The 141,084-nt window shown below is 40.7% G+C and overlaps 12 protein-coding genes across 24 annotated transcripts in view; 4 read left to right on the forward strand and 8 right to left on the reverse strand.

The window, feature by feature from the left end:
- Positions 1-18,860: 18,860 nt before the first annotated feature.
- Positions 18,861-22,037, reverse strand: LOC103707465 (Leucine-rich receptor-like protein kinase family protein). The gene is made up of 2 exons (XM_017842884.5): positions 19,424-22,037; positions 18,861-19,333 (listed from the first exon to the last, which is right to left on the reverse strand). Exons 1-2 carry the CDS (start codon positions 21,981-21,983, stop codon positions 18,930-18,932), a joined length of 2,964 nt encoding a protein of 987 aa, XP_017698373.4. The 5' UTR covers positions 21,984-22,037; the 3' UTR covers positions 18,861-18,929.
- A 2,209-nt stretch (positions 22,038-24,246) lies between these two features.
- Positions 24,247-28,322, forward strand: LOC103707435 (Tetratricopeptide repeat (TPR)-like superfamily protein). Its single transcript, XM_008791918.6, has 2 exons — positions 24,247-24,481; positions 24,786-28,322. The coding sequence occupies exon 2, from the start codon at positions 24,877-24,879 to the stop codon at positions 27,823-27,825; it is 2,949 nt and encodes a 982-aa protein (XP_008790140.4). The 5' UTR covers positions 24,247-24,481; positions 24,786-24,876; the 3' UTR covers positions 27,826-28,322.
- A 1,631-nt stretch (positions 28,323-29,953) lies between these two features.
- Positions 29,954-35,073, forward strand: LOC103707434 (Major facilitator superfamily protein). Of its 2 annotated transcripts, none has more exons than XM_088716618.2 (5): positions 29,954-30,457; positions 31,252-31,511; positions 31,627-31,725; positions 32,453-32,623; positions 33,303-35,073. In XM_088716618.2, exons 1-5 carry the CDS (start codon positions 30,067-30,069, stop codon positions 33,465-33,467), a joined length of 1,086 nt encoding a protein of 361 aa, XP_088572744.2. In that variant the 5' UTR covers positions 29,954-30,066; the 3' UTR covers positions 33,468-35,073. The 2 variants fall into 2 exon arrangements, with proteins under 2 accessions (XP_088572744.2, XP_008790138.2); XM_008791916.6 differs by having other exon boundaries at positions 29,957-30,457; positions 33,484-35,073.
- Positions 35,074-36,907: 1,834 nt separating this feature from the next.
- LOC103707433 (enhancer of rudimentary homolog) lies at positions 36,908-60,161 on the forward strand. Its single transcript, XM_008791915.6, has 4 exons — positions 36,908-37,080; positions 40,914-41,007; positions 59,659-59,779; positions 59,866-60,161. The coding sequence occupies exons 1-4, from the start codon at positions 37,078-37,080 to the stop codon at positions 59,957-59,959; spliced, it is 312 nt and encodes a 103-aa protein (XP_008790137.1). The 5' UTR covers positions 36,908-37,077; the 3' UTR covers positions 59,960-60,161.
- A 6,412-nt stretch (positions 60,162-66,573) lies between these two features.
- On the reverse strand, positions 66,574-70,952 carry LOC103707431 (F-box/FBD/LRR-repeat protein At1g13570-like). 2 transcript variants are annotated; one of them, XM_008791912.6, is made up of 4 exons: positions 70,831-70,952; positions 68,599-69,450; positions 68,365-68,520; positions 66,574-68,268 (listed from the first exon to the last, which is right to left on the reverse strand). In XM_008791912.6, exons 2-4 carry the CDS (start codon positions 69,427-69,429, stop codon positions 67,993-67,995), a joined length of 1,263 nt encoding a protein of 420 aa, XP_008790134.3. In that variant the 5' UTR covers positions 69,430-69,450; positions 70,831-70,952; the 3' UTR covers positions 66,574-67,992. The 2 variants fall into 2 exon arrangements, with proteins under 2 accessions (XP_008790134.3, XP_088572745.2); XM_088716619.2 differs by having other exon boundaries at positions 68,599-70,923.
- Positions 70,953-74,053: 3,101 nt separating this feature from the next.
- On the reverse strand, positions 74,054-82,870 carry SCPL29 (serine carboxypeptidase-like 29). The gene is made up of 10 exons (XM_008791910.6): positions 82,185-82,870; positions 81,634-81,741; positions 81,095-81,190; positions 80,892-80,984; positions 80,703-80,788; positions 80,360-80,626; positions 80,081-80,214; positions 79,110-79,205; positions 78,535-78,640; positions 74,054-74,368 (listed from the first exon to the last, which is right to left on the reverse strand). Exons 1-10 carry the CDS (start codon positions 82,456-82,458, stop codon positions 74,207-74,209), a joined length of 1,422 nt encoding a protein of 473 aa, XP_008790132.4. The 5' UTR covers positions 82,459-82,870; the 3' UTR covers positions 74,054-74,206.
- Positions 82,871-84,552: 1,682 nt separating this feature from the next.
- On the reverse strand, positions 84,553-96,073 carry LOC103707428 (uncharacterized). 3 transcript variants are annotated; one of them, XM_039125967.3, is made up of 6 exons: positions 95,799-96,073; positions 86,377-86,658; positions 85,978-86,211; positions 85,684-85,806; positions 85,285-85,512; positions 84,553-85,014 (listed from the first exon to the last, which is right to left on the reverse strand). In XM_039125967.3, exons 1-6 carry the CDS (start codon positions 95,836-95,838, stop codon positions 84,764-84,766), a joined length of 1,158 nt encoding a protein of 385 aa, XP_038981895.3. In that variant the 5' UTR covers positions 95,839-96,073; the 3' UTR covers positions 84,553-84,763. The 3 variants fall into 3 exon arrangements, with proteins under 3 accessions (XP_038981895.3, XP_038981890.3, XP_008790130.4); XM_039125962.3 differs by having other exon boundaries at positions 84,553-85,008; positions 86,302-86,658; XM_008791908.6 differs by having other exon boundaries at positions 86,302-86,658; positions 95,799-96,070.
- A 4,256-nt stretch (positions 96,074-100,329) lies between these two features.
- On the forward strand, positions 100,330-103,006 carry LOC103707427 (protein HEADING DATE REPRESSOR 1-like). The gene is made up of 4 exons (XM_008791906.6): positions 100,330-100,482; positions 100,575-100,712; positions 102,080-102,426; positions 102,516-103,006. The coding sequence occupies exons 2-4, from the start codon at positions 100,652-100,654 to the stop codon at positions 102,723-102,725; spliced, it is 618 nt and encodes a 205-aa protein (XP_008790128.2). The 5' UTR covers positions 100,330-100,482; positions 100,575-100,651; the 3' UTR covers positions 102,726-103,006.
- On the reverse strand, positions 101,983-112,516 carry LOC103707426 (uncharacterized). Of its 3 annotated transcripts, none has more exons than XM_088716621.2 (7): positions 112,029-112,516; positions 111,370-111,657; positions 108,161-108,334; positions 107,966-108,072; positions 104,014-104,345; positions 103,157-103,669; positions 101,983-102,967 (listed from the first exon to the last, which is right to left on the reverse strand). In XM_088716621.2, the coding sequence occupies exons 1-7, from the start codon at positions 112,188-112,190 to the stop codon at positions 102,906-102,908; spliced, it is 1,638 nt and encodes a 545-aa protein (XP_088572747.1). In that variant the 5' UTR covers positions 112,191-112,516; the 3' UTR covers positions 101,983-102,905. The 3 variants fall into 3 exon arrangements, with proteins under 3 accessions (XP_088572747.1, XP_088572748.1, XP_088572749.1); XM_088716622.2 differs by having other exon boundaries at positions 111,370-111,621; positions 112,029-112,460; XM_088716623.2 differs by having other exon boundaries at positions 102,944-103,669; positions 111,370-111,621; positions 112,029-112,489.
- A 13,028-nt stretch (positions 112,517-125,544) lies between these two features.
- LOC103707425 (putative folate-biopterin transporter 2) lies at positions 125,545-129,590 on the reverse strand. 3 transcript variants are annotated; one of them, XM_089929077.1, is made up of 6 exons: positions 128,807-128,930; positions 128,501-128,652; positions 127,178-127,437; positions 126,888-126,983; positions 126,628-126,798; positions 125,545-126,541 (listed from the first exon to the last, which is right to left on the reverse strand). In XM_089929077.1, exons 2-6 carry the CDS (start codon positions 128,529-128,531, stop codon positions 125,945-125,947), a joined length of 1,155 nt encoding a protein of 384 aa, XP_089785203.1. In that variant the 5' UTR covers positions 128,532-128,652; positions 128,807-128,930; the 3' UTR covers positions 125,545-125,944. The 3 variants fall into 3 exon arrangements, with proteins under 3 accessions (XP_089785203.1, XP_008790123.2, XP_026660600.1); XM_008791901.6 differs by lacking the exon at positions 128,501-128,652 and having other exon boundaries at positions 128,807-129,590; XM_026804799.4 differs by having other exon boundaries at positions 128,501-129,556.
- A 2,454-nt stretch (positions 129,591-132,044) lies between these two features.
- Positions 132,045-132,732, reverse strand: MAPR2 (membrane-associated progesterone binding protein 2). Its single transcript, XM_008791900.5, has one exon. It carries the CDS (start codon positions 132,589-132,591, stop codon positions 132,289-132,291), a length of 303 nt encoding a protein of 100 aa, XP_008790122.1. The 5' UTR covers positions 132,592-132,732; the 3' UTR covers positions 132,045-132,288.
- A 1,188-nt stretch (positions 132,733-133,920) lies between these two features.
- Positions 133,921-141,084, reverse strand: part of MGD1 (monogalactosyl diacylglycerol synthase 1) — a 9,552-nt gene continuing 2,388 nt past the window's right edge. For 2 of the 5 annotated variants that reach the window (XM_039125899.3, XM_039125901.3), the window contains exons 3-8: positions 138,459-138,620; positions 138,146-138,287; positions 137,782-138,006; positions 136,503-136,565; positions 136,345-136,419; positions 133,921-134,243 (exon numbers count right to left, since the gene is read on the reverse strand). In XM_039125899.3, the coding sequence (XP_038981827.3) occupies positions 134,007-134,243; positions 136,345-136,419; positions 136,503-136,565; positions 137,782-138,006; positions 138,146-138,287; positions 138,459-138,620 (904 nt within the window). In that variant the 3' untranslated portion in view covers positions 133,921-134,006. Of the gene's footprint in view, positions 134,244-134,401; positions 134,529-136,344; positions 136,420-136,502; positions 136,566-137,366; positions 137,435-137,781; positions 138,007-138,145; positions 138,288-138,458; positions 138,621-141,084 lie in introns of all 5 variants that reach the window. The other 3 variants (XR_015975686.2, XM_088716624.2, XM_039125903.3) reach the window with 3 other exon arrangements.

The raw sequence follows: 141,084 nt of genomic DNA on the forward strand, positions 1-141,084 counted from the left end.
CTTTTTGGGGTCGCGCTGTCTCGGAGTCGACTCGCGCATTGCGGGAGTCGACTCGGATCTCAGAGTCCGAAAACTGCTCTCTAACTTTTGCCTTGTGTACCACTGAGAGTCGACTCTACGCTTTCTTTGGAGTCGACCTGCCAACCATCGGAGTCGACTCGCGTTCTACAGGAGTCGACTCGAATCTCAGGGTCGAAAATTGCTCTCTGACTTTTCTATCTGTAACTCCTTGGAGTCGACTCATACTACTCCAGAGTCGACTCTGTAAGCATCGGAGTCGACTCGCGCACTTCAGGAGTCGACTCGCTGACAGGTTTTGAGTTGAGTCTTTCTGTTCGTCTGTCTGTTCTCAGTCGGAGTCGACTCGTAATGATCCGGAGTCGACTCGAGCCCGTGCCAGGGATTCTGATACGCTTGGAGTCGACTCGTACTATTCTGGAGTCGACTCGAGTCTCAGACTTTGGCTCAAACTGACTTCTTAACTTATCAAAATATCTTGAACCAAATCTAGAAATACTTAGACAAGATTTTCACTGAAACACTCAATTGAATTCATTAGTAAACAAAAGATATACTCAAATGCTTTGAGCTCATCAAAATCAAATAGGGTTTTAATCAATCACTCCACAAAATCTCAATATACTTAGTGCGCTCATGGAAGACATCATTATGGACAATCTGAATGGCACTATGATTGTCACAATGAAGGGGAGAACTAGAGAGCTGAGGGACATCCATGTCAGTCAGTAGTCAGCATTAGTCATAAGAGCTCAGAAGTCGCATCGGCAAGTGCGCGATACTCAGCCTCAGTGGTGGAACGGGCAACAACTGTCTGCTTCTTACTCCGCCAGGAAATGAGAGAAGACTCTAGTAAGAAGAAGTAGCATGTAATAGAGTGACGATCAGTAAGGTCATCGACCCAATCTGCATCAGAGTAGGCCCACATGTCAAGAAAAGACTGTGATGAGTAGTGCAGACCATGAAGGAGAGTTTTCTTGATATAGCGCAGAATCCGAAGGACAACAACATAGTGGGGAGAACGAGGCTAGTGCATGAACTGACTAACCATATGAACTGCATATGCAATGTCTGGCCATGTAACTATAAGATAGATAAGACTGCCAACCAATTGTCTATAGAGAGTGACATCGAGTAGAGGCACACCATCAGTGAGATTAAGTCGGGCGTTATACTCTAAAGGAGTGCCAGTTGTCTTACTATCTGTTAAGCTTGCTCTGGAGATAAGGTCTGAAGCATTTTGGCCTGAGAGAGATAATAGCCATTTGAGGAGAAAGTTACCTCAATGCCAAGAAAGTAATGGAGAGTACCCAAGTCCTTTATCTCAGATTGCTGACTAAGAAAATTCGGAAGAGCTCGAATGCCAATGGCGTCATCACCTGTAATGATCATATCTACATAGAGAAGGACAATGATGGTTCCGGGATCAGTCTTCTGGAGGAATAATGCAGAGTCATAGAAACTGGGTACAAACCCCTGCTGTGCACTCACAGAGCTGAACTTGGCGAACCAAGCTCATGGAGCCTGCTTAAGACCATAGAGAGCACGACGAAGATGGCATACTTTGTGATGGGGGTGCTCATGGCTAGGAGAAATGCATTTTTGACATCCATATAGATTTTCTCTGTAAGGTCGCCATTGAGAAATGTATTTTTGACATCCATTTGAAATAACTGGCAATGTCAAACTGCAGCAACTACAATCAAAGATCTAATAGAGGTGAGTCTAGCAATAGAAGCAAATGTCTTCTCATAATCAATACCGTACTCCTGAGTGAAGCCCTTTACAACAAGATGAGCCTTGCGTTGTTTAAATGATCCATCCGCTTTAGTCTTAATCTTGTATGTCCACCTACAGTCTACTGCAGACTTTTCAGAAGGTAGATCCACCATATCCCAAGTATGAGTTTTGGTAAGGGTATCTAACTCTTCAGATATAGCTTTCTGCCAAAGGGGGTTAGCACTAGCCTCACGATAAGTGCAAGGCTCGTAAAGAATGGCAAGGGAAAAAAAATAATGGTAATCTCATAAATGTGGTGGAGGTGCATTTACCCGACTAGAACGGCGAGGTTCGAGAGTTTGGGAGGGCTCAAGTGGAGTTGGCTGGTCCTGGGGTGACTCAAGGGCATGTGATGCTGCAGGATGATCGATGGGCATGTCAAAGTTATTGGGTGCGGCTGAAGACAAGTCGCTTAGAGAGCTTGAATCACCTGGAAGGGGGTTAGTCGAAAAATGAGGTAGTAGATGGATCAGTGAATATGGGCGGGTGACTAGAGTAGGCCGAAGGGAAAGAGGAGAGACTGGTAAAGAATTTGTGTTCTCAAAAGTCCACATGACGAGAGAGCTGAAGGCGCTTGGTTATGGGATCATAACTATGGTAGCCCTTGTGTTCAATGCCATAACCAAGGAAGCAACATAGCCGAGAACGAGGCTCCAACTTTGTGTGTTCATGTGGGGGAAGGAGAACAAAGCAGACACAACCAAAAACTCGAAGAGAGCTATAGTAAGAGATTTTACCATGTAAAAGCTCGAAGGAAGTCTTATTGTGAATAGTGGGTGATGGGGCACGATCGATGGTATGGACAACACTAAGAGCAGCTTCACCCTAGAAATGTTTTGGAAGAGAGGCAGAGATGAGAAATGATCTTACTGTGTCTAAGATGTGACGATGTTTACGTTCTGCTCGTCTGTTCTATTGGGAGGTGTAGGGACAAGAGCGATGAGAGATAGTGCCATTTTGCTGCAAGAACTCAAGAAAAGATTTCTCGTTATATTCCATAACATTATCTGATCGAAAACTTTTAATGGTACGAGAGAATTGAGTTTGCACCATTTTATGAAAATTTTTGTAATTGTCAAGTAATTTAGAACGCTTATGCAAAAGATAAATCAATGTATAACGAGAATAATCATCCACAAAAATGACAAAGTAGCGCGATCCCCCTTCAGTGGGAATCAGAGTTGGTCCCCAAATATCAGAGCGGACCAGATCAAAAGGAGTAGAAGAAAATGAGTCATTAGTATTAAAAGGTAAATGAGTTTGTTTGCCTAATTGATAAGAAAGGCAATCAAACTTAGTAAAATCTACCGATCCAAGCTGACCACTAGAAGCTAACAACTGAATGCGAGGCAACGAGGTATGACCGAGGTGAGAATGCCAAAGACTGGAGGAGGTGGTGAGAGCAGTGATGGGTGGAGACACTATGGGAGGGATCTGCAAGTGATCTAGATCAAACAAACGTCCGATCTTACGACCTATTCCAATTAACTTATCCGTCCGTGGATCCTGCACATCACAACCCCGATTAGTAAAATGAAGTTCAAAATCAAACTCACAAAGTTGGCCAACTGACAGAAGGTTCAAAGACAACTTAGGTACCAAATAGGTACTACCAATTGTGAGATTAGAAGTAGAAATGGATCCAATGTGACTAACAGGTAAATGAGAACCATCAGTAGTGTAAATAATATGGTTAGGGTTGAGGATTGTTTTCATAGAAAAGAGATTGGGGTCAGGTGTCATATGATTGCAACAGGCTGAATCTATAATCCAGGAGAATTTACCTGAGGTGACGGACAGGGCACTAGAGGAGCGAGGCAAGACTTGGTGAATTAAAGCCTCAATTCCAGTTGCAGTAAGTGCAGCGGTCTGAGAAGAAGACTTAGGAGCATATGAGCCAGTTGAAGCAACCGCGGCAGCTTGCCAGAGGGTACCTCGAGACTTGCGAGCCTTTTTTCTATGCAATTTCAGGCAATCTTGGACCATGTGATTATCTTCTTTGCAGTATTTGCAGAAGAGCTTTTTGGAAGATGACTAGAGTTGTGGTGTAGAATAATTGGAGGAAGACTTGGGAGTGGCAGCCATAACAATCTCAGTAGACCGCAACTTCGTTGTAAAGCGGCGATTTTCTTCAAAGATTAGTTCTGCAATTGCGATGTCCATGGTAGGAAGTGGTGCACGATGAAGAAGGGAGGCCCGAGTAAATTTGATATCATCTCGTAGAGCCATCATGAAGTGTATGAGCTTCCTACAATCACGATATTGAGCAAAAAGCTCTATGTCGGTGGTACAGTGCAGTTGTGGTTCTGCAGTAGCCAGCTGATCCCAAAGATTAGTGATTTGAGAATAGAAATCAGCTATAGACTAATCTGGTTTCTGACGCATCTGGTAGAGTTTGGTCTCGATCTGAAACTAGAGTGATGCATCGTTGGTGTAATTGTATCGGTTTGCCAAGAAGTCCCCGCAACTTTAGCGCTTTCGAGCTTTGGAAGGAGGTTGTGAATGGAAGGGACTGAAGTGTTGATGAACCATGAGAGAATCTTATACTGATTGCTTTTCCATTCCTCCAAGCGGCTCGCATACTCTGTGGTGGATTCAGATGAGGTCTTCTCAGGCTTAGGAAGTCCCCCAGAGACATATCGCCACAGTTTTCTTTCTTTGAAAAAAACCATCATAGTGGAAGCCCACAGATTGTAGTTGGTCCCATCCAGAATAGTCTCAATAGGGCGAGTAACATCATTTTGGGAAGCCATAATTGATGCGAGAAAAGAGGCCCAAAAGTCGAAGTCAACTGAAAAAGTCATCAGTCAAAGGCTGACCTGGCAGGTGACGTGTCGGACGATGTGGAGTTTTGCTGGATTGAAGATCGGTGTTGGGCGGAAAGCCTTGTGGTGTTGGATTGCCGAGATTGATTTTCGAACTGCTCCAAAAAAACACGAAGAGCTTCGAGAACCGTGAGAGGAAAGGAAAACCCCAGCAAGGCTAGGGTAAACTCTCACAAAAGGAGAAGCTTGTGAAGGCACCAGAATTCTGATAGCTTTGATACTATGTAAAAGAGGAGAAAGCGGAAGTGTAGAAGAGGAAAAATTCTATATATTTTCTTGTTGTTTAAGCCTGGCTCTTTTATACGGAGTGAGACCAAGGGGAGAAGTACAAAACAGGTGGAGTACAGAGTAGTACAAAGTGTACTATAAAGGAGAAGTACAGGTGTAGTACAAAAGGAGATATATGGAATATCCATATATCTCAACAGAACCCATGGATCAAAATTTGATATGCTTGTGCCTAGATCTCCAATCGTAAAAGATGACATCCCCAAAGATACCAAGTCTGCAAGCGACCCCAAGTCATCAGCAGCATCCATTTAATTTTGTTGGCCTTACTCGACTGGCTCTCCTGGATGCAGACTCTCTCTAAATCTAGCTACTCTACAATTGTCACCTCCCTCGTTATTTCCACTTCAAAAGTCTGATTCTTCACAGCAGTCACCCAGGAGGCATCAATGGCCCTCTCCACCCTCCCATTGTAGTGGCTCTTCATGCAGTTGTGCAGGCTTAAACCACCTTCGAACATTTTGTCTGTGGGTCTCTTCCTCGTTACCATTTCAAGGACTCCAACGCCGAAGCTGCAAATATCTCCATTGGTCGATGCCTTCTAGCCAAATCCATTCGCTGAAAAATTCACATGGATTTGTAAGTGGAAGCATTCATTGATATTTTTCCATTGATCCTTTAGATATACCTCAGTAGGTTCTGTAAGGCTCAATTTATATGTTTTAAGTGGTCATATTTTGGCCCCACTATTTATCAACTAGAATAAATAACTCATATCCAGCTGGCCCGATTGCCTTGCAAGATTGTAAGAGACCTTCCAGCAACGAGGAAGATAAAGGAAAAAAATCAACTTTATTTTCAAGATTAGAAACTTTGGCCTTCACAATTTTTTTTTTCTCAAGAAAGAGAACTTCATTTAGTTCACCCAAACCATGCTTAAAGTTTTGAAAGTTAAATATACATAAAAAGAAGAATCAGGACAAGAAAGAGAGTATCTAATTCATGCTAAAGACCCATACTTCTTTTTTTTTTTTTTTTTTGCTAAGATGCATGATTCATATAGTTCTAGTATGGATATATCCAATAACATAAAAAAACAACAAGTTTCGGAGCGCTCTAGGCAACCCCCCTTCCCCAATCTATTGGGTATCCTCGGAGCTAGTGATTGGCCATCTAAGAAGCCACCCAGTCTGCGGCCCCGTTAGTCTAGCTGAATACATGCTTGGCCTGGAAGGCCATACCGCCACTGATCATAGCCCGAATGTCGTGAAGCAAAGGGTGGCACAAAACTCATACTTTAAGGTATGGACATAATGTACACATATCAGTTCACCTCATTTAAAAGCAAAAATTGAAGCTAATGTACCTGGTGCTATGTATCCAATAGACCCCCCAAAGCTTCTTTGCAGTTGAGCTCCCCTTGTTGTCAGCGCCGGTTGTGTTCCCCACTGTTCCCCACTCCAATGTTATAACCAGCCTTGCAATCCCAAAATCAGATATCAAAGCAGTCATGTGATCATTAGGAAGCACATTGCTAGGCCTTTTTTTTTTTTGGTAAATAAAAAGGAAATGGGGGAGGAAGGGACAAGCCCACCCCCGCGTAGCAGCCCACTGGACCCTCACCCCGCCAGGAGAATGTTCGATGCGGGCAGAAACGACCATGTGTTGGGCACCCCGGCCGGTTTTACTCATATCCTCCCCATCCGTGGGCCCAGCTCGGTTACCCCTCTGGGCTCTGGCACGAGTACCACGTATGAGTACGTCACACCTGCCACCACCGAGGCTACCAGCAGAGCGATACGCCCTTCCAAACCCCGCGTCTGAGCAGGAAGCATTCGGTCTCCACAATTTAATTGACGTCCGTGCGTTTCGAACTCGGAACTACTTGGTTGGAAGTAAGGCTACGCTCCCACTAGGCTACCACCTCAGGGGCCATTGCTGGGCTTTAGATCACAGTGTATGACCTTCGTAGGGAAGTGGTGGTGCAAACAGGCTATTCCTTCAGCTATATCGCTGCAAATTTTTACCCTCTGGATCAAGCTTAGCTCTGAAGACCCTGACTAGAAAAGCTCTAGAGGCTACATTTTGCCATGAAATGAAGGACCGAAGCCTTGAAATCCGAGAGGCTACATGCTGTAATGATTCTAATAAGGTTTCGATGTCCAATTCTCTTCAGAACTTGTTATTCTCTGTCGAAGCTCTTTGCGGATGCAATACTTTCGCTGCACAATTGTCCCATCTCTCACTACCCCTCTGTACACCCAACCTGATCAAATTCTCTTAATAACCAGTGAGGTTATTCCATGACAAATCAATCTCTTGAACTTGATTCATCTTGCTGAGCTCTACTTGCAAAGGACCTTGAAGCTGATTGTGTGAAAGGTTTAAGGAAATCTTTACAATGCCTGATATTTCCTGGTGCATCCTTGCTATTAATCTATTATATGACAGATTTAGTTTATCTAATCTTATACACCTTCCAAGACTAGCTGGCATTTCCATAATGCTAGTTTTTCGGAAGATAAATCTCACTAATTCAATTTAGATTTCCAAGACTCTGGGATTTCACCAGATAATCTATTGTTGGATAAATCACACAGACCGATTGAGCTAACATTTCCAATCTCCAGCGGAATTGCTCCACTCAAGACGTTATTGGACAAGATTAGTGGCCTTAATGCCCAATTATTGAATGGTTGATCTGAATTGGAATAGTTCCACTTAAGGTTGCTGACATATTCGATAGTGTGACATTATAAATATAGCCAATGTCGGGGAGATTGGTCCGAAGATCATGTTATCATAATTTGATCATCAACAAATTTTTGGCGACTCTATCTGACGTCCAGCAAGCCCTAATCTTGCCATTTCAAGTTCCTTAAGCTTCTAACAGTTGGAAATAGCTAAGAGAAATGGTCTCAAGTCAGCGTTGTTCTTGTGGCTTGAAAAATTAATGTAAGACAAATGAAGAAATTAAGGTATGTCATGTTCCAGACAGTGTCCAAAGGCAGTTACACTTGAAGGCAAGTTATTTCCAGCATCCAATTCATGTAGGCACACTACAGAAAAAGGGCCATTTTCCGACTTTTTATTGCCGTTGAAAAAGGGCCTTTTTCTGACTTTTTACTGTCGACGCTTAGTATAAGCGTCGGAAATTTTGGCTTAGGGGTGAAAATGTACCAACGCTTCAAAACAGCGTCGACAGATACGGCGAGTAGACGACGCTTCAAAGCAGCATCGACAGATACGGCGAGTAGACGACGCTTCAAAGAGAAGCGTCATTGGAGGCCACTCCCTCCCCTCCGCCCCCCCCCCCAGCCCGGCACCAACACCAGAACAAGGAAAGATAAATTCTAATCCCCCTAAACTCTAAACCCTGTAGCCGCCCCCCACCCCCTATCCCTAACCCCTGCAGCAACCCCTACCTGCGCACCCCCCCCCCCCCCCCGACGATCCCTAACCCCTCCTCCTCCCTAACCCAAATCCAACAAATCCCTAATTAGAAGGCCATCCACGGCAGGGATGACCGTCCGGATTTTCTAACCCCTTCTCCTCCTCCCTACGCCGATACCTGATCTCCTTCGAGTCTCCTCGAATATGGATTCCCGCTTCGAGAGCTCACGTCCGAGGCCAGCATTGTGGGATTTCGTTCTGTATCTCTCTTGAAATGCTCGAGATCAGGGCAGTCTTTCTGATAAGATCTCTTTGCCTCGGATTTTTGATGAAATGCTTGTAATATTGCTTGAGGTACCCATGCTTGTCCCTTTGTTACTATTTTTATATTTTTTTGGGTGAATTTGGTATCTGGTTCATGTAAAATGGTGGAATGTAAGCTTAATTTATTGGGTTTTTTTTTCTTATGATGTGATTTGTGGATATACAGCAGGGATTTGTATGATTCTGTGGTTTTTGATGTAATGGGTTAATTTTTTGATTGAAGAAAAAGGTCTTTTGTAGTTATTCTTGCTAATATTCAAATGTAAAAATGATTTCTTTTTATTTAGCGCTATAGTTCATACTTTTTTTTGGTTGAGACGGCCTCCGCTGCTCCCAAGAGAGGTAGAGCTTTGCAGGATGGACCTGACATGGTGGACGGAGATCCGGCGGTGTTCGTGGACGGCGGGTCTCGGATGCTAGATGATTTTTAGCAGGTTTTTCTCTTCTTTTACTTCCGTTTTCTAATTTCTTCCCTTCTCAGATGCCGAGGTTAGGATGGCCGCTGAGGGATTGAGCTTCGACTCATCTTCATTTTCGTCTACAAGAAAATATTTTTTCTAAAAAAAATTTAAGGCTAAAGTTGACGCTTTTAAGCGTTGCTAAAAACTGATCTTTTACGATGCTTTTCAAAAGCGTCGGAAAAATTTTTTCCCACTCAGATATCGCCGACGCTTCGGGTAGCGTCGGGTGGATTTTTACCGACGCTTATAAGCATTGGAAAAGGATGTAAAAAATATCGGAAAATATTTTTTTTTCTATAGTGGCATGATGAATTTGAAAGCCATGAAGGTAATTTTGCATTCAAACTATTCAAGTAAAGATTGAGGGTGAGCAATATTGGCAGATAAATTTTGGCCTCTGATGGAATCTCACCATGGAGAGAGTTGGATGAGAAGTCCATGGCACATAATTTACTGCAGTTGTAAAAGATTGAGGCTAGAATCTGACCTATCAGATTGTTGTTGCCAAGGTGGACATAGCCAAGTTTTGCTGTGTGGCTAGAGATTGTGGGATTGTTCCATCCAGAGGGCCTGCTGACAGTTTTAAGATCATGAGGTTCTGTGGGTGTGGAGAATTCAAGTAGAATGTGCCCTGCGAGAAGATTACTAGAACTAGGCCACCTAGAAGGTTTCCTGACAGTTCTATGATGATGAGGTGCAGTAGGTTGGAGGATTCAAGTGGAATGCAACCAGTGAAGACTATTATTTGACAGGTTTAACCTGCGAAGGCCAGTGAGATTGGCATGGACGGGATAGGGGGCTAGAGATAAGCCTGCCACTATATAAGTTGGAGATGCACAAACGTGGAGTCGCCATTGACCTCAAATGTCATCTATGAAGTCACAAACCTCGGTGGACTCATTCCAAGTTGCGAGAGCTGCTTGAGTTTGAGACCTCATGGTGCTCCTGGATGACACAAGAGTGGCCTTCTCTTGGAGAAATGCTCGATCGAAGAGTAGGAAAGCATAGTTGGAGGAGAAAGTTGGTTTGCTTCAAGGAAATCTATCATTTTTGTGTGGAAGCTAGGAAAGTAGAACCAAATATCACCTTGGCCATGATATACCCCTTTACACGATTTCTTCATAGTCCTTCGTTAGTAATTCTAGGTAATGTGAGAATCCGTGTGGGCGTATATTTAGTCCTACATCGGTTATTCGCTAAGAAAATCTTGGATACTTATATAGGACTAAGGAATCCAAAAAATACCTTCTGGCTTGCCATTTTGGGCGAGGTCTTATGTTGTTACAGATGAAAGCTCTTCTAAGCGAAAGAATTGAAGTAGCACTCTGAACTCAAGAGGAGAGGGGTGTTGGTTGGCGGCTCTTGGGGAAGATAAAATGAATTGGATGGAGGAAGGGTAACAAAATGAATGTAAAATGAGAGTGAATGATGGTGGGGAGAGAGATTATTACCGTTTCTTCAAGATGGTTATCATTATGTTATCTAAGTTGTTCTGCTTCTGTGGATGTATGTATATAAAGTGGCCCAACTAGTGCAGCCACGGAAGAAGAAATGGCCGTCCAAATGGGTGGATGGAAATGATGGTTTCTTGGAAGAAACAGTGACTTTGCTGGTTTGTGGGGGAAAAAAGGCTGCAATGAATGAACATGGTGCCATTTAATTCCATATTTTCTTCTGTCAATTGGTGCCTATGGTGGTTATCAACATGGAAGCTTTCATAGGGTTGTTTAATGGTAACTAAAAAATGACATGAACGAAATGATCTGATGATTTCATCGCCTTATAAATAATGGTTTAAAAACATAATGTCCATGATTGCTCAACAAATATGATGTCTGTGCATCATGAATTGAAAATTTGATCGAGGTTTATATGTTAAAAGTCACTGGATTTCCTAACTTTCGTTTATAGAATAAAAAAGTTTTCCTGATATTTGAAACATAGTTTCTATCGTCGATCAGACGGAGAAAATGGTTATGGATGTTAAATGTCTAACAATGGTTAGATTCCATCGGGAGAAAGGTAGTAAGAAAAATATAAACTTTATGTGAACGTTGTAACCTTCCATGGTTCCAAGGGAACTAGATTTTTTTTTTTAAAAAAAAAGAGAGAGAAAAAAATTTATAATGATGCCTCATTTTCTTCGCTAAATGAAAGTTTGAACTGTCAAAAAACTGCAAAGGGGGAATTGGACTAGATCCTAAAGAGTGGGAGATAGTGTCGGATGTGAGATGCTCGTTTCCTTCATCGAAGCCTGCAACTTTGAGGTCAATATGTCTAGTATAATTCATCAAGGTTATGCTCCCATCAATAACCTATAATGTTGCACCTCCCATAAGTAGATCCCTTCATAGTCATATATCTATTGGATGCCAGGATACATGGCTAATAAATTCTAGCTTTTTAAGGAATTAAGCCAACAACTAAGAGGTGTTAAATAGAGAATTCAATCTAAGATTCTGATACTACTTATATATTATCTTTGAATAGTTAAATTATTCAAAAAATTAAAATTTGGTATAACAATAACTTTTTGCAAGAAAATATTGAGAGGAACAAACAAAATGATGGTACTCTAAGCCATTAAGTTGCTTGAAATTCAAGTCAGTCGACTATGCAAGCTCTTGGTTGCATTTCTGAGTTTCCTCCTTGATAGACAACTCTCCAGAGGATCTTCTGAGTTTGAAGCGAGAAATAGAATCGGCTCACTATATTTCTTCCATATGATTAAGTTATTCTGGCAGGCAAATATCTGATTTCATTCCTGAGCTTCTGTCACAATAACAAAATATGAAGCCTCAAGACATTCAATTCTGGCTTTTATTCAGTTTCACTACTCAACTTGTTTTTTATTATAAAAAAAAAATATTAAAGTCATTACCACCAGGCTCCTTGTCCTTGGAATTTAAGATCTCAACTTCCTGCAGCACTGCTCTAATGGATGCTGGTTGATGACAATGAGACATCAGAATATGTCTCACAAAAATGCATGTGATGGAAACACTGCTCTAAAGTTCAAATTGGAAACACTCTGTCTAGAACCCTTGAGTCCTTAAATATAATGCACTCTTATTGAGTCAGCTATTCATCCAAACTTGGCAAATAAGGCTTTTATATTGATCCAACATACAACCTAACCTTGAAACTCTGAATCATTCAATCTAGCAGTAGAGCAGAAGTACCGATCATCCTCTCGCAGAAGAGGTAAATACCAGGTATGATCTAGGCTTGCCAGGTTTGTCAACTTAAATTTTCACTCCTTTGGATCCAAATAACTTCTTTAGATTATTAAATGTAGAGGTTCCTTGTTATATTCTGCTGCTGGAAGTAAGGACGATGTGTAACTCTAAACAAAAAAGGGTAGAGTAATATGTTCTGCGGACTGGTTTCTGAGCTGATACTACTTGCAAGAATGTGATGATTATAAAGGAAACTGAAAGCCTCATAATTTCAGACCCTGAAACACGAATGATAGACCTTCCATGAGCCTTAGAGCCAAGACAAGTAGCAGCATCATAATAAAGTGTTGCTCCTAAAGTATCATACCAATTCAATTGGGAAGATAACCAACTTATTTATTGTTGGCAATAAATTTGAAGCAGAAATAAAACTAAACTATTCTACTTCAATAAATAATAGGCAGTAATAGGCTAAAATAAAAATTAAAAGTAAAAGTAGGAAAAATGGAACCCGAGATGCTGAGGCGTGGTATGTTGGTCACTTTCCTTGAAGTAGATTTCGCCGCCTTACAGTGCACTAGGCTTGGATGGCGTTCTACTCCTGAGATACAACAGCCTCTCGTTCCTTCTGCCTCGATGATTTGCACGGATCAAAGAAGGCTTTGAACCCAGAATCAATATGCTTCAAGCCCGTTAAATAATTTTGAAAGAAATATTTTAACTGGTGAAAGAGAGAGTAGAGAATGAAAAGGAATTTGGAAACCTTTGCTTTTGTCTACAGAATTGTGTTCCTCTAATCTGTAGAGGCCTTCTATTTATAGCATCCTTGCTTTTACGTTCGTGCAGCAGCGTCTTCCCTTTGCTTTTACGTTCGTGCAGCAGCGTCTGCGCGTCTCCCTTTTGCACGGTCGTAAAAGCATCCTTGCTTTTACGTTCGTGCAGAAGGATGGAGGTGACACAAAAAAACGGTGAAAGAAAGACTCGAACCCATAATCTTGTGAGTACAAAACCCACAAACAAACCAACCGTACCATCAAGGGATTATGATAAAATAAAACATTTAATCATCAATAAATCTAATAATCCCCCACCTGATTAAAAATGTTTTCAAGATTTTATAAAAATAGTCATGCCGGGCTTTTATGTCACGACTTCAATAAAGGTAGCTTGCGGCTTTGAACCTTTACCTAGTGAAAGTATACTTCCATCTGAAAGGAATAGTGGTAGCTAAAAAAACTTTGAACCAAATCCTTTAGTTCAAATTTCCATATACTTCACTCATGACAAATGCAAATACTGGGTTCATCATAGGTGGTGCTTTTTGGCCTCATGCACCAATATCTCAGTTTCATGAGCGCTCTAGGGGTTAAACCCTTATCCCCATAGACTGCGGCCACACAGTCACACTCACATAGGTGAATCCTCCAAGGGTGCTCACAGCACAGCACCTTGTCAAAGACTCGGACTCATTCAGAGTTTTAAACTCTTCCGTATACCTCTGCTGTATTTAGCACTCACATCATAGGGAGAGACCAAATGACATAAAGTCATTTTAATAATAGTGCTAACTAATCATTAAACAACTTGTTTTTCCCGTTGAACCTTTCGTCTTGGGATCTCCAGTCAGAATAGGTTGGGTTGCCATTGTCAATGATTCTTTATGGGTTTCAGTCCCATCCCCCTTGATGTTTCTATGACTTTGCTTCTAGCTAGTCCTTTAGTCAAAGGATCTGCTAGGTTACCTTCAGATCTAACAAATTCCAAAGTCACGATACCATTTTTAATTAGGTATCTAATTGTCTTATGTCTCACACTAATGTGTCTTCTGTTTCTTTTGTTATATTCAGTATTTCTACAAGTATTAATTGCAGCTTCATTGTCACATAACAAAGAGATAGCAGGTATAGGCTTTTCCATAATAGGAATTTCTGACATAAGATTCTTAAACCATTCTGCTTCTTGAGATGCAGAATCTAAGGCTACAATCTCAGCCTCCATAGTGGATCTGGTGATCACAGTTTGTTTGGATGATCTCCAAGCAACAGCTGCACCACCCAACATGAATATGTATCCACTAGTTCCTTTTCGGTTCATTGAATCAGTGATCCAACTAGCATCACTGTATCCTTCAAGTACAGTGGGAAATCTTGAGTAATGTAAACCATAAGACATGGTACCTCTCAAGTATCTAAGTACTCTGTCCAGTGCTTCCCAGTGACTAAGACTAGGGCAACTATTAAACCTACTAAGCTTTCCTATAGCATAGGAAATGTCAGGTCTACTTGTATTTGCAATATACATCAGTGTCCCAATAATCTGAGCATATTTTTCTTGGGCTACTGGATCACCTTTGTTGCACTTCAAGTTCAAACCATGCTCATAAGGTGTACTCACTGGTTTACAGTTATACTTATCAAATTTCTTCAAAATTTTCTCAATATATTGTGATTGATCAAAGATTATACCATTAGGTATTCTGGTAATTCTGTTACCAAGAATTACCTCTGCCTGACCTAAATCTTTCATATCAAAATTATTAGATAAAAAATTCTTGATATCAGTTACAATATTTATATCAGTACCAAAAATTAAGATATCATCAACATATAAACATAAGATAACACATGAATCATTTTCTAACTTAGAATATAAGCATTTATCAGATTCATTTACTTTAAAGCCGTAAGAAACAATTATTTTATCAAATTTTCTATGCCATTGCTTAGGAGCTTGTTTTAAACCATAGAGGGATTTGACTAACCTACAAACTTTTCTTTCCTGTCCTTGAGCCACATATCCCTCTGGCTGATCCATATAGATCTCTTCCTCTAAATCACCATGAAGGAAGGCAGTCTTGACATCCATTTGATGAATTATCAAATTATGGATTGAAGCCAGTGCAATTAAAGTACGAATTGTGGTTATCCTAGTCACAGGAGAATATGTATCAAAGTAGTCAATACCCTCTTTCTGAGAAAAGCCCTTAGCAACTAATCTTGCTTTATATTTTTCAATTGAACCATCAGGTCTTAATTTCCTTTTAAAGATCCATTTACAACCTAAAGCCTTACTACCAGGTGGTAAATCAGTTAGAAACCATGTTTCATTAGTCATAAGTGAATTCATTTCGCTATTATAGCTTCCTTCCAAAACATAGAATCTAATGAGTTCATGGCATCTTTATATGTTTTAGGATCATCTTCAACCATAAAGGTATAAAAATCAGATCCAAAATCTTTCTTTTTCCTAATTCTTTTGCTTCTACCAAGTTCATTAACATCAATAAGTTCATTTTCATTTTCATTAGAAGGTGAACTACAAGATGCATTATTAGATCTATCTATTATATGCTTTTCTATTTTATTCTTAAAAGGAAAAACATCTTCAAAGAAAGAAGCATCTTTAGATTCAATTATAGTATTCTTGTCTATGCCATTAATATCAGAACTAATGACTAAGAATCTATAAGTAGCACTATTAAGAGAATAACCAAGAAATATAGCATCAAAAGTATTAGGTCCTAATTTTCTTTTCTTAATTAAAGGAATATTAACCTTAGCCAAACAACCCCAAACTTTTAGGAAGCTTAGGTTAGGTTTTCTTCCTTTCCAAAGTTCATAAGGAGATTCATTAGAACCTTTAAATGGAACTCTATTAAGCAAGAAACATGCAGTAAGCACTGCTTCCCCCCACCAAACCTCAGGTAAACCTGAGTTGGCAAGCAAAGATCTTACCATATCTTGCAAAGTCCTATTTTTTCTTTCAGCCACTCCATTAGACTGAGGTGAATAGGGAGGTGTTACTTCATGTAGAATTCCATTAATTCTACAGAATTCATTCAAGTCATTAGAGGTGTATTCTCCTCCTCTATCTGACCTGAGAATCTTTATTCTCTTGTCAAGTTGATTTTCTACTAAAGATTTATAAGACTTAAATATCTCAATTACTTCATCTTTAGTTTTCATCAAATAAACTTGACAATACTTAGAATAATCATCTATGAAGGTTATGAAATACCTTCTTCCCCCTTTAGTCAAAGTTCCATTTAGTTCACATACATCCGAATGAATTAATTCTAATAAGGTAGAATTTCTATTTACCATTTTAAATGGTTTTCTAGGTTGCTTAGACTGAACACAAATTAGACACTTTTCTTTTTCATCTAATGAAACATTAGGCAATAAACCAGAACTAATCATTCTTTTAATAGTATTATTATTCACATGTCCTAATCTAGCATGCCAAAGAAATGAAGAACATACTGAAAGAATAACTTTATTATTACTATAAGAAGGAATATCCAAAGGTACATCATTCATTTTATTAATTACATATAAGCCATCACACTCATAGCCTTTGCCTACAAATGTTCCATTCTTTGTTATAATCACTTTCTTAGATTGAAATAACAAAGAATAGCCACTCCTTATCAGAAGAGATCCACTGATCAGATTCCTCCTTCCTTCAGGTACATGGTACACATTAAATAGAAGAAGTACATTCCCAGATGTAAGCCTTAGAAGTACTTTCCCAGTTCCAAGTACTCGTGCCGAGGTGGAATTTCCCATAGTCACTGTTAGGCCGCTCCGGACCTGATAAACAGTAAAAAGGGTACGATCAGTACACATATGAACATTCGCACCTGTATCCACTAACCAATCGGTAGAATGAATTGCCAAATTTAACTCTGGACTTAAAGTTACATACCGATCATCAGTACTAGTAGGACCAGTACTGGATAGCACCATGTTGGTTTGTGGATTGGCAGGTTGAGGAGGTGCATGTTCATAGTTCTGATACTTCTTCTTCTTTATCCGGCATACTCGTGCTATATGACCGGATTTTCTACAATTGTAGCAAATCGGCCTCCGATCATTCTTATTGATTTGGTGTTTTGGCTTCATGGATTTTCCTTTGTTCTTAGGTCCACCCTTTTCAAATTTGGAGTTTTTGAACCTATAGGTTTTATTCTGGCCTTCTACAAAATTCACCTTAGTTAGAAACTCAGGGTTCATAATTTGCTCATTGTCTTTTTCAAGATGTTGCTCTTGGATCCTAATGGCAGATAGTAGGGTTTTCATGCTCATTTCTTCGGTCTTATGTTTTAGAGACAACCCAAATTCTTTCCAAGAAGGTGGAAGCTTGTCAATGGTACAAGCAACTTGAAAACTCTCAGTTATACCCATTCCTCTTAAGCCTAATTCATGATAAATCACTGTTAGCTCATGGGCTTGGTCAACTATGGGCTTTGTGTCTACCATCTTATAAGACAAAAATTGACTAGCAGTATATTTGTCCATTCCGGCATCTTGGATACCATATTTTTTATTAAGATCATCCCAAATCTCCTTAGAGGTTTTCAAAGTGCAATAGACATCAAAGAGGGGATCAGAAAGATAGGACAAAATCCTACCCCTACACAGGTAGTCTTTCTTCCTAAATTCCTCTAAATTACAAGTCCTCGCCGGTTCATTCTCATCCTCATTTGGAGGAGAGTCAAAAATTATGGAAAATAATCCAAGCGTGGTTAAGAAGATTTCCATTTTCTCTCTCCAACGCTTAAAATTAGTTCCATTAAACTTTTCAGGAGGAACCGGGTCACTTGCATTGGCCATTGGGGTAACTCTAATTACTAGCCTATTATACGTAGGTATCTACTTCAAGATTGTTGGCAATAAATTTGAAGCAGAAATAAAACTAAACTATTCTACTTCAATAAATAATAGGCAGTAATAGGCTAAAATAAAAATTAAAAGTAAAAGTAGGAAAAATGGAACCCGAGATGCTGAGGCGTGGTATGTTGGTCACTTTCCTTGAAGTAGATTTCGCCGCCTTACAGTGCACTAGGCTTGGATGGCGTTCTACTCCTGAGATACAACAGCCTCTCGTTCCTTCTGCCTCGATGATTTGCACGGATCAAAGAAGGCTTTGAACCCAGAATCAATATGCTTCAAGCCCGTTAAATAATTTTGAAAGAAATATTTTAACTGGTGAAAGAGAGAGTAGAGAATGAAAAGGAATTTGGAAACCTTTGCTTTTGTCTACAGAATTGTGTTCCTCTAATCTGTAGAGGCGTTCTATTTATAGCATCCTTGCTTTTACGTTCGTGCAGCAGCGTCTTCCCTTTGCTTTTACGTTCGTGCAGCAGCGTCTGCGCGTCTCCCTTTTGCACGGTCGTAAAAGCATCCTTGCTTTTACGTTCGTGCAGAAGGATGGAGGTGACACAAAAAAACGGTGAAAGAAAGACTCGAACCCATAATCTTGTGAGTACAAAACCCACAAACAAACCAACCGTACCATCAAGGGATTATGATAAAATAAAACATTTAATCATCAATAAATCTAATATTTTTATCGATGTTTTTCTTTAAAAGCGTCGCGTGTTCATACACCAACAGCCCATTCACTGAAAGATCGATATAAACTATGGAGTAGATAGAATGGGTGATGTGGTAATGTACAACGACCGGTCATGATCGATTGTTTTGTTTTTCCAAAAAATTGAGTGCTCACCCAACTCTCCAATCCTTGTATGTATAGTTTATGTTTGAATGGATTCACCAACATACTTTATTGAACCTCCTCTAAGTGGTCGCTCCATATACGAATTGAAAACTAAAAGAATTACTTGAAAAAGGGTGACAAATCAACTATTTAGCATAATGAGGATCCAAATCAGATCTCCCTTGATCAAATGCTTCCTGCCTTTAGTTTATTTAATCTCAGAAAGACGAATCGGGCGTGGAACAGGACTCAGCAGCCTCAATCCCACGCCTGGTGAGATCTTGTTTCAAAAGAGCAATCTCATGGGCGACGTCTATCATGGTAGGCCTCAATGCAGGGGAGAAGCTTGCGCACACTAAGCCAAGCTCAATCAATTCAACCATCACCTCTCTTCTTATCTTCTTGTAATACAGCGAGTCAACTGGCGACGAGTCTCTCAGTGGTGCCTGCGAAGTTATGACCTCGATGTTATTCGGGTAGCGACTCTTCACCCATTCTTGCAAGCTGAGTCCTTCATGAAAAATAGCATCTGTTGGTCTCTTCCCGGTGATCATCTCTAAGATCAAAACCCCAAAACTATATACATCGCCTTGCGTCGAAGGGCGGCCTCCCAAGCCATATTCTGCATCAGTGATTACAATCTCAGTCTATGCATAGCTAGAAGAAGACACATAACGAGATAGGTAAATTATAAGTGGGGAAGCCTACGTACCAGGTGCTATATAACCAACAGATCCTTGTAGCCGTCCGGTTATTGAATTATATGGAGATGAATTGGTAATGTCGTTGTTCTCATCCTGTTTCACCAACCTTGCTATCCCAAAATCTGATACTATTGCCGTCATATCTTCATCAAGAAGAACGTTGCTGGGTTTCAGATCACAATGCACAACCTTGACAGGGGAAAAATGGTGCAAATAAGCAATCCCTTCAGCTACATCACCGATGATGCAAACGAGCTGATTTAAGTCTAGGCCATGGCCCGATCCGACCGGATGATATAGATAGCTTTCAAGGCTCCCATTAGGCATCAGTGGGAGAACAAGAGCCTTGAAGTCTGGCTTGCTGCAAGCTGTTATCACCCTGATTAGATTCCTGTGCCTAGTTCTCTTGAGCACCTGGCATTCTCTTTCAAAGCTCCCTGGGATCCCACCGCCGCAGCCGCACCACGGATCCAATACTTTCACAGCTATTCTTGTTTCATCCCGTAGAATTCCCTTGTACACATGCCCGAAGCTCCCTGCCCCTATTAGGCTCGACTTTGCAAAGCCGCCGGTGGCTTCTACAAGTTGTCGGTAGGAGATCCTTGGATAGTCTAGCTTCTGTCGTTCTTCTTCGTCAATTATCTCTGGGCGATGGAAGCTTGGCAAACAAGTTCTCGCTCTTGATTTCATGAACATTGGACACCCAAAGAGGCATAATAAGCAAGGAGCGCCGAGCAGCGTGAGAATTATAGGCAAGATCATGAACCGATGAGCTCGTCTAGTACGGCATTGTGATATGCCAATGATTGAGCCGCATAGGCCTGAATTGCCAAGAAAAGAGTCCTTTGAAAGAAAGGCAAACAATCCTTCAGTTGGTACTGTCCCTGAGAAGTTGTTGAATGAGATGTTTAATTGTTTTAGCGACGAAGATGCTTGCAGAGACTCTGGCATGGTTCCCGCCAGCTGATTCAAAGACAGGTCAAGAACCTCAAGGAATGGCAAGGCTCCAATAGAACTTGGGAGAGGACCTCGCAAGGCATTGCCGGAAAGGTTGAGGTACTCGAGGGCGACGCAGCTTCCAAGCTGAGGAGGTATTGTCCCCGAGAGATTATTTGAAGACAGATCCAAAGCCAATAACATATCCATCTTGCTGAGCTCTAATGGCAGAGTTCCCTCTAAGTGATTGCTTGAGAAATTCAGATACAAGTTCAAGCTGCTCAGCGCTGCGACATTGCTAGGAATCCTCCCTGTAAATTGGTTATAAGAAAGATCCAGCACTTCCAAGTTGATACAATTTCCAAGGCTCGGCGGTATCGAGCCTGAGAGCTGGTTCTTATGAAGCATTAGCCTTCTTAACTGTGAGAGGTTGGATAAGGTATCCGGAATCAAACCAGAGAGTCTATTTCCGGATATGTCGAGCAGGCCTAGGTGAGGAATTTCTCCAAGAGAAGGTGGGATCTCACCGGAGAGCAAGTTATTCGATAGGTAAACTCTCTCTAGCTTCATCAACCGAGATAAGTCTGGTGGGATTGATCCATTCAGGTAGTTGTTCGACAGGTTCAAGTAGGTAAGATTGACGAGGTTCGATATGTTTGGAGGGATTGGACCGAAGATGATGTTCTCCTCGAGGTGGAGTTGGAGAAGATTGGAAGAAAGATCACCGATCAATGATGGTATCTCACCTCCAAGATTGTTTCCAGCTAGTTCCAGCTCCTGCAAGCGGGAGCAATTCCTCAAAGAAGTGAAAAATGGCTTGAGGTTAGTATTGCTGTCATGGCTCGAAAGGTTATTATAGGATAAGTAAAGGAATTGGAGGAATGGCATCTTATCAAAAATATCAGATGGCAACTCTCCGCTAAGAAGATTCGATTCAAAGTCGATCCATTCGAGCATAGAGAAGTTTGATAAGGAAGCAGGGATAGGACCCTCCAGATTATTCGACCACAGGAGGAGAAATCTCAAGTCGGTCAGCCTGCATTCATTGGCTAATGGGATTTCGCCGGAAAGAGAATTGTTGGAAAGATCGGCATACTGCAACGAGGTGCAATTGCAGAACAGTGTCTTCGGAATGCGACCGGAGAGGCGGTTGCTCCCCAGGTCGAGATAAACCAATTCTTGAAGGAACCCGAGCTCGGCGGGGATGGGCCCGTCGAGGAGGTTCCTCGCCAAGCTCAACTGCTTCAATCGAGCGAGAGCTCCAATCTCTGCGGGAATGCTTCCACTAAAGAAGTTCCCAGAGAGGTCGAGCACTGCGAGGAAAGAAAGCTTGAAGACCGCCGGCGAGATCAGGCCATGGAGGTCCCTCCCGCTGAGGTCCAGCTGCACGACACGCTGCTTGACCCGATGGCAGGTGATGCCCGTCCAATTGCACATGCGGGTCTCGGGGTTGCCCCAGTTGGCGAGGGCGTGCTGGGGGTCGGCGGTGACGCCGGACATGAAGGAGAGGAGGGCAGCGCGGTCCCTCGGGGCCCCTCGGAGGGCGGCGCCGGTGCCGGCAATCACGGTGGCGATTGCGACATGGCCGAGCTGCGTCAAGATGAGCATTAGCGCCAAGAATGTGGCAGCCATGGTGGATGGATGGGTGGGAGGGGAGGTGGGAAGGGAGAGAGAGAGCGAGTGAGGGCTGAGTTGCTGCACCCCCTTGGTTTTTAACGTAGATGGGAGGGCTACCTAACTGCCGTTGAAAACAGCCGTTATACTTGGCGCCAGATATTTTGACATGGGGAACGGGGAAGGGATGATCGGGCCACGTGGGGAAAAAGAATCGAGCCACGTCGGCAACTCTATCTTGGGGGGTTGGCAGCTGGATCTTGTGGGGCGGCGGGGCTGCCTAATTGGGATTTGGGTGGACTATGGCGTGGATTAGAAAGGTTAATGACAATAATTTAGTGGTAATCGTGGATTAACGTTTCGTATTTGGTTGGTCGGGGCCGGGTTTTTTTAATGACGCATGGGGCGGGATGACGTGGGAACTCTGTCGGATAGGACGGCGAGACGGTGACGTGATGTCACGTGAGAAGGACGGTATCACGTGACCTTATCGGTGTTGGGCAAAGGGGAGGCTAAGCTACCTAGATTTGCGGGCGGCACACTTGTCGCCGCATACAACCAAGCGACATAATAGTGGGTTAGGCAGCTTGAGTGTGGGCTCTAAATAGCAATCGAGTTCCCATTTAGAAGAGCAACTATCAAGCCTTCGTTTGGTTTTGTGAATTAATTCTAGATAAGTGCTTTATTTAGTCAAATGTCAAAAGGTTATTCTTATTTAATTCATGTCAGTTTATTTAATTCATTTTAACCCCAATAAGACTATTTGTGGAGGTAGGGCTGAATAATTTTGCTTCAGTCATACAAGAGTGTTTTATTTGTCTTCATTTTCGAACAAGTTAGTATTTCTTCTTTTATTTCTGCTTATCCAACTGAACAATGTTAGCAACTATCCTGATTTATTTATTTTAGCCTCTTAACCAAACAAATTTTCATATTTATTTCTAGAAATATAATATAACAAAATAAAGTAGAGTAAAGAGGCATAGAAGAATATATTTAGGCTTTCCTTAAAAGGCTGCTCATTATTCATTACATACATAAAGGATATTTGATGCATAATATTTAGATTCTGTTCTTGTATAGCAATAGAAATAAAAATAGTTGCTTGACATTTTTTAATTAATTGAATAATTAAAATTTTATGGTAATTCAAATCAAATATTTATTCAATACATGAAAATGTTTCAATAAATAGTGTCATTAACAAGTACATTGTTATACTTTACTTCCGGTTACTATGGTTTTGAACAATTGTTATAACTCTGATTTATTATCAAGGAAGCAAAAGGATTGGCCGGTGGATGAGAGTTCTTAGAAGAAATTGAAGGTCCTTGAAGTGGCCGTCTATTTTGTTTTGAAAGTATTTGTCAAGTGATAGACCAAATAACCTATTGAACAAGTTTCTAAGATTTTTGTGTCATAAATTCATGCTTAAGACCTCTGCATTATATTGAAGATTATCTGCGAGGTCTGCTCCCCCAATACGTGATGCATAAGACCATTATCTATACAAATGGACTACTTGTTTCTGTCCTATGAATTGATAACTTGAAAGATAGTAGCAAATAATATAAAAATGTTAGCCATTAATAACAAAAGTTTTTTTTTGCATGAATTCTCTTCTAAATATTGGATTTTACATGAATACCCTTTCAAAATTAATATTTGTACGTATACCCTCGTAAAACACTTGTTTTGCTATTCTACCTTTTTTTTATTTCTGTTTTTACATATGTACCTATGCTATCTAACAACGTTAAAAAATTAACGGTTTCAAATTAAAATGACTAAAATATCCTTAGTGGGTAGACATGAAAATAGATTACGATTCCGAAAAAAGATAGGGACAATAGTGTAATTTTACATTTTTTTATTTTTAATTAATATAAATATGATTTTTCTTAACTCTGTTAGAATAACCATTATATTATGGGCATTTGTACAATAACAGAGTTTTACGAGGGTATACATATAAATATTAATTTTGGAAGGATATTCATGTAAAATCTGATATTTAGAAGAATATCCATGCAAAAAAATCCTAATAACAAAATAATATTATTATAGGTCTCGTTCGAATGTTTTAACTCTTGTCTTGGGTGAACAAAGCCCAGTGGGTGTTACCTGGGCCCAATGGGGTGTGACCCAGTTAACAACTTCTTCCATTATGCAATAGTCTCAGGCCGAGCACCATTTAAATGAGAAGGCCCCAGTTGGTACAATTTATCAAATAATTGGGCTGAGCCCAACCATTTTTTATGAAAAATGACTATGCGGAGTTCTGCAGCAAAACGCCTATGGTAGGCTTCGATTTTCTTATGGGATTATGGGAACCAAGCGGGATAAGAAAGCCAAGTTGCCGGCTCCCATCTTCCACAAGTTTAAACCCATCTCCATGTAGGATATTTTCTCACCCTTCTGTTTTTCTCGTCTCCACTCCCGCCGCTTTGGAGCTGCTGCGCTGCTGGAAGAAGGGAAGCTCGAAGCTGGCCCTTCTGATTACATTCTTCCCCACTGTAAGAAATCATCATCTGATTATAACCGGCAAATTTCTCCAATCGTTTTTGAAATTATTTATTCCGACAGTTATGGCTAGAAATTCATCTCAAGAATTTGCCTTTATCTGGTTAGTTTCTTGAATTGAAAGCGGTATCCTGAGCATCCAAATGTTGGATTTTTTATTTTTTAATTTTAAATGCTGTAATTGTTTCCTCTACGTTTGGAGTTCTTCTCTAAAATAATTGATTGGTGATCGATTTATGGGCCTGAGATGGAACATCAGTGGCTGATTGTTTGAGTGAATGTTGTTTGTTGTTTCAGTTTTCTTGCACTCGAGTTGTTTGATTGAAGTTCCCAAATTCAAACCTGGCTGGTTGGTTGTGAATTCACCAATGGGACTTGTTTAGAGACCATGGATTCTTTGAAGTTTTGTGCTGTGCGGGAGATTTATGAATCAAAAAGATGTAATTTTGGGGGGAATTCCTATCTTTATGGAGTTGATTGGGTTGGCTTGAACTCGTCGGTATCACATATTAGCATCAGATTCGTTGGGGATAGGAAGAAAATTGTTCGAGGGGATATGAGGTGCTATGGATTCTGTGTTGATTGTAGAGTGGATAAGTGTTCAAGTTTGTCTTTTCCTGAAACCAGGTTTTCTTCTGTTGGTGGCACTCGTAGGTGGGATTGCAATCCTAAGATTAGGTTGAAGCACATTGTGGTTCGTGGGTCGGGAGTCATTGGTGGCCCTCAATCAGCAGATGAACTTGTTAAGAAATCTCAATCAAGTCAGGCTGATGATGCAGCTTTGTTGGATGTCAGCTTGACTCTGAAGGACCCAGTTCCAAACTTGACGGAAGTCCCCAACAAGGTTCTTAAGGATAGTGCAGAGAGAAAGAGTGGAAGAAAGATACGGAACCGGTTTCTGGGTATTAAGAAAGCAGCACAAAGGAAAGTTTGTAGGCCTGTTTTTACAAGGAAAGGACAAATATTTGAGCAAGTAAAGAATGATAGGAAACTAGAGGTTGCTTTATCTGCTATTGAATCTAATTCTAGCATGGAGCAATGTAATTTTGTTCTGAAAATGCTTGAGAAGAGCAGTGATGAGAAGACAATAAGCTTCTTTGATTGGATGAGGAGTAATGGGAAACTGAAGAAAAATACCAATGCTTATCATTTAGCCCTCCGAGCATTGGCCAGGAAGGAGGATTGGTGCAGAGCCAAAATGCTTATTCAAGAAATGACTTTTGATGCATATTGTGAATTAAGTGCTCGGGCATTTAATGTACTGATATATGTCTGTGCTAAAAGAGGACTTGTTGGGTGGGGGACTAAGTGGTTCCGCATGATGTTAGAAAGAGAGGTGCAACCTGATGCTGCTACTTTTGGCATGCTGATGGGGCTATACCAAAAGAGTGGCAAGCTTTCAGAAGCTGAGTTCACATTTGGTCACATGAGGAGCTGCAAATTTCACTGCATCAGTGCATATTCATCAATGATCACCATTTATACACGTTTGGGTATGTATGATAAGTCAGAGGAAATCATCAGCCTCATGGAAAAAGATGGAGTGCTTCCCAATTTGGAAAATTGGTTGGTCCGTATTAATGCTTACAGTCAGCAGGGTAAACTAAAGGAGGCTGAGTTAGTACGGAAGTCAATGCTAGAAGCAGGAATTTCTCCAAATATTGTGGCATACAACACCTTGATCACAGGGTATGGGAAGGTATCTAATCCGGAGGCTGCAAAATGTTTGTTTCAAAGCCTTGAAAGTAATGGTTTAGAGCCTGATGAAACAACTTATAGGTCCATGGTTGAAGGTTTTGGTAGAATAGATAATTACAAAGAGGCATTATGGTACTATGAGGAACTCAAGAGTTCAGGATTTCAGCCAGGCTCATCCAATTTTTATACAATGATTAACTTACAAGCTAGGCATTGTGATGAGAAAGGTGCTGTTCAAACTCTCAAAGACATGAGGCTGATGGGCTGCCAATATTCGTCAATTGTCGGTAGCCTTCTTCAGGCATATGAAAGGGTTGGAAGGATAGAAAAAGTTTCTCGTATTCTAAAAGCTTCTTTTTATGAGAATATTTTACTTGATCCAACATCGTGTTCTATTCTTGTCATGGCCTATATTCAGAAATCCTTGTTGGATGATGCCTTACAAGTTTTACGGGACAAGAAGTGGGAAGATTCTGAATTTGAAGACAATTTATATCATTTATTAATATGTTCTTGCAAGGAGGCAGGCCATCATGAGAATGCTGTTAAGATTTACACTCAGATGCCAAAATCTGATGTCCACCCAAATCTCCATATTGCATGTTCCATGATCGATATTTTTAGTGCCTTGGACAGATTTCCTGATGCTGAAAATCTGTATCTGAGGTTGAAAGCTTCGGGAATCACCTTTGATATGGTAGCTTACAGTATAGTTGTCCGGATGTATATCAAAGCTGGTTCTATCAAAGATGCTTGCTTGGTTTTGGACATGATGGAGAAACAAAAAGATATTGTTCCCGATACATTTCTTTTCCGGGACATGCTTCGGACATATCAACAATGTGGCATGGTGGAGAAGTTGGAAAATACCTATTATTGGATACTGAAAAGTGGAGTCGCATGGGATGAGGCCATGTATAACTGTGTTATTAATTGTTGTGGGCATGCCTTGCCTGTGGATGAGCTTTCAAGACTTTTTGATGAGATGATTCGATGTGGATATGCTGCTAACACCATCACCTTCAATGTAATGCTAGATGTATATGGCAAAGCTGGGCTATTCAAGAAGGCTAGGAAGATATTCTGGATGGCTCGCAAAGAGGGTTTGGCGGACATTGTTTCGTATAATACCATCATATCAGCCTATGGGCAAATCAGGGATTTTAGGAGTATGCATTCTGTTGTTCAAAGAATGCAGTGTGCTGGTCATCCTGTTTCTCTTGAAGCATACAATTGTATGTTGGATGCATATGGAAAAGAAGGCCGTTTAGAGGAGTTCAGCACTGTGTTGCAGAAAATGAAGGAAGCAAGCTGTGTTTCTGATCATTATACATACAATATTATGATCAACATCTATGGGAAAAAGGGTTGGATTGAAGTGGTAGCTCGTGTGCTTGCAGAATTGAAGGAGCGTGGATTGGAACCTGATTTGTATAGTTACAACACCTTAATCAAGGCATATGGAATTGCAGGAATGGTTGAAGAGGCTGCGAATGTAGTGCAAGAGATGAGAGCAAAAGGGATTAAGCCTGATCGGGTAACCTATGTTAACCTCATCAATGCTCTCCAAAGAAATGAAAAGTTCCTAGAGGCTGTTAAGTGGTCGCTGTGGATGAAACAGATGGGAATGTGGAGTTGAAAAAAGTGTGCCATGGTCTTTGAGAGTCAAAACTGCCAAAAGATTGTATATTGCCATGCTTCTTGGATAATGGTTGTGCTTCACAACTTGAGTGCAACATGAGTATGACTTTTATTGCAAAGGGTGATAGTAGATGCTTCTGTTATCCTGCTTCCAGAAAGGGATGTTAATCCTGTTCAACCATTTTTTTAATATTCTGGTCTGATAGGAATATCCTGGTCTTTTCTAGCTTTCCAGAATGTATAGATGTAAGTCTCCAGTCAAATTGTTTGTAAATCTCAAATCAATGTTTTATCTTCTATGTGTATAATACATACGCCACTTCAGCTGAGCACATGTATATTAGCTCGTAGTTCCACAATGAATCCTCTACAAAATCATGAGTCCTAATGGTGGTCAAAGAGATACCTGGTAGGCTTCTTGGACAAATTTTTTGTGATCGACTATTCCATGGCTCTGCCTATGCTAGTTGATATAAGATTTATCCATTTTTATGACCATTGGTCTAATCTCTATCTAGTTTTCTATCATATTGTATTTTTGCATTATTGCCTGGTGACTTTTGCTCTCAGTGCGACTTGATGTCGGCTGGCAACACTCGCCATTGTCTCTGTAGCACCTGTTAATGAGGACTCCGAACCTCAAATAGGTGATGCTGTCATAGTAAGTCTCTGCTTCTGAACTGCTGGCTATGGTTACCATTGCAGTTGGTCCAGTTGGCATTTGTCCTCATCTATCTAGTTGATGAATATGCTTCACTTCCTACAAATTGAAAGAAATGATAAATTGCCAGCTTAGGGTGATGAGAGAAATGGTTTGTTGAAAACATTCTACATGAACTGAATGTTGAGTATACAGCTTGTAACTAAGAGGCAAAATACCCCAATAGATTCCATGTTGTCTACTATGGGAGATGGATCTAAAGAATGTACAAGACAAGATTCAAAAAACTACCATTTCGTTCATCTCTTTGAGCTATATTCTGTGTTCTGGAGTCATGGAGCTTGTAACTTCAAAGGCAAGCTTGGAGGTGCTATATGAGTTGTATAACTTTTGAACTTGGGTGCGCACATTTACGCAGTTTATTATCTTGTTCAATTCAATGAATGATGAAACTTGAAATGATCGCATTGTTTACTCAAAACTGTTAAGAAACCATTGCACCAGACACATGATTTGCAGCTAGGACCCTCAAGAAGAACACTAAATTGACGTGGCAAACCTTATTCTTCATGTTCATGACAAATTGCCCGTGACTTTTTCTTCTTAACCCAAATTTATGCTTTATTTTTGATGAACTTTTGATCTATCATAGTTGCCTATCTCTTCCTCATCTTTTTCTCTAATTCCGGGACCAATAGCTTAATCTCAAGGCCCATGATGCACAGCTGGATTAAAATTTGCCATACTTTACTCAGTGACAACAATGGATTGAATGGTACAGGCAATGGCAAAGCATTTTATGAAACGGAAAATGGACTATCAAAACAAGTGCGTAATCGCTGCAAAACCAAGAGACGGTAAGTGGAAACCCCGGAGGACTGTTTCTACTTAAATATCTCATGCATTTCGAAATTGGTAAACACTAAAAATTGCATCCAATCTTAGCCATGAATCTACATGAATGTTGGATAAATGAATCTAGATTGGTTTGGGGTTGAATCTAAAATGGGCAACAACTCCACTTTCAACTTTGGACAGGACCAACTTTTTCTGGCCTCCAAGCTACATGTTTCTATTTTACGCAGCAAACTATATAATTTTTTTTGAATAAATCAGATGATTTAAATTAAACAAAAATAAAAGATAAAAAACAAAATACTATAAAATCGGATTAAAAAAATCAGTCGAGGATGTCCATATGCTACTATTCAGTTGACAGTGTAAGTTTTTCTATAAGTATGCTGATAATAATCAAAAAAAAAATCTATCCCCAATAAGCGGCGAATGAGAAAATCATGCGATAACTACGGTCGTCGGCCTACGGTCGTCGGTGCCCGTCACCTCCCCTAGAAAAAGACCCCCTTAGTCCTAAACTCCCCAGCCTCCAACGGCTTTTTAAGTAATTTATTAACGTTAGTCAACGTCAACGATGCCCGTTTTCCATGCTATTACCTGGAGAAGAGGTCGTACTGTTTATTAAATAATTTCAACTATCTCCAAACTAGCTCTGGGCTCTCTGCTCCAACACAAGCCTAACACCTCCCCCACCTTCGTCTCTTGCATGCTCCCTAACAAGAAATGGACCCTTCTGAAACCCAAGATCTCGACTCCCGCGGCCAAGCGAATCCTCCCCTTATCATTCTTTGGAAGGATGATGAGGCGGCCGGCCACCCGCTAGGCCTAATTTTTGAGCCCTTCCGATGGATTCGGATGCTGTGCCGAGAACTGAACGCGAGCTTTGTGTTTGGGGTGGCGTTGGTTTATGGCCTGAGCCAAGGCTTCGCCTGGTCTTTCCTTCGGGTGGCCGCCGACTACTACTGGAAGGATGTTCAAAAGGTTCAGCCTTCTATGGTTCAGATGTTCACCGGCTTGTATTACATCCCTTGGGTTATGAAGCCTGTATGGGGAGTCCTCACCGACGTCGTCCCGGTCCTCGGCTACCGCCGCCGGCCATACTTTATTCTTGCAGGTACTTAACCTTCACACCATTAAATTTTTGAGAACCAACACGGATAGATGTATAGTTGTGGTCCAAATTTGGCTCTCCTTCAAGAAATTAAGAGGCAGTGTTTTGGGGGCGTTGAGAGCCTTCAACCTTCTTATCGTATTCTTAGACCCTTCTCTTCTACTCCCTTCTCCACCACTTATTTCATTGTATTCCCACTTCATTTTTTGATAAAAAGAGTTCGTATTCCAAATCCATTCTCCTGCCGGCCATGTATCGTGCAGTAGTGGTGGTTGGAGCCCCTTCATTCATAGAAATGATCGACAAGGATAGAATCATAAAGCAAACCCTGATATATATTTGGACCAATGATTAATATGACATGATTTATGGTATACCTTTTGTTCTAATTTGTAACAGTTAAACTATTAATTATTTGCTCATTTTGCTTACTAATTTTGATAGCCTTGTGTTATGTGATTTACTTCACAATCAGGTTTTGAGCAGGATAGTGGACAACGTTTCATTTTATATCCTTAATATTAGGTTTTATGGCAGCTTTCGTGCCTTGCGCTTTGCAACTGCACATTAGCAATAGTTCATTTAAGAATAATACATATATGATATATAAGGAAAGGAAAAAAGGGGATATTATTTCCTAGAAAAATAGTTCTAAATTCATATTTCTTGAACAAAATTATATGCTATCTAAGGGTTATCTATTAATTCCGTCAAAAAAAACATCTAAAGGTTGTGTAAGCACATTACATGAGAGTATAAGTAAATGAATGTGCTTATTCTTCATGGTACTCAAACAGGCATATTGGGGGTTGCCACGACATTTGTCGTTTCGACATTTGGAAGACTACCTATCATACTGGCCTTGTTATGCCTCATTGGAATGATGGCGTCGATTGCCATTGCTGATGTTACAATTGATGCCTGCATTGCAAGAAATAGCATCGAACGGCCAGCACTAGCCCCTGATATGCAAAGCCTATGTGGGTTCTTATCCTCCCTGGGTGCGCTGATTGGCTTCTCCACTAGTGGTTTCTTTGTTCACCATCTTGGAGCTCAGGTTAGTCTCAGTAGAACTTTTTGGTTGATAGTGGATAATTATGATTTCATCAAGAGATCATATCTTATGAAATTTTTATTTTAACTCGAGTCATTTAGGGATGATCTTTATGTAGGGAGCTCTGGGGCTCATGGTGATACCTCCGGTCTCTTTGATTTTGCTGGGATTCGTAATATTTGAGATGAGAACAAATCGTTGGTCAGAGAAGCAAAAGGTGAGCTTTGTTATTTGCTGCAGATCTTGCACTCAAACTTGAGCAAACAGTTGATCAACCATCAATCAGTTGAAGCAGGAGAAGCACACTTGCCTTTAGGTTTCTGCACCGAAGAAATCATATAACTATTCAAGAGTTATAACAATACCCGAACTTACTGCAATATTCTTGATTTATAAACTTGAAATTTTTTATTTGCCGAATCAAATGGTCGTCCAAATTAATCTTGGATAATCAAATTAATTAAAAAGAATCAAACCTTTCTTGAATTATGCAGTTTATTACGTACATTATTCATGATATAGTTTAAGAAAGTGTTATTAGATGCCATCCATTATTTTTACCAGTGATGTTTTAGATGTTGTTTATTTGTAATTCTTTATCCTGTGTTATTCTTATGCAAATAAGGTATCTATTCTTTGTTATGGTAATCTTGATGGATGGGTCCGGATCCCTGAACTTGGGAATCTTTGAATTTTATGTAATTATTAACTTTTTGAACTTAGAAATAGTTAATGGAGTCTGTGTCAATGATGACAAGTTTTACAGCTGATAGAGAAAAGCCAAGGAAAATAATATAAATTTTAAAAAAAAGTTAATCATTTTACCTTTCTCCATGATCCAAGAGAGAGAGGCAGAAGATGATTATCAATTTTGGGACATTGGATCAGGATTCGATGGCTGACGATTAAATATTAAAGCAGTTGATTGTGGGCTTGTTGCGCAGGTGTGGGAGAAGGTGGGGGGAGCGATCAGAGCGATGGGGAAGACGATACAGTGTCCGATGGTGTGGAAGCCATCGCTGTACATGTACTTGTCGCTGGCCCTTAGTATCAGCACCCATGAGGGGCATTTCTATTGGTACACCGACCAGAAAGCTGGTCCAGCCTTCTCTCAGGTAAAAATCTTTGATTAAAACTATATAATTATCTTTTATCTTTTGACAAGTAGCCTTTTTCACAATCAATCAATCAAAAAAAAAAAAAGAAATTAACTTGTTGATTTCTATTGGGCACATCAAAATGAATTTTTGCCAAAAGTAAAAAAAAGCCAGGTCCCATGTAAAAATTTGTAGGAAATAATTATTGGTTGTCATACAGTTTTTTTTTTTTCTTTTTTGAGAGGATTGGTTGTTATATACGAGTAACTATTTTGCTCTCGAAAAAAAATCTTGTTAATGTTTAGGGTTTAGAATTCAGAGTTTAGAGTTAGAATTCTGGGTTTAGAGTTTAGAATTTAGGGTTTAGAATTTTGGGCTTTAGGGTTTAGAGTTTTAGGGTTTAGGAACTGATCTGAGATTTTGGGCAAACAATCACAGTTTATTTATAGTATGGATTTTCTTTGAAAATATTTTATTTTATTTATAGTATGGAATTTCTCTGTTTTCAAAGGAACACACGGACTATAATAATTCACACATATTGCACGTCGTTGTATATGCTAAAAATATCATTAGAGTGGTGATAAGAACCATACGTATAATTGTCTAAGAAATTGAAAATAGATAAATTTTAAATATAATACTTTCTTTTGCAAATAACTGTTTGTTTTTCGAACCATCCATGCTTCTTATACAGAATTATGGAAGCAAACCCATTCAAATAAGATGGAATTCCCTTTCGGTGATAATGGGAAGCAATGGCTATGAAGGGGATGTTATTTGGACTGAAAAGCAAAGCAATCATTCTAAAATAGAATGCAAACTTTCATCCTTAGCTACGCTGGATTTATGTTCAAACTAGTATTTTCTTATTGCAGCAATTTGTTGGTGTGATCTATGCCATTGGTGCAATGGCTTCCATGGCTGGGGTCCTCATCTATCACAAACTACTGAAAGACTACCAGTTCAGAAGCCTGCTCTTCTATGCTCAACTCCTTTATGCTGTCTCGGGAATGCTTGACCTCATCTTTGTTCTTCGCTGGAATCTAAAACTTGGAATACCTGACTACTTCTTTGTAATCCTTGAGGAGTGCAGCGTTCGAATTACAGGTAGGCTAAGATGGATGCCTATGATGGTCCTCAGCACCAAGTTGTGCCCGTCGGGCATCGAAGGAACTTTCTTTGCACTCCTCATGTGTATCGATAGCCTTGGTGGTTTGACATCCAAAACAGGTGGAGGCATGGTTCTCCATTTTTTCCATGTCACAAGAACTGATTTCAGGAACTTGTGGCTGGCGGTGCTTATAAGAAACTTGCTGAGGATTGCCACTTTGGGTCTGATTTTTCTTATTCCCAAAGCAAATCAATCTGGTGTTTTGCTGCCGCCTGATTTATTGAAATATTCCGATAGCGATGAGGAGGAGAGCTTGCAACTCACAACAATTAATCAGAAGGAAGATATATAAGAAGTCATGATAAGGAGAAGGCCAGGAAGGCTTCTTGAAGCAGTAATTAGAGTAATTGGTGCAAGGTTCTTGTACCACTAAAAATATGCCACTTGACACCATGAGCTCTTTTTTGAGGGAACAGGTAGGTATAAGCAGTTTTGATTAAACCAAGGGAGGCTCCATTGAATGGTAAATGGTGGTAGTTGGCAAAAGGTTCTAATCCCATTAAAAAGATATTACTGCACTTGATGATTTTTTTTTTAGCAATATATGTGCATTCATCACCTTTTTTTCCTTTTTTCTAATGGGATATGAACTCTGTCATTCACGCGATATATGCTCAAGTTCATTTGATATGCTTGTGTCGGCTGGCGCACACTGTTCGAAGACTTGAGCCTTCTGTGAATCAAACACTGTCCAAGCTGGAGTTCTTGTTTATACCAATAGCTAATTTAAGAAGTCATGGTCATTAGAGACCATATGGGCTCAATTCTGCAAATACTTGCCCTGTTAGATTCATGGATTACTTTCTACTGGGGAAGGCATGTTGATGGAGTTCAGGCTTCAGGAAAAGTGAATGATTAGTGGCTATCAGGTGCCTTATGATGGTAATCTTGTTAAAAAGATGATGTGTATTGATACTTAATTAATTATGAGTTACAACCACAGCATATGTATGCCACGAAGGATTGGCTACTGTGCCATCAACTAGGTTTATCATGCTTGAGTTTGGAGAAACCTACTGATAGTCAATGAAATTGAGCAGAGCTTTCCCTTTCATTTAAATGTATAACAGAATGGGATTCTCCAAGAACTTTGGCTGTTTATCTCAGAATGGAGGCTAAGTTGCCATTCTATTTATTCGCTTCCTATAATAAGATTGATTTTTGGTTGAGTAAAATGTCGCGGATGATGATATCGGTGCTGGTTGTTTTGTGCAGGCAAAAATATCAAAATGAGTAAATTAAGGTTCATTGTCCAAGTCATTATTAGCTGCTACAAAGACCAATGATGCAATGAGATCCTAGAAATTTAATATCTGAATGGTTACATTAGGGGTGTATCAGAAAATCAATAATAAAAAATAATACAAAGAAAATAAGGGTTGTAGTTTTCCATCTACAACTATTGTAGCCATACTAACAGGTCAACCACTTTTAATCGTCAAACCACAGCTTCTCACAAGAATGTTGGAATAAAATGAAATGGAGCTTTTCTCCTGTATCTTGATGAAAATGAAAGCTACTACCTTCCAATATATAATATGCTCATTTCATATTTGATATTTAGTATAAAAGTGATGTTGCTTGCTCTGATATGATGTGATTAATTTTATACTGAATCTTCATGAGCACTAAAATTTCTACAAGGATGTTTGAATTCTGAATAATAACATCATTCTAGTAAAATGGTGCGACCATCATATGTTAGGTATAAACACATTTGAAACTAGATATCTTGCTGAGAAATGCTAAGAAAAACATGCTAAATAGAATTAGTAATCATGCACTTTCCTTTATTCATTTTTAGAAGGATGGCAAGGTAGGAGACCCAAAAGCACAAGTTCTGTTTTCCTTTCCAGCAACATGTAAGAGTATCATCCCATCAAAATAGGTTTTGTATATAAATCAGTTCACAAATAGGTGCAACATATCAATCAATATTTCCTAATCCAAGCAATGTAAAGTTTGTCCCCATTATCCGTCTTGGGGGCTTGAAGATAGTTCAGCTGGCTATTGGATCTTTCGGACCATCCTATGGGTTCTTGTCCTATTTTGGAGGATTTGACAAGATTGATTTGCGGCGAACTGTTTCATAGTTTGCCATATTATCTCGCACATAAAAAAAAAATTGGTACGAAATATATCCTCAAATTGATATAAATTTTATACTGCTTCATACCGAAATGCATATCGATCTGTTTCGAGATGTATTAAATAAAATTGCGAAAATAGTTAGTAAGCTATTTTAGTCAAAAGATGTGTTGTGGTTCAAATTTGGCCCGAGGGTGACCACGTCGGTGGAGTCGAGGAAGCCGCCGATTGTTGTAAGAAAGAGACGAGAGTCACATCCTGCGCGACGGCTGTGGACCTGCACAAAGCCTCACCAGTATTTCCGGTGAGGGCCCTTCGACGATCAAGCTAGAGTGGGGTAAGTTTGGTCCAGCCAAAAGTCCCTTATAAGTTACCTAATCGGACTATTTATAGTTTCGGTAGATAGGCTCAGGTGGCAGAGACACTGTTAGCCCTCATCATAAGGGGGCATGGCTCTGAGTCGAATAGCGCGCAGCTTAGGCTGGTTGGTGGCGTGTAGTGTTGTCCGTTCTTGAGAACGGTAGGATGCTGACAGTCACAGCAGCGTATGGCCGGAATAGTCTTGGTGTTGTTCTTTGACTGTTGAGGGCCAGCTATCGAAGCATGGTATGGTGGTGTTGTAATGTACGGCTACGTAGAAGGGCGTAGGCGCGCACATGGGTGCGGTTGTTGGTGAGACCGAGCCCGTTAAGAGGTCGCATCATGCGTTTGGCGAGGTCGGCTAGACAGGTGTTGAGGGTAGCTCGGCTTCCCAAGTTCCGATGTGTCCTCGGCAGAGCGCCCCGAGCTCGAGGGTTGGGGCGTACTATTGAAGCAGGTGCTCCGAGCTTGGTCGGGGCGGTTCGGCGATTATTGGAGGTACTTCGAATTCGGTCGGGAAAGTCGGCAAATATCTGAAGTCGAGGTGGTTCTAAAGGCCAAACTGAGGATTCGACCGGCATGTGTTGGCATTTATCCCTCCCCCCCCCCCCCCCTATAATTCGGATACTTTTATTTGGGATTCGGTTGAGTTAACTTCCCCTGAGATATTCCCTTCCCCGCACCCCACACCTTAAATAATATAAAACTAAATACTCTTTTCTCGTTCTCGCCTTTCTCACGCCCACCCGCGCCCTTCTCGCCCACTTCGATTTCGGTGGCTTCCGTCGCCCCGAGAGTGGGATTCTTCCAGCCAAATCCGCCTGCACCTCGGCCAGGTTTTGATCCGAGCATGGTGAGCTCCCTTCCCCTTCGCCGTGCTCGGCTCTCTTCTCTCCTGATTCTACGCCGTCTTAGCTCAAAAAACTAGGGTTCTCTGTTATGTTGACTGGATTCTGATTGTTTTCTTTTTGTTTTTCTCTGATGTGGTTTCTGCTCCCTCTCGTCATAGTTCAAGAAAATTAGGTTTTTCGCTTCTGCTTTAGATATTCTTTTTTAAAATAATTTTTGTTGTTGTTTCGCTGATTAAATGTGATTTTGATATCAAGAAATGCGAAAGAAGAGATCTTGATGCTACTATTGCAAAAATTGAGCTATTGGGAATTAAATAATGATGCGACTCTATTCTTTGTGCATCATATATGGTTCCTGATGCTTCTGTTAGTCCATTGCATCAAAGTCTGCACGAACGGAGCACAGAAATCAAAGAAATATGCATATACAGGAGACTCGCTTGTTTTGTGGAATTTCTTGATCTTGGAGGGAATCTTAGGTGTTGGGTTTGGGATGCGTGTGCTTTAGCGATATGAGTTTCGTGATTTCGACAATAGTGGGTCAGCACAAGATGAGTTTCTCTGACGTGAATGCTGTCTTTTAGATATAGGTCCATAGAACAGTGGCTTTAAGCTGGAAAATTCAACTTTGAGGTAGTGGTATTCGTTGCGGAAAGTTTTTTTGTAGAGAAAAATCCTATCTTCTTATTACCCGTCTGGAAGGTTGATGACATGCCAAAAAAAGCCTAGAAATTCTTTCTTGTGTATCAAATTCTTAAATTAAAGCTTAGTCTAACCCAGAATTGGAAGACATATGCCCCTAGACACTTGAATTGGTAGGTGCTTTGCAGGGAAATGAGGTTCTGTGGAAGCACCCAAGAAGCAACTCTATACATAATAGGGAGGCCATACATGCCAGTCATGTGGATGGTCATGGTGTTGATTGAAACCCTTTTTCAATAAAATTCATGGAGGTGGTTTTGGTCTTTGCATTCTACACATGGATAACTAGCCTTTCCTACCCTTTCTGTCCTTCCGCTCATACCAGAACCATTTGTCCATGTAATCTTTCCTTTAAACCAGTCAAATATATTTAGCAGTTAAGTTCATTCATTGTTGTAATTCTATTTGCCCATCAAGTACATTTCTTAAGTAGATATGGTCATAGGAGACGCTTAATGTTTCAGATTATGGGCATTCATCATGTTATCTATGGATAAATTCACAGTGGTCCATCAAATTCATCTTGAATAAATCATGTGCACAGTACACGCTATGTAATACCTACTCTACTTTATAACAAAAACTCTCAGGAGTGTTTGTGAAGCTCTTTAGATGCCATCTTACCTCTTGCACTGCGCATGCCGTACTCTAGTTTCATTAGCTGATATAGTCAAAACCGTCAATCAAATCCTTACTTTATATTCAGTCGTTCGCAGAACCCATGCTGTTTTTTTGTTGTGAATTTAATATAATAGTCCATGTTGTTTGCTTTCTTGATGGTTCTAGTTCAAATGTTGAAATGAGGATATAAAAAATGATAAAAATGATAATCCCCCCCCCCCCCCCCCCCCGCGCCGCAAAAAAAAGGTAAAAAAGAAAGGAAAAGAACAATGTGATTACAAGCTGGTTGGAAGTGTCAAGAAATGGGTATCTTATGAGATTATAATCCCCTGGCAAGATGTGACACCCCAAATGGAATTTTCCAGTAGTCTGTCCTGAAATTGTAGCTGCCAAGTTAATTTTTGGTGTTCGTTTTCTAAAACAGTGAATAAGCTCTCTTGCAGGTTCCTTGTTTTCCTTTTAGATTTTTAAGAAAGCTGCTCCACTAGTTAATGAATTTGAATTGGGTTTTTGAACTATTATGGCTTGTCTATCCTATTCATAGGTTTATATCATGACCATTGAGTTTGATTCTGCAGTGCTTCATGCAATTTATATATGCATTTTGTACCCTTATATATTATATTATTTCTCTCCATTCATCTAGGATTCTCCTAGTCTTCCTAACCACGTTCAATGGCACAGCAGTAAAGCAAGTGTAATTGTAGCAAAAAAAAAAGCAAGTTTAATTGATCAATATCTTGATCTTGAATAGAGGACCTCAAAATGTGTATCTATCTTAGCTATGAGAAAGGATATGAAGGTACGACGAATTCTAATGACCATATATAGCAATTTATGGCCTATAAGATTGTCTCAAATAATACTTACATATATTTATCTTTATATTTATAGAGAGAGAGATGCTACCATTTGCTCGGGTGTATCAAGAAATCGCTACACCCCCCTGAAAATTAGTGATGGGCCATCCAGCTTCAAGATCCAAACTGTCGAACATGAGTTGCACCTCAAAAGAGGCCCAGAAACTAAAATTCATGTATCTAACCTAATCACCAAGTAGGTGTCAAAATGGACAGCTTTAATACTATGTTTAACCATGATCTAAGAAATCTATCAATGTATAAAGTTACATAGATCATGATTCACAAAGTGGATTTTCAATTTCTGTGCCTTATCATGTATTTTACTACACTAATGCAATTGATATAATCCATTTTGATACCTACTTGATGATTAGGTTAGAGACGACCAAAACACATGAATTTTAGTTGCTAGGCCTTTGTTTATAATGTAAATAATGTTCAATTGTTTGGATCTTGAATTTTGGGGGGCCATCATTGATTTTTCGAGGGGTGTACTGATTTCTTGGAACACTTGAGCATGCAATAACATCTCTCTCTCTCTCTCTCTCTATATATATATATATATATATATATAGAGAGAGAGAGAGAGAGAGAGATTTTACAAATGGAAAATTTTCTTTCAATAATTATCAAGGAAGGAGAAAAAATTGGGAAAACAGAACTCTTAACAATATGGTGTCTTTATCTGTCAACAATCTCATAAATCATGGAGGATTGATATTTAAGGAGATTGTAAATTTGTGCAAAGCAGCTATATAGATGATTAATCTCATTTGCTCTTGAATCCAAATTCTGAAAACTGTAGAGTGAAGTGAGCCCTGTTTCATGATTAGGAACTTTTATCATTCATTTGGTATCCTTAAGCAGAGGAAATATCTAATGTAAATTAAATGATGTAAATTATGACATATCCTCATACAAGTATATTGTTTAAAACAGTACATTATATTAAATGAATTCTGTTAATTTACCCTATCCCCTTCTTTAATGTTTATACAATGTACCCTTGGTTTCTCAATAACTGGCAGAAATTTATGAGTTGCACCTTGTGCAATGGAGTTCGGAGAGATTCAAAACTAATCTTGTGCAACAAAGGCCTGATATGTCTCCAATATGATTATGGTTACCTATTCATTTTGAACGGTCAAATAAGGGGTTATATATGAAATATGAATGTAGTTTTGAGAAACAAAACGAAAAAGCCGGTGCTGTTAAAAGGGTTCTGTAATTGGAATAAATGATGCTTGGTGAATATAGTATTAACTTTTAGAGGTTAGGTGAAGGTTTGTTCACTAATGATTATAATTATCCACATGGTAATTATTGGATTATGTTTAGATTGTAATGGGAAGGTTTTGGTTATAATTAAAGGGAACAGTCTCTTTGATTTAGTATTATTCTTTCTATAATTGAAAGTGCATAGCGTTTTTGAGAGTTAACTATATTAAAGCCATAGCAGGTTCACTACCATGAAATAACCAAATGGATGATTAAAATCTCTGTTACATCTTTCTGTTGGAAACATAATATTTCTTGAGTGCTGGCAGTTATCAAGTGAGCTTCTTATTTCATATGTTTCAAGTTCTCAGCATTTTTTTTCTCGATTCAGTGACATCCTTCTAATTGTGAATGGTTCCTTTTTTTTGCAGGCTAACAGGCACACAATTATTCTAATGCAGACATCTCAAAACAGGGCAACTAGAACGTTTATGGATTATAATTCGATTAGTCAAGCTATGGATGGTATTCATGATCAGTATCTCAAAGAACACCATGCTTTTTTAATATTCAATAAATGGCTATTATATAAAGTATTCAAATGTGACCTTAGTGATTACTAGAGAAAGCTTAGCCTCAATTTCTTTTTTTTCTCTTTTTAATTATGATATAGACAATAGCACTAAGACTGTCAGCATGCTAAGCTAGGTCTGTGTACAAATAGCTTACTGGAATCTTATAAGATCCCATATATTTTGTGTAGTTCATCATTTCTTTGCTTGTTTCTGTGCAAAGTTAGAATGATGTTTACAAAGCAGTTTTCGTTTGCTCTCTGTACAATTGTCAGTATCAAAAGTTTACATCCCATACAAGATAGGTCGTCTTTTTTCCATCAACGTGATATTTACATGTTGTTGGTTAATGTAAAATTGCACAGACAATTTTAAAACATGACTTGGATGTGTATACAAACTGCTGGATACTTGATGTTATCATTAGAGCACTTTCCAACGATTGCTGATAATATGTTGTCATAGAACAAATTCTATTGCGGCAAACAAGGGTTCATAAAGCTGAATTGTCATTGTTGCACAAAGTCTTGATGGTTCTGATTGGGATTATGTTTTTGAGTGAACGTGTTTTTGTTTGCATCTTTGTCAGCTTCTAGCCCTATTCTATATGTTGTGTCCTTCATGGTGAACTCTAGTCTGCATCCTTAGTGGTCAAGCAAAACTCAGGTTTCTAGTGCTTTAAATAGTTGAAGGTATCTCTTCCAAAGCTTTGAATAGCAAATATGATGCCACATCATTTCCATACATTTGAAACACATAAGGACTAAAGGATACACATCTTTCTTAATGGATAGCTTGACAATGCACCAAAGCATACCAAGAAACCCTATCTTTCTCTAGTTTGCAATATCTAGGATAGCATGATGTATAAATAGGATAGCATGATGTATAAATATTGTTTGTACGTTCAGACTGTTTTCTTTTTATACATGCACAATACCCCCACCTCTTAAATATGCATCATTCTTGCTGATAAAATTCAATAGGACACATACTAAACCATATTAACCACTTCAATTTACAAATTTACATCATAATACAATACTTAAATTAAGCACATGAGGCAAAACAATATGTTCAGTAAGTTCAGGTCTAATAAGTTTATCAGAAGGTGTCACTTTATATCTTTCTGCAGCATTATGTATTCATTAATGTTCAACAATATGGAGCATTGCCAATTAATTCTAGATCAATAGACTACCCCAAACCTGGGTATATATAACATGGTGTCTCTGGCACACTGTTAGAGACTTTTTATTGAAGCCCTAATTCTTTAGGTGTTACTGACCAGGATAAACTGAAAAATGATATAAAATCAAGCAGTTCGGCAGCCTAAAATAATTGTTCTGTAGGCATAAAATCTAAAACAGGTTTTAATATCTGCAACGTTGTCTCTAAGAAGCTAAAAGCTTAGAATATACAACAATCTTTGTGTTAGGGGAAAAACCCTAAGTCATATCCACGGAGGCGCTCGGCCGAAGAGCGCCGACCGGAAAGCTGCTCGGCCAAGGAGTGCCGACCGGAAAGCCGCTCGGCCGAAGAGCGCCGACCGGAAAGCTGCTCGGCCAAAGGATGCCGACCTAGAGGGCGTCGACCAGAGCGCGCGCCAAGAGGTGCCCCACCCAAAGCTGCTCGGTTAGAAAGTGCCGACCAAAGATAGCGCCAAGGCGCTCTGCTAGAAGGTGCTCGCCTAAAGGGCGCCGACCAAGAGTACTTGAAGCAACCCCGCCACAGGGCGCCCCATTGGGCGACCAGCTCGGCTCGGCACCCTTGCCGAGCCGATGCCTTAGCCAAATGTTCAACCTCCGCCTAAAGTCCAAGGGACTTGACAACTCCTACGACTTGCGACCTGCCACTATCTCCAAGCCATCAAGGCATAAGATCTCCGCAGGCGTTCGGCACGACCTGCCATTAATGCATGAGACTCCCTCAAGTCTCCGATGCACTCAGGCATTTAATGAACACGGCCCAAGACGATCTCCGGATCACTGAACCGTCAGAGCGCATGGCTCTACCTGACCGCCGGTTCATTCGGTAATAAATGCACTTACCATCCACAGACCCCAGGCCCGCTACGGCCGGCGGTTCAACCACTCCAACAGGTCCGATCGACCGCGACAACTCCCTGGTTCCGATCTGATTCGGCCCCGTTCTCCACTATGCCATAAATGGGCCAAATCGTGCCCAATTATCACAGACAGGGACAAATCCCCCGGTTACCTCCCAGGTAACGTAATCTCCTCCTATAAAAGGGAAGCTGGGAGAACCAAGGGGGGGAACAACAAAAAACGGAAACAGATTTCCGGGACCGAACCCGCCGGGAAGCACAGACACAATTGAGGACATCATCCTCTTCGTCTTCTTTATCTTACCCAGATGTTCTTGCTGTCTTCTCCATATACTCTCTTCCCTGCTCTCTCCACATATTGGCCCCCTCTGACTTAGGCATCGGAGGGCCGGCGCCGGGGAGCCCGGCCACCGGCTTTTTGCAGGACTTACACCCTCCAGGAGGACGTCGCCGGCCGGCGCACCGCCGTCCGCCCCCTGTAGCAGCGGAGCTCCTCCTTCCCCGGCTTCGCGGCGGCCCCCGGGTCCAATTTCCAGCAACAGTTGGCGCTAGAGGAAGGGCCCGAGTTCGCTACCATGAAGCTAAGAAGCAAAGGGGTTTCCAACGCCTCTCGACGTCCTCCACCAAGCCCAGAATGTTCCGTTCGGAACTCACCACCCCCGGTTGAGCCAGCACCTCAAGTTCAACCGGAACAATTTGATGCCCTGGTGCAGCAAGTGCAGGCGTTGGCTACCGCCGTCCAAAGCTTGCAACCCAGGGGCATCCCAGCAGCACCGCCTCCCCCGGCTCCAGTTCAACCGGAGCCCCCTACAAGCGGGCTTCCTCTTCGAGGTCAGGACTCTCAAGTCCAGGCCTCCCTCTGGAGAGAGCACCCAGTCAGAGATCACGGAGGCTGGCCACAGCCTTCAGAAGCTGAGTCGGTTCCAGGGCAACCTGCACCCGGAGGAACCGCTGTAGCGATCCTCCAGAATGACGAACTCGACAAGAAGGTCGAAAAGCTGGAGCGCCAAATTCAGGCACTCCACGGGAGAAAATCGGGACGTAACGGCGACTTCGAGTTCAATACGAAGTCGCCCTTCTTCCAGGAGATTGAAGATGAACCGGTTCCCCTCCGGTTCAAGATGCCCCAGGTGGAGCCTTACAACGGCAAGGCTGATCCCTTTGACCACCTGGAGAGTTATCGGGTCTTAATGGCCCTACAAGGAGCCTCGGAAGCCATGATGTGCAAGGCTTTCCCGGCGACACTCCGAGGACCAGCCCGGCTTTGGTTCACCGGGCTGAAGCCAAGTACTGTCTCCTCCTTTGAGCAGCTCGGCAGACAGTTTGCCGGCAACTTCGCCGCTAGCCAGCCCCAGCGGCGGACATCCGACTCCCTCCTCGACATCAAACAAAAGGAGGGAGAGTCCTTCAAGGAATATCTGGACCGGTTCACCGCCGCAACATGGGAAGTCCGGGAGCTTGACCAGTCAATCGCCATGTCGGCGCTGAAGACTGGAGCCCGGTCCTACAGATTCCTCTTCTCGATTGAGAAAAATTTTCCAGCGGACCTCACCGAAATGTTCGCTCGGGCGCGGAAGTATGCCAAGGCAGAAGAGGCCGTGGCAGTTAGGCGGGGTGGAACCGAGCAGAACCCCAAGAAAAGACGCCGCGAGGAGCGCGGCCGACCCAGAAGCCCGTCTCCACGACGAGCTAAGAATCCGCCCTGCCCGAAGAGTCCACCCCGGTTGAGAGGACCGCCGCAGCAGAGGTCACTCCGCCCGAGGTTCCCACTGCAGGCCCGTGCACCTGAAGGGAGGTATGAAAAGTATACTCCCCTCAATGCTCCTCGGGCTGAAATCCTCATGGAGATTGAGAATCGGGATTGCATCCGGCTCCCCCCTCCAAAGCCAGACACCAGAATCCGGCGTGATCTCCGGAAGTATTGCCGTTTTCACCGGGATCACGGCCATGATACCGAGGATTGTTATCAGCTCCGAAATGAGATCGAAGCACTCATTCGCCGAGGGGTGCTCGATCGGTTTGTGCAAGGCCGGCGTGAAGGGAAGAAGCCAGCCGAAGGAGCAGCACAGCCTGAAGGTTCCAATGCCAACAGGCCCATCGCCGGCGTCATCAACACTATCCGAGGAGGGACCTCGGCTGGGGAAGCCTCAGGGGAAGGAGCCTCTTCGAAGCGCCCGCGCACCTCTGAAGCCATCTCCTTCTCAGATGACGATCTAGAAGGAGTCGAAACTCCCCATGATGATGCCATGGTCATCTCCATGATCATAAATAAATTTGATGTAAAACGCATCCTGGTTGATAATGGAAGCTCGGCGAATGTTTTGTATTTTGATGCTTATTGTAAAATGGGGATGACGAAAGAACAGCTACGGAGGATGAATGCTCCGCTAGTTGGATTCACTGGGGATTCAGTCCCAGTAGAGGGCGAGATCGACCTTCTGGTCACAGCCGGGCTCGCCCCTCGTGAAAGTACCGTGGGTATGAGCTTCCTTGTGATACGCCTGCCCTCGGTTTACAACGCCATCCTTGGAAGGCCAGGACTCAACGCCCTCCGAGCAGCGGTCTCAACTCACCACCTGCTGATGCGATTCCCCACCAGCCAGGGAGTCGGTGAAGTCCGAGGGGACCAAATGGTGGCAAGGCGATGCTACCTAGCGACCCACGAGGCAAAACGACCAGCCGAGGTGCCCGCCCCAACGACTGACCAGCCCTCAACTGAAGTTATGGAGGCACGGGTCAACCCCCAGAAAGAGCGGGTAGAGCCTGGTGAGTTGTTAATTCAAGTTCCCTTACGAGAGAACTTTCCCGAGCTAACCGTGCAGATCAGCTCTGGCCTTGGCGAAAACGAGAGGAGTCGCCTCGTCGACTTCCTACGGGACAATATGGATGTCTTCGCCTGGTCGCCTGTAGACATGCCGGGGATAGACCCGGAGGTCATGGTCCACCGGCTTCAGGTGAAGCCGACCTGCAAGCCCGTGCGACAAAAGAAGCGAGGCGCCGCCTCTGAACGACAACGAGCAGCAGCCGAGGAGGTTGGCAAGCTCCTTGAAGCCGGCTTCATCCGGGAGATATCCTACCCGGAATGGCTCGCCAATGTGGTCCTCGTCAAAAAAGCTAGCGGAAAGTGGCGTATGTGCGTGGACTACACCGACCTGAATAAAGCCTGCCCGAAGGACAGCTTTCCACTTCCCAGCATCGACCAGCTCGTGGACTCCACCTCGGGTCACGAGCTGCTGGCATTCATGGACGCCTTTTCCGGATATAACCAGATCCGCATGGCGCCAGAAGACGAGGAAAAGACAGCCTTCATCACCGACGGGGGAACCTACTGCTACAAAGTGATGCCATTCGGTCTAAAAAATGCCGGGGCGACTTATCAAAGGCTGGTCAGCCGGATCTTCAAAGACCAAATAGGCCGAAACATGGAGGTCTACGTGGATGACATGCTGGTGAAAAGCAAGGCGGCGCAAGACCACATAGCCGACCTCAACGAAGCATTCTCCACACTCCGAAAGTACCAGATAAAGCTCAACCCAGCTAAATATGCATTCGGGGTCACCTCCGGCAAATTCCTCGGCTTAATCATTACACAACGAGGAATCGAGGCCAATCCAGAGAAGATCCGAGCCCTCCAAAGGATGACGCCTCCCAGGACGGTCAAGGAGGTACAGCGGCTCACGGGCCGAGTGGCGGCCCTCGGGAGGTTTATCTCCCGTTCAGCCGAGCGCTGCCTTCCATTCTTTGCAGCCCTCAAGAAGCCGAAGTACTTTTTGTGGTCGGACGAGTGCCAGCAATCTTTTGAAGAGCTCAAGCACCTGCTGGCTTCCCCTCCCCTACTCACGAAGCCTCAACAGGGTGAGCTCCTCTACTTGTATTTAGCTGTCTCCCCTGTTGCGGTAAGCTCGGTCTTGGTCCGAGAGGAGGGCAAACTTCAGAAACCGGTGTATTACACCAGCCGGGTCTTAAGGGATGCTGAGACCCGATACTCCAAGCTTGAGAAGACCGCCTATGCTTTGGTCATCTCAGCTCGGAGGCTCCGACCCTACTTCCAAGCTCACACAGTGGCTGTGCTGACTGACCAGCCGATCAAGCAGATCCTGCAGAGATCAGATCGTGCGGGTCGGATCACTAAATGGGCCATTGAGCTCGGGGAATTCGACATTGAGTACCGGCCCAGACAGGCGATCAAAGCACAAGCACTCGCAGACTTTATGGCCGAGTGCACCATACCAGATGAGGTCGAGCCTGAACCCGAGCCACCGCTGGAGCGGACCCCGAGTTTTACATGGGCTCTACATGTCGATGGCTCTTCAAACTCGGGGGGTAGTGGAGCAGGATTTATTCTCACCAGCCCGGAGGGGGTGGTCGCCGAGCAGGCCCTGCGCCTCGAGTTTCCTGCTTCCAATAACATGGCGGAGTATGAAGCGCTCGTCGCCGGGCTTAAGCTAGCCAAAGAGCTAGGAGTGAAGGACTTGAAGGCCTTCAGTGATTCTCAGCTCGTCGTCAACCAAATTGTGGGCGACTTCGAAGCCAGAGACCCGACCATGCAGAAGTATCTCCAGAAGGTACGAGATCTCGCCTCGACCTTGGACTCTTTCCACATTCAACATATTGCCAGGTCGGAGAATCTCAGGGCCGACCAGCTATCAAAGCTGGCGTCCTCTCGCATGAGCGAGCTTCCCAAAGAGGCAGTCCTGGAATATCTCCAAAAGCCCAGCATAGACGAGCCCGAGCAGACCCTCTGCACCGAGCTCGAGCCAAGCTGGATGGATGGACTCATCAGCTATCTGCAAGACGAAACCCTCCCTGCTGATGTACGAGAGGCTCGCCGAATCAAGCGCCTCGCCACCCGGTACATACTATACGAGGGAAAGCTCTATCGGAAATCCTTCACCTCTCCCCTTCTCAGATGCCTTCGCCCAACGGAAGCTAATTATGCCCTGCGCGAAGTCCACGAAGGAATTTGTGGAAACCATCTGGGAGGACGAGCCTTGGCCCATAAAATTCTGCGCCAAGGATATTATTGGCCGACACTCCAGAAGGATGCTATGGATCTCGTCCAAAGATGCGACCGGTGCCAAAGGAACGCCAATGTTCAGCGCCGGCCCTCGGCTCCTTTGACTTCTATTAGCTCCCCTTGGCCTTTTGCCCAGTGGGGAATTGACATCCTCGGGCCATTTCCTCTGGCCACCGGGCAAAGGAAGTTCCTGGTCGTCTCCATCGACTACTTCACTAAGTGGGTGGAAGCTGAGCCCCTCGCCCGGATCACCGAGCAGAAGATGCGGGATTTTGTTTGGAAGTCCATCATTTGCAGATTTGGGCTCCCCCGCATCCTTATCTCTGACAACGGTCGCCAGTTCGACAACATCCATTTCAGAGAGTTCTGCTCCGAGCTTGGCATTGACCACCGCTTCACCTCGGTCGCGCATCCTCAGACAAACGGAGAAACCGAGGTAACAAATCGTACTATTTTGCAGGGTCTCAAAACCAGGCTCGACAAATCCAAAGGACAATGGGTCGAAGACCTATACAATGTCCTGTGGGCTTACCGGACTACGTTCCGCGTCCCCACCGGCGAGACTCCCTTCAACCTGACATATGGGACGGAGGCCGTCATTCCACTAGAGATTGGGCTCCCCTCTCCAAGAGTCGAGCACCACGATGCTAGCTCCAACTCTTCGCAGCTCAGAGGCAACCTCGACCTGATCGAGGAAACAAGGGAGGTCGCCCGAGTGCGTATGGCGAGGTACCAACAAAAGACAGCTCAGTACTACAACGCCAGGGTCAAAGTCAAATCTTTCAGACCAGGGGACCTTGTCCTAAGAAGAGCTGAAACCTTCCGACCAACTGAGCGAGGGAAGCTGGCCCCGAATTGGGAGGGACCATACCGAGTCACGCGCATTCGCCGACCCGGAGCTTATCAATTGGAGTCTCTAGATGGGACTCCCATTCCGCGGAGCTGGAGCTCTGAAAATCTCCGCGTGTACCACCAGTAGAACCCTAAGGGGTCCCTCATCATTCAACCATTAAATTTCATTCTATGAATTTCACTCTATGAATTTCATTTCACGATAAACTGATGGTTTGCGAACTTATTCCGAGCTCACCAATTTTCTTGATTATCTCATGGCATCAGGTTTATTCTTCTTCCCTAACCACGGTTGGGATGCCCTGATACCTCGGGATGATGGAGTACCTACGTGGACTCCCTAAAGATGTCCATGAGTTTATGGTGCGCTCTCCATCAACGAGCTCGGCTCGTTCTCCTACCCTGGCCACGGTCAGGATGCCCCGAGATGTCGGGATGCCCCGGTTACCGGGAAGCTCGAGGCGTCGAAGACATGAGTAGCGGTCCTCTCTGACCGGACGAGCTCGGCTCGTGCTCCATCGATTATTGAGTAGCGGTCCTCTCTGACCGGACGAGCTCGGCTCGTGCTCCATCGATTATTGAGTAGCGGTCCTCTGACCGGACGAGCTCGGCTCGTGCTCCATCGATTGTTGAATAGCGGTCCTCTGACCGGACGAGCTCGGCTCGTGCTCCTACCCCGACCTCGGCCGGGATGCCTCGAGACGTCGAGATGCCCCGGTTCATCGGGATGCCCCGATACGTTGGGATGTCGTCTTTATTGGCCAAACGAGCTCGGCTCATTCTTTACCAGCTTCAACCAACGAGCTCGGCTCGTTCCTTCATCGATGGATTTCTCTGTCGACGCCCTCCAAAAACGGAGTCCGAGCAGAGAAGCGTCTTCAGTCGCCTCGGCGCCAGGACGCACACGGTACAAGGTACCTATTTATTTAATGTCTTTACATTACCTATTATTGGATTTCTCTGTCGACGCCCTCCAAAAACGGAGTCCGAGCAGAGAAGCGTCTTCAGTCGCCTCGGCGCCAGGACGCACACGGTACAAGGTACCTATTTATTTAATGTCTTTACATTACCTATTATTGGATTTCTCTGTCGACGCCCTCCAAAAACGGAGTCCGAGCAGAGAAGCGTCTTCAGTCGCCTCGGCGCCAGGACGCACACGGTACAAGAACGGAGTCCGAGCAGAGAAGCGTCTTCAGTCGCCTCGGCGCCAGGACGCACACGGTACAAGAACGGAGTCCGAGCAGAGAAGCGTCTTCAGTCGCCTCGGCGCCAGGACGCACACGGTACAAGGTACCTACTTATTTAATGTCTTTACATTACCTATTATTGGATTTCTCTGTCGACGCCCTCCAAAAACGGAGTCCGAGCAGAGAAGCGTCTTCAGTCGCCTCGGCGCCAGGACGCATATGGTACAAGGTACCCATGTATTTAATGTTTCTCCATCATTTTATCTGTTTCTCTGCCGACGTCCTCGAAGAACGGAGTCCGAGCAGAGAAGCGTCTTCAGTCGCCTCGGCGCAAGGACGCATACGGTACAAGGTACCCATTTACTTAATGTTTTTACATTATCTATTCTGTTTTTGAATTTCTCTGCCGACGTCCTCGAAGAACGGAGTCCGAGCAGAGAAGCGTCTTCAGTCGCCTCGGCGCAAGGACGCATATGGTACAAGGTACCCATTCATTTAATGCTTCTACATTGTCTTGGATTTTTCTCTGCCAATGTCCTCAAAGAACGGACGCCGAGCAGAGGAGCGTCTTCAATCGCCTCGGCGAAGAAGTGCTCATGACACCGACACATTGTTGCAAGTCCGGTGAATCCCCGTCACGGGCTGACGGGTATGCAGTCCATTTGTAAGAAAAGAATCCGGTTCACCCCGGCAACCCGAGGCTCGGATTTGAAATTCGCCGCATTAAGAAGTCCCAAGTCCTAACGACCGCCCTAGGGCTTAGTCGAATTCTGGACTAGGCTCGGAAAAACGTTCCGAGCCCAAACCCTTGGTATAAGCACAAGCGTTGCTATACCATTAGTCGAAGAACCGAGCAATGGAGCTCGGCAAGCCAAACTCTAACTCAAAACCCTGTGGCGGGAAAAGCTGAGGCCCTAGAGCCCATATCCTCGGAACCTAAAACGGATCCGAGCAGAAAAACTTAGGCTACGACAGACAGAGTTTTCAAAAAAAGAAATGGATATTCATTTCAAAAAGGCCCGTAGGCTAAGTACAAAGTCCGGGTTTGGCCCTTACAAGTACGGGAAGCCATCCCGATTTTACAAGAAATAACAAAAATTACATCGGAGGCTCAAGCTCGACCACCTCGGCCTCGGCAGTACTAGGAGTGGTTGGTTCGGCTGCCGGGACCTCTCCGATGGCCTCGGCGGCAATAGGAGTAGCCTCGGGGGCGACCTCGGGGGCAACCTCGGTCACTTCGGGGATAGCTGCGGCCGCCTCGGCACCCGAAGTTTCTGCCTCCGCCTCCGGGGTTTCTGCTTCTGCCTCCGCCCTCCCTGCTCCCGGCTGGAGCAGGTTAACATCAAAATCTGGGAGAAGCCGCCGCAACTGATTGCGGAAATCCCGGAAGCCTTGGATCAGCCTATTCACGCCCTCCTCAGCCATGAGTTCGTGAAACTCTTCCGACTCACGGAAGAGCTTCACTGCGTTTTGGGCGTTCTCCCGGGCCTCTATCTCCCGGGCCTCGTGGTAAGCGGCTCTCCGCTCGAGGCCCCTCAGCTCTTGCTCGAGCTCCGAATGTTGGAGGCGGGCATTTCCCACCTCCTGCTCGCGGGAGGCCAATGCCTGCTCGGTCTTAGCCAATCGAGCCTCCGCGGCGCGCAGCTCGGATCTTGCCAATGCGTGCGCGCCCTTCTCTTCATCGAGCTCGGCGGTCAGAGCTCGAATCCTTTCATCGGATGCTCCGACCTTCTCTTGGAGCACCCGTTGTTCGGCCTCAGAGGCCTGGTACTTCTCTTCGGAGGCTTGGTACTTCGCCTCGGCGGCCATGTACCTTCTCTGGGCCTCCTCATAGCCGCGCTGGCACCTCCGGGCTTTCTCCCGATATTCTTGAACTAGGTGCATCAGCATTTCCGTCTCGTGCAAATACTGTAAAGAAGACGAAAGGGAAAACATAAGACGCCGCTAGTAGAAAAACAATACAGATTACCCAGGCGAAAAATTTTGCTTACCCGGACGGAGTTGCAGCGCGTAGCGTCCATAAAAGCGTTGTAGCTCATGGACTGCATTATGGCCCGGTCGGCCGGGAGCAGCGCGAGCCGAAAAACTTCACGCGCCACTCGCGGGTTTTCGAGGGCCGAATCGCCCTCGAACACCGACCAGGTGGGTGCGAAGGGCACCCGTTCTTCCGAGCTCAAAGGGCCCGGGAGGCCAGCGCCATCTGGCCTAGGTGGAGCCGACCCCGAGGCTCCTTGACCGCTCCCCGGCTGGGAGCTAAGGGGCTGGGGTCGGGCAAGCGGCTGGTCTAACCGCTGCACAACTACAGCGGGGCGTGCAAGCACGGGACCCGCTGAACTCCTCCCCTGGTCGGCAACTGGAGCGTCCTGCCGACCAGGGACTTGCATCAAGGGCGCCGGGCATGGGGGCGCCATCGGGGTTCTGGAGCCCGAACCCCCGGAGCCCGCGCCCTCTCTCCGATCAGCCTCAGGGCGCGCGGGCTGAGAAGGCCCCGCCTCGGAGATAGCGGGGCGAGAAGGCCCCGCCTCGGGATGTGTAGGGCGGGAAGAGCCCGCCTCGGCCACCACTGCCGCCGAGGGAGTCGAGGTTGCCGAGACCTTCTGCTTCTTCCTCGGCTCCGCAGGCTCCCCCGAGAGCTCAGCTGCCCTCTTCTGGAAACGGGCGTAAAGGACTTCGCTCTTGGTCACCATTTTTGCGATGTCTGCAAAGATAAGCAAAATTAGAACATTAGAACAATAAGGAAATAAGAAGTTGTTGTAACTATCCTTACCCTGAGGACGTGCCGAGCTCAAGCCCACGTTCACCAGGGCGTCCTCGCTAATGAGGCCGTTCAGCAAAATCCCGTCCCCAAGGCTGCGGATGGTATCGAAGATCTCCTGCTCACGCGGAGAAAGCTGGGGGAGCCTGTTGATGGATTTAAGTTGGGCCGGCCTCCACCTGGGGTCAAACCCCCAGGACCGTTCAGAACCCAGGAAGAAGAATTTCTCCTTCCAACCATGAATGGACGAGGGGGCACCATGAAAAAGTGGCCGACCCACCCGGAGGGCGATGTAGAGCCACTCCCCGTCTCCCGGGTTCGACTTGAAAATAAAAAGTCGCCGGAAGACGTTGACAGAGGTAGGAATCCCCTGTAGTAAACACAGTGACAGGAAACCCATCACTGTCCTCCAAGCGTTTGGAGTGAGTTGCGCCGGAACCAATTGGCATACCGCCAGCAACTCATTCACAAAGCTGTGAAGAGGAAATCGGAGGCCGGCCCAGAGTGACTCCGAGTGCACTCCGATCCGGCCTACCGGAGGATCGGTTATCCGATCCCTTCGCCTGGCGGGTTCCAAACGGAACCCGTGAAGAGGGAAAAACCACTCTTCGGTCATCTCGACCTCCAGGACACTCATGGTGGATACTACTTCGCTAGGCAAAGAACCCATTACAAGAGAGGGAAATCAAAAAGAAGGGGGACCTGGGAAAGATGCCGGAGAAAAGGGACTTCGGTCTGAGGAAGGCTGGGAGAATAGGAAGCTGGAAGCAGAAAGCAATAGAGAGAGAACAGGGGACCGGGGGAGAGTTTATATAGACCTCCCCAACGGCCTGGATCAGCAAAGAAAGCGCTGCATCTTGGTTAGATGATAACACGTGTCGGCCTAAAAGACAGAACGACGCATTTAATTAGGGCTAGCGCTTCGAACGTCGAAGCGCCCCATCGGATCGTGCGGAAAGGCGTCCGCAATCGAAGATCGTGCGGCCCCATCATGAGCCCACGACGCGAGGACGCTTCGCAAAAGGTGTCCCAATAATGAGGCTCTTCGGGAAAGAAGAGACGCCGCCTATTAAAGGCACCTCGAAGCGTTCGATAACTCAAAACGCACAGTAAATCAAAATTTTCGGAATTCGTGATGACCCAATTAAAGCTACTTCCCGCGCTCCAGCTGATAGCCAACTGGAGCTCGGAAGTCGGGGGGTAGTGTTAGGGGAAAAACCCTAAGTCATATCCACGGAGGCGCTCGGCCGAAGAGCGTCGACCGGAAAGCTGCTCGGCCAAGGAGTGCCGATCGGAAAGCCGCTCGGCCGAAGAGCGCCGACCGGAAAGCTGCTCGGCCAAAGGATGCCGACCAGGAAGGCGCTCGACTAGAGGGCGTCGACCAGAGCGCGCGCCAAGAGGTGCCCCACCCAAAGCTGCTCGGTTAGAAAGTGCCGACCAAAGACAGCGCCAAGGCGCTCTGCTAGAAGGTGCTCGCCTAAAGGGCGCCGACCAGGAGTACTTGAAGCAACCCCGCCACAGGGCGCCCCATTGGGCGACCAGCTCGGCTCGGCACCCTTGCCGAGCCGATGCCTTAGCCAAATGTTCAACCTCCGCCTAAAGTCCAAGGGACTTGACAACTCCTACGACTTGCGACCTGCCACTATCTCCAAGCCATCAAGGCATAAGATCTCCGCAGGCGTTCGGCACGACCTGCCATTAATGCATGAGACTCCCTCAAGTCTCCGATGCACTCAGGCATTTAATGAACACGGCCCAAGACGATCTCCGGATCACTGAACCGTCAGAGCGCATGGCTCTACCTGACCGCCGGTTCATTCGGTAATAAATGCACTTACCATCCACAGACCCCAGGCCCGCTACGGCCGGCGGTTCAACCACTCCAACAGGTCCGATCGACCGCGACAACTCCCTGGTTCCGATCTGATTCGGCCCCGTTCTCCACTATGCCATAAATGGGCCAAATCGTGCCCAATTATCACAGACAGGGACAAATCCCCCGGTTACCTCCCAGGTAACGTAATCCCCTCCTATAAAAGGGAAGCTGGGAGAACCAAGGGGGGGACAACAAAAAACGGAAACAGATCCCCGGGACCGAACCCGCCGGGAAGCACAGACACAATTGAGGACATCATCCTCTTCGTCTTCTTTATCTTACCCAGATGTTCTTGCTGTCTTCTCCATATACTCTCTTCCCTGCTCTCTCCACATATTGGCCCCCTCTGACTTAGGCATCGGAGGGCCGGCGCCGGGGAGCCCGGCCACCGGCTTTTTGCAGGACTTACACCCTCCAGGAGGACGTCGCCGGCCGGCGCACCGCCGTCCGCCCCCTGTAGCAGCGGAGCTCCTCCTTCCCCGGCTTCGCGGCGGCCCCCGGGTCCAATTTCCAGCAACACTTTGAGTTAGCAAGCATAAAAGAACTTGTTTATATTTAATGACTTGAATGGAATTAAAATAATAAGGAACATGGACGATTAGCCGGTTGATGGTGCTCGATGGTTTCGGGTGGGTAAGACTAGGGTGATCCGAACAACAAATCATGAGGCATCAATGTTCGCCATACCGGTATCGGACCCCGTACCGGTGCCACATTATCATAGTGTCGGTACGGTACGCGGTATGCCTGGCGTATCGAGTGTTGGTATGCCACCGATACTGGTATGGTACGTCCAGTATCGTCGGTACGGTATAGTACAACATACCATGTGAGGCATGAACTCAATCAGGATCAAGGTCGTTCAACAAGGTTCATCATCAATAGGTTTTAGGAATGCTCTACAAAGTCGGGGTGGTCGGTCTGACAGGTTGCCCGAGCACTCGGACAATTCAGGGCCTCTTTGCAGAGGTCAACTCAAGTCCGTAGAATAGATGGACGGATCCTGCATTAGGATTTATGGGTCTGTTTAGAGAGAGAAACAGAAAGATGGGAGAGAAAACAAGAGAGAGAAAGAGAGGGATGGGCTCTCTCTTTTTCTTCTTTCTTGGTAAACATGGGAAGGTAGAGGGTGGACCGGTGGTTGTTGTGGTCGTGGTCCAATGAAGTGGTGGCTGGAGGGGGTGGCGGGTGGTAGGGAGTAGTCAGCAGTGGCGGCCGATCGGCTGAATTCAACCCAAAAACAGGCCGAGAAGGGGGTTTATTGGCTCGGTCGTTCTCGGATCCTAGCCCGCTCGCTGGTGACTGGGGATCTGGCTTCAACTCGAGGCCGATGCAAGGAAGAGGTTGAGGCTCTTGGCGGCGAACGCTGGCGGCGATGGTGGGTGGAAAGAGAGAAAAACAACAAAAATAGGGGACATGAACAGGGGACTTTCCGGTCGATTCTTCAGCCAGTGATGGTGGTTTTGGACCATGGGAAGAAGAAGCTAAGGGGAGAAAGATCAGAGCTTTACCTTAGCTCCAGCAGCGTCTCCAGCCTCGATATCCGACGGACACAAGAACGAGAAACCGTGGACTCGATGAGAGAAAAGAGGAGCAGTGGCACTCGACGGTGGTGGGGGCTCTCTCTTATAGAGGAGCCCTAGGGTCCCCGCGACCCCGGGACTCCGATTTTCCAGCCGAAACCGCCGGAGGGAGAGGACCAGGAGTCTTCCAAGGCTGATACGCAGGGCGAAACCCCCCCCCCCCCTCCCCCCTCGCCTCGGGGCCGAGCTTGGGCCGGTCCAATGGACCAAGCCCAGGCGGGCCTTCACTTTAGTTGTGCAATTGAGGGAGGAGGGTGGACTTTCATCACTAATAAGGCTGGCTAAACTAATCATTTATCATGAGAAGAGGTTGGGGTTAGGGGAGGTTAGGTAAAAAGATCACTTTTCTCTCTTAGTATATTTAGATATACCTACATAAAACTTGTTAAAGGTTATATAATGCCCTGAAAAGAAGCTACATTGGACAAACATCATCCAACATATTGAGTATATATTTATAATCATTAGATTAGTGACAAAACATATTGCATTCCTTTCAACTGCTAGATTTTGATGATGGAGCAAATATGATGAAACATGTTATATGCTGATCAATTGCTATATCACGATTTAGATGATGAAGCAAACTAAGCAACTGTTTACTAGTTTAAACAGATGGTTAAATGGCTAAGCAGACTAAATGGCTACTTGTTGTTCGAACAGGCAGTGCTTGGCAATGGCACTTCATAACCATTTTAACACAAAAAATGGAATGAGGAAGAATAGATTGGTTTATTCAAGAAAACAAGTGATGTGATTCTGTTTTCCAAGACACCCTGGTCTTATTGAGGTTGTTTTGAGAGAGCAATAAAAATGTCTTATGGGTGAGAACTTTTGTAGTGAGGTTTGTCTCTTGGAGAAGGATAACTTTGCCTATCTTGCTCTTCCTATGAGAATGCTTGGGGTGATCATCCTTGTATGGTATCAAGTTCAGTACAGCTCAGAGTTGCAGTGTTTGTTTCAATGATATTGTGTTGTTCGTGTCCATGTGCTATACAAGTCTAGCAAAGAGGTGAATGACTTGGTCTTCACTTTCCTGTAATCTTTGTAGAGGAGAGTATATGTTCTCCTCTTAACTAGAGTTTGTTGTTTATTTTCTTGCATGTGTTCTTTTATGCAAAGCTAAGATACAGAATCTTGAGCCCTTATGGTAAGTGCATCCTGACCTGGGTTTTTGTCAAGTTCGTTAATTCTTTCCTAGAGAGTCGGGTTGGCTCTCATTCCTTGAGTAGCAGGGTGAATCTTGACCCCTAGTGTGAGATGTTGATGGAACATCCCTCCCTTCAGTCATTAGTATAAAAGAATACCTGATACTTTAGCCCCTGTATTTGTTGTCAGCATGCTTTTGTATATGATATCTTTAAGTTTCAGGCAAAGGTAGTACGTTTTTTCTCAAATTAGATTTTCTATTGGTATATTCATCTACAGGATATACTAGCACTGCTTCCTGTGCATTAGAACTTGAAGGTTTGGTACTTAACAATGAGTATGTGACTTTGCCTCTTCAAAATTCACATTTTCTTGCTAGCTACTTCAACTCTATGATGTAAGTCTAGCATAATTTGTTCCCTTTCAAAATTATTGCGTTACTTTCTTCTCAACCCTCATAGGCTTTGAAAGCCTGGAAAGTTGTGGTGGGAGCCGCTATAGTATTAAGATGCAGGGCAAGGTTTTAAGTTCTGTATTCTAGGCAATGCCAATGCTGGATATGGACTGGCATGCTCGAATGCTACACATGCCAACAGCAGGCATGTGCTGCTCGGATGGTGGCATGATTGGCATCTAGACCATGTCTCATGTTGATGTGCATGGGTCTAGAACTTGAAGCAACTTACTACCATGTAAGCCAACACATTGGATTATGTAATTCAAAGGCTCATCTATAGTTATTAGGATTACTTACGAATAATTTAATTTACTTGCAGTGTTATTGCTTTTATTGTTCTTTGGGCCTTTTTTCCTTTTGAGCCAAAATAAGCTCCAGATTTTTTTCCCTTGAGCCTTTTTTCACTTACAAAATGACCAAGTGGTGGTGGAACAAGAATATAACTATCTGATTTTCGTACTATTTAACTTATATTTTCTAGGCTTTGGATTCAAATCGGTTCGCTGATGACTGATATGATACTGATATTTGCAACAATTTGAATTATGGGTGTGTAAGTAGATCAGTAGTTAATGCTTTTGTCCCCTTTCCCCCTGAGATAAGTTCTGGCAGTTTGTCGGTTTAACGTTTCATGTTAAGACATGTCTACAGGTGGGAATTTTTGGATAGTGAAAGAAAATTAAGTATTCCATTATATTAGAAGGACTGAATATGCAAGACAAATCATGTTGGAATTTAATTAATGGTAAATGATATGAGTGATTTATTTATATTTGATTCAGCATCACTTGTACAGAACTCAAGGCAAATGTGTGGGAAGTGGCTTGTTATGGTTCAATATGTCTGAAAAAACTTGAATTGTGCGGTGATATACCCTTGCTGTACCTATTTTTTTGGCTTTTGCATCTATGCTTATCTTCTTGCACAATATGTGCAATACACACACACACACACAAACATATACTATATATAAGGGAGAGAAATTCCATTTCTTAGAAGTTTTTGATAAGATCTAATATCCTATATGATATCAACATTAGTCATGGGAATGTATATTCCTCCAATAAAAAAGCATTAAACAACTATAGATATGCGCCTCACATGCATGTCATCATTTTATATAGCATTACCTGAGAGCCTCAATGTGTCTTTAGATATTGTACCTTGAAGTATGAGGCAGGGATTCAAATTGTGCTGTTATAGATCCTATCTGGAACCATTATTTTGTCATAATGGATATAACAGCCATTATTATCCCTGTGTGTCCTGAACTGGGTTTTTCTTTGGAATGATTATTAGCTGTTGTAACACAAAAACAACAGACAACAGGAAAATAATGGTGGTGTTCATTGTTAAAATTGAAAATCATTCTTTCTAGTTGGCAAGGAAAATTAAATTGGCAAATAAAAGCAATTATTAGCACCTGGCATCATCTGTTATTATAGGGTATAGGCTAAATAACAGTCATCATTTAAAAGTCCATTATGTAGAAAACGTGAAACTACTTAAACTAGGAGCATTCCATTACTGCAAACAAGAATAAGGTAAAGCGCACCGGTATTTCTGCTGTTTAATTGACTACTATTTGAAGAGGCAACTGTCAATCGTCATTTATTGTTCATGATTACATATGGAGTGACCATATTTTTGACATGCACAGGAATCTGTGGCTTGTATGAGAGGAAACTGAAGGATCTTAATCCAACAATTGGAAATATCACTTATGACATCACCGATCTTTACAACTTCATAGATGGGCTAACCGATCTTAGTGCATTGGTGTATGTATCATTTAACATTTGGTATACCATGTCACAGTTATGCGCAATAATTCTAACTTACATATGCTTCTGTGTTCTGATTGCAGGTATGAACACTCAATTCAAGCTTTTCTTCCATACGACCGACAGTGGATAAAACAACGAATATTCCAACACCTGAAGAAATTGGCTTCCCGTTAAATATCTTTGTGGATATTATATAACATAAAAAAAACATGAAGAGGGTATGGATGTTAAGAATTGTTACAAAAGAAGATATCTGTATTGTGTGTAAGTTTTGTTAATCTAAAGTGCTTGCTCCTGGTGATCAGGTCCCCCAGTTGGGTTCTGATTACCTGTTGACATAAGCTTATTAAGGAGGGCAGATGTTCGATGGTTACCACATTGGTTGTTTCCCTTTCGTTTTGAATGCTTCATTTTTCCAAATTCATACCTCTTCATGTTGCTGCATCTGTCAACACTGATTATGTCAGGTCTCTTATTTGGGACATTCATCAGGTGTTTGCAGCATAACTGTTGACGAAATATATATGTAGTTTCCTTTTGCGGAAAGGTAAAAATTTGCCCTAGTTTGAAATCAAACAGACAAAAATCTTTGGAAATGATGCCTCTGCAAAATAGAATGTGCAATAAGATACGTCTCGCTCCAAATAGAAGGGAAAAAGATTACCAAAAGCCCGGGAAATTCGAAGGGGGAGACATTTAAGCTTGGGTTTTCAGATTATGTAATGCGAAGGTATAAGCATCTACGAGCGCAAGCAGAAATTTGTCTTAAAAATTGTATAAAGATAGGATGTGCAAGATGACCGAACAAGTCCTCCTTCAGTACATAAGCGCCGAGAAAAAAATACTTTACTGCAGCACTCCCCGGCTGTGACGTTACGAACCGGACCGATCTCTGTATGTCATTGCAGGCTGGGACTACGCACTCGGAAGCAGCAGCACTCGCACCACGAGAGACAGTTAACCTGATCGCATTATTATGGGTAAAAGATGGTATGAGGGTAAAAGATGAGAAGCAGAACATGGGGATGTGTGGCCGCATCCACATCCATTCTGTGTAAGCCACTGTTGTACCAAAAAAAAAAAAAAAAAAAAAAAAAAAGAAAAAAGAAAAAAAAGAAGAGAGAAGAAGGGAATGCGTCGCAGGATTGCTACTCTTATGTTTGATTAGATCGCTGCAATATACCAAGCTACTTTCTTTTGATTAATAAAAAAAAAACATGGAAGCCCAATTGGATTATGAGAACAATTTTACGTTGGAACTGGCATAGCCAATGATCATTGAGGCATAGCAAACTTCAAAATATATTGCTTCAGCTTGCTTTGATGCTCTTGGAAATTGCAGCAACTTTCTGCGAAATAAAGACATTAAGGAACAAAACCTCTGCTTGCACTTTTTCGAGCACAGGTGCAACAGCAGGCACAAATTTCACAAATTCAAATAGAGACTCCGAGCGCGCAAGAAGTCATGGAGTCTCATCTTTTGACGGTGCTGGAATAAACAATTCTGGTCTGTTGTTAATTCCCAAAACATTGCAGTAGGCCCGGTGGGAGTTTCCTCATGCATGTCCTGCATATGCCCTCAGTTTTTTTTTATTTCCATAAAGCAGTGACTGGTATTATTTTGGTATAAGCAAAGCTGATGCAAGACTAGCTTCTAACATACCCATAGATCACTCTCTTTCTAGAGTAGAGCATTATGAAACAAGCAAAGACTTGTCATCTCCTCCTTTGAATTTGAGAAATCTATCTGATGGTATTACATTCAAATCAGACTACCAAAGGAACCTTCTTTGGCAAAGAGTCCAGATGCCAAATACAAGGAAAAATTTAAAAAAAAAAAATGAAATGTATAAACATAAACCAGATTAATCAAACAAGTTCGAATAAGACTGCCGCAAATAAAAAAATTACCTGCATGAAACAGTCATGTACTTCGGTAAAATTTAATTTCTGTCCACCCTCTAATGCAGCCTTACTGACCGACCGTAATTTCCTCCGACGCAATGTTTAGAACAACCAGATTTGAGGTTCCTATAAGAAGATACTTCAAAGAAGCAGTGAATAATTTAAATTATGAGCTCTGGTGCTTGAAATCCTAGAGATGAGTACAGCCATCAAAGTCTCTTGGTTTCATAATCTCCAAAATGGGGGAACACAACCAAATTCTCTAATCCGTTGGTGTAACCTGGTTGAGAGTAGGAGTACCTAACAAGTTGAAGCTTTTTCAGTTCTTGGCCAATGAAGAGAGCTGAAGGAACTTTGTATCTTTCATATACCCTAATTGCAGGAGAAATTTTACCTTGTTAATGAGACAAGTATCCATCAATCAATGGCCTCGTCATGACAGCATGACAGCATTGCTTACTCGACAGATGAAACTTATTGATTGAACCATCATGGACCAAGGAAAAAATCAATCAAGACAAACTTGGAGTTGAAATGCTTCCAATCAACAGAAAATGGGAAACAATCATCAGGAATACTAACTTTGGCATTGGTCGATAAGAAACTTTGTCATTATGGCATCCATAATTGCCAAATGCATGAGGGTTTTTTCTAGAATTTTTCTTGGCAGATTGCTGCTTGTATCAGGGTTTGAATCGGACATAGACTTCCTTTCAGAAGTCGCATGATTCATTTATTTAATTTTTTTCCTTCAAACTCCATGAATTGCCAATAAAATAATAATCAGGTCTATGCATATCTGTCAGTTCAAGAATGTCATAGATTACAATGGGAACTTGAAGAAACACTCATCAGAGATCTATAAACATACATTCAGAAAGAAGCCTGAAGACTGAAGCCAGCTTAAAGTGCTGGCATTTTGTTAGCAATGGATCACAAGAACTTGCAAGATTATGGAAATTTCATACCGAACCTCATAAAGAGTTTAGATGCTATAAACTTGTGCTTGGTGCACAATGAAAATAACTCTGCATCAAAGAAAAACAAAACTATCTTATGGCACGAGCAAGAAGCATGCAATCACCTGCAAAGAGGAGGTAGAAAATCGGCTTAGTTATCGGAGCAGGCCTATAGGCCTCCATGGCTCAGGACAAGGATGCAGCTCCAAGAGCTCTAGATAAGGCATTAGCACAAATAATGAATAAGTAGGGGGAGAGAGGATACCCTTGTCGAAGGCCAACGGTGGAGATGAAGAAGGGGGTGGGTGTTTGATTCACCAGAATAGCATAGGATGGGATACTTAAGGGAGCAGGTTGGACGTTGTAGATACTTGAGAGTTCCCATTACGGGGAGGCGTCATAGGAGGGCAGATTATGACGAGGTTGAGTGGAGCATCTGCAAGAGGCTGGAGGGGTGGCAGGCAAGTGCCCTCTCCATGATGGGCAGAGTGACGTTTGTAAGGTCTGTCCTTAGCTCTGTTCCGATGTATCTTCTATCTAATACTCTTCTACCCAATTCGGCGCTGCAGAGGCTGGACCAGATGTTTTGGAATTTCATTTGGAAAATACGAGATGGAAGAAGAGTCCATCTTCTAGCTTGGGAGGTTCTTTATCAACCCCAGGGTAATGGAGGTTTGGGTATCTATTCTCTGCTGATGAGGAAAGAGGCACTGGCGGCTAGACGTGTGGCTCGGTATTTGCTTGAGCCCAAGGGATTATGGAGTGCCCTAATGAGAGCTCACTATGGCAATCAGACTAGAATATCGAACTTCCAGGCTGATCGACGCTGCTCCATCTAGCATGATATGTGCTCGCAAGCCCCGAAGGTACTGCCTCATATTAGATGGGTGATCGACGACTGCCAATTGATTGATGTTCAAGAGAATATCTGGATATCAGACCTGCATCTGCGGTTATGGCCTACTACGGTCAATGTAGAAGCTTAGGTCTCAAGGTGTGTGACCTACTGAGACTGGGTGAGAGGAGGTGGGATGTGGCTTCTGTTCTTTGACTCTTTGGGGAGTAGCTGGCAAAGAGGATACTTGCTTTGCCGATTCCAGGTTGGGGGGGGGGGGGAGGGTTCTCCTGACAAATGCATCTGAGGCCCAACATGCCGGTCCAAGATGAGGGGCATTGATCTTAGGGAACTGTATAATCTCACGGTGCCGCGATCGATTGATGGAAGCTGGTTGCGGAAGCTTCAGATCCATCCACGGGTCGCCTTACTCCTCTGGAAGGTGGCGTGGGGCAGGTTGCCAACTAGGAGGCTGCTTTGCAGAAGAGGGGTAAGTCTCTCCCCTAATTGTGAGTCTCTCCCCAAGGGTTGTCCTAGTGTGGCATCTAACAGGGGCGGCATACAGGTTCTTGCACTCTCCATCCCGGTCGTGGCTTTCCTAGATTACTTGAAGGAGTTTGGGAAGAGTCCTGCCAGCTCGGCCAGTGGAGTTAGTTGTGCCTATATTGCTTCTCATGTTTGGTTATACAGGAACCAGAGTTTTTGAGGGTAGATGGCAGAGCTCGAGGTGTGTTGCAGACAAGGCACTCATTCATGCAGCTAAGCGTGACCAGGCTGAGGCCGTTGATGGAACCAAGATTGTGAGGAATATCTGGGTCTCCCATTCAGCTTTGATGGCGCCTTAGGCAATATTTATTGCTCGGGAGCCCTCACCTCCGAGTCTTCTTAAGGTGAACTTCGATGGCAGTGTATTGAAAAATGGGAGAAGAGGCGAAGCCGAATTTGTCATCAAAGGCTCTGATTCCAAATTGATTGTGGCCAGGGGTTGTCGACTTTAAGATATTTATGTACTTAAAGCAAAGATGAGAGCAGCCTGGGAGGGTATTTCTTATGCCCGTCTTGTCCTTAGGGCCGATCGGATTTGGCTCAAAGGGGGCTCGACGACTGTCATCTATTGGATTTAGGGTCACGCCTTGGTTGGTGGCGAACACCCCTTACTGCACGATATTCGCGGTCATTACGGGATTGTCTACATGCCCGGGTCACTCACGTGTTCCGAAAAGTGAATAGGGCAGCTGATTGGGTGACATCCTTCGTCGCTCAGCACTCCGATGGTTTGGTTTGGGATAATATGGACTCTTCTCCCCTCCCCCTTCGCCTTCTTCTCTTTTTGATTTTGTTAGATGTACTCACACTAGAATGGTGTGATGTTTTCCGTGTTATTAAAAACAAAAGAAAAGCAAAACCAAAGATCAAATATATTGAATCAGATAAGTAAATTGCATTTTAATTGCTATTCATTATTTTCCAAGTAAAATAAAATGTGAGATGCTTTAATCAATTAAACTATTAGAAAATATAAAAGAAATCCTAAATGATTTTATTCTTCAAACTAAATGATAATCATCATCATTCTTTAACAAATAATAAATGGAAGAAATTCTTTTTACAAACAATTTATTTTAAACTTTGAATGATAGTTGTTCACAATAAGTCTATATTTGCATGCACATTTTTACAAGGAAAATGAAGGATTTTGTTTCATTCATTAAGTTTATTTAAACTCATAAAAATAAAAAGACTTTTGAATAAAAAACCTAACTATGAGTCAATTCATAAGTGTAAGGTATATTAATATCAATGTCCATCGTCACATCCTTCAATTCCATTTATTCCATGGTTTATGGCTTCATGTATAATATCTTTTGACAATCTTCATATAGGAACCTGGATTCCAGTATCCCCTCCATCTTACGAGCAACAAATGTCAAGACAGATTGTTCAAGTGGAAGCCTTACCTATGAAAGTCTTTGGCATGAATTACTCATGAAGATGGTCATAACAGTGCACCCAAAAATTGTACCCCAAAAAATAAAAGATGGCGAAAATGGTGCCCAAGTATTTTCTTTTGGAGAAAACATTTCTTTATTGGGTGGGGCAGGTATTGATAGATGCTTGGTGATTGATATCTCAGTGCGTCTCCTTTCCTTTTTTTTTGGGATAGCTTTGATTTTGATGCAAACTATCTTTTTAAACGTGTTTAGTGTTAACTTCTATAGGACCGTACCAAATAAACTAATAAAAAAATACTACTTCATTTTGGTTATATTCACCATGACAAGAATTTTTTTTGGCTTGATTTTAAGATGTTATGATGCTAAAAATGAGACAGAGTTGTAGGTTAAAGATCCATAATATCCTAGGTTTTTAGAAGTAATCTTAATAATGTAGAATAGATTACAATAAGATTTCTTAACATGGTTTTGTGTATATGTGAAAGGTGTCATGTATCTTCCCAAATCAGTGTGTGCCATTAATTAGCATAATGTGTACTATATTTTATATTTCATTGAACTATGACCAGTACCAGCAAGTCAACTAAACATTGCTCCCAACTCTAGCTAAGGTTCTGTCTTAGTTCCGATCCATCTAATGTCAAAAGACTTAAGTATGAAGAGAAGTTTATATGTCAAACTAAAGATTGAGAAAGAAGGGGTGAAACCATGGTCTACCGTACCGGCCTGAAACTGGTACGTACCGGTCCGGCCTGGGATCGGTACCGGATCAGCGTGGAATCCGGTACCGGTAGCTTATCGTTGGAGGACCGGTACGGGATGCCACCAGTACGCCTACCGATACCGGTACGGCGGACCTTGGGTGAAACAATATCTGTCATTTCACTTAGAAAGCTTCTAGTTCGAAAATATAGACTAGGTCGGTCATAAAACCATCAAAATATTACAAGAAGAAATTTCACTTTAACATCCAAAAATGAAAGAAGTTCATAAGTAAATATCAGATATAGCTACTATAGGGAGAGAGAAATGGAAGTAGCCTAAGAGTTACGCCACTGATGAGAACAAGTATAAAGAAAGAAAAACTAACAATTTGGTTGCTACTGAAAAATGCTAACCCATACTTGAAACCCATTTGTTTTTTTTTTTGAGATGAAGAGGGGGTTTCCCCCATATAAGTACCTGGCCTGATCTTAAGATTCAAAACCAGGATTTTCACCTGGGATATTCCTGGAAGTGGGGTGAAGTCTTGTAAGATGACACCCCTCAAGACTTGAGCCCCCGACCCCTGCTTATAAGCAGAGGGGCATGACTACCGAGATTTACTCAGGTCATTGGAATCTTTCTAGTTGATATGTGACTACTGCATGGTTATTTACTTTTCTTATAAGTAGGGTTTATCTGCAGCCATAGGCTTACCTTACTAAACAGAGGCAACAATACAGTGATGGACCCACTTTTTTTTGGTACATGTGATAGACCCACCTTTTGTGTGTTCCTACAACACCATAAAGTGCATGGAGTAACCTAAAAGTTCCGAAAGAGCAATTTATCTGAAAAAAATAATGTAAGATTACAGATATCTTTAAAAATTTTATTCAGGCGAGGTAACGACAACAACATGTTAGCTAAGATATCATAATAGCATCATTAATTCATAAACCACAGTTGTCCTTTTGAAAAATAGTTGTGAAAAATTCATGAACAAGAATAAACCAAGAAATATTGGATAGTTCTTAGCTCATTGGATTGCCAGGAATAAAACAGAGAATCATTCAACCAACAAGTAAATCATAAATTAAAAAGAAATGACATTCCACTTTATATGAGCTTTCTTCGTGATGAAGTCCGAATATAAGAAATGACTAGTTCACGTGATAGGCTTGTCAGGGAAAAGAAAAAAAATCAAGAAACAGTAGAAGAGGATGGAGTTTAATTCCCAAATGCACAATACCGCAAAAAATATCTGAGATCTATCTACTCAAGCCCATTATCTTCAACTTTGATATCAGAAACAATAAATACACCTTAGATGTTTCTATCTACACATGGAAAGTGATCAAAAGGATACATTGTACGTAGTCTTTCTCTGCATGAAAAAGGAACTCAAACATTCTCCTCATACATGATTAGTTAACCAAGATAAATTGTTGCTATCTGATGAGTGCTGACCAATTTAAAGATTGCATGGTGAAGAGCATTGTTTTAAAACCCAAACCAGACAGATGATTGAACTGGTTGAACCATCAAACAATCAGTACTGCAGCCCAGGCAGGCCAATAAAACCCCACTCCATTACAAAGTCTGCTCTGATGTATAAGAATCATGAGAACCACCAGTTGAACTGGCGATTCATTCGAACATGAACAGGTTAATGAGAACCATCTGATTTTCAAACAGTAATGAATACTTAAGACCCAATCAAAGAAACAAATATCCAAAGTGATAACTGAACAATAATCTTCATGTGAGGGTTATATCAATTCAGAAAAGATGGATGGTTTAATCATGTTTTCCGGTCCATAATTGAGCATCATTGAAGTGTAGCAACGTTCATACATATATGACTTCAACCTCCTTTGATGCTCTTGGAAACTGCAGCAACTTCCTGAGGACTTTTGACTCTTCCGGGCAATCATGACTTCTTAAAGTCATTTTTTTAAGCATTGGTGCAGTGTTGAGTACAAATTTCACAAATTCAAAGTGAGCTTCCAAGTCCGAAAAAGAATTGAGGCACACATTTCGAAGGTGCTTGAATGGAAATCTCTGGTGCATTTTCAATTTCCAAAATTTTCCAACAGGTACGACTGGAGTTTCTTCGAATGCTGGCTGCATATGCCGACAAAGTTCTGATTAGGGAAAAAAATGTACAGCATAATTATTTGGGCATATGTAAGTTAGCTGCAAGACTAGCTTTTAACATACCCATAACTCAAGTTCTTCTAAGTTAGGGGCATTATGGAACAAGCAAAGCGCCGTCATTGTCTCTTCTAGAACTCCAAGATTTATGTCCAGTGTGAGTTTCCTTAAACAATTGAATGTCGTGGGGAGCTTTTCTGGCAAAGATCCAACAGCCAAATACTGGGAAAAAAGTGACAAGCATAAGTAGACTATCAACCTAAGAACTTATATTGAGACCATAGCTACTAATTAGCTTACCACTAAGAAGTATTCACGTATCTCAAGCTTTTCAATCGCAGGTATAGAACCAAGAGCCTGGATCAGATTGCTTTTGGTTCCACCTGCTACATCATATTGGTGAGCTTCTCCATCTAGTACAATATTTGCAACAACTAAATTTGGAGTTCCTAGATGGAGATCTTCAAAGAAACCAATAATCATTAGTACTTGGAGTTTTGGCGCATGAATCTTGAGATGAGTACACCCGTTGAAGTTTGTTAGCGACAAATTCTCCAAAACTGGGCAGCTTGAAACCAAGTTCTCTAATCCCTTGTCAGTGAGTGTAGTTCGGCTGAGTTTCAGAGTACTTAGCAAGCTAAAACCTTTGAACATTTGCGGGAGTTCAATTATACAATGAGACAGCTCCACATGTTTCAATTCTTGGCAAAAGAATAAAGTAGAAGGAACCTTGTACCTCTCCTCATAGCCTAACTCGAGGACAAGCTCTTGAATACCATTTCTTGATAAGACAACTATCCATGGATCAATAGCCACATGGGAACATCGATTACTCGAAAGATGAAACTTCAGTATTGGGCCATTATGGAGTAAGAGAACTCGATCAACAAACAAGAGAAACTTGGCATCCAAATTATTAGATGGAATAGAGTCATCAATAAACATCAATGCTGGCATTGAGGCCCATGCATGCCTCCACGTCCTTGATAAGGAGCTTGTCCGAATGGCATCCCTTAATGGTAAACGCACGAGAATTTTGTCTAGAATATCTTTTGGCAGAATGCTGATCATATCAAGATTTAAAGCAGGACAAACCCTCCTTTCAGATTTTGATTTCTTCATATTTATCATATATTTCCTTAGTTCTATGATCTGCCGACAAAACATTAAACAGATGTCTAAATATGTCAGATTAAGCATGAGATAGATTACAATGCACGTCAAATATGCGGTATCTGCTTTTATTGCTTCTTGTTTTTCCACATAAAATGATAAGGTTAACTGTTTCAAAATCACTTTCACTATTGAAAAATCATGGAAGAAACCTCGAATGATTTTATTCTTCGCACTAGTGCAGGCATATCGTGTATTAAACTTGTCTAACATTGACTTACTACTAAAAAAACTAATACTATTCAAATTTTCTAAAGACGAGTCATGGTTGTGGCTCCCATAGTATTATCTAAATTAGATTATATCACAATTCCACAACACAGTTTCTGCGTATCTGTGGAAGGTGTTGCTCATCTTCTTCCTAAGTCAGTGTGTGCTGAAGATTTTGTATTGCATTGCACCATAACCCTCGGTAGTAGGAATCTTCCACTCGGAGTGGCGCATCTACTTCAGAATCTCCTCAAAAACCCATCCCACATCCGCATCCTGGATGCTTCTTTTTTGTTTCCTTCTTCATTCTATGATATCCGGTTCCACATACCCATGCACCCGTACTCATACCTGCTTCTGGTAACTCCACTGTGACCACTAGTGGAAAGTTATTTTGAAACTTGCTGACCTAGCTAAAGTCTTGTTTTGGTTTACCTCCAATATCAAAAGGATAAAATGCAAGGACAAGTATATGTGTTAGAATGAATATTGAGAAAACAAACTCTGATTGTTTCTTCCCTTTAAAGCATGGACTAGGTCAGTCAAAAAAACACTCAGATAATAAACAAAAGACTTCTAATTTGTAGTGTCAAATATGAAAAACAGTTCACAACTTGTCATCTGAACATAGTTATCAGGGTGAGAATTGGAAGTACTCCAGTCGTCATACCACCAATCAAAAATAACTACAAAGAACGGGAAAATGCTAGAGAATAGTTAAATGTGAGAAAACAGCAATGTTCTCTGCACAGAGCACAAGGTCCAGAGTCATCAATGACATAAATTTCTCTCCGGGTATCATGGATCTTAGGGTTCTTGAAATTAAAAGAAAAAAAAAATCTTTGGAAAAATATGCCTTCCAAAACCAGGAAAACAAGAACACAGAAAGTTCACAATTTGTGGGGGGAAGGGAAGGGGAAAAATCGGAAGCACCGGAAAAAAGGGGCATCTTTACGCTAGGGTTTTAGGAGGAAAGGCGCTAATTTGATCTAGGGTTTAGGTTGGCGTTCACTGATGTGAAAAAAAAATGCTCGGAATTCGGTAATGCACTACCACTCGCTACAAGATAGCAAACGCAATCAGAATTTTGTATCGATAAAGAAAATATCAATAGACACGGAGCAATAGATGAGACGAGTTACAACTTACAATAATGTTCTCCTACTCTTCTTCCGAAGGGTAGCAACGTAAGGGGGATTGGGCTTCCCTCGCGCTTAGGTTAATTAGAGGAGAAAAGAGGAGGGATCGGCCTTTATATGGGAAAATCTTATCAATTATCCACGTGCCTGAAACCATCAGATGTAGACACGTGTGGGTGGAAAATCAAATCTTAAAAGTTTCTGCACTGTAAAAACGCTATATCGACATGAAAGGCAGTAACCTCTTAATTAGTCTATCAATAATTTTCCATACTGAAAATTTAGAAAGTCTGGTAAAATATGATTATTTGTTCTTGCTCAAGAATTCGATCAAATTACAGGAATTGTAGATGTTGGGGTTGAAATTTGGCTTGAGGGTGACCACGCCGGAGAAAGGGAGCCATCTCCTGTGCTCCGGAGTATATGCACAGAGCCTTAGTCGGAGATTCCGGCAAAGACCCTTCGATGACTAAGATTAGTTGGGCCTTTTGAGAGGTTTCTGTATCTTGGATAGCCTCTTATGGCTTAAAAATGTTTGTAATCGCTTACCGAAGGCCTTTTTCTACCTCCTTTCTATAGGGTGAGAGCCGGAGACGGCATGAATCACAGAGATCAATCCTGCAGGTGGAGGATTCGAGAGATATCTTTTCAGATTTATTTTGAGGATCCGCGGGATCTTCGATGAGGATTCAGGGTATGGCTTTTGGCAGATGTGGCAGGGAATGGCTCTTGGCAGCAAGCATGGTTGGAGCAGCAAGGCATGGTCCTTGGTTGGCACGTCATGGCGTGGCCAGCAAGTAACGGTTCGTAGAAAGGGACTGGCGAGGTTGGAATATTCGGCCACAGGTACGGGTGTGGGCGCACGGTAGGTGTGGATGTGGGCGAGGTCGGGCAGGCTTGGAGGCCGCGGCATGTACTTGGCAAGGTCGGCTTGGCCTTCGGTGGGGGCTGAGGTCGGCCTGGCCTCTGGTCGAGGTCGGCTCGGCCTTCGAGGGGTTCGACGTTGGCCTAGCCTCTGGTCGAGGTTGGCTCGGCCTTCGAGGGGTTCGAGGTTAGCCTGGCTCTCAACAGGACCGAGGTGTGGCCTGCTTGGCTCTAAGGTTTGCTCGATAGGAATTGGGTGGTTCCACGCTAGAGCAGGACGATTCATTTTGCCTCTCATTATTTGCCCCTCCGACTTTCAAGTTCGAATCATTCTTTGACTCGAGCGAAGGAAGTAACTGAGTTGTCGATCATCCTGTTTTCTTTTTCTTTTTTGTCATACTTGTAAAGTCGGCCACTTAGGCCTTTTTGTAGTCGACCATTTTTGCATTCAATCCGACCTCAAGGTCGGCACCTTTTGTACTCGGTCTTTGGCCTTGTAGCTTTAACTTGGCGATTTGTAGTGGAATTTTAGTTCTTTAGTTAGTTTTGAATTTGTAGCTTAGTAATTTTCTAAATATTGTGATTTATGAGTTGAGTATTTATGTTTAAATATAGATGCTCTGAACCGATGCTGATTTTGTTATTTGAATAAGCTGTTGAATTTGGATTGCTAAATTTTGTTTGATATGGGATATGGAAGCTAAATAAAATATTTAGCTTCGTGTTATCATAAGTTGTACCATTCGGTAGCATTGCCTTGTTATGTTTTCAATTTGGGGTGCGATGAGTCTAAAAGCTCACAATTCAGCTGATCAACTAGCCACTGCTAACTTAGAGCAACCGAGAGGTTTCACTTCAACCATGTTCAGCACTTGTTTAATTGTACTTCTAGCTGCATGCTTGGACTACAAACTGAAATATTAGTGCGATGCTGCCACTCGGTTGTACTAGGCTTTGTAGTGTCTAAGAGAGTTTTGCATCTATTAGAAGTTCGTGAAAGTGGGAGGTTATTTCTGCAGCATTGGAAGTGATATTGTTATCACAGGATTGGAATGCCCTTGGACATATACGCCCAAGATCACAAACGCACTAGCCTCAGGTCCTATTTCCTCCCCAATGTTAATTAAATATATATGGAACAAAAGAGAGTACTTGTGAGAAAATAACTGCTGTGTGCCTCAAGGTCTTTAGCTAGAGATTGTAACGAAGGAATTACGCGTCAGACTCTTCAAAGATGGATTTTCCTTGAGGAAGTATGGGTTTGTCAGTGAGAGATGAGACTTCCCGGCCACTGTTTTCTCTGAGTCAGTTTGTGTGCCTTAAACACGGTTATAGAAGTCCCTGTAATGGTGCTGAAGGTCACACGTCCCAGAGGGGCTCTCTTGGGAGTTCGGTTGATAGTTAAACAAAAGCTAATGATATGTCCCTTTATGATGGTTTTGTGTTGGAAATTAAGAGAAGCAAATGAACACAATTAAAAGATAAGCTTGGTTCTGTTTGTTTTTCATGTTTTTACTGCAATCTTACTGTGGTGGGTCAATTACGAGAGCCAACATTGCTGCTTCATAACATGGGTTGGAGTTATAAAAGTACTTTAGACAGACAAGGTATATGATATAGGTGCTTGTGAAAAGCTCTGAAGCTAAGGAAGAGGCAGCAATAACATAGATTTGATGAATGTATAACAAATAGTTGGCATTAGGGTAGGTTAATCTATATATCAAACATTACCAACTTTCAAATTGGTCATTGTGGCCGCATCTCAAAAAGTTATAAAAGCTAACGAGGAAGATGCAAGCATTCCACTTAATTTATTTTTTATCACAAAATACGAGCAATGTTTAGAACCATGATTCTCATATCACAAAAGGACTAACATGATCCTTTCAACCTTGTAAAGCAATCCATAACACCTGCCCCCTCAAGAGAATATTCTTCTAACAAGAAATAAATATAAAGGAGTTGTGGATCTTCAAGAATTGCCAAGGACATTTTGCTAATTCATACATGTAAATGTTTCCTTTCCTAACATGGCTGCTTAGTTCTTTTTAGGGGCAAGAAATATGTCGGCATCGGCGAATCAAGTTGTGCAATGTATTGCTTCCATTCTACACACATTCCTCTTTTTTTTTTTTTGTTTGAGGTTATATACCACTAGGTTAGGTTTACATCTTTTAAGGGGGCAGGAAAAATACATTAAACAGGATAATGAGTTTATTTATCTTCTCACGTGCATTGCACGTGTTCAACACTAATAATCATTTAGGAGCAAATCGGTATATCTTTACATTACCAGTAACCTTGTTTTGGATTGGAAGTGATATATTGTGCTTGTGGACAACTAGCAAGCAGTGCAAGAAAACAGCATGGAACCTGCAATTTCCTGTGATATATAGATAATTAAAAATCAATAGCGATGCTAAATTGAATGACAATATACCACATAATTCTGCTGCTTTCATTGAACTGGATATATGAGTTCAAGCATCTCTCTCCATGAGCAACCAATCAATGAAATGATCTTAAGAGTCGTCAAACTCGGATAATGTAGGCATTGGGCTTCCTGACAAGAACGACTTGAAAAGAACAAGAGCTTGTTTAGGACGATGCAGGGGAACCTCATGACCAGCTCCCCTCACAGTCACAAACGTAAGTCCTTTATACACTTGGGTCCATCCACCAACCTGCTTTCAAGATAATACATTTTTTGGTCTGATATATATAACGATGCAGACTAATATGGATAGAAAAAGACAGAACTTGACCGAAATAATGCTGGCAGCATATGAAACATTAAACGGACTGAAGCCTTCAAACAAGAATAGGGAACTTTTTGTTTGAAAATAAGCATAAGATGCACCATTATATCAACCAAATCATGTTTTCCAAAAAGCGCTTTTGTATATTTCTATATAAGAAACAACATGTGTACTTTAGTTTCTATAACATGTATGTATGTATGTACGCATGTATTTACAAATGTATGTATACATAGAGAGAGATATGTAGGTATATATGTATGTATATACATAGATGCAGAGAGAGAGAGAGAGAGAGGAATTTCTGCCTCTACACATGCATGTAAAATAAATTTATAACAATAAAAAAGCATATTGGCAAGAAATACGAATCTAAAAATGCATAACTATACTAGCAAGTGTCTGCATGGTTGATGCGGAGGCATGTCTACGGCATCTGCAATGCTGGTATAGATGGTGGCAAGAGAGCAACTGAAGGGGATTTGTAAATGGAGCAAGACTAGCTGGACACGAATAATGCAGCTTACAAAACACCACTCTTCAAGTCAGAATGATGTTGCAGGATGAAGAGGCACTCCAGCAATATTACGTTGAATGCATGAAAGACGATTATGGCCATAGGAAATTTTATTCATGTACAGCTTGAAGAATTCATATGGAACGTACTAAAGAATTTGTTATGCATTATACACTTATCAAGTTCTTTAATTGCAGATTTTAGCGACCAAAAAGAGTTGCAATTTTCCAACAAAGAGCTAGGCCCACCATTATGATGTTAAAAGTGATCTTTCATTGTTTCCAAAACTTGGTTAGCATTGCAGGTAAAGATTCTGCAAAATGTAATAAATTATGTGTCCTAGGGCTAATTTTGGAGTTTGGGAGGCACATGTACTTTGACGACAAAACTTTCGATAACACATGATGCAGAACCATTAGTCTTTTTAAGCATTCAGAAGATATCGTGCTACAATCTTACTGGTGTCCGCCCCATATTCTGGACACCTATATCCTTTAGCTGCAAGTTGCAAATGAATGAGCTCATACACATACTTGCATTAAGATTTAAAGGCATTCAGGAACCATATTAGATGTTGTAGCTCCTACTAAAATAAATGACAGATCAGTCTGATAAGGCTCAATTGACCAGATATCAAGCTATATTAATAACCTTTGACATTGTTAGTTGACACTTTTTTTTTTATTCACTGGTGTCAGCCATTAGGGGCTTGTTATCCAAGTCTCCTTTTTCTGTAAGCAAACTTGAATTATATAATGCTAAATATGTGGCACCATATTCCAAAACTTTTTGGTGGCTTTAACAGACACTCAAAGAATATTAATGTATCCAACTACTGTTATGATTAAATCTTTGGTATTTTAAATTACTGTAACTATACTAACATTTGAAAAGAAAACACTCATTAAAGTCTGGGAAGCAATTGCATAGTGCTGCCTTAGTTCTTTTTTTAACAACCAAACTAGTCAACCTGATTTGTAAGTTGTGGACTTCAGTGATAGGTAAAGCAACCAAAAACAGCCTAAATAATAGACAGCTTCATTAGTATAAAATGTTAGAGCTTTCATATTATAATGAAATCTTGCTATCCTTTCAATTATGACAGTTTTTCTTTTTCAAGAAAAGGTACAAAAGCTTGAGATATACAGGTTTTATTCTAACAGTTTCACAGAGACTTGACTATTTTTGCTTGAAACAGAATGACATTAGTTGGCTCTTGTCCAATGCCTGTTTTAATCACCAATGTCTCAGTTTGGTAGGCATAAAACTGAAAAAGGTTGAAATTTCCTGTCCCAAACAAAATCTCAAACCAATGGAGGAAAATCAGATACATGAGGCAAGGCATGAACATCAAGGCATCAGGGATAAGTCTCAAGGTTCCTTTGTATGCTGAGAGGGGAAAAATCATGATAAAAATGGCAAGGTTGTGAGCATATGGTGAGAATCTGACATGGCATACTCGAGGTAAGTGAAAAACTGGAGGCAAATAGATCATAAATTGGTTTGCAGTTCTCCAAAATCATCATAATTGAATATCTATTTATAACTAAAATGGTATAGTCATAAATTCCATAACATCTAACCACAACTGAATCCGCACAAAACATTAAAACAAGAATTCGCAAAAGGGCCAAACCTTCTAACTTTGTTAATGCAAAAAAAATAAAATTTAATATATATAACTCTTGCTAAAGGCATAAGTAAGGTACAAATCATGTGCTTTGCCATCGTCACATGAACCTCTTATTTCTTTACATATGCCTCAGTTCATCTGATCATCTCCCATAAGAACCAAGGTGTTCTCTAAGAACATGGTTTTAAGGTGTGAAGCAAGAAGAGCCTAAGATAAATGTTTGACTATATATCAAACAAAATATATCCAAAGATGATGATTTAACGAGAATATCTAGTATTACCATGTGATCCCATAATCTTACATCATATTTTATAGCTTTTAGGCTATTGTTGTCAAAAGGTTATGTGAAATGCTAGTCAACTATGAAGACAAACCATGAAAAACTAGGATGAGATACAGCTAGGATACGTTGATAAATTTATTTATTTATTTATATGTAAAAAGTATATGTACTTCATATACATAGACACTACAAAATTATAGACTGCAAAATTAACAATTCATCATTAAAAGGTTAATATTAAAAAAGAAAGCAAACACCCATGAAGTATCCAGAATTTACTTTTATTTTTGAAAAATAGGATACCTTACAGAAGTATCAGACTTGTCACCGTTAAGTATTCGACAAGTATCGGAATCCATGACATGTGATTCGAAGTATTAGTTCTTTCTAACTGACCAACATTCCCTGGCACCAAGTTCAATAGGATCTTTTGCTAGTATCCAACTTTACAGCAAACTTTGATTCAAGATGGACTCAGAATAGTTTATTTTTGAACTTCTAATCAAGTAATGACTGGACTTAGTGCTATAAGACTCGAGTAGACCAATTTAAATGTCTACATACTACTGCATATGCACCCACATATGCATATGCAATCCCTTAATTGCATCTCATTACCTATATGCAGTCACGGCGGATATGGACCAAAAAGGCGGTCACTTAGCATTAAATGGTCGCATACCTAGCCTACTTAGTATCGTATGGCTACAGTAAGTGAGCCCGCTTAGCATTCTGGAGCTATATATACGACCCACTCTTATATGGGCTCATATAGGTGAAGTGGGTTCAAGCTGATGGTTAGATTTGATATGGGTTTCAAGGGGGTTTAAAATGGACTTAAAGATTAACAGTACTAAGTTGTATTGTACTTGATATATTATTTAGTTTATATACTAAAGTAACTACATGTGCAACCGCATGTGAGGCTAGCATACCGTATCTGCACTATGCAGTCCCTTGACTGCTAGCATACTGCAGCCTCTTTTTACAAAACTGAGTAGACCCCACCCAAGCAGTTCATGATGTTTGACTTGGTAGATAAAATCTAGAACCCAGAACAGACTCGAACTTGAGGGGAGGGAAAGGAGGATGGAGAGAAAGAAAGGAGGGGGGGGGGGGATAGAGAGAGACAGAACCGAAAACTGTTGATTATAAGGTCATGCCTAGGCCCAAATTCTTTATCACATAATAGATTATCCTACATCACACAGGATAACAAGGCCAAGCTTCCAGCACCATTCGTGTTTCCTCAAAGTTACCATGACCTTTTGGGATTTTTAGTGTGATGATAACCAAATGATCTAAGAGGCATAACATTAATATGTATGTCTATCCTTGTTGAACAGAATATCCTACGCCATGTAGAATAGCAAGACCAAGCTTCTAGCACCATTTGTGTTTCCTGAGTCACCATGACCTTTGGGTATCTTTAATGTAATGATAACTAAATGAACCTTTTGGTATCTTTAATCTAATGATAACTAAATGAAACAAAAGTCATAACACTTATATAATCTTGGATATACATATACATGCATGCTTGCAGACATGCATGCATGTGTGTACATAAAAGTCAATTCAAAGGTAAAATCGATCAGAAAAAAAAATGATACTAATTTGAGGCATAACACCCAATCTTTTCAGTAATGATTTACCTGGGCATCATCATACCAAGCATGCCACGGAGTTACAGTAGGAAGCTTGAGAGAATCAACACTATACCGTGTGGATGCAACTGGAATCACAGCATCCGTGTCTCCACTAAACAAATCAAAGGAGTGATTGCAGTAATTAGCACATAAGTTAAAAATTGCTCAAAAGGAATGTACCACTAAGTACTTTGGTTGGCTTTGCAACCAAAGGGCTCAATTTGAATATTTATAAATAATGAAGCAACCAACTATGAAGGTCCTACATAATTCAATTAAGAAACAAAACTGCATACCACTCCGTCCAAGTATTTGTGATACATAAGAATGAAATATCACTAGACATAATATAAATCTTACAAATAACAAATCTTTAGTAGACTCTAGGCTATTCATGGTATTAATATGCTACCGAAACTTAGGAATGAAAAGAATTACAAATCTTGGCTACATGAAATTATAGATAAGAATGTCCTTATGTATGAAGTCCAGGACATGTTTGATCACCTAAAACCTAGCTGTAGCTAGTAAGAACATGCCTATTGTGATCTTCTCAACAAAAATCTCAATCTAAAAATCACCTGAACATCCAAATGCGAAGCCCATATTGTATAAGCTCATGGTAGATGTGTAGCACGGACCTAGGACAGTCTTTCCAATTTTCATTAACAATGTCACTGCAAAAAAGAGAACGAAGCTACCAAAGTTAAAAAAGATATACCTCTGCAAAGTGAAAAATGTGTTTAGATGAAAATATGGAGTGAAAAGTACTCATATACACAAAAAAAAAAACTCTCATTTTTTACTGCCATTAATCCACAAAATCTAATGCAAAGACACTATTCCTAAGTTGCACCTAGAACCAAGGTTCACTGTCTCAATACTGGATCCCGTATCGGTACCACACTAGCACAGTGTTGGAACAGTACGGTATGAAATTTTTTTGGCGTACCAAGTGTCGGTATGCCACCCATACCGGGTACCAGTACCAAACTGGTACGGTACGTCCCGTACTGTCTGGTTTGGGCCGGTACGGCATACCCTACCTAAAACTCTTGCTAGTATTGTCCTCCTAAAATTTTTTTGTGTGCACACATATTGCTCATAATGTATAATCTTAGATTGGTGATATTAGATAACCTAGTAGAAGAGTTGAAGTTTGTGTCTCTGCAAGAATAACTGGCATGAACAGTCAATAAGTGAGATGAAAATGACAGACTTGCTAGAAGGTTTGCACTTCACTATTTCCTTTTGTGACAGAAAATATGGCCATATGGTCAAGCAACGAACATGTATTGGTTGTATCTAACTCTAGATGCAGGATAAACAAAGGCCTGCTGTTGCATATTAAATTGCAAAAGCAGAAGTAGCCCAGAAGATGGAAAAAGCTTAAAGGCTTGTCATTAGTTGAAAAGATCATCAAAAGGAAAGGTATGACAATGATTAATTTTCACCATTGAATCAATTCAACTAGAAAAAGTGGTATGCAATTAATCTTTAATACACCATATGATGGTATATGAAATTTAAACAAGCCTACATGAATGTTTACCTGCAGGTTTCCCACTTAGATGGTGCTACCGCTGGATTAACATGAAGTGCCTTCTGAACCTCAGGCAAGTTAAAATAAACAGTAGAGTGTTTCTCAGTGCAGGGGTCATATTTTTCTCCCGCTCGACCAAATGACTGTCCATATAAAGTGTGTACTGTTAATAAGCTCATCAAGCTAATCCATGTAAAGCTATAACCAGAAAATGGAGAAATCAGATGGGATTTCTCTTCTTGTTGTCTCAAATCCATGGCTTGTGCCTTGAAGAATTCAAATACTTACATGCAATCTTTTTAGTAATTTATTCTTTGAGAAAGTGACACTTCCTGGGCAGGAAGGAGTGAAGATGCTATATGGATCGATGTTTCCCAGTTCATTGGAAGCTACATCAAGAATCTTTTCACATTCAGATGATGCATGCACAAAGGATTGGAAGTCACAGATAAAATTCAGCAGCTTGTATGTCTGATCTGAGATCAAACCAGCAGACCACATGAATTGGAAAACTCCATAATGATCATGGAAATCATCAGTCAAAGCATTTCCCACCTGCACTTGATTTCATAAGTTAGTACCATCTTTCCATAGAAAATCATAGAATAGAATATCCACTTTCAACCCATACCATGTATCCCTTTAGATTAATTGATTTTTCCCCCGTCAACTTTTGAGACCTTACAATTGCTTGAGCCAGCTGCGGAACATAATGTCCTAGAACAAGAGTCAGAGATCACTATAACTTTGGAAAGCAAAGGATCAAGGATCTATCATTGATGAGAAACAAAAATGAAGGAGTTTATGTAATTTGTCCAACCTGCATAGCTCTCTCCAGTTAGATAAAAATCTTGTCCCTTATATTGGGGAAATCGCTCGAACCACTTCTTTAAAAATACTAAGGAATCCTTTGCTGGAATCAAAAGATAAAATCAATCGAAGTGATGATATAAGATCTTAATCAGAAACCAGATAAACTGGATACATATGCATGAAAAAGAATAGAAGAAAGCATTAGCATACCAGTCCTTTCATCTCCATTGCTCAACACATCTTGGGAATTGTTTGAGTAGGAAAAACCGACACCCACAGGGGAATCAAGAAACAGGATATTGGCCGCTGCAAGGTATCTAGTGATTGTAAACATCATAAACTATTTTCTCACTCTCAAGTGTCCAGAGAGTATTCATTCCCAGAGCATGAGAGAATAAGTAAATCCTTTAAGGTAGAGCAAGAGCAGTTCTAACCGTGCAAGTGAATTCTTTACTTCACAGTCTAAAACAGGAGTATAAAACATTAAAGCAATGGAGTCAAAAGATTAATTAGTTTACATGATTCCTTGAAAAAAGAAAAGAAACTTCGCATCACTGAACAGGTGAATTGTTATCAAATAAACAAATTTAGAAAAAGTAGCTGAAATCATACCATCCTTGAATGGGTAATAAAATAAAATGAGTGAATGGCGAAATAAAACTTTGTCCCCTTAATGATGATCAGAATCCCTCCACAACATGCCCAAAAAAGAACTACATGAGAAGAAATATTAGACCCATTTTCCTTACCTTGATTCCAAGAATAAGGATTCAAATAAAGGCTCTTGCCATCTGCATTGACATGAAAAGGTCCCAGCTCCTCAGCCAGTCCATAAGCAATTGAAGAACACCCAGGCCCTACAGACCAGCTTCTTTTATCAAAAACACAATCTCTCCCCAAAGTGAGTAGTAAAACAAAGTTACGGTCAGTATCACTTGGTAAACTTCGCTCAACCGACTATAATTATTAAATTGAAATTTCCCTCCGATGCAATAGAACAAACAATAGGTACCCAAAATATATGGCAATCAACAATATCGTGAATGGAGCGGATCTCTCTCCTAAAAATCCAATCTTTCCTCAATACTTTCAAGAAAGCAGTAAAACCATGATGAAAAATTCAGTGTTTCCTCAACAACATCACGAGTAAAATGTAATCCGATTTGAAAGATCCGATCTTTAATTTTTTTTTCTTTTTCTAAAAAAAACCTTTTAAGATTTAAGGACCCTGAAACACGATTTCTCTACAAAATCCACCAAACAAGAGGACAGACAAGGGGGAACAAGAAAACGTTCAGACCTCCATTGAGCCAAAGAACAAGTGGCTTGGAAGCAGGGTCCTCGACGGCCTCGAAGAACCAATAGAAGAGAGCCCTCCCAGAGTCCTCGTTGACGGTCACATAGCCGGCGTAGTGAGCGAAGCTCACGTTAAAAGACTGCCCCGGTAAATGGAGCACCCTGTCCCTCTCTTGGCACTCGAACGGGGAGCCACCGTCGACGTCCGCCGAGAAGACGAAGAAAAGAAGGGCGACGAGAGGAGGAAGAAGAAAAGATGCAAAGCCCCTCCTCCCCATCCCTTCCAATGTCCTCGGGGCCGGAGATGGATCTGGCGTGATGACAATGGAGCAGGATTGTGGACTTCAAGAGCATGGATATATACGTTATATAGATCTCAAATGAATACTTCCAGTCGAATCAAAAATTAAAATATTTTAATAAAATAAGCACTCGCACCGTCAATCTACACCATACCATCTTATCAAGATATACTGTCATAAAAAATATAATTTAATTTGCCGCTTTATTAGTTTCTCCATAGACATGAATTGCTCGATATACACCCTCTAAGCACATGACGTAATATTCTAGAATAAAAATCAACAAAACCCAGCCAATCACGGTAGGTGGGGACTTAGGGTGTTTTGATTTTCTTTTTTTTAGTAGGGTTGGGGGTCTACATGGTAGGCGTGACGCCTCGCGCCTGGCCCGTTGCGTTTGTTAATTTGCTTTTACACAATATAGAGTGGGAATATTCGAAGCGGAAAGATATGGAGATTTTGACGAGCCAATCGCTGTTCCGTCTTGCACTCTTTTCAGTTTGATTAAGCGACCGTTGTCTCTTCCATGCCCAGAATAACTAAAGTTTTTATGATATCACGTTTCCAAAGAAAAATTCATTGCTTAATATATGATAAATATTAATGACGACAATATTAGCATGTACGGCTATTATTAAAATTTATTATGTAAAAAAATCCAAAAATCCAAAATATTTTATTTATTATAACATATTGCATCATTACATTATGTTATAAAAATAATTAAAAAAAAAATATCCCATGCATTATCCGAGATAGCTAGGTATTAATATTAATAACAGAAGTTTGTGTTGGTCTCATTAAACATCTGAAGTCTAAAATTCTGTCATGTAGGAAGAATTATAAAAAGAATAAGAAAGGTTTGTACCTCCCCCAAGCCCCAACCCGTGCAAACACGGATGCTTTGCACCCATCGTTCCGCACCCGGCCCGCAACCCAAACACACGCGGGCATGGACGTGCGCGCACAGCACCCACTCCCGCACCCTCCACCCCTAAAGTCAAATTAAAACACGTGTGCAGCCGACACCCACCTAACACCCTAAGCCAAATTAGAACACGCGTATCCACATGCACTCTTCACATCCCCACCCCTGACCCCTCCAAATTAAGCACATATCCACACAAAAAAAAAGAGGAGAGAGAGAGAGAGAGAGAGTGAATAACGTGGAACATCTTCAATCAGGCGAAATCCTTTGGATTTCGCTTTCATGTCCTTGTAATTTGTAATTACGTGCTATGCTTCCAATATATATTTTTTACTCTTTTTTTTTGGGTATGACCTTGGCGTAGTCCTGTTTTGTTGCCGTTAGCGACCATCGATCCAATCCAGGATAACATTTGTTTAACCATGATTTAGAATTAATTTACTTACAAAATGGGCCCTCACCGTTGCAAACTAGTTAAAGCTTAAAGATTATAATATCATTTCATAAACAACACTAATTTTAACAACGTTTACAGCTACTTAACTATAGAGGCATGTCACCCAAAAAAAAAAAACTTAAAGGGCATTTCTGTAAATTGCAACATGCAAAATCAGAAATTTTGAAGGTTGGAATGTGAAAAAGAAAAGCCATAAATAATTCAGATCCAAGTCATAGGTATGTTTCACATGCAAAGCTTGCATGTACCAAGTTTTAGGTCAGAAACACAATAATCTAAGAATATGTAGGCTTACCAAAACATACAGGAGAGGACAGGAAAATTCCTCTGCCAGACTATGCTCAAGCAGAAAACACAGCACCTTTTCCTTTTTCTTTTTTTTTTTGGTACCTGTTGGGTTAGGGGCGGGGGGGTAAACTTTGTTGGTCTTCTATGGAGGATAATAGCAAAAAAGAATCGCAACCAAAAACTTTCTTGTTGGATTTGGGTACTTTCAACTGAATCGGGCTAGGGTTCTGTAATCTCCAACACTAGCAAAAAAAATAATCTGAGCTGAATGGTTTAGCTTTCTCAAGAACAAAACATATCGGTCTCGATATATTGCTGACATATGGACAAAACGTTGATCTCAAAATTATTTAATTTTCAACTCATATTTCTGGAAAAGAGAGGCCAAGGAAAAAAATGAAAGAAGAGAAAAAAGGGAACCTGTTTCACATGTATATCCAATAATTCAGCTGATATTCCCAACTACCAGGTTTCTTAGTTCCTTCCAACTACTAGTTTCCATTTGACCCCTAGTTATAACATCTCCATATGTTCTGTACAACTTCCCGAAGCAAAAACGCTACAAAATCAAAGACTCGGATACATTATCCAAAGAGAACAAGGTTCAACTACTGACTCTGTACCTCCGAATTTGAACAAAGAAAGCATGGGGGAGTCTGAGACGGCTTCATGGGACCAAAAATATCTTCCAGACAGCTGCTATGAAAAGTGTGAGCACATGGCAAAACCGCATGAACAGGAGGGTCATTGGAATATGATGCAGCGGACCATGATGCCGGCCTGAATGCTAGATCGATCCCGCATAGCTGGCACCTCTCTCCAAGAAGTTCAAGAGGGGGATCATTGAATATGTCTGTAACTAGATATACATAATGAACACATTATTTAGTATTTTCAAAAGAAAGAAAAAGGATTATAAGATCTGTTCATCTCAACCACATCTAACTACCACTCCTAAAGATGTATCAAATACACCAAATCTTAAAATACTTTCTCATGTTTTTAACAGTTTTAATGATGGAATGTAAGTGATACTGCAACTCAGTTTGCAGCACCACTCTTACTAGGCTTTCTGAAAGCTTCCATGAAGCTAAACAGCTTACATCATGACTACAGGATATAGACATACCTGAACCTCTGATGTGGTCTGTTATAAAAGGATGCTGACGCAGCTGCTCTGAGGATGATGGCATGGATTTGTTACCATGGTGCTTAGCAGACGCAACAGTTGAAGCATTTAATTTTGGAACACTGCACAAATTTTTGGTACGTCCAGACTTGCTTTTCTTGGATGTTGACTCCTGGAGCTCGGTAGTAGATTTAGCAGTCCACTTTGTGCTCACTGAACTTCTCTTACCTGCAAACAGCAGCAGATTGTTACTCTCATAACTAGCAGTTGCAAGCAAGAATCCTCAAGACAGCAGGAGCCACTGAAGTTGACAAAGACCTACAGCCACTCAAGTTCTCTTGAAGCTTCATTGAAGATAGGCAGACTGCAAAATAACGTGAGGGGAATATCTAGACAAACCTGTAACATTTATGTGATCTGTTATATAAGGCAGCTGCTGCTCTGAGGACAATGGTGTTAATTTGTTATCATGGTCCTTAGCAGATTTAGCAATACATTTCATGCTCACTGCACTTCTTTTACCTGAAAAAAAAACAGCATATTTTTACTCCCGTAATTAGAAGTTGCACATGGAAATCAGTGAGGTGACAGAAGCTTATCAAATTGGTAAGGACAATTGGCCGCTCAGTTCTCCCGAAGCTTCTACGAAGCTAAGCAGGCTGCATGTAACTTGAGAAGAATATTTAGCCATACCTGGAACTTTGATGTTATCTGTTATACAAGGCTGCTGCTGCTCTGCTTGCTGCTCTGAGGATAATGCAGTTAACTTCTTATTATTGTCCTTGGAAAACTTAACAGTGGAAGAATCTTGTTTTAGGACACTGCATAAGTCTTTGCTATGTCCAGTATGGATTTTCTTGGATGGTGATTTATGGATCTCATTAACAGATTCAGCAATCCGCTTCATGCTCGCTGAACTTCTTTTACCTGCAACAAGCAGCATATTGTTACTTTCATAATTAGAAATTGCACATGACAATCAGTGATATGCATGGAGCAACTCAAGTTGGTACTTACCTTGGGCAGGAACACTAACAGCAATTTTTGTGAATGCTGTACTGGCTAAAGTTTTATTAACTCGAGGGGGAATACCTCTGGTACACTGAACAGCATGCTTGACACCAGTTGGAGCTGCCTGCACAGCATGGTCATCAACCGTTGGACTAGCTTTTTGAGCAAAGTGGCAGCAACTAGATGAAGTTGCTTGAGCAACTGCACCAGCTTGGTTAGCAGTTCCAATAGCGGATGGATCAGCTTGGGCAACTGGACGACCAGCCGCAAGAGCACGACTAACAGCTCGAGTAACGTGCTGATGAACAACTTGGAGAGTATGTTGCGTGACAGGTGGCTTGGCTTGGGCAGCAGGGATACTAGCTGCAAAAGCATGACTTAGAGCTCAAGTAACACAGTGACTGACAGCGTGGCCAGCATGACCACTGCCACATGGATCAGCTTGGCACTAGCTGCAAGAGCATGACACTAACAGCATAAATCTCCTATTAAAAATACGAGAAACTTAGAGATAATCTGAGAATAATAATACTGAAATTTCTGCATTTATTCATGACAAAAATGATGATCACGAAACTTTCAAATGTGCATTCAACACACTCTGCACAGTTTGTTGAATCCTTCAACAGAGATAACATGATTCTTCAGAGTATCGTAGAAGTGATATGTGAAACCAACCCAAGTAAACTAACTAATGGCAATAATTTAGATAGCATGCTCATAGTGCAAGCACGAAAATAAATATAGGACTTCAAAGAAAGATTAGGAACCCTCAGTTTACTTGTTTTAAGTATAACGGAATTTTTTTCTTCAGAAAAAGTATAATAGGAAATTTTGAAGTGGTTCAGATTTTGTTGTTTTACTGTAAGTAGGGAGGAGAAAAAAAGTCCACAGTGCTACTTTTTGGAATTTACTTATAACCCTCTCCTCGCCAATAAATCATTTCATGAAGTTCATACTTGTATTTATAACTGCGTCTGTTAAGATAGATATTAGTAAATAGATATAGATAAACAAATGGTATATAAGCACATTTATACGCACAAATGTAATATATACACGTGAAAGTATATGTTAATGTGCCTTTATGCATGCATCCTTGCAACTTTGCCTCCAAGCTTTATGCAATCCACATGGGCTTGACCTAATGGATTAACGAAATAATCCATCAAAACCTGTGAACTTTTTGCAACTGTCTTGTTACATGACCTCTGCCCTCCAAAGGCCTAGGCAACTGTTAACAAGCCACAATAAAGGGTTGCTGCTAAACATGATAATAGCAATCAGCAGGATGGGAAACCTATTTTGCTGGTAATTCAAACAAGCAACTTGAGAACAAGGTGCATCTATTCTGGTATATAATGCCAGCAGTTAGCACACATTGGCATGAAAGATGAGTCAAATAAAATTTAAAACAAGCTACTAAGTCTGAGAAACTTTACCATTTAACTGTCTTTTAATTTCAACCATTTTGGTTGCTTTAAACTAGATAATTTTGGAAAATAAACATATTTTTCAACAGTTTTATGGAAATGAAAAATCATAAATAATCTGAATATTTGTGCTAATTACTTTTTTACACGTGTAATTTATATCATATAAATTAAATTTTTGCACATAAAAGTTCATAAGTTTTGGTGGGCAGCAAAGGATTGACTCTCCCTAAAATTTAACTCAGGCCTCAACCCAATAAGACCCAAACAAAGACAACCCAGCCAAGCTTCTAGACTAGGTTGACTCCAAATCAAGACCTTTTCTATTGGACTGGACAATGTTGGCGTGAACTAAATCCTTTGGCAACAAGACCATGGATAAAATGATCAACCTCTATGTCTTTGGAGCAAGAGTAGAATATAGGATATTTATTTATGTTAAGGACCAACTAGCACGAAGGCATGCAGTAGTAAGCTTCCAGAAACAACTTGGTTGTAATAAGGTCACAAGTTCATTTTTGAAATGACACAACACATCCAAGACCATGCTTCTCCAGGATATCTGATATTGTTTAGTTGCCAAACAATCAATTGGGAGAAAGCTTTTCTTTTGAGGCAAATGCATTCGTCCAGAATCAACAAAATGTCAGATATTCTTTAGCAACCAAATCATTTGCAACTTAACCTGCCAATGATCAGTCATCCTGGCAAGTGGCAAACTAAACCACTTTGATTTCGTGGGTATAATTGAGCTCATAAACTGTTAAATATAGGATTTTCCTTTGAATTCTGTACAGCATGCTCTTAGTTTATCTAGGTCAATTCTATGCTGAGAAAGATAATATAGGGCACAAAAGATAATTGGACACATGCTGATTATGCCCATGAGAATCAGATGGGTAAAGGGGCAAGTTGGAGCTGGTCAAACAACATCTTGAATTCACATAGTTTTGAGAGGATTTTATATCAATATTACACATATCAAGAAGAACAAGAAAACTAGATAAAAATCTAGCAACTTAATGTCTTGAATATGAAGAATACATTATGTACATCAATGAAGGAGATTGTTGATAATTTGTTTTCTTAGTTGAATAAGGATTAGTGTTCTTTCATAGTTACAAGTATGAAACTTGAGATATTTTGGTTGTCAATGTTGTGACTTCAATTTAAAAGGTATTAGATCATGATCGTGAAGACTATTATTAGAAGAAAAAAGAGATATGGCTTATGTATCATCTGTGGCCAGATTTAACTTGCATAAGGAACAGAAACAAGTAGATTGAAAAAAGATGCAGGATTTACAAAAGCTGAAAGATCCCGATTGTTGCATACGAGGCATAAAATGTAAGAGCTGAAACAGCCAGAATCCAAGTAAGAAGATCAAGATATTTCATGGATCTCAAAACATCAAGGTATGTTAAAACAGCGGAACAGAAAAGGGCAATGAAGCGTATGAAGTCAACAACTCAAGGGCAAGCGCTATTCAGCTGGAAGATCCTGCATGACCAGACGGCCATGATCTATCAATTGATGGATGCATCAGTATAGTGCCAGTTTAGTTTCACATCAAATAATAGTATAAACTCACTTGTATGATTTAATTTTTGTCAAGATCCAATTAAGATACAGAGGATAATTTATCTGAAAGCTTTAATGTCCAAGAAGTTTTTAGTGAACTACTGAGACAAGTTCAGTTCTTCTACAATTCTCAATAATGTACCCTGAGGCATGCAAATCCTGCAGTTCATAACAAGGGAGTCCTAACTGGACTCAACTTTGTATTAAGTAGGGGGACTGCTAATCCAGTCACAAACTGAGTCAGAACTAGAAGAACCTAGGGTTATGCATAAGGCATTGCATAAACAAAGGGGATAACTGATTTCACATATCTTCCAGTGGAATTTTTTTTTTCTTTTTTTGTAATAGAACTTCTCCTAATTTTCTTCTTCAACTAACTTGGATTAATTGTCATCAATATCATGCAATCATATTTTCTGGAAAGCACAGTAGGTTGAGCTTATCAGCTTATTTTAAAATGTAACGTGCTACTGTTCTGATTTGTGTTTATGTAAAGTTTCCATGTTCTCCTTTAGTAAGGACCTGTCTACTTGAAATTATTGCAATTATTTTCCTAAAATGAGCATGAACGTCTGGCACTATCAGAATTGAGTTGAACTGGATAAGTAAATCAGCTATAGTCACCCAGAAGAAATGACAATAAAATAAAGATAAATCCAGAGAAAACCAACAATGAGAATGAATAATATGCAAGGCCACAGCAGCAGTTTGAGAGGATGTAGAAAAAGATGATATAGCCATCTAGCAAGAAAGACTTGCTACCATGAAAATTAGAAAGTAAAAAGAAATAGCAAAGTTCAAAGACTCTGAATTATGGTTCTCATAGTTAAAATAATGCCCTAAGAAGATTAACCATGTCTCATGTGCTATACCCGAAAGATAGCTGATGAATTAAGAAGGCAACAAGCTTCTATATGCCCTTGCTAGTCCATTAGGTTTTATATAGTCTTTGTGCTACTTGCCAATAGGTGCTTCCCTATTTGAATTTCCTTAAGTAGCCCATTGGAAAGACTATAGACCCAACACTTACTGTCTAACAATCAGGTGGGCAACTAGCTGTGAGATACGGGCTAAAGTCGGCAGCCCCAGCCGACTTCAGCCGCGTCCTCTTTTGGGAAGATCCGGAACAGAAAATCGCGATTGCGATCCTCTCTGACTCCTTCGGATGCCACTGGGGCGAAGGCGCCGCGGGCATCCTGCGGCACCCCCCTCCAGCCAATCCGCGGCCGCGGATTTCGCTCGGCCACCGCGATTCACGCGGCGGAGAGCCGTTACAAAGGGCTGATAAAAACCCCCTTCGTCTTCCTCCTAAAACCACCTTCAAGCCCTCTTCCCTCTCCTCCGTCTTCTCTTCCTTCCTTCCTTCCTCCTCCTTTGCCTGGTGACCGGCGTGCTCTCCCGGCCAAGCGTCGTCCGAATCCCCTTCGCGGCCTTCCCCTGTTCCGTGACCCATCCCCTCAGTTCCGAGCGCCACCGCCGTTGCTAGCTGCCGGACCGAGCCCTCCCCGGTCGAGATCTCCCTTCCGCCGCCTCTGCCACTGTCGGTAAGCCCTCTTCCCTTGTTTCTCTTTGATCTAGTCGAATCAAGCATGCTTTCCTCTCTTTGTTTTGGCCCCATGAACTGAGACCGTTCTCGGTTGATTCTCAACCCCGGCCACCGCAACGGCCGTCGGCCGCCACTGCGGCCGGCTGGCTGTCGACCGGACGACGGCCTCCGCCACCCAGGCTGGCCGCCTAGACCCCCCCCCCCCCCCGGGTCCTATCTTCCTCTTCTTCTTCTTCCCCTGTCTGTGGGGGTTTGGGGAAGAAGAAGGGCCCTGTTCACGGGCCCTATTCACTGCGGGCCCAACTTGGGCCCAGTTCGAACCCGAAACCCGAAACAAAAAAAAAAAAGAAAACCCGAAACCTAGTTCAGATCCGAAACCCGAAATCCGAAACCCAGTTTAGACCTGAAACCTGTTTGGCTAATAAATGGAATTTTACAGTTAAGCCCTTGATATATATTATTGCACAAAAGGGCCTTCTGTAATTTATGTTTGATCCCTATAAGAAAGATTTATTACGTAAAGGTCCTCAAATATATTATTTAGTCCCTTCACTCAAGTTTTATTATGGAACAGTACCTTGTAATTAAGTATTAGTCCCTGTAATGAATTGTATTGCATAAATAATCCATTAGAGACCAACTTTGGGGGCCCTATTGGCCCGGATCTATGCAGGCCCATTGGGCCATGTCCGATGTATCAGCCATGCCCATTGTGGGCCAACTCTGGGCCGTGTCCAATAGTATTATTTTTAGTTTTGCTTAGCTCTAAAATTAACAAAGAAATTAATTAAATTTAAACAGGTAAACCTGATCCGCCTATCTAAAGTAGAAATCAAGCGAGAAGAGGTAAGTAACTTAATGCTTCAAAGTGCATTTTTCTAAATTATTTGGTAAAATAATTATTAGTGGATCTGGCATGTAAAATTTCATTTGAAAATTATGCTCTGAAATTCGTAAACTATGACTGGGCAATTTATGAAATCTGTTTTTATATATATACATTCTCAGCATGGCTATGATCTGTTCTACTTTGTTCTGGCCCCGCCAATGGGGATTATACGTTTGACCTGTCGACTTGTAATCTGTGAGGAACCGATTTCGACACCGCGCTACCGATGATTATAATAGTGGATTTGGACACCGGCTGCCATCGGTGGGTAAATATAATGGATTTGGCACTTTTGTGCAACACCGGCTGCCATCGATGGATAAAAATAGTGAATTTGGCATCTTGTATAATCCATGCCACTGGGTTACGTGGCCATAGCCTATTTGTGTTGGGATTCTGGTATCAGAGTTTTTGTAAAAATGATAATAAGTTTTGAAAGAAAAATATGCTTACTTGTGATTTAAATTTTCAGTCATTATTTTATGTTTTGATTTATCATCTAATATGCTCTGACCCCACTTTGGGATATTTTGTTACTTACTGGGCTAGTATAGCTCATTATCTTGTTTTCTCTGTTTTTCAGATCCAGAGATTTGATCGCACGGGATTGGGGAGTGCGCTATTATTCCTTCAGTTATTAACATTTTAGATTAGTCTGAACATTTGAATTATGTTGGCAAATGTTATTTTGAAATTTTGTAAGACTGCTTTTGACCAACTTAAATAATTACGTCATTTTAAGTATTTGTATTTACTTTGATATGATCTGCTGCCTTGCATGCCTGTGCGGTCCGCCGTGCGGGCGTGCGGCGTCTGTCGCGCCTCGGGCTCGGGGCGTGACACTAGCAGCAATGAAGAAGGCCATGATCATATCAGCCCAACACTTACTATCTAACAATCAAGTGGGCAACTAGTAGTAATGAAGAAGGCCATGATCATATCTATACAAGAGACAGCAGAAGAAATAAATGAACCTTGTCACCATCAATAACCACATGATCAATGTTGGAATAGTTCTAATGTTGTTATACCATATTAAAGTCAGATTTCAAGTGTCAATTGTTCCAGGATCTGTATTTATATGCATTGGGAGGAGTGATTTCAAAGAGTATTCTGACTAAGAAAGCCCAATGTAATGTCCAGCAAAAACCTATGACGGATTACTATTTCAGGAAGCACAGAAGCAAAAATGATACTTTCCTTTAGTGTGGTGGGCTTGCAGCAAATCTAACAATTAAGGAAACAAAATTCTGAATTTTGATTTAATTGACCTGTGGGGGAGTAACACCTTGTTGCTGAGGCCCGCCAACTAGGTTAGAAAGTGATAATGATTGGAACCTAAGCAGGAGCAATGGATAAGGGATGACTAAACCTTGGTCACCTATTACACATGAGAAAGCACAATCAATAAAGGCTGGGTTAATGTACATGTTTCAATGGATTAAAGTTGGCAAGTTCAGGAAAGAATATGTGTGATGTGTCGGTTGTGTAAGATTATCATAGATATGTTTCTCCACCAAACAATGAATCAGCAGAAGTTTCAATTTCCTGAAAGAATTAAGACATGCAATAAACTATGGGAGCTTGCGTTCAGCTTACCAGAAAGATCACATCCACAAGTGCATTACTGGAGAAGATAGATTTATCTTCCCATTTATTGGACAATCCAACACAGTAAGAATAAAGGTTTCCGTCTCCAGTTGCATTGATGCGGCTCATGACAGATCAATCTTGTCTTCTCTGAATACTGTACTTAGTTTGTGCATCTAGTGTTGTAAAGGGAAATGGTTTTCAGAGATGTGCATTCACTCCACCAAAAACTAATCATATAGACTAAAATAAGTCTGAATTAACCTGATGATTCTAACCATCTATTCCCACCAATCTAGCCATTTGATCAATGTTTGATAGAAACAAAATTGGTAATGTTGGAGAATGGAAATCCAGAATGCCACAGAAGCAGCCTAAGAAGATACTGGACAACAAGAGAACAACATAATAAAAGATCATGCCATAAACTTTTTCCCTGGACTAAGACGGAAGAATAAAGTCTTGATATCTGAAAGGTCAAGAACTTACCAGTCAGATCAATGAAAATATATATTCAGAAGGATATGGTTTGCGTATAACATGCAGCCACTCTAATAACATAAGAACAACAATATACATAATGTCTCAAGTAAGGCGTAATATTTAGATGATCTCATAAATGGAAGGTAGCCACTGTGCACAAATTTGTATGCATGAAATAATGTGGATAAGCAAATTCATTGGTTAGTTCATGTAAATGACCAAGATCCATAAGCTCAATATACTATGATCAAAAGAGGGATATCAATCAAATTTCTTGTTGGTTAATTGTGACTGCCTCCGATTTACCAAGAGTTGATTTCTTCTTCATGAGAGAGATGACAATAGCAATGTGAATAAAACTTATCAAAGAATGTCGAGATAGAACCCTCTGTACAATAAAATACTAACTTGCTGAATCATAGAATTGGAACTACATAAAGAAAACAAAGGATAAAACAAGTGAAAGAAAAACTTTTACTATATTTTAATTTATAAATCAAGACAATGTAGATGAAACAATATGACGAGGTAAAAAGCCTAAATGAGCTTGTGTAGTCCTGGTAGTAATTGAAAGTCAAATATCTTATGAATTTCATATGTAAACTTGAGGGAATCTTAGACTTCTGATTTTTGCATCCTTAGCATAAGATAGAACACTTTACAGAAACATGCAAAATAGAAAATAGAAGGTTTTTCAATGCTCTTTCAACATAGCTACTGTCAAATAGTCATTGATTGCAACATGCCAGAGAGTCCCTGCACAACTTCATCAAGAAAAATTTTCAGAATCATTTTGCGAGGACCCATGATGGCTTGTGTTTATTCTTGTATTAATTATGCACTGAGTAGATCTTGGGTATTTATGCAGGGCCAAGAAATTCTGAAAAAACCTTCCAACTACCTTCCATCTATCCTTTTTGGATAAGGTCCTGGGTTGTTACTAATGGTATCAAAGCGGAGTCGAAGGTCGTTACAAATGGTATTAAAGCAGATCCGGTTAATGGTCTATGTGGATTAGGATTTAGGAACGTTGCAACATAAGCCTATTTGGAACTAACCACAGATCAATCGTGGTGCTTATGATTGAATTTGATTGGATTTGTGATTGATTTGGACCATTAGCTTGGTGAGGATGCTAGGGCATATAAGGAGGCAATATGTGAGGACCCATAGAGCTTGTTATTTAGTCCCATATTAGTCATGCACTGGATAGAACTTGGTTACTTATACAGGGCCAAATAACCTAAATAATACGTTCCAGATATTCCCTTTGGGTGAGATCTTAGGTCTTGCACATTCAAACATCTTCTCAAGCGTAAGAGGGCCTCCAATTTTGAGTCCATCATTCCTGATATGATCAAATGATATTTCATTCAACATATTTTGTTAAATTAACAAGAAAAAAAAAAAGCACACACCTGCATGGATTTTTTTGTAGTAATTCAACTTCCCACCCTAATCCTATCAAAGTACAAACTAAATTCCGCTACAAGTTAAGTGGAACCATATTTAACAGAAACATGTCAGATCAGGATGCCAGCAGATACCAGCAAACGTGTTTTAAGTACATGAATACTAAGATGAGAATAAAAAATTAATTAAAAAAAGTGATTTTTTTTAAATACATACTTGCACAGGAAAGTCTGATCCGAAATAAATATAAACCAAGAATTCCCATCAACAACACATCAAAAGAAGCCCTTTTCCATCATACACGTATAAAAGACCAAGAAACTAATTTGGACGGACATATTACCTATCAGAACAGCATAATCCACACACAAGAAAGAAAAAGGACCAAGAGACAAGCAAAACCATCCAAGCAACAAAAACCAGGACCTAAATTTCTGCTGGAACCCTAACTATTCTTGATAAGAAGCTCATAAGAGAATATTTTAGAGCAAGATCTGATATAAAACTGAAGAAAAGGCTGGTCTTGAAATCAAAATCATGTGGGTTTCCAAAAGAAATCCTTTCTCACCGCTCTTGGTCGAGGAATTTCGTGTTCCTGGAGGCTGCATTGCGAGGTATAGGGATTTGGAAGGCTCTAATTCTCCTTGGAAGGCCAAAAGAAAAAAAAATCTGAGAACTCGCTCAAGGAAGGGAGAACAAGGGTTTTTTCTTTTTCTTTTTGTCCTCCTTGGCGGAGGGTCGAAGGGAAGAGAAAGAGCGTCCGGCACCTTATATTTATAGGCAGCGGTGCGAGCCCGCAGGGGTCCTGCAAACAAACGGTAGTTTGGGGTCAACCACAGTGAAGGATTTGTTAGGCCTCGTTTGGATGCTTACAGAGCCCAGACAGAGTACAATTATAAGTTGGTTTACTTGATCACCCCGGTCGAGTAGTGGGTGGCTTGACAAACCCCTAGGTTAATGATTAGTTCTAAATATGCCGAGTGGAGTAAGCAATTTAAATTTTAATTTAAAAAATAATTTTTTTTATTCTCTAAATTTTAGTTGTTTCAAAAGTTTTAAAATAATTTTTTTTGTGAGGCACTTTTTTAAGAGGAGCTGTGACTCTTTCCAAAGAGAAAGTTGGTTTCCGAAAAACCCTTTGATCTGGACTCTTTTTTTCTCACTAATACTCTATCCCCTTAGAGTTTTTCTATAGACAGAGAGTTCTTCAATTCTTCAAATTCGTGCTCGTTCTTAGGGCAATATATATCACACGCCTCGATCTAGACAATCTCTTTTCAATCTTCAAATTTAATAAATTATTTCATTATAAAGTATATAGTAGTTTTTAGACAAAATATTTCCAACATTGAAAAAATAAAGAGAAAAAAAAAAGGAGTCTCCATTTTGTCTCAAGAAGCAGAGAAGTAATGTGGGTTGAGTTATCCAAAATATTGGACTAACCTTACGGAAACGAGAACCAATCTTCTTGCACCCGAAGAAAAGGATAAGAGTTTTAAAGTTTTTAAACCGTCTAAACAACAAAGCTGGTTTTTTTGTTTCTAAATTAAAATTCTAATAGAAAGATGGTTAGAGGGAGGAGCAAGCAAGATATCAATACCAATGGAAAGCTATAACAGCGATATTATCATCTAGATATGAACAAATAGTAGCTTCCGGATACAGCTAGTTTGACAAACATCAACCAGAAGTATAATTACAAATACTTATCAGATGAAAACAAAATATCAGCAGCATCCCATGAATCAACAAGTCGGATAACAGACTGTGGATCAAAGTCATCATGCAAGAGACTAGCGGTGTAAGCCAAGCTTTTTCACCATGCACAAGCGTTCCAAGACGTTGCAGATAAGAATTCTCCCCTGCCTTCACACAACTCGCATCCAATATTGTAACAGCAGCACCATCACAGGTGTGACACTCACCATCTTCACCGAAATTCTTTCGGACGATGGAATTCCTAGAGTTGATCAAATAAAATCTCTTCAAAAAGAAATCTCTAGCTTGAGTCATAATGTTGTCTACAACAGTCTCAGGGCTCTTGGTGATCATTGTTAGAAGCAGAGCACCAAAACTAAAGACATCAGATGAGGGTTGCATGATACCTGCCATCAGCCACCAGAATTTATTAGAACAACGAAAGACCCATTTCTGAGAACATATGTATCCCATATGTACACATTCTTTATTCAGAAATCCAACATTTCATTGGTTTAAGAATGTACGCAAGGCATTCAGTTTTCAGTACTATCAATATCTTAGTCAGCAAAACATATTTAAGAATATGATGCAGTGTGAGTACTCGTGCACTATGCTACATCTCCTCTCCTCTTCCACAACCCAACCCCTTTTTTTCTCTTAGAATGGGGAGACCCCACCATCAACCTACTAGTACAAATTACCTAGGCAGTCTTGAGTTATATAAACCGTGAGAAATCCCCGGGCAGGGCATGCGTGAAGACTTGAGAGATAACACCACTTCAAGACTGAAATCCTTAACCCTAGCCTTGGAGGCGAGAGGGAAGTACCACTAAACTGAAGTTAGGGCGCCTTATAACTTGATAGTTCACCGTTTGTAAATAGTTTAATTTAAGGTTGCCGAATTTTTTTAGTATACCAAGTATCGGTACGCTTTTCGTATTAGATACTGATACCGGAGAGGCGGCCGGCACGAGAATGCGAGCGACATAGGGAGGCGGCCGGCGCGAGATAGATCGAAGGACAGAACGAGGGTTGGAGACGAGAAAATCTAATGGATCTTTCCTGATAACTTAGAAAATTTGATTTGGCTAAGCCAAATCAATACCTTTCAAAAGAAATAAAAAAAATGGCAACCAATTTCTTTATCTGGTAAGAGAAAATTGTCCAAACTATTTTTACGCAATGCATGGAAGGCCATCGCCTCTCTGTCTCCATTGCCTTCCACCTTCAAAATCCCCTTCCATCTCCTCAGAGATCACATCATGGACCTAAGGTGAACCCGCTTGGAGCCCCCCCCCCCCCAAGGAGAACGATGAGGAAACCTTTAGCTATCCCGACACCAATGTGCAGGTTCAAAATATAGACTACATTGACAAAATCAACGCTCTAATTTGACAGCGGCATTGACCTATTTCTGTAATTAGAGGTTATCTGCTGAATTCATACAACTTTATATACTTTTATTTTTTAGGCCGGTTCAACCCTGGGGCGATGAGGTGGTCGCTTAAGGCCCCAGCCCAAAGAAGACCCACTGCATATAGAGCTATCCAAGGAATGGCAAAAGATTGGCCAAAAAAGGGGGGGGCGTCAATGAATAGTTAATACCTACCTCATGCCTTCAAGATGTGAGAAGGGAAAACATTGTCGTCCCATTGCACCCTGACGCCATATGTAGCCAGTACTTCGGCCTCTTCTCCAACTCCACCCGTCAATCTCCAACACTGCTTCTCGCCGTCGAGTTCGACATCGCTTATTGGGACTTTAATTCATTTCTCTCGACATGATCAAATTTTATCACTTTCAATTCTTTTATATTTTGGTTTGTTTGTAGTGATTGTCTTAATTGTTTTGTTTGATAATATTATTTTTAGATTCAAATGTCTAATAGAAAATATAAATGTGGGTATGAAAAACTCAAAAAGAAAAGAAAAATCGAAAAACTCATTCAATCTCAAACAAAAATTCTATATAGATTTGTTGTTATAAACAAATAAAACACCGCATCAAGTTCAACTTAGGAATTAGCAATAGAACAAGCATCCGAAATAGAGTTAGAAGATGACATGGAAAGAACGAAATAAAATGAGACTGACAACTAGATTTATAGTAGTATTCAAACATCTACTGAAATAATCTCTAGTGAAGAACACAATGAGGAATTGGATTGAGATATGATAAACAAAGATAGTGTTGCGTTTAGTGAAACTAGTTCCATTTCCACAAATATATATGATCCTGGTCAATGAAAATATATTGATACAAAGTTGAGAGATTTATTAGTAGAAAGAGGCCCAATTGGAGATTATGATCTTCATTTTTCTAGAGATGAAAATAGACACTTCTCTATGATTACATTCGTAAGTTACCAAATGGTGAAAAATATGATGGAAGATGGCTAGTATATTTGAAGGATTTAGATATGATATATTGTTTTTGTTGTAAATTATTTGATTTAAAGCCTAGCACAAGTCACTTAGTTAATGAACGAACTAGAGATTAGAAAAATCTAGGTATTAAGCTCAAAAGTCATAAAACAACTAATGAACATATTACTAGCATGAATAAGTGGATTGATTTAGAAGTGAGATTATTGTAAAGTAAGACAATTGACAAAAGTCTCCAAGAATAAATAAACCAAGAGAATGATCATTAAAAAAAAGTACGATTGAGAATTATTGCTATCGTGAAAATCTTACAAAAAATAATTTAGCATTTCGGAGAAAAAATGAAAAGATCTACCAAAGCAATAACAAAAATTTTCTAAGTCTTATTGAAATAATTACAGAATTTGATCCAGTAATACAAGAATATGTTCGACGCATTCAACATATTCTACCATCAAACTCTGGTATTGATTGCTAGCTTCAAAGCCTAGAAGTTAATCTTATTTTTGGTTTACATCTGCAATTTTATAGAATTGCCAAGTTGTCAGCTTCCACAAATAATATGTCACATAATTTAATAATAGTCCCATAAAATTTAAAATAATCCTTTCTCATAAAAGTTTTGCGTTTTCTGTATTTTTTTAATAATTAAGCAAACCGTTTTCTGTAATTTTTTCTTTGCTTTTTCCTCCCCATTTTTTTTGTCTTGAAAAAACACCCCTGTCAAATTCCTGGCAAAGCTATGGCCGCGGTTGGATTTTTTTTTTTTTTAACAATTTTTCCTTTGCGTGTATGGTCTTAAAGTTCTCGGTGAGTACCTACAGAAACAGCGACCATGATCATTTACTGTAAGAGTAAGCACCATATTTACTGTTAGCGTAGTTCAGCCTTAGCCTCCCACCAACCTATTTATTACCTATGACTGTAATCGGTGTCGATGTCATCGTGAAAAAAAAGCAAGCGATGATCTCAAAGCGTCATGAGGAAGATAAGTACAAGAGAAAAAGGAGAAAAGGAAAACAGAAAGAGCTCCTTTCTCTCCATCCCTCCTCCGCAGTCCGTTTCCATCTTCCAAAGGACACAGGGAGATAGAAAGAGATAGAAATATAATTCTCAAAAAACTACAGAGATCTCTACACCAGAAGCCCTAGAAGCCTTGAACCTCAGGTGTGCCTACTTAGGCAGCCATTCCTTGTGTTCTTTCTCCCTTTATTTTTGTTTCTTTCATGTTTGGTTTATTGTTTGTTTTTCTTTTGAAGGAGAGGAGGAGAAAAGAGAGAGAGAGGAAGAAGGAATTGAATTAGAGGCAATACTGGATCGCACTCTTACTCTGAGGATGGAAGGCTTGTCGCCGGCCTCTCCCCCGCGAATCTTTTGGAATTCCCGTAAGAGATCAGGTATATATGCACCGTAAATCACTCCAATTGCAATTTCTGGTCCCCGTCATTAGAGCACCAAGCCATCCGATCATCTCAACACACAAATCATCGATAATTTAAGTTTAAATTATTAATTTTGCTAATTTTATTATTATTCTTCTTTTTTAAAATTTTTGGGTGGGTGAGGGAATTATTCACATATAGTTGGGATCCAAGGCTTGGACGCTATTTGACCGGTAAATGCCGGTTTGAGGCTTCCGTGCAAGTTATTTTCCGTCATCACGCCATTTTTCTTTCTTGCTTAGACGGCACGGCTCGGTTTTTTTTTGTTTTTCCTTTTCTTTTGCTTGTCGGTTCCAAGCCATACCCACCTGGTGGTATTTAGCTGGGTTCCATTCTGCCCTCTTTTTTTAAAATAAATTTTATTTTCTAGATGGTTGCCAGAGATCTTTGAATTTATGCATGAAGATTTGCTTCTTAATAAGAAATTTCCATATTACTTTAACAAATATCCAGCCGTCGGTTTTAGATTGCAATTCTTTTTTTTTTTTTTGTAACTAACGCAATTCAGCCTTTTGGTAGAAAAGGTTTATGTCTATGTACAAAGGATAATTTAGCCCGGAGAAAAACACAGGGCCATTGGATGATCATGGGAGGAAGTATGTTCTTAGCTTTTATTGCATTAAAGACCATGGTAATTAGAGTGGATATGAGATGGTGCAAAATGTTTGAAGTGGAGTGTTCGAGGAAAACCTTGTAGCCGAAGTTTGTGAAGGGAGTTGGTCATGTGCCATTAGATATTTATACTAATAAGTAAAGCCTCGGCATCGCCGGCTGTTGATTTGGAGAGCTGTTAATTATTCCCCACATTCATTCCTCCCCCGTCGCTTGAGACGCAGCCCACCTTATAGTGGTTGAATATGAAAAATAGAAACTAAGGTGCTCACTTCTATTATTTTCTTTTTATAAAATATAGATATTTTTTATTTTTATTTTATTTTTAAATTTTTTAAAAAATATAAATATGTTTGGAGAAATTAATTATTGTTTAAAAATATAAATATGATGTTAGTGGTTAAGGCTATGATAATGGTGGTAAACATGGTAGAGATGGTAGAAAACCCTGATAATGATAATGATGGCGGTGGTGTGACTAAATAGCAATGATAGCGATGGGATAACATATGAATCTTTGTTCTCAAAAACAAATAATAAAATAATTTTTCATCTTTTTTTTTTTTTAATTTTTATCATGGTCTCTGTGCTTCTACTTCTAAGAAATGAAACAGGTGTCAAACCGGCTCTAAAATTCTTCTCTTGCTTGTAGTTTAAAGTAGTTAGTTCGCTGTCTCTGTAATGAAATGATGGCCAACCCTATTTTTCAGCCGGAGGGCGGAGCTTGGAAAATGTACTGAAGGAACAGAGCCTCAAAACACCCATCAATCAATCTAAGGAATCGAGGAAGATGGACGCCGCACCAGATGACCAGCCCAAGGAGGAAACAGCAGAAGCCACCTTATCCGAACGCCATAGAGCTCTCTTTGAACCATTAGAGCCCACCATGGGTGGCTCCAATGGCTGCCGCACCACGGCTGAAGTCCTACTCCCCCCACCTGACTTCGACTCCGCATCATACCCCAAGGGATGGTTAGTCGGAAAGAAGCGGAAGCTTGTGAATGTTGATGTTGTGGAGAGCATGCGGAGGATCGCCATTCAAGAGATGAACAGAAAGGTTTGTGGCTTCCTGGGTCTCTGGACATAACCTGAGGCAGTTCTCCCATCCCACTTGTTGATGATTGATTGTCTGAATTGGCAAAACAGGACAGGGAGATTGATGGGCTTAACGAGCAGCTGGATGAGGACGCACGATGCCTCGAGCACCTCCAAGTTCAGCTCCTGCAGGAACGGAGCAAACGGGCAGAGGTAGAGAGGGAGAATGCCATGCTTCAGGACCAGATCTCCATGCTCATGAACATGCTCGAAGAAGAGACCCAAGCTGCGGTAGAGGAAGCAGCTCCAACGAATCCTTAGCGCCTGCATGCCCCCTTCTGTCTGTTTGAAATGCTTCCTGTTATATTCTGATGAGATGCGTATCTATAAATTCCCATCACTTGGAGATGGATGGATATCTCCTCTCACATATGCAGTGATTACATCCCTTCATTCTCTAATTCTTTTGGATAGTGCCTATGTAACTATTAAATACATATCTCAATTCTTGTAAATCCAACCATCCAGTTCTCTTCTCATGGTGAAAATGTTTGTCACAAAACCTTTATTCAACAGAGAGAAACAAAGCATCATTTGATAAATTCAATAATCAGGGAGCCAATAAGCTATTTAATTATTTATTTAAAACATGAGACTTCCAAAGCATCTGAAAAAGCCTTCAATAATGACACTATTGTTCTAGGCTAATTTTTACAGTAAACTCCCTACATGGATCGGGGAAAATCATCTACCTTCATCCTCGAAATCTTCATAGATATTGGATAGAAACTGCGGCAGCGATGCTATGCGGGGGAGATTAATCAAAAGCTCTCCATACGATTCATTTCTAGAGACAGATGGTTGTGCACCATCAACAACTTCAGTCGCTGTCACAGAATCAGATTCATCACCCACTATCCTGCGGCCACCATTATTATTTACCTGGAGGCTTTGAGGTGTTATCAAAGAGAGAAGAGAATTGACTCTTGGCAAGAGAGATTGTTCATCCAAGACAGAGGAGCCCTGAGAGTCATCGAGAAGTTGCTGGGATATATTCTCCAATATTTCTTTGGTTGGTAGAGCGTCGCTGGATGAGGATGGATTGCCTGAAGCCATCTGAGTGCACTTTTCTATGCAGTTCACCAGATGACTTGAGGACATGGTCTCTTTGGGGCCAGGCGCACTCAGCTGATCCTGCCTGTTAAGCTCCTTCAACTCTTCTGTCTCACTGCTATTATGCTCTTCCAATGCCTGAGATTCTATTCCTGAATCAACAACCAATATTTTCAAAAAATAATAAATAAATAAATAATATTAAAAATACAGCATCACAAGCAAAATTGAACATAGCATATATATATCAGTCACTATAATAAATCCCGACAAACTAACATCACCACTCATAGAAGAATTAAGCTTGAATTATTATGAAGCATGTACTCTAAGCGACTAAGATCTGATGAGTCAATTGTCACAAGTCATTGAAGATGAACAAATAATAAAAAGGAAATGCATCCAGAGTTTTTTTTTGGAAGGACTTAAGAAGGCAGCTGTTCAGATAATTTGTGCTACTTCATCACCATATATGCCAAGAGCTGTATGGTCTTACCTGTGCTTGGTGAAGCAATTTCCTGTGAGACACGATCTGGTGCTCTCCCAACAGAATCCTGTTCTGCGCTCTTCATGGATGTCGATGAAGTAGTGTGAGGTGAACCAGAATCACAGAATCCTGAGAAAGTAAGTCCCTTACTGTCCATATTGTCAAAACCATGACTTTTAGCTTCAACTTGATCATCAAAAACAGCGCATCGAAGTTCAAAATATGGAGATTCCAATATAATATCTGGTTGTTGACTCAGTAAATTTAAACGTGGATCACATTGGAGAAGCTTTTCAACATTCTTACTTAACAAGCTCTGGGGGCACTTCAGAAAATGCCTCCTGCAGGCAAAGAAGTTGATAAGCATTAGACAACCTCAGGCTATTCACCTCTTGTGAGGTACACTTTGTTGTTAGAAGAGAGAACAAATGCAGCAGCAGTAAAGAACTGGAGTTGTCTGAGTTGGGCATAAGTTATGGCACAACATATTATCTTTTTGCATTATCCAACTATAAGGGCCAAGACCATATCACATTTTTGGGGTAAAAATTATTCATTTTTTCACTTGAGTTAGCACCAAGCAAACTTCTAGATGTTTCTGAAGGTGGTAAAGGTATAATTGAAGACCTGATGACATTGAAATGGCTAAAAAAAAGGAAAGAAAAAAAGGACGGTGGCCACAAAACATAAAGGGCTCCAGATATCAATTTGATATGATAATCTACTGAAGAATCACAAACTTGAGCAACAAACAAGTTGGTTTGTATTAACTCATGTACTTATAAAAGGAAAAGATAAACATGAAACAAATTTCTACTTAACAAATAACAAACTATTGCATATTTCAGTGGTTGTTCACAATTCTATCATTTTGCATTAGTGCTGCTCTGAACAATCAAGACCAAGACAACATACGAAGGCAATACTACTTTCTTCCCTGACAAATTAATTATACATATTATGCGAAGCAAGACATATCCCCAATATCCAAACAAAGCAACAGATATACTAGCAAGCTACATCTATAGTATGCTAACAATGATAGAGAAAAACATAAGCAGAAAACATAACTAAAGCTTATTCTTAATGAAGCTTTATGATCCCTCAACAGGCTCAGGTATCCTAAGTGTTGGCACATCGAGATAAAATATTCAAATACCTGCGGCACATCTGCAGCACTAAAGCATCAAGAGAGATTCCCTTGTACCACAGGTAACTTCATATATGATTAATTATCAACTAAAAAAAATTTATCAGTAGTCATCATCTTCATCTCCTCTAGAAACAACCTTAGACTGCTAATCAATACTCATTCCTCAATATAATTATCATCATAAAAAATATGCAGGATATCTCAACCTGGCAACACACACAGTCAACCATAGTCTACTTCAATTTTCTAGGCACCAAGCTAGCAGGCTATGGACATAGGTGTTCTATTTAAAGATAAAAAAGGTCATGAAGCAGGTTTGCATTTTGGAGAACTTTTCTGTATGGGTCATTTGTTGTGGTACAGAAAAAGAATATTAATAGTATCATAAATCCAGAGTAATGGGGAAAAATTACAAAAAAAAAAAATCATGAAATGACCCTTCAGCTTAGAAATAACACCTAATACTTCACAGCGAATATTACATAATGATAAAATATACAAGAAGTGTCTATGGTTGTATCAAATCAGTTTTCAAAATATCGTTCAATGTCAAGCTTATAACACCACGGTACTAAGCAGAAGCGTGGCACTGAATACTCTGATCATTTCTGCGATCTCAGATGTACTGCATATTTAGAAAAGAGAATCAGCCAACCAGAGACATAATTAATAGAGTGCCTTGTGAGTTAGCGCCTTGCCTTTTAAGGTCTATGGGAAGAGGTTGTTAGATAGCAGTAGAATCACAAGAATAAAATTTTCAAGAATATAAAGTAACATAATAGAGATGAGCATTCCGATATGAAAGTATGGTTCAAAGGTCAAACTTGATCACTTATACGAAAGCATTTGGTTGCACCATACAACAATGAAGTAGTAAAAAGAAAAAAAGAGATGATAGAAGCATGTACAATGAAAATCTCAGAAGGTGTCAATAAGGAGAGCAGATGAAACTGAATGCTAAAGTGAGGATAGAATGACTTGAGATAGCCTAAAGGAACATGCCAAGAAAATCAAAAGCATGCCTTGACTTAAAGCCACCTCAAAATAGATGGGATAAGGCTTGTTGGTTATTTTACACATCAACAAGTCCAAAAGTCAGAAAGTACACCATCAAGCTCATTTCAACTCTTTCTACAGATAAGAATTCTTGGAAGTTCACTACTAACTTAAATAGCATAATCTTAAGGTAAATTTGTGGCCCTATTAAGGTAGGCCACTCTGTTCCCCATTGCTATCTTACCCAAAAAGTAGACACCAATGTGCAGAGGATTGATGGATAACAATTCATCAAACTTGATACAATATTAATCACCAACTCAACACCAACTCATTGCAAGCAATCAAAAGGGGCTACATTGTAATTCATTTTATGAAGTCAATCCAATGGATGGGAAAAGAGACAACACTTAAGGTTGTAGTTAAGGTAAGATTTTTTTTTTCTTGAAATTTTTGCATCAATCAATGATATATAATTTTTGTTGATATCATATTGTACGTGTGACTTTGCATGTCGATGTGAGAGTATATGTGCCCTATGGTGTTTGTTTGCATAGCTGAGGTATAGTCTCATAAATAGGATTAAGCTGAAATCTTTTCAAATAATATGATCGCTGCTAATGAATTCAGAGTTCACACCACTGATTATGATCAACAGCATTCATGAATTCAAAGACTTCAAAACCAAATTCTAGAAGGTTCTTTACCTATGCATCAAAGGTCATTAAAGAACAGTTCTGATAGCAAATTACCATAGATTACTTATGGTGTAGAAAGTATCAAAACAACCAAATATCAGTTGTTATATGTTTCAAGATATACAAGTTTATCAATCACATCAATTCTCAATTTAAACAACCACCATACATTTAGAACCCCAGCTTTTGTTGCCAACAGTAACACGTTCACTTGACAGATATAGGTAAGAAAATTTAAAATATTTATTTCTAGTGTATAGACATTTTAAATGTGCCACTCAGACGCTGCTGCATTGAGGTCAACCAACATTTACTTGCTCTAGGTTCGACCTACTAATATTCCTCAACTGAGCCTCTTTAGGTGTATAAAAGCTACACTCAACACCACAAAACTTGTTTTTAAACATAAAAGAATACAGAATGAATTCCAAGATCCTATCCAAGTATGTAGGTGTTTAGATTTACTCTTCAGAGTCTTTCTATCTAGACAAGGGATCTTGATAATTCATCACCAACATGCCCTTTATCCAGGTGGGATATCTAGTCTTGTTTCTTCTGTTTGTAATAGGAAAAGGAAGAAAAAAACAACAATAATATTTTGGTAAATGTTTTTTTGATAACATCTAAAATATTCAGATGTTCCCTTTTTATTCAGGAAAAACACATTTAGATGTGCATAGGCTCACTGTAAGTGTATTGGTTGCATCAACCCTGGAAGCAAAATATAGTTTCTCAAAATTCAATTAAAACCTATTAGCATAAAATCTAATTGTTGTCTGGCTTAAAGTTTGATAGGTAAGCTTTTGATACTTCCATATGCACTGAATAAAAAATTAAGTACCAATAAAACATTACATTTAGCTAGGTATATGGAAATAGCAATAACAATGATGACCATTGACCCTCACGTGCCCTCTAACACGAAAATCAATAAAGTTGAAACATATTCGGCAAGGATTACGATGCACTGGTACATAGTAATAAAAACAATAAACATCACAATAAACAATTTATATTTAAAATTTTCAATTATAAGACCAATCTTTGACTGTTCGCACAAATTAAATGATTGAAACTTGATAGCATTAACCAACTTAAGATGATCTAACTTCACCTGTGTACGCTTGCCTGCCCACCAGTAAAATCTGTAGTTGCTTGCCACAAGGTATGCTTTCTAGGCTGAGGATCAGTCTCTTTATAAAAAAGAGGTGGTCTAGCTAACTGAACAAAAACAAGCAAAAATCTTTCTTAAGGGAACAGAGAAATTATGCCTATTAGAAACCATCTCTTGAAGCTTACATAACATTACCACTATATCCAAGGTTCCATCACCATTTTCAGGGTATCTTGCCTTCATATCACTAATATCTGACCACTGGATTTCAATCTTGCTCTTGAGACCGCCTTCAAGAACCTCCCAAACAAGTTTATGTTTTGCAAAGTAGATTTTCGCCACTAAATCACCTTCATATTTTGATTCCCGCTGTTCAAAGGTATACTTCAGTTAGTCACAAGAAAAATCTTTATGCACCTTGATGAAGTACTACTTGTAAAAAAACAAAGTACATGAGATTTTCTACTAATATAAATTAGAAATGATTAAATACAATGTTTCATCTAGGCGATATCTTGACCATGTAGTGTTTTAATGGCAATTGTGATACGAAGGCGTTCAAAGGACCACATAGTGCATAAGTGGTATGCGAGCTATATATATGGGTGCGTATATGTTTATGATTTTTACACTATTTAGAATAGATAAAATATATTATATATGTCAAAAATAACTAGTCAATGCTTATTGCTTAGCCCTTGATACCTAATAATAGATATAACACAATTAATCACAATTAATAATACTAACACTATTAATATCCATATCAAGCCCACCTGGAACTAGCATTACATCAAGCCATCAATTTGGATTGACTACAGCCATGTGGGTCCACATAAGAGTTGGCAGTATATGTAGCCCCAAAATGCTAAGTGAGCCATATTTCAGTATCACAATGTTAAGCAGGCCGCATATGCGATTTTACGATGCTAAGTAGTCCATTTTTTTGCCCCATAATTGATAATGACTACACGTGGCGTCCCACGTTCAACGATTTTAAAATATTGCAGCCAAGATATTTTTCTATCAATATCAAGAACCCACCAATATGACATCATTAATATATTGGTGCTTATAGTCTTGGCCAAGGTACGCCATCTCAATACCGGACCCCATACCGGTGTCAGGGCCGGCCCGAGCCCTAGGCGACTGAGGCGGTCGCCTAAGGCCCCGGGCCAAGGGAAGGCCTCCGGGAGCAGAAGCTGGCTACGAGTCTTCCCCCTTGATGGAAGGGAGGTGGAGGGTTTCCTGGCCTGCAGAGGGCAATCGGGGAAGTTGGGGACAGTAGTTTTGTTTTGGGTGGAGAGAGAGAGAGAGAGAGAGAGGAGGGATTTGGTTGGCTTCATACACACCTGAAGCCACTCTTATCTTTCATCCCTTCTCTTTTTTGGTTTTGGTCTTGGTTTTCCTTCCCTCACATTACTCCTGATCCAGCTGGGCCATCAGGAAGAAAGATAGGGGGATTGGAGATGGACTTCTTGGAGGGTGGAGATTCTTTTAATTTTCTCCTCTCGGTTTCTTCTCCCCTCTTGGGTGGTAGAGAGAGAAAAGGAGGGAGGGGGTTGAATGGCTGCTGTGCCGTGATGTTGCAGTTGCAGCTTCGGTGCTCACTTGAAGGGGGAGATGGTCTTTAGCAAAAGAAAAGGAGGGTAGAGAAAGAGAAGGAGGGAGGGGGGGTTGAATGGCTGCTGTTCCGTGATGTTGCAGGGGCTGCTTGGGTACTCACTTGAAGGGAAGATGGTGGGATGGGACTTTTATTAATTAGATGGAGTGAATTTTCCATAATGACCCTACTTTCTCTTGGACAAATTTTTTGACCGTGAAGCGCCATGGGATGGCCTTTTTCCTATTCTGCTCTCGCTTCACATGGTAAACAGTATTGCCAAGAACAGTTCCATGGCCTTTTTTTTTTTTAAGTATTTTTTTTTAATATTTTCATTCAAGAATTATATTAAACTGAAGAGGCTTTTTGTCGACCTTTATTAGATTCATGCATTTTTGTTGAAATAGTGTACTTGACAGCAATCTATTTCCATAACATTTTTTTAAGTATTTTATATTTATTAAAAAAATTATTATTTAAAAAAAAGAGGCCCCATTTACTGAATTCGCCTTGGGCCCCCAGATGTATTGGGCCGCCCCTGACCGGTGTCATCCTGTTACTATGTTGGTACACCTGCTACAGGGACGATTTTGTATACCGAGTGCAATACACCCCCGTACCGTATACCGGTACCGAATCGGTATGGTATGGTATGCTCCATATTATCCAGTTCAGTATGGTATGGCATATCATGATCTTATCATGATCTTAGCAGATATAATTTGAGAAACCCTAAGTTGGCCAATATTTATTAATCTCCGTGTTAATTGACTTATAGGTTTCTAATCATGATAAAAGCCGATTGCTGATGAGATCTGGCCAACAAGATGACACATGCACAGGTAAAGCAGCTGAATATTGTGGCCAAGATCAGTGACGATCATGGAAGAAAGTTTTTTGGCCATGTCTGGACCATGATCTAGATAATAGGAGCATGCTACCAATGGTGATAAAGCAGTTCAGCCATGCCCCATAAAAAGAAGGGCTTGGTGGAGAGGAGAGAGAAGGAGGATGCATTGGTGAGGATGGCAGCAGTAAGTGGAAGGTGAATTATAGCCAAGCAGGATCAGGGGCTCAGTGGAGAGAAAGAGGTGCTCTTGGCAGTGATGATGCTGGAGATGGTCAATGTAGGAATCAAGAGAGGAAGAGATGGAATCAGCCATGGCTAGGAACAAGGGGGAGCTCTTGATGGAGGAGAGGGAAGATAAGAGATAAAGAAGGGCATTTTTTTTTAATGCTAAATATGGAAGAAATCTTGTTTTACTAAATTGGCCAATACTTCACATCATTTCAGTTGTTTATAGGCCAAGATATCCGGTAATCTTGTTTCTTAACAAATTTTTGAAGTCTTTGATCTTGATGGATACAACCAATATCTCAGTCATTCTTAGTATCAGGTACCTACCGAGATCTCAAAAGTATCGATATCTAGAAACCTTGAATTTGTAATCTTCCCTCTGCTCTAACTAATGACAATTCTGTCCCATCTAATCAATCGCAGACCTCTCACAGTAACAAAAAACTATAATTCAGAAAAAGCTAGGTTTACTAGAAGTTTTATAGCTATAATTTCTATTGTATTTTCAATACATTAAACTTTAAATGAATAGGTAGTGTCTGCATTGTGGTGGACATCGATCAGATAGCTCATCAATTAATTGAATCCGTGGACATGAAAAGCTATTAAAGCAGCATAAGATTACATTGCAGAATAGTCCATTGGAAGTTCTACATAATCATATACGTCAAGAAAAAGGAATAAACAGTAATGATATCGCCACCAAAGATCAAATTCTCTTACCTCCCAAGTCCCAATTCTTAAAAGGATCGCTGGAAAGTTTGAAGCTTTTAGCTTGTCAGTAGTGCCAGAAACAGCATCAAACTTAAAATCTATCTTCTTCCCACTGTCAGCATTTTCACTTGCCAAGATGCACGACATAGTTCCAGAGTTCACTTGAGAAAGCCTCATCTGAATCAAATCCAATAGAGATGGGCTCTTCCTAAGACGAAGACCTAATGGGCTAGGTTCGTCAAGTATATTATAAGGCATACCCTGCAACAAAACCATATCGAACTCTGAATCCCGCCCCTAAAATACATAGATCAATTAAAAAAAAAACATGATAAAAACAAGTAGCAATCTTCTAACCTCACGCCATAAAACTTAGCAAGAACCAAACTCATGATCTCAACATTTTTTCCCAGAAAAAGAAATTGTTCTTTTCTTCTTAGAGGTTTTTTTTATAAAGAAAACATCTTACTTCTTGAAGAAAGATAGAAGAATTCTTTTTCTTAGCTCAAAATTTACGCCAGCCGTTTCAAAAAGATGTTCTAAACAGAGGGAGAAAAAAGCAAATAATTCAGATAAGATGATTCAAGATCTCAATGTAACAATCTAATCATCTCTTGCAGGCAAATACTCCACTTATTTGAAACAAAACCGTGGAGAAAGGGTTCTACCTGCTGCTGCGGAAGAGTGGCGTTCCTTGATTTCTTGCTGAACGGACCGTGCTCCTCATCCAAGAAGTCCTCGATCTCCACTTTCATAGCCGCCGCTGCCGCTGCCGCCCTCGGAGGGTCGGAATCCAGCCGAAACTTGCCCGGATTCGGCAACTGCACCATCTAATGACCCAGAGAATCAAGCACCGGGAAACCCTAGAACCCGAAATCCTCCGATCAGCCTTTTGAAACCTTTTCTTCCTTCCAAAATTTCCTTCTTCCCTTCTTTCGAAAAAAAAGGGGAAAGAAACAGCGCCAAATTCTACCTTTTATCTTGCTCTAATTACCTAAAGAATTCGAGCGAGGAGAGAGTGGGGCACGAGGAGGGAGAACCAAGACGAGGTCTCTTTTATAATGGAGGAAGACACCGCTCAATATATGAAACAATTACACACATAAATAGAAAGCATGCCGAGTTTGGTAAATGGTCGAGCTGGCTGTATCTCTGTATATGGCATTTCTATTTTTGTCAACTATAAATACAACGTTGATATAATCATGACCGTCTATGGAGATTGTCCACGTCTCTGTAAATCCACTTGTTCAATTATTGCCAAAATTATACATGTCATCCTCTGGTATACACGTCCCAGTAAAATATGACGTAAGGTAAACAAAGATCAAAAAATGAATTACAATTGCTCGTAAGCCTAGATTCATATCTTATGACAGCTTACATCTACCCAGTCAATTAGATCATATGTACATTTGAAATTATGAGCAATCTCAGTTCGAAAAATCAATCAATTTTTCAGTGAGTTTTATGTCCCCTAGAAACTGGAAACTCTAGTTTCCATCTCGAACCTATCTACCATACGTGGAGACTTTGATATTTGAATTCAATTTTCATATAACCTTTTTCATATATTGCCAAAGATGAAGAATGGGATCTGGTGTTGTTCAAATTTGGCCCGAGGGTGACCACGCTGGAGGAGTCGAAGGAGCTGCTAGAGTGTGGAGGAAGAGGATGAGAGCCACCTCCCGCGGTCGGCAGTGTACCTGCATAAAACCTCGCCGGTGTTTCCGGTGAGGACCCTCCGACGATCAAATTAGAGTGGTGCTTAGTTGGACTAGCAAAAAGTATCTTCGGCATTACCTGTTGGGGCTCTTTATAGTCCCGGTAGGGACGCTTAGGTGGCAGAGGTATGGCCTGTTCCCATCATGAGTAGAAATGGCGCGCAGCCAGAGCTTGCTTGTGGCGTATGGTGTGGTTCGTCCCTGTGAGAAGTAAGGCGTTGACAGCCGTAGCAGGGTATGGCTGAAGTAGCCTGGTGTTGTCTTCGACTATCGTAGGCCAGCAAGCAAGGCATTGCGTGATGGCGTCGAAGTGTACGATCACGTAGGAGGGCGTGGGCACACATATGTGTACGGCCGTTGACAATGCCGAGCTCGTCGAGAGGTTGCATCATGCATTTGGCGAGGTCGGCTCGACGGATGCTGAGGCTAGCCTAGCATCTTGGATTCCGAGGTGTGCTTGGCGGAGCACCCCTGAGCTCAAGGGTCGGAGCGTATTATTAGAGAGGGTCATGGAGCCGTCGGTGAATAAAGAAGGCTCGGGGCGGGTCGGCAATCGTAGAAAGCATCCCGAGCTTGGTCGGGGCGAGTCGGCGGATGTGGATGGTGCCCCGAGCTTGGTCGGAGCAAGTCAGCGACCGTAGAAGGCGCCCCGAGCTTGGTCAGGGCGAATCGGTGAATATCCCTGAGGTCGAAGGAGCTTTCGGCGAAATTCGAGGTCGAGCTGATTCTGGGCCGGACTGAGATTCCGTTTGGCTGGCGCGGGCGTCTATTGGGCTAAAATTGGATGGCCCTTTTGTTGTGGGCAGGACGATCTCTTTCGCCCCCCATCAGGATGTATATAGCCTGGATTTGTGAGGACCTATGCGGGTGTGTGTTTAGTTCTGCATTAGTTATTCGCTGAATAGGTCTTGGGTACTTATATAGGATCAAGAAACCCAAATAATACATTCCGGCTAGCCTTTTTGGGTAGGTCCTAAGTTGTTACAAATAGTATCAAAGAGAATATAACCATAATTTATATAAATTAGGAGACACTGCAGCACAGATTTATTAAGGCTGATCACGAGTCGATTGTGGTACTTATAATTAGATTTGAATGGATTTGAACCCTTAGCCGAACGAGTGCATCAGGGCTTAAATGGGGAGACTATGTGAGGATTCATGCGGATGTATATTTAGTCCCATACTAGTTATTCATTGGATAGATTTTGGGTATTTATACAGGATCAAAGAACCCAAATAATACCTTTTAGGTGAGGTCCTGAGTTGTTACAGAATTTGTATGCATATAGTTTCTATGTAGCTTTTTTGAATCTCAATTCAAGATGTTTGCTTGTTGCTTGTATAATTCATTAATGTGATGTTTTGGTTCCAATTGATGTAGTAGTAAAGGCATGGATTTATGCTATAATAGAATTCTTTGTTACTCATAACTAGCTTGGGGAAGGAGTGGAACAAAATGATCCCATTGCTTAATGGCACCTATCATTTGAATCTGCTAGAGTTTTTGCTGTACGGGCCAATTCTCGCATAGCTTCCATTTCTCGCAGACTGATCATAAGGCTAACCTTACTGATTGGTTAGCAAATTGAGGGTACGACAAGTTCAGAGACAGTACTTTGACAAAAACATAAATAAATGAATAAAAATAAAGAGAGGAGCTAGTATTTTTTTTTTGGTACAACGGTGGCTCACACTCGATATGTGTGAATACGGCCAACAAAGTCAGAAAATAAAGATTATGTAAGAGCATAGGCACTGATCCGTAGCTCGCCTAAATGAAACCTCCAGAATGGTGGGCAACATAGGAGGCAACCCAGTTTGCAGCACCGTTTACTTCTCTATATACATGCATGGCCTGATGGAAGACACACTCTTCCAGCAATCTGCAGGTGTCACAGAGCAGCGGAGAGAGGAGCTAATTTTGATTGATCGCCTAGGTTGTGTTTTCTAGACAGTGATGCAACCGTTTTCTTTCTCACCAAAAAAGAAAGGGTATGGGAATACCATCTTAGAACTAAGCAAGTCATAGTTGACCTAAACCTAATTTGCTTGTTACAATATTTTTTCTAAAATTGTTATCATAAATTTATTTTGGAGTCAAGATTTCAATGACCAGCTAACTTGTGTAATATACTTAGTCTTTCTTTTGCTGCAATCTATAAGAGGGAATTACAGTAGTTGAAATAGGTAAAAGCATTTATTAGGACTACAATTAAAGCAAAATATCTGCGCTTATCAACTACACTTATTTGATATAACTCAAGTTAATGTTGGGTCCCGTGAAGGCTATCCAAGGAACAGAGGGAAGCATGGGGTTTTTTTGAGCAATCCTCTAGCCAAAGCTCGGCGGCTTGACTTGAAGAGATCCAAAGGTAATCAAGGATTCTGTTATGTGCCCTCGTGAGGAGGATATTTAAGCAACAAATGAAGGCCAGATGGAGGATAGGAGGAGATCAGAGGTGAATGTAGTAAAACAGAGGAGGTCCTAGGCTCGAAGTCATGCAATGTGGATGGCAATATCGCTGGGAAACTCAAAAGGTGCCTGAAGTGGAGATAGCCTATCTTCAATATAATTGAAATCCAAGATCCTAATTGTTGAAGATGTGGTTTGATCAGGTGGTCAAGTTTCTCGTGCTCGGATTCAGACCTCCGATCCAATTTGTGCATACTAATGTGAGCCTCATCTGGCATCTGGCTTTGCGGGGCTGGGATAAAAATAGGTGCAACCGCTAAGGACGAGCCAGCATCTAGAAGTGGTTGGTTAGAACTAGAGCTGATCATAGGCCAAGCCTCGGGCTTAAATTATATTTCTTTTTAGTCAGACTTCAGGCTGAGCCTATTTAAAATTTAACTTTTTCTATGCCCAAGCCTGGTCCATAATCAGCCCTAGTTAGAGCCTCGGCTTCCGGCTGCTGGATCAGTCTATTTCTTGAAGCTAGGGTTACCTGCCAAGAATAGGGTCAGATCACTATCGGATTCTGGAAGATGCGTAATTCAAAATCTGCAGGAGAGCAAGGCCTCTCATGTTTGAAAAATTTTGGCCAACTTGTAAGGGGTCAGGAAAGTAGTTTTTGGAGCATGGAATCGTCATGGCAACCATTTACCTTCTCTCATGATTATCAAATTATTGCAAGCTACTGAATGTGCACTCATCAATTAGAGCAAAAGAATTGTGGGCAATCCTTTCAAGGAGGCAGACAAATTAGAGAAAGAAGTCAAAATCCTTCAGGAGGAAGACATCACATGTCTAGGGTTAGGTCAGGTGAAATATTCTATTTTATGAAGGAAAATCAGAGACCATAACAAAGTTTTGAGGTAGCAAGAAATCTTTTAGTGGTAGAAATCATGCATAAAATGGCTTAGAGGAAGGAGATTCCAATACCAATAATTTTTCACAAGACTACTGCCCTGTGCAGAAGGGCTCACTAAGATTTGGAGACACAATGCTTGATGGTTCTGTTTCTGAGAATAAGGAGATGAGGAATCTCTTCTACCAACATTTTCACAGTAAATGGAATCCGATTCCCTCTGATCATGAAGCAAAGCTTCCTTCATTTTCAAATTAGGTGTTGGCATAGAGAAGGAGATAGAGGATATAGTGATGAGCCTAGCTTCAAACAAAGAGCCTGGTCCAGATGGATTTCAACTTTTTTATTTTTTTTATAAGTTCTATTAGACTTTGATTCCCTCCATTCTCTGGTAAGCTGTTTTGCTGATAGAACTTTGCCCAGTTTCAACCTGTTGTATCCTAGGGCGGATGACTACTATGGAATTCCAGGAATAAAGAATATTCTAGGATACTCCATCCATTCCACAGCATATTACGAACTTGGCCTTTCGATTTGCAGCTGAATTTTATGAGGCGTCGCCCCTTGTACTATCAACTAGTCCATGGCTCTAGGATGCTTGTAGCTCTAGTAGCTCCACATATTCTCCATTTGTGGTTTTATGAGGATCCGTGCAGGCGTATATTTAGTCTCACATCGGTTATTCGCTGAGGAGATCTTGGGTACTTATACAAGACTAAGGAATGTAAAACTTATCTTTCGGCTAGCCTTTTTGAGTGTGGTCCTGGGTTGTGACAAATAGTATTAGAGCAAACTCAGTCTATAGCTTATGTGGACTAGGAGACGCTGCAGCACGAGTTCATAATGGCTGAACACAGATCATGGTGCTTTTGATTAAATTTGAATTCTGGTCCTGACAAGAACGTCGGGACTTGAATGGAGGAGTATGTGAGGTTTTAGTCCCACATCGGTTATTTGCCGAGGTGATTTTGGATACTTATAAAGAACTAAAGAACTCAAAAGTAAATTCTGATGTCTCCATTTAGAACACCCAGCTGGGTGCTGGTTCCAGACCCTTTCCCGTGGCTTTGGTTCCTCTATGGACACTGCAAGCTGCATGAGAGGGTCTCATGGTAGCCAATTTACATTCTGAAGTGCACCAAAATTATACTCGGAAGAGACTTGATCATAGTCATTAATTGGCACAGAATCCTTCCTTTATAAGGCATTTGCATCCCTTTCTCAGAGAGATCAATCATGCAGTCTCACAACCTTAGTTCTTTAGTGCCTGTCATACCTTCAGAGAGAGATGTGAATGCCAATCATTGCAGGGGATCTATCTTCCATCCAAATTTTACTCGACTACTTCAGAGTGATTCTATGCGACGCTACTGTCTTATATCTTCTTAGTTATCTGCCAAATCCACTTAGATTTCCTCCTGTTTTGCTTGGGCTCTGTCCCCTGCTTGTACTGAGAGAGAGAGAGAGAGAGTAATTTCATTTTTAGAGAAAGGGAGGTGGACACATCCCCATATTGTAACTTATGCAGCATTCAATACTCGAACTTGGAACCTTCCCTCTTCGGTGAAGAGATGTCATCAAGCATCAATAAGACAATCTCAGTTAGTTGCTACGTTTAATTTAGTACAAAATTTATTCTGATTCTCAATCTGACAATGGCATAAATCATACTACAATATTTCAGAAGAGAGTCTAGAAGAACAAAGATGAGAAGATTCGCCACTTCCATGCATTACATAAAACATCTAAATTGAGCTTTTCTTTTCATAAAACACTTGGAGTTCTCCTGGCAAGCCAGCCGGTAGTGCTAATGCTGATCGGAGCCATGACATGGTATGCTGGAAAGAATGGAATGCTAGGGTGTTTTTAAACAAACAAAGTCCTTTGTCTGCAATAGCTTCTGAAGGTCTGCAAGTCATTGGGCGAGCATGGGAAACTCTGGCACAAGGTCAGGAAGTTGACCGAGGTCCTTAACTTTGCTGTTTCAATGCTGGCTTTCAATGAGGGGGTGCATCATCATAGAGTGGCTCTTGAGGACTGCATCATCTGTGGAATCCTTGGCCGGAGAAGATTTAACAAGTGGCCTGCATCATTCTGCATCAAGAAGATATACCATCGCCCAAGTTCGGCTCCCTGAAGCACTACTTTGACTGATCATCATTTCAATCTGAAGGGGATGGCAAGGGAAGGGTATTGCATTGGAGATGGAGATCGCCACTGTGTCACCGTCCTGTTCCACATGTCCACTACTGTTCCTAGCTTGTTCCAAAGTCTTTCTTCTCTTTACTGTTTGGATTCTGTAGACTCTGATTTCCTTGTACATATTTCTTAATTTCTAATAGCTGCTCATCTCAGCCTCCTTTACCCTTTAAAAAAAAAATACATTTGTTAATGACTTAAGTGAAGTGGGCAGCTAGCAGCTAGCTTAATGCCCTATTTGGGGGAGCTATTGGTAGTAGAGCTTTTGAAAGTAGAGCTGTTGGAACTTGGAAGTAGAGCTATCTGAAGCAGAGCGTTTATAAAAAGCTGTTTGCTGTTTGGTAACTATATTTTTAAAGTGCTGTGACACTTTAATATGTATTTGGTAAACAAATAGAGAAAATACTTTTGTATGACAAAATGACCATAAAGGACATTACTAGTATTATACAACAGAGCATAATAAAATATAATATGTATTAATACATAAATATATGATATAGTATAATATTGATGTAATGTAATATAATATTATTATAATATAGTACTATAACATTATGTATTATAGAATAATAATTTAATATAATATTAAATCATTTAACATAACATATCAATGTATTATGATATAATATAATATTATATTATATTTATAGTATAATACAATAATAAATATATAAAATATTATAATTATTAGTGTAAATTAATTTTTTTTCCTTCTAATGACCATTTATCTCTCTAACAAATTTTCTAGCTAGGTGATAAAATTGGTTAAATAATTACTAATATTTTTATTTATTTATTTATTTATTTATTTAGATCAGATTATTTGCCACTCACTCATTATTTTTTTATTTATTTTGTTTATTCATTTATTTATTATTTTATTTCATGGAAATATAGAGGGATCGCCGGTCATGGGTGGTGGCCGGCATGGTGGCTGCCATCGTGCGCAGCCACGAGCTCCCAAAAAAAAAAAAAAGAAGAAGAAGGAACAGAGGCAGCGACGTTGAGAGGAAGAAGAAGATAGAGAGGAAGAGGGAGAGGATGGGTCAGAGAGGAAGAGGCGGGATGAGGGTTTTGGGGGGAAAGTGTGATTTAAATGGGGGTATTTTGGTCCAAAAAATAGCTTCCCGACAAAGCTAAAAATAGCGTTTTCGGAAAGCTCCAAATTGGAGCTTCTCCCCAAAAACTGTTTTCAGCTTCCCGCAAAAGCTAAAACAACTTTTTGAAAATTTTACCAAATACTATTTTTTTATCTAAAAGTACTTTTGGAGGGCCAGAAAGTGCTTTTTGGCCCTCCAAAAGCTCCTCCAAATAGGGCCTAACATGGTAACCTGTAGTATCAAAAGGCGGGCTTGGTGTTTTTTTGGTATGCATGCAATGGGTCAAATATAGCTACTTGTGAATCCACCTCGTTTGACCTGATCCAAGCTGCAATTTTAAGGGGTAATTAATGGCCGGTCCATTTATTGACATTTAATCTCTGTTGACCCGTTGTTTAACAACCGGTCCAGCCATATTTCAATATTTTATTATGAGACGAAACACCCCCTACTGATATTTTAATTCATGTTGCTTTATCTCCCATCCCATCAGAGAAGAGAAAGAAAAAAGAGGGTCGAAACAGCCACGGCCGGTGTCGGTCCCGACTGACCCCTTTCGAGCCCCCAGGAATGCCCCCGCCCCCGCCCCCTCCCACGGCTGCACCACCAGGAATGCCCCCGCCCCCGCCCCCTCCTGAGCCTCCTCCCGTAGCCACGCCGCCGGGAATGCCCCCGCCCCACGGTGGGGAGGCACTGAAGAAGAGGAAGAAAGGCAGCCATGGCGTCCTGCGGCCGTCGTTGGCTATGACCCGTCCTTCTCCCGCGTCCGCTGTGGCCCGGCCCCTTTTCGGCGCCGACGGCTTCGCAGGAGGAGAAGAATTCTCCGTGGGCCATCTGCGGCTGCGACGCCTGCGGCGGCGGCCAGGCCCCCTCCTGCGGCCGCCACGGCCCGACCCCCTTCCGACGCCGGCGGCACCGCGGGAGGAGAAGAAAGAAGAGAGAAGAAGAAGGGAAGAAGAGAAGGGAAAAAAAGGAAAAAGAAAAGAAAAAAAAGAAGAAAAGGAAAGAAAAAGAAGAAAAAAAAAGAAAGAAGAAAAAAAAGAAAGAAAAATTAAATAAATAAAAATATATATGTGAATGAATGAATAAATAAATAACTAAATAAATAAATAAATAAGCTAATAAATAAAATATATTGTAATGAAATAAAATAATAAATAAATAAAGCTGCCATCGTGGCCGGGCCCCCGCCCGCAGCCGCTACTGCCTGGCCCCCTTATGGCACTGCCGGCCTCACGGGAGAAGCAAATAGAAGAAAAGAAAAAAAAAAGAAGAAAAGTATTCTCTGTACACAATTAAGTCTTCTTTGCACACACTTAAATTTTCTCTGCACCAAGTGTTTTTTTTCTTTCCTTTTTCTTTTTCTTTTTCTTTCCTTTTTCTTTCCTTTTCTTCTTTTTCTTTCTTTTTTCTTCTTTTTCTTTCCTTTTCTTCCTTTTTCTTTCCTTTTCTTCTTTTTTTTTTCCCTTTTTTTTCTTTTTGTTTCCTTCTTCTTTTTCTTTTCTTTTTTTTCCTTTCCTTATCTTCTTATTCTTTCCTTTTTTTCTTTTTTCTTGCCTTCTCTATACATAGTTAAGTGTTCTCTGTATCACACAGTTAAGTATGTGCAGAGATGACCTAATTATGTATAGAAAATACTTAATTGTATGCATCACACAGTTAAGTCTTCTCTGTACACAATTAAGTCTTCTCTGCACACACTTAAATCTTCTTTTTCTTTCTTTTTGTTCTGTTTTTTCTTTTCTTTTCTTTTCTTTTCTTTTCTTCTATTTTCTCCTCCCGTGAGGCCGACAGCGCAAGAAGGGGGCCATGCCATAGCGGCAACAGGAGGGGGCTCGACCGCGGCTGCTTTATTTATTTATTTATTTATTTATTATTTTATAATAATATATTATATATTTATTTATTTATTCATTCCTTCACATATATATATGTATTTATTTATTTTTCTTTTCTTTCTTATTTTTCTTCTTTTCTTTTTCATTTTCTTTTATTTTCTTCTTTTTCTTTCCTTTTCATTTCTTCTTTTTTTTTCTTTTCTTCTATGTTCTCCTCCCGTGAGGCTGGTGGCGCCAGAACAGGGCCCTACCATGGTGGCCGCGGGAGGGGTCGGGCTGCTGCAGCTTTATTTATTTATTTATTTATTTATAATTATTTTATTTTATTAGGATATATTATTTATTTATTTATTTATTCGTTGATTCATATATATATATATATATATATTGATGCATTTATTTATTTATTTTTGTTTTCTTTCTTTTTTTCTTCTTTTTCTTCTTTTTCTTTCCTTTTCTTCTTTTTTTTTCTCTTTTTTTTTTCTCTTCTTCCCTTCTTCTTCTTTCTTCTTTCTTCTCCTCCCGCGAGCCGACGGTGCCGGAAGGGGGCCAGGCGGTGGTAGCCGCAGGAGGGGGCCCGGCCGCGGCGGCTTTATTTATTTATTTATAATTATTTTATTTCATTAGAATATATTATTTATTTATTTATATATATATGTATTTATTTATTTATTTATTCTTCTTCTTTTCTTGCTTTTCTTCTTTTTCTTTCCTTTTCTTCTTTTTTTTTTTCTTTTTCTTTTTTTTTCTTCTCTTCTTCCTTTCTTCTCCTTCCGCGAGCCGGCGGCGCCGGAAGGGGACCAGGCCGCAAGAGGGGGTCCGCGAGGGGGTGGGGTCGGCGGCGGCGGCAGCCGCATCGTGGCTGGCCAACGGAGAACATCTCTCCTCCCGCAAGGCTGGCGGCCCCGAAAAGGGGCTAGGCCGCGGTGGACGCGGGAGGAGGGTGGGCTGCGGCCGGTGACGGCCGCAAGAGGGGGCTTGTGAGGGGGCAAGGGCGAGGGCATTCCTGGCGACACGGTCGTGGGAGGAGCCTCGAGAGGGGGCGAGCCGGGGCCGGTGGTGGCCGCGGGAGGGATCTCGGGCGGGGGCGGGTCGTGGTCGGCGGTGGCCGGGCCTTTTTCTTCTTCTCCTTCTAGGAATGGGAGATCAGAAGGGCAGGGGCATTTTCGGCATTTTTTTTTAAAAATAAAAGAAGCTTAGGGACCGGGAATTAAACTTGGTGGAGATATTGGACTGAAAATTTTAAGACTGATTAATGCGGACTTATTGTTATAGCGTGGTTTTTTGGAGGGTGGGGAATTAATTATCCGCAATTTTAATCCCTTGGACCTATCCTCACCTGAAAATGTTGCCGTTTAAAATTCATACCCTTTGAGCTCTTTTAAGCTTAAATTAGGAATTTGGCATTTTTCAACTGCAACAGCCTTTTAGGTTTTACTTCCAAGGTAGTTATGCATGGGTGTTTATGAGGTCGCTTCTTTTATGAGGTAGTTGGTGAAGGCCTTGACATGGAAGAGCATGAATAACCTGATCAGAATCCTTTAGTTCGGACGCTGCCTCCTGAGAAGTTCTTTCCAATATGGCATCCATACAAATGTATGCATTTTTGACAAACTTTTATATGCTCGTCTGCCAAAGAAAGTGTCATTAGATCATTTTCTTTGTAGTTATGGCAGGAATATGTGTTAGGTGGTTATCATGGCTAGAATTAAATTGGTTCAGATTTGGAATTAAATTTGGCCTTTGGAGGTCAGGTTCAAGCTCCAGGTTGGCCTTTGAGATGGTTTTAAACTGCATGAGGCAAGCCTAAATCTTGGAATATTTTTGAAGTTTGGTCAGCATAGGACACCACCAGCAGCCCTAGTTTTCTTCGCAAGTGATATAAACTTTTCTGTTTTGGGGAGTAAGAGTTGGAATCCCACCATTTGACATATAAACACATAATTTGATGTCATAAAATATTTTATCAACTGCAATTGAGATTCAATGATAACATGAAGGGAAAACCATGGTCGGTGCATTTTTTTTTTCTTTTTTTAAGAGATTGTTGTCATTGTTGCTGTTTCTGAGCAGTATAGATGCTGGAAATGCTTGTGATTACTAGAGATAGCACATACAAATGAGGATGTTTACAAGGATGCTTAATTGGAGTAACCTCTACATCTTCTGTCCATTGGAGTTTGGCTATGAGGTGATTTGACTGTTCAAATGAAGTTGGGAGGGGAAAAATATAGCAAGCTTTGGATGCAAATCTACTGCATGCTCATTTTGATGGGATAACTACTTGGCTATCTATCATAAGTTTCATGAGATGTTGTACATAATTGCTGAATAATAGTAGGGGAGGATCAAATAATCTGCAAACACAACATGTCATCCATATGGAAACAAAACTAATAGGTGGATCAAATGTATTATTTGTTTTGAGTCATGTGAGACCTAGATTAACATGTAGATAATGCATTATCATACATAAATTCAAGTGGAAATCGGTTTGATAGATACATTATTTGGATATCGTGAAGTCATGGGAGTCATCAACCCTTAGGCCAACCTAAATTCAATCTAAATATTACACTAAGTTGGGTCAAGTTGGGGTTAACCAAGCTTATTGGCACTCCTATCCTCAGCATCTTACTTGTCTATCAGCATATTGTAAAATAATAATCCCATAATTCATGCAATTAGCAAGCAATTTTTCTTTTAGAGTCTTCTCACAGTGCACGCATACTTGTGCACATGCAGACACACGTATGCACACACAAATTCATTTAAAAAGAACATTCATTTAAAAGAAAAGAAAAGAAAAAACAAAGGCCAAAATGTCATAGTAGTGGAAATATTTATGTTGGGTTTATCTCTAGTAACCATGGAATTAGGATATCTGCTCTAGCTTCCCTTTGCAATTATACCATGTTGTATCATTCTGTCCCTGTACATTTATAAATAACAACGTGTTCCTGCCTTCTTGTTTAAGAGTGAGGCAGAAATTCATACTCTAAGATAACCATTAAATTCAGATAAATCAGACTCCTACTAATGGATCAAGGCCATCAATTACTGATCCATACTCTAAGATAACCATTACATTCAGATAATTCTAGGATTCCCACAATTACACTCTTTCAAACGATTTTTCTAAAAGAAAAACACTGACCAACTCATTAGTTGGCAGGGGCTCATCAGAAGGATTGTACAAAGATTAGAATGATGGTTTCCACCAACTCTGTGCACAGAGAAATATCTTGAGACCGCAGGGAAATGAGCACAATCTACCCAAGCATTTCCATCCTGCCAATAGTCTCAAATTTTCAAATTAATTGTGCTTCATACCTAAGCATGGTATATATTAGCTTACATGTAAAATGAGCATTAAATATTTAATTTCATAGTTAACTGTTTGCATATAAAACTAAGTCCGCATATAACAAGTCCTTTTTTCACATTTTCGATAAAATGCCGACCAATGTTACTTCCAGATACTATAGAATTTCATAGTTAATTATATATTTTGTTTCAGTATTCTATGTTACTTTTTGACCTTTTCAATCATGTCTAAATCAGGCCAGATATATCTAGGAGATCTACTGATTCACACGACCATATATATCCATAGTAAGGTTTGCTGTATCGGTATGGAACACTGTACCGGTGCCACACTAGCTTAGTATCGGTACCGTATGATTCGAATTTTTTTTGATGTACCGAGAGTCAGTACACCTCCAGTACTAGTATCGATATGCTTAGCACTGTCTGGTACGGTACAATACGGCATACCATGCTCCATAACAGAATGTATCCTATTTTAGGCATGACTGAACAGAAATCAAGGATATTTGAAGCTTTATAACCTGTAGTTTGATAAGCAGAAAATCAACTGATTCGCACGAATATATATCTACATACCAAAATGTATCATATTTCAGGCATGACAGAACAGCAAACAATATGGGATATTTGAAGACTAATACCAAAATATATCACACTCAATCTGCAAAATAGAACTATATGTACTGCAGAAGAAAAAGATATGGCTCCACTAGGTTAAGAAATCCTTGGTTCTCTTACAGTCAACAGGCAGCTCGAACTGGTGTTTTTAACTCAACAGTATACAAAGGAATTGGATACAAGACAAATCTTTAACAAGAAAGAAATAAAGAATCTTCCCTTATTCAAAGATCATGATATCCTAGTAAAAACAATGAAGTCGAATTCCAGCAGGTTTCTTAACTCTGCTTTACTATCTGTCACCACCATATGGTTCCACAAGTAGCATCCCAGTCTTGTTATTTATGACCAATCAATGCATCTCTGAGCTCATTTGGATGATACATGGGAAAATTTTTGATGGAATCAAAATATCAAGCATGTCTCAAATATGACATATGGGTAATTCTCCTGCTTCACCATCACCTTTTGTTAACAAGTGAGACGAGTTCGATATCAATTGCTGCTGCATCATTAGCTTCCGTGTTATCATTTCCAGTAAGAATGTCAGCAGGAAGAATGGTAGAATTTGGATCAGCATTAGGAACTAGAAATAAAAGAGCTAATGGTAACGCCCTCATTATGTTCCTAATCAATATAGCAGCCCAGAGATTACCGAATTCCACTCGAGTAACCTTAAGCATATGAAGCAGCAGGCCACCACCCCATGATGATGTGAGCAAGCCAGCATTATCCATGGACATAAGCAAAGCAAAAAAGGTGCCTTCAATGCCCTGGGGGCAGAGCTTGGAGCTAAGCACCAGTAGCGGCATCCACTTGAGCCGGCCAACCATTTGAGAAACACACTCATCAATCACAACAAAGAAATAATCAGGCATCCCAAACTTCTGGTTTAGACGAAGTACCAAAATCAAATCCATCATTCCTGATAAACTAGAAAGCAACTGACTCCAGAAAAGCAAGCCACGGAATGGATGATCCTTCAGAACATTTTGGTAGAGCAAAACTCCAAGCAGGGAACCCACTGAACCAGCCGCAAAAATGAAGCCGATTGCACCCTGCATTGAGAGTTTCCAAAATTATGAGGAAGAAGTTGCCTCAATTAAACCCTGGATGTTCCAACAGTCAAAATGTTAAAAAATACCTGAGAGAAAGATGGGCCTGAAGTTGAATCTGTGTACCAATAGAACATTCCTTCGTGGATGTTCAAGCTTAGGGAAAATGACATATACATGTATAAACAAGGCCTCCATACATCAGGGCATCTCAAAGTTGTCCACATAGTTTGGCTGGCTTGCAAAAACTTCTGGTATACCTGATGTCAGAAGGGTTTTTAAGAAGCATGCGTGCCAAGATGCAAAATGAACTGTATTATAAGCCCCAAGGCTGAACAACCCATCTCACCTGTTTATAAGGAAAGTTTGGTGTGTGCGTCTCCTTCAGCACTATTCCAACTGAAAATACCAGTGCAAAAGGGATACCCATCAAACCAAATACCCCCTTCAGGGAAAAAAGGAGGAAGTGAATAATCAGCAAAGAATAAACTCAATAGGAAGACTAAATGTATAATGCATAATTGTAAATAGATAGTTGAAAAGTCGCAAGGATAATCAAATTTCCCTAATCTCACACTTATGATTACAAGCCATAAAATTTTAATGGCAGTCTAAATAGGGATCAAATCAGACGCTAACCTGAGAACCAATTGCATGAACTAGTAAGCCACTGATAGAAAAACCCAGAAGTCTTCCACTGGATGAACTTAATCCACATAAGCTTTGCATGTCAGCAGCAAGTGCAGGGTGATTTTTACTGTTTTGAGCAACACAAGCATCTATAGTCACATCCGCTATAGCCACCCCAGCACTTCCTGCGGTCATGGCCAACAAAGCAAACACAACATGCAGTTTTTGGTGCAGAGACAGCATAAGCATAGAGATAACTCCCAAAAGACCTATATTCACCAAGAAATACTCGTCCTTATTAGAAATAGTAGTGGAAACTAAGATGTTAATGAAGACATATCGAATCATACTCAGATCATGGAAAAAGATATTCAATTTTTATTGACCCAAAATGTATGAAAAGGAGAAAAGATGCGAATATTCAGAAAGATTTGCAGAGGGAGAACAATTATCAAGATCATTTTCTATTTTTTTTTGCTAATATTCGAGTATGTATATTAAACATGAGTAGAACATATATCCTAGACATGAGACATGAAAAGAGTTAAAACTTAAAGAACCACATAATTTGCAAAAGATGCCAATTTAGATCAGAGACAGAAATATTTACATTTAGGTGTCATATGGAACATAAAGATCAGTTTGTCAACGTAAAATTTGAATTATTACATTCACGCTTTTAGGATAATATTAGGAGTGAAGTAAATCTATAATGACAAATTTACAGATCAATGATTAACTCTTCTAGAATACTTCTTTCCCACACTACTAGCAAAAAAGAAATGTCAAAATGCGAAACCCACTCTCTAATAATTGGCAGGTAATGGGAGAAAATAACTGAGATTTACACCAATGCTGCATGTTCACCACCACCTTCTCCAAAGAGCAAATTTGAATTCACATTCTTCATATGTTTCCAACTTGCTGAGTCCTATTGGGAAATTCGACCTCTCATTGGGCCAAGTATGTCTTGATACATTACCAGCACACTCAAGTAACTATTACTCATAATCCTAAAGGCACATATAAAGGAGTTGGAAGCACACATTAAGTACTGAGAGTGGATTCACAAATTAAGGCCCACAAGTGCAGGGAAGAGAGGGACATAACAATTCAGAATTAAGCTCAGGAAAAGATGGCAGGATATAACTCCCATAGCAGTGACCTGTGGTACAGGAAGATGACAGAACAAGTAAGGATACATACAAAACTACTTAAACAAACACAATGTCTATGCTTTGCGATACCAGATATCATAATACGTACATTAAAGAACTCATGAAGCACAAACAGAGAGTCGAATCAAGCACTGCCAAGCTCAGGAAAGCTGACCTGCATTTGTGCAGCTGCTTCCATCCTCCATTTGGGAGGACTCTCTAGGTTTGAGATTTTAGGGTGTTTCGACTCAGGCAAATTCACCTGGTCGTGGTCCCACAGTTTATTCCCAAACAAGAAAAGGGATTTACTCTCAGCAAATCCAAAACCTGGCATTCAATCTCCAGGATCTCAGCAGCTTAGAGAGCGGCAGGAAGATGAAGGCCATTGTATTACTTCAAGAAATTGATAAATCACATGAACCAGCTAACTTCTTAACGGTATAAAAAAAAGCAAACATTATTGTGAGGCTGAGTTGCTTGCCTGCGAGAATAAGATATGGCCGCCTCCGATACCCGGCCATGGGAAGAACATCAGTGAGAAGGCCCCACAGAGGCTTGACAATCCAGGGGAGGGAAGTTATCCCCTGATAGACCTGAGATGCCGATGGCTGCACCTTCTGAACATCCTTCCAGTAGTAATCCGAGGCCACTCTCCAAATGGCGCCGCCCAATCCTTGGTTGATTCCATACACGGTGACCACGCCGAACACAAAGCTCCAATGCATCTCGTCGGCAAGCATTCGGAACCAGCTGAAAGGGGACCATCGGCACCGCTGTTCGACTTCAATAGCTTCCTTCTCCTTTGGAGCGTCGCCGGTCAGTCCAATCGTCTCCTCGACACTCTCCTTGTCCTCAGAAGCCTGAGAAGCCACCAGGGTTCCCATTTGGAAACTAGTGGCTTCTATTTTTTGCCCAGATCTCCTCGAGAAACAAGTTAAAATATGTGCAGAAAACGGAGATCTTTCACTGAGACTCAGCTCGAGTCTTCGCCAAGAACTTGGAATTTATCTAAAAGATTGCATCTTTAGATCCAGATCCCAAAGAAACAATATCCCCTCGAATTGATCCTCCTATCTGGATCAAATCTGCTCGCAAATCTTTGAGATTCAGAAAGGGAAAATAAAAACAAAAAGGTGTTTTTCCGTGAGTTTTTACGCATCCACGAATCTAAAAGAATGCAAACGGACTAAAAAATCCAAAGAAAAGTCGTCTAACTTGCTGAAAAAAATGTGCCAGGACGAGCAGGAGGAAGTCCAAAATAAGACAAACCGGATTTCTTAAACGCGTCGGGAGAAAACTCCAACAAACACCCAGATGCGCACCCAATCATGAACGTGTGGCGGGGAACTTTACGATGGGACCCACCTGTCGTGGAATGGTACAAGGGAGCTCACTTACGGAAGTAGGGCACTAAATTTATCCGACCGGGGTTGCATCTTTCGCCCGAAAGGAGGATTCACCTTGCTTCGCGCGAATCCATCGTTGGATCGCGCAATGATCGCCTCCAGAACTAAATGCAGTGGGACAAATGGAGCGTTTGGAGTGCTTTGCGATCTGCGCGGGCGCGATCCAACGGTCTACGTCGTGAAACAAGATCAATCAATCTTTCGCGCGAAAGATACAATCCGAACCCAAATTTAGCGCATGCGGAAAACGCCAAGTTTCTTCCGTCTTAGTTTATTAATTATTACAGCTTGAGGGCAGAAGCCATTGGGTCCATCTCGTCGGGGCGGGGACTCCCGGGTTCTCTCCTGTGTCTTGATCTGGGGCCGCCGATAAGGTGGTGGCCGTGGCTCCCCTGCTCGTTGACCGGATTGCGATCCAAGGAACAGTGGTGCTGTTTATATTACATAGCCATTGTTTTGTTCATTATTTCCTAATGTTTCCTAAGATGCCGTTGGATTGATTTTTCTTCCTTCCAATTGTTAAGCTTGCTATCTCTCAAGTATCTTGGATGCACCAAGTTATGTCAAATTAAATTTACAGGTCTTCCAAGACACCATCTCATCCGGATTTTTGTCGCACTGTTTTCTTTTGTGTTATATATGCATTTATTTTTCAAGTGATTCACATCGTCAAGTATACCCTTCCAAATTTCATTCTGATCAAATGATCCACGGCAGTTAATACATTTTATATGAAAAGTAAATAAAATACTTTATATGAAAATTAAATGGTGAAAAATCATAAAGATGGATGAGTCAATGTACAACCACCATAGTACATAAACCCAAGCAAAAGTATTTATAGGACAGTAGTTACATTTACACAAAGCAGTCAAAGTTATATGTTTAAAATTATTAAAGCAGGTAGTTTATCAAAGAACCATAATCCATGATGGTATGGCTCTAGATCCAAATGGACAAATAAATTAAAAACAATGTTGACAAACAACAAAATGAAGGAATAACAGACAAGAATAGATATCTTTCTTGGGCATCGAAGGTGATTGAAAGCACCCATCTTACATCACTCAAAATTACCTCATCATGAAAATCACACACCCAAAAAAAAAACAAGAACGAGACAAGGATATATGAAAACTCCATATCATCAACGATAGCAATATCCCTCGTTAATAAATTCATTAGACTTTTTCAGTTTCAATTCATGTGGTTGAAAACCGTGGTCGGCTGGATTCAGGATGGCTCCAGTAGCATAAGAGAGGACCATCTTCTGCTTCGGGATATTTGGGTAATGTTGAGCCACGGGATGGCCTTTCATGGGGCCGTGGACTGGGTGGCTTCGTATGTGGCTAGTCATTCCAGTGGTACCCTGTAGGTTGGGGAGGCAAGCTGCCTAGAGCGCCCCGAGACGTTTTATTTTCTGACTTTACTGGATGTATCCGTACTAGAAATGTATGAATCACCGTTTCAGCCAAAAAAAAAAAAAACACTCGTTTATTTATCTCCCTATCTTACTGTGTGGCCATAGAAGGGTACCAAAATTCGACCTTCAGTCATCCTTCAGAATATTTAAGCCTTATCTGCTGATATCATCCTCTTTTACTGTATTTTTATACACTTTCATAGTTCAATTAAATATCCAGATACTTGACTTCGAAACGGCAATAGATCATCTGGAAAATGGAACCAAATCATCTGACCAATTTTTGGAAAAATAGTTTAAACGTTGGCCCCTAAAGCAATATTTCTAATGCTAGAAATTCATTATTTACCAACAAGTGATTTCTATGCTTGTGACTGCTCCCTATGGATTAGCGTTGTCGACCAAATATTCATCAAAGAAGACAAAATTCTTTCTTGGCAACTACCAATACACCCTCCCAACTTGTCTAAGACATGTTTTTGCCAATAGAGTTAAACTATTTCTTGACTAATAAAAATCTCACCAATTGTTCAGTCATCACAATTAGCGAACCCTTTGAACAACAAAAAGGTTAATACTTCTTTAGAAATCCACGTCACAGGTAGATACTCACAACTAGGATGATGAGACGTACGAAAGAGCAACAAAATTCTCTCCTTATTTACCTCCCAACAAGATCATTAATCATAACTATAACTAAACATACATTCAAGGATCAAACCAGGCACGGTGATAAATCAAAAGGTAGTTTAAACTTTAATAACTTAATAAATCCATACGACCATCCATCACTTAATTTTGATAAAAATGCACATATTCAACTTGCTAAATCAGTCAAAAACCGTCAACAGGCATCAATTCAGGAATCCTATATGCAAATCAAGCCCCAATTAGTAAAAAGTTAGGTTTTTATTATGTATAGATCGATAATTATTCGGATTTCAAGAGAGGAGGCGATTCCACACAATCTACGCTTATTTGATCAAATTTCATACATAAAAACCCACCTCCCTACATAACGCAAACAAGATAAAACCCATTGACAAGCATTAATCGGCAGTAGCCACACGAAATCAAACCTCGATAAGTAGAAAGTTCCATATTTCATGCTGGGATCGATAGATTGAAGGGATTTCAAGATGCGAGGTGGCCGACGACGGGGTACTTGGCCTGGAACTTCTTCTCCCAGTCCTGAAGGACGCCCATCTCCTTGTCGGAGAGACCGTCGAGGTTGCCGCAGACGTCCTCCTCGCTCTTGCTCATCTTGGCGAGCGCCCGGCTCGCCTCCCTGCCGGCGAAGACGGCGTAGGGGCCGCCGGGGCCGTAGAAGCCCTTTCCGGAGCTCACGTCGTAGACCGTTCCCCGGATCGCGATGTAGACGGGCTTGCTCGAGTCCGAGCCGTCGAACCCCCTCAGCTGCTGCGCCGTTAGCTCCATCCGCTTAGAGACTTGAGCCACAGATGGAAGGAAAGGTGGAAAAAACGAGAATTTTAGAACGAGAGATGGTGGAAAGATGAGGTGCCAGGAGGCTGGAGTCGTGAATCGTGAAGGGAAAGCCCTGACCTAAAAATTCCGATGGTTTTTCATTGGCGGTTAAAAAAAAAAAACAGCATGCCCTAATTTTTGGCATAAATCTTAAGGGATGTTGGAATAATCTTGAATGTACCCATGGTAGATTCGCGGCAAGAACAAAACCGATCTCAAACCTAAATTGAGTATATATAACTTTTCACAACTTTTACCTCAATTTTTACTCTAGTTACACCACTTGTGAGGAAGATTTATATTGACATGATGTTTACATATTATTTTTTCAGTTGATTGATTTTTTTTTAATTTTAAAAATATTTAATTTAAAAAAAACAAAAAATAGTTATTATATTTTTATTATTATTAAAAATTTGATTTGTTATATTTTATATCTTTAATTTTTATTTTAATTTATATTATATAATATTCTAAAAATTATTTATTTATTTAATTTGTATGTAAAAAATTAATTTTTGCAACCTTGCCAACCTGAACCATCCAGCTTATTACCCATCTTGCCCCACCCTAATACGAGTATGAGATATATATGGGTAATGTTCTACCCGACGCATACCTAACCTGTTGCCATCTTTAAACTCATGATACTCTAAACTTCATCATTCATCCATTTCAAAGCGGCCAATATATGATTCCATAGCGAGTTTGTATGAAAGAAGATGAATCTTTCTTTAGTGCAAAAGATAGACCAGGACCGTTTTATTTATTAGCGCAGTACATGACATAGACTCAATGCGGAGAATCCACGTAAAGACGAAACAATAGCCACTCGACTTGCCGGCACAAGCAAAACAACGACGGAAATGAGCCATAATCAGGCAAAGCAATGAATCAAAAGAAAACACCGTGAAATTGAGCAAGAGTGATGCCATGAACATAATGCTATGCAAGAGATACCAAGGAAGAAGCTGAGGGGAGAAGGGAAGCTACAGTGCCAGTGGGTGGGCAAGCCCACATAGGCCATTGCGAGTCCAACCATTTGTCGTCCTTCTAAAGCCTAAGCCATCACTGGACCACTGTTGGTGATGGAGGTGCAGCAGAGTTTGACTTGCATAGGAAGAAGATAGAGCAGAAGAGTAGCAGCTGAGAAGAGCTTCCCTAACCTAGCTTATCAACAATTGAAGTCTTTCCATTAGATGAGAGATCACAGATATAATGCCTCCATTCATGTGCAATGCACGTGCCAACCATACAAGTAGGAATATAGTACCATAACCAGAGAGAGAAAAGAAATATCATTAGAAAGCTTGTAGAAAAGCCACTGTATTAAAAAAATAAACAATTCTCAACATTGGCGCATAAACTCAAGTTGCACATGAGTACTGTGGTACAAGATTTTTTTGTCTGACCAACTCATGAAGATCATGAACAATCTTAAAAACAGCATCTGGTCGCGCTAGTTTTAAGCAATTCTGTGACATGGCTTTGAGTTCTTCAGATCTTGGACCAAACCACTCGGCAACTATCTTTGCTATCTCTTTCGGTGACTTTGAGAACTTCCCGCATCCATTTTCCACTACGTAAGGAACATTGCCAACTTCCTGTCATGCAAACATTTGATACTACTTAAGATACCAGTTCCATTTTGGAGAAAAATAAATTAAGTTTACAGGAAAGATCAAATGAATTATCTGAATGAAAAAAATGACTTGAATGTTAAAAAGAAAAATAAAGCTTATGTATTCTAGTATATTTATACAGCAGTCTGATGCTCTAGAAAGGCATGTGATTTTGCATTTCCCGTAACTTCCACAATGAACTCCCATGTCAAAGTAGACAGTAAATAATCCTCTAGTGAAGTTGGGAAAAATCACTTGGCCGGCAAACTGGAGTTTCGATGAATTAGCTAGCTTACATCTTAACATAACAGGCAGTCAATATGGAGCAAACAATTAAGCTAGACAACAAGAAGAATATCCTTCACCGAACGAAGCTTTATGAAGGCAAGTAAAACTGATGGCAAAGTGACCTCACACCCTCGGCAATACAAGCTAGGTCTGACACTGACGCTCAAAGAATACAAACTTCTCAAGATAGATGACAGTTAACTGAGTCTGGATGTTTGAGCATTCAAAATCATGCTTATTACTTCTTTTTTTTTCAAAATCATGCTTATTACTTCTTTTTTTTTAATTTTAATTTCCTTTCTATAGTTTTGGCTAAGATTCAAAAGTTCTATTTAACAGGAAGTATTTGACTGCTTTGAAGGAGAACCAAAGAGAACAGAGAGAGAGAGGGTGGGGGGGGGGGGGGGGAATTATGCACTGGAGAAGTTATTCTAGACGTGGATCTCATGATTTTTGGTTCTGTTTTCCAAAGATTCAAAATACAACCATGTGAACTTGACCCATCCTAGGTGTTTACAGGAAAACCAATGGTTTTGACTTGACCAATCCTAGGTGTTTACAGGAAAACCAATGCGCAATCACAAATTCTATGGTTTTGACTTGACCCATCCTAGGTGTTTGCGGGAAAACCAATGGTTTTGACTTGACCCATCCTAGGTGTTTACAGGAAAACGAATGCGCAATCACAAATTCTATGGTTTTGACTTGACCCATCCTAGGTGTTTACAGATTTTATGGTTTTGACTTGACCCATCTGCGTCTGGATGTTTGAGCACTCAAAATCATGCTTATTACTTTTTTTTAAATTTCATTTTCCTTTTTATTGTTTTGGCTAAGATTCAAAAGTTCCACTTAACAGGAAGTATTTGACTGCTTTAAAGGAGAACCAAAGAGAACTGAGAAAGAGAGAGGGAAAATTATGCACTGGAGAAGTTACTCTAGACATGGATCTCATGATTTTTGGTTCTGATTTCCAAAGATTCACAATACAACTATGTGAACTTGACTTTCAAAATCATGCGCAGTCACAAGTTCTATGGTTTTGACTTGACCCATCCTAGGTGTTTACAGGAAAACCAATGCTTCCAATAAAGCTTGTGAGACATGCAGAACAGTTGCATTCATTTTCTAGGATGCTTTTGGATGGAAACAGTCCATTTAGCAAAATAGATGTCCCGATTCCCTCGGCCTTCCACAGTTACGTTTCCAACAAATTTTGTGCCAGTGTAATTCCTGCATTATTAGGTAACAATGTGTTTATATTTGGCCGTCTTAAGCTGTGAATTGGAAGCAAAATCTGGTGCACCAGGGCACCACAAAGAAGAAGGCATCTAAAGCAAGCCAAGAACCATGATCATCATCATAAGAGACAAAGCTAGAAAACTACACAGTAGGGCGAGAGTGGTGCTGTTTTGAGATAATAAAATCTAAACCTGGTAGTTAAACATCAAACTGAGTCGTAAGAATTAAAATAAAATGGTGTTTCATCCAATAATCAAGCAAATATGCGAATTAGATGCCGATCAATTTCCACAAATATTTGTAAGAGAAAGCCACAAATGCACCTGACAGAGTTACTTTCTGTATGAGGAGAATACTTTTGGCTGTCAATTTCCATCACACACACAAAATATATAGTACTAAGATAAATTATGTGAATGCTACATGGTTGACATCATGTAACAGCAGAACCAATGAGCTCAAACTTGTAGTAAATAACAGCATCATGTGGCTTACTCTAACATGCCCCGACACAAGCCAAGAATAGACCCTTATTCAAGAAGTCATAACTTACCTGCCCTGCAATGTAATCATTTAAAATAATAGGAAGACCGCGAATCATGGATTCTGCAATGGTCCCTGGTCCTGCCTGTGGATGAGAATTTGAGCACATGCAATAAAAAATGAATTGAAGTTGCATGTTAGAAATCTAACAAATTTATAGAATAATACCTTTGTGATAATGCAGTCGCATGCACCCATGCAGTCTTCCATTTTAGTAACAAAACCTTTTACCTGGATTTCAAAAACAAAATTGCCGGGAACAAAGAGGTGAAATGTGGAAGACATAAGAATCAACAAAAGCAGCATCCGTTGAGTTCAAAAAAATTACAGTAGCAGTCAGTTCAATAGTAATCATGCACAGAGAATTTTAAGTTTGCTTGTATATTAAGTAGTAGATGTTTAAAATAGCCAAAATCCAATGGCAGTGATATATAGGAGGAAACTAAGCAAACACCAAAGAAACTTTTCTATGAACAATATGAAAGCACAATGTTATTTGTTCCAACATTGACAACTCAAAAAGAATCAGTAAATTGCAGCAAGCCGGGTCAGCAGCAGCCCCTTGGCATACAACATTGCTTCTTCTTGAAATCACACTCCTGCAGCATATATAACTTAATAGCATTTATAATTTTATGACATGGTGCAACCAAGAGACATCTAATTCTAGAACCAATTTTTATTTTATATGACCTACATAAGAGGAAAACTAATCCTAACCACTTTGTAAATGACAAAAATTACAACGGATATGCAAATGTCACTCGCTGGGTCTTATGTGAAGGTTCAGCCTACATGCCAAGAGCTCATGCAACCTGTCAGCTGGTGTCCATGCAACAGCAAATCAAGGCTATTTTCTATAAAAAGAGTAACCTCGCCTCTTTAGTAAATTATAACAACACTTGGTGGACACCTTCTCAACTTGCCACTTAACCTAGTTAACAGTTGAGTAAATATGAATGACACTAGCAGCAAGAACTAACAACAATGCAGCAATGCCTATGAATGGAATTTTGCTCTCTTTCCATGTACCTGACTTTCTTGTGAAGATTGAAGATGACAAATCTGAGAACCAAACCACTGATTAAGACAGTATTCCCCTGGACAATGATAAACTTAGTCACAAAGCTCACTGCACAGAGGACTTAATCCTCTATTTAGAATCTTAGCTAGGCATTGATATGATGCAAATTTATGCAATCATATACTTGGCACCTTAAAACCAAGAAAAAGAAAAAATTAATACATTATCCTTTAACATTTATTTTTTGTCAGAGGCTGCATTTTCACAGTTCCTCGCATAAAATGTCTGCTGTCCAGAAGAAAAGCAAGAATTATTATCTTCCTCAACATGATTAAATAACAGAATCCATCTTATGTAAAGTATTGGATGGTGTGAGTAATCTGAACAATTGTGCAAGCAGATATCTAAGTTCGATTAAGATACCTGAACAGGAACTTTCCAATCAGTTGACTGCAACCTGTTGTAAAGCCTTTTATTCCGGCCACATATGACAAGGATCTGACCAATGGGTTGTCCGAGATTCTCATCATATAATGTATTTCCAAGTGCCTGAGCAGTAGCCTCAATGGGACCCATGCCTTCCCCTCCTCCCATCAATAAAACAGCAGGTAAATCCTCATGCATTCCTAACTCTCTTCTCAATATATCCTGATGACAGATGAAGAAAACAAAATCTGAAGAACCCAATGAAGCATGATCCAGAAATTGACCAAAAGGAGATTCAATTCCAAGTATAAAAAATATTTGTTGATAAAGTACCAATACTCATGATAAAAGAATTTCATACTTTTGGTCGGACTGGTTTAACAAAAGAAGGACGCACTGGAAGGCCATAGACCTTTATCTGGGAAGGCTGCAGTCCAGCTTTTAATGCCCTCTTTGCCACCTCAGTAGAAGGGCAATAACATCTCGTTACAAGCTTGTGAAACCTAAGGCAAATATTGACAGAAAAATCATTTCACTGAACGAACATGAATCAGTAATAAGAGACTGTAACAAGTTGCATCTCATATAAGTTTTCTTTAAGAGAACAGGAAACAAAAAGGACAAAGCTTTTTCATTTAACATCAAAATGATGCCATGTTATAGGACCAACCTACCATGTTGGATGGCAAGTGCTAAGATCTGTGACAACTGTGGTAAATACGATCTTCTTTAGCAAACCTTTTGCCCTGAGGATTCTAAGAGGAACGTGCTGCATCAGAGGATGTACACTGATAATAATATCTGGCTGGTATTTCATCAGTCCTTTTGCAACTTCCCTGTATAAACAGCAGAAAATTATCATGATATCGTCAAAGACCTCTTGGTTAAGAAGTACTCGCTTCTTAGGCTCCTATGGTGTTAATATCGGTCACATTAAGCCCAAAATAACTTCATCGGAAAAAAAAGTATTACTGAACAGATGAGTTTCTGCAACATAGTCATAATAATAATGTTCTTGACAATAAAAAGACAAAGAAACTTTGCTTCACTATTGTTCCTTCAAATTGCAAGTCCCCACAGACATGTGCAATCTTCATTAAAATATGTCAAAAGGTACAAACTCTGACATTTAGCTTTAACTCCAAAGAGCATTGGTTTTTCTCCATCAAATGTCCATAATATTTCAACTAAAACAAACCAGCTGACCAAGTTTAAATGCATCATCCAATGCCTTGATTAACTTATGTTGTCTAGAAATTGTTTTAACAAATGATTAAGTAACCGCATAATGCATATGTAGTATGCCGGCTGGTTATGCAGTCATTTTTAAAAATATTTAAACATAAATAAAATATATTAAATGCACAAAAAACAGTAATATAATAGTAATATTTTTCTGGATAATTAATAGCAATATTAGTAACAATAACAACTAACAACAGTGACTACTAATTATTACTTAATACCTACTATTAATAGCAACAATTATAATATAATTAATATATTACTGATATCCATATCATGTCCATTTGAAACCCTCATCAAACCTTATAAACAACCTGGACCTGTTCCATCCACATAGACTCACATAAGAATGGGCTTCCAGATGACTCTAAATGGAGCACCTTTCAACCCATATGTGGTATAACCACAATAAATAATCGTACATAGGTGATGCAGTTGGATCAAGGGTTCACATCTGCATACACTGGGCACGTATGCAGCTGCATGCACTGCATTTTAAACCATAATTGTTACATCAATTAGTAATAGCTCATTAAATCAGTGAATGGGTTCACTTTTTCATTAACAAATTGGTACAGCCAGATCCTATCGCCTATTCTCCTCCAATAGGTTATCTACATAAACAGATACAGAGTCAGTCTCCACTTCTCATTTACAAATCAGTAAAGCAAGCATCCTGTACTTCAAAAATAGGTATGTCTACAAATAGGTCAGTGGCAGTAAGCAAATTCCATTCATAATACTCAAAAGCAAAAGAAATTCGACTTATCCTTTTCTCCTCATACTCTTATGCTGATCTCTTTCTCTACAACTTACTATATCACTTGGTTCATTGATGATATGCAGCACTCCAATAGGCCACCGCATATTTCTTTGTCCATTTTTGAAATATTCATCTCTTATTTCCTGTATGTGTAGCTGTGCATGTGTTTTTTGTATAGCATTTGTTATGTGTCACATGTTGCCTTTGAAAGGATATATAGAAAGATGGAAATTAAATAATTAAAAAAATTGATAGGTAAGGGCAAAATCTTAAACTTCAATATCCAGTGTATCTGGTATATGGTTGGCAATTTATAAGCAATAATTAAGTATACATCACTCATTTTTTGTTTTGGGCCCACTAAAAGGTTTGTGCTAGCATGTTGATCCCCCTTTCCTCACTTCTTTTAAAGTATCAATTCTCAATATCTACACATTATGGATTTCAACTCCATTTGTTACTCCTTGTTTTTCATCCTGTATAGAATGTTTTTAGAACCGGACCAAACCGGCCGGTTCGACCAATTAAGCCAGCCGGTTCAACCACCGGGAAACATTCGCCTATCTAGTATGGTTCAAAAATACTTTAAATTTGGTCAAAACCCAGCCAGGAGAATCGGACGAACCAGTCAAGCTGGTCAGACTGGCCTGGTTTCCATATGTTTTCCCTTTTTTGTTCACCCTGGGGCTGACATAATCCGGTAATCAACCCATCCTTCATTGAACACTTCAACAGTTCAACCCATCCACCAGATCCCAATCCTCTTCCATCGTCTTCTTCCACCAAATCTCAGTCTCCACTCTCCACCCATCAGGTCACCGAATCCCTACATCAATCCCCGCCTATGGTCCCGACTGCCCCACCGGACCGGAAGCCCGCAGTCCCAGTTGACTTCGAAGAGGAGGAGAATAAGACACCGGATCGGCACCTCAAACTCATCGTCGAAGGTTCTATTTTCAAGCCGAACTGAAGAAGAATAAAAGAAGAAAAAAATCAATAAGAAAATCAATAGAAGTTACTAACTTGGAAATCAATTTTCATTTATAAAGCTAAAGATTCCGTTATGTGGTATAGATCTTGAAGCACTATTTCTGCATCTCCCTGACCAAACCCTCCTACATTGGGATTGGTTGTTAATGGTTGATCAAGCTTGATGGATTCACCCTCTAAAACAAGAAGTTCTGGTCCTGAAGGTATAATATCAACCACTTGATGTCCATCTGATGCATCAACTATGGTTATTTCATATCCTCCTTTTTCTTCACGTACTATTCTGCTTACCATACCGACTG

The sequence above is a fragment of the Phoenix dactylifera genome, chromosome 2 (genome assembly GCF_051530095.1).
Source record: "Phoenix dactylifera cultivar Ajwa chromosome 2, Ajwa_hap1_PhDact_Kaust_v1.1, whole genome shotgun sequence".
NCBI classification, from domain to species: domain Eukaryota; kingdom Viridiplantae; phylum Streptophyta; class Magnoliopsida; order Arecales; family Arecaceae; genus Phoenix; species Phoenix dactylifera.

What these genes read in the sequence shown, in the direction of transcription:
- LOC103707427 (XM_008791906.6), top strand. Translation starts at nt 100,652, where the DNA reads ATGGAAGGCTTGTCGCCGGCCTCTCCCCCGCGAATCTTTTGGAATTCC. An exon ending in GAATTCCCGTAAGAGATCAG is followed by an intron (nt 100,713 to 102,079) that starts GTATATATGCAC and finishes CCTATTTTTCAG; the next exon opens with CCGGAGGGCGGAGCTTGGAA. An exon ending in TTCAAGAGATGAACAGAAAG is followed by an intron (nt 102,427 to 102,515) that starts GTTTGTGGCTTC and finishes TTGGCAAAACAG; the next exon opens with GACAGGGAGATTGATGGGCT.
- MAPR2 (XM_008791900.5), bottom strand. Translation starts at nt 132,591, where the DNA reads ATGGAGCTAACGGCGCAGCAGCTGAGGGGGTTCGACGGCTCGGACTCG.
- LOC103707435 (XM_008791918.6), top strand. Translation starts at nt 24,877, where the DNA reads ATGGATTCTTTGAAGTTTTGTGCTGTGCGGGAGATTTATGAATCAAAA.
- LOC103707426 (XM_088716621.2), bottom strand. Translation starts at nt 112,190, where the DNA reads ATGGTGCAGTTGCCGAATCCGGGCAAGTTTCGGCTGGATTCCGACCCT. An exon ending in CCACTCTTCCGCAGCAGCAG is followed by an intron (nt 111,658 to 112,028) that starts GTAGAACCCTTT and finishes TATGTATTTTAG; the next exon opens with GGGCGGGATTCAGAGTTCGA. An exon ending in GGGCAGGCAAGCGTACACAG is followed by an intron (nt 104,346 to 107,965) that starts GTGAAGTTAGAT and finishes CTTTGCCTGCAG; the next exon opens with GAGGCATTTTCTGAAGTGCC.
- LOC103707428 (XM_008791908.6), bottom strand. Translation starts at nt 95,838, where the DNA reads ATGCAGCCTCCAGGAACACGAAATTCCTCGACCAAGAGCG. An exon ending in TGTTAGTGTTCCTGCCCAAG is followed by an intron (nt 86,212 to 86,301) that starts GTAAGTACCAAC and finishes TGCTTGTTGCAG; the next exon opens with GTAAAAGAAGTTCAGCGAGC. An exon ending in AGACCACATCAGAGGTTCAG is followed by an intron (nt 85,015 to 85,284) that starts GTATGTCTATAT and finishes ATGTATATCTAG; the next exon opens with TTACAGACATATTCAATGAT.
- SCPL29 (XM_008791910.6), bottom strand. Translation starts at nt 82,458, where the DNA reads ATGGGGAGGAGGGGCTTTGCATCTTTTCTTCTTCCTCCTCTCGTCGCC. An exon ending in TTAATCTAAAGGGATACATG is followed by an intron (nt 80,627 to 80,702) that starts GTATGGGTTGAA and finishes AATCAAGTGCAG; the next exon opens with GTGGGAAATGCTTTGACTGA. An exon ending in CTTGGTATGATGATGCCCAG is followed by an intron (nt 74,369 to 78,534) that starts GTAAATCATTAC and finishes TCTTGAAAGCAG; the next exon opens with GTTGGTGGATGGACCCAAGT.
- LOC103707425 (XM_008791901.6), bottom strand. Translation starts at nt 129,209, where the DNA reads ATGGGAACCCTGGTGGCTTCTCAGGCTTCTGAGGACAAGGAGAGTGTC. An exon ending in TTCATGCAATTGGTTCTCAG is followed by an intron (nt 126,984 to 127,177) that starts GTTAGCGTCTGA and finishes TTTTCCCTGAAG; the next exon opens with GGGGTATTTGGTTTGATGGG. An exon ending in CAAACTTTCCTTATAAACAG is followed by an intron (nt 126,799 to 126,887) that starts GTGAGATGGGTT and finishes TTCTGACATCAG; the next exon opens with GTATACCAGAAGTTTTTGCA.
- LOC103707434 (XM_008791916.6), top strand. Translation starts at nt 30,067, where the DNA reads ATGGACCCTTCTGAAACCCAAGATCTCGACTCCCGCGGCCAAGCGAAT. An exon ending in TTCACCATCTTGGAGCTCAG is followed by an intron (nt 31,512 to 31,626) that starts GTTAGTCTCAGT and finishes ATCTTTATGTAG; the next exon opens with GGAGCTCTGGGGCTCATGGT. An exon ending in CTGGTCCAGCCTTCTCTCAG is followed by an intron (nt 32,624 to 33,483) that starts GTAAAAATCTTT and finishes TTCTTATTGCAG; the next exon opens with CAATTTGTTGGTGTGATCTA.
- LOC103707465 (XM_017842884.5), bottom strand. Translation starts at nt 21,983, where the DNA reads ATGGCTGCCACATTCTTGGCGCTAATGCTCATCTTGACGCAGCTCGGC. An exon ending in TGTTGGTTATATAGCACCTG is followed by an intron (nt 19,334 to 19,423) that starts GTACGTAGGCTT and finishes TCACTGATGCAG; the next exon opens with AATATGGCTTGGGAGGCCGC.
- LOC103707433 (XM_008791915.6), top strand. An exon ending in GATTAGTCAAGCTATGGATG is followed by an intron (nt 41,008 to 59,658) that starts GTATTCATGATC and finishes TGACATGCACAG; the next exon opens with GAATCTGTGGCTTGTATGAG. An exon ending in ACCGATCTTAGTGCATTGGT is followed by an intron (nt 59,780 to 59,865) that starts GTATGTATCATT and finishes TTCTGATTGCAG; the next exon opens with GTATGAACACTCAATTCAAG.
- LOC103707431 (XM_088716619.2), bottom strand. Translation starts at nt 69,684, where the DNA reads ATGTTAGACAAGTTTAATACACGATATGCCTGCACTAGTGCGAAGAAT. An exon ending in TACGTGAATACTTCTTAGTG is followed by an intron (nt 68,521 to 68,598) that starts GTAAGCTAATTA and finishes CTTTTTTCCCAG; the next exon opens with TATTTGGCTGTTGGATCTTT. An exon ending in TAGAAGAACTTGAGTTATGG is followed by an intron (nt 68,269 to 68,364) that starts GTATGTTAAAAG and finishes CGGCATATGCAG; the next exon opens with CCAGCATTCGAAGAAACTCC.